The sequence below is a fragment of the Dendrobates tinctorius genome, unplaced genomic scaffold (genome assembly GCF_039654945.1).
Source record: "Dendrobates tinctorius isolate UK_male_01 unplaced genomic scaffold, ASM3965494v1 ptg000230l, whole genome shotgun sequence".
NCBI classification, from domain to species: Eukaryota; Metazoa; Chordata; class Amphibia; order Anura; family Dendrobatidae; genus Dendrobates; species Dendrobates tinctorius.
The window spans coordinates 14,311,593-14,417,500 of record NW_027361897.1 but is presented as its reverse complement, the minus strand read 5'-3'; the positions used below and the strand labels follow the sequence as shown (position 1 = coordinate 14,417,500).

The 105,908-nt window shown below is 45.8% G+C and overlaps 1 protein-coding gene across 1 annotated transcript; it reads left to right on the top strand.

Annotated features, from left to right (window-relative positions):
• Nucleotides 1-8,999: 8,999 nt before the first annotated feature.
• BTAF1 (B-TFIID TATA-box binding protein associated factor 1) lies at nucleotides 9,000-87,149 on the top strand. The gene is made up of 25 exons (XM_073555872.1): nucleotides 9,000-9,359; nucleotides 9,910-10,014; nucleotides 10,131-10,280; nucleotides 12,506-12,648; nucleotides 13,017-13,191; nucleotides 13,332-13,535; nucleotides 13,798-14,224; nucleotides 15,840-16,030; nucleotides 34,816-34,969; nucleotides 50,906-51,015; nucleotides 56,414-56,615; nucleotides 65,363-65,511; nucleotides 65,790-65,942; nucleotides 66,105-66,226; nucleotides 66,305-66,472; nucleotides 67,429-67,506; nucleotides 67,824-67,953; nucleotides 68,232-68,373; nucleotides 68,449-68,579; nucleotides 69,972-70,097; nucleotides 70,194-70,346; nucleotides 70,555-70,766; nucleotides 77,040-77,199; nucleotides 77,389-77,559; nucleotides 86,013-87,149. The coding sequence occupies exons 1-25, from the start codon at nucleotides 9,015-9,017 to the stop codon at nucleotides 86,157-86,159; spliced, it is 4,248 nt and encodes a 1,415-aa protein (XP_073411973.1). The 5' UTR covers nucleotides 9,000-9,014; the 3' UTR covers nucleotides 86,160-87,149.
• The last annotated feature ends 18,759 nt before the right edge of the window (nucleotides 87,150-105,908 follow it).

The window sequence follows — 105,908 nt, the reverse complement described above, 5'->3', positions numbered from 1 at the left end:
TTACATGGTGGCTAAGGGATGATAACTTAGCGGGAGGAGTACCTTGGGTTATAACACCCTCCCGTATAATTATCAAGGACGCTAGCCCCACAGGATGGGGAGCCCATATGGGAAGTAGTTTTGCCCAAGGCCTATGGGATATAGGCGAAGATCAGGATTCGTCAAATTTAAAGGAACTAAAAGCAGTCTATCATGCATTGTCATTTTCTTCCGCAGTTACAAGGGGAAAACGTGAGAATCCTTTCGGACAACACCACAGTAGTCGCATATCTGAACAGACAAGGCGGAACTTGATCAGTCACCTTTAATGTCTTCCGCAAGAAGGATTTTATCCCTAGCAGAAAAACAATTTTTGTCTCTCTCAGCCCTCCACATAAGGGGAAGAGACAATTGGGAGGCAGATTTTCTAAGTCGGCATACACTGCGACAAGGAGAGTGGTGTCTAAGCCGGGAGATATTCACACGCATCGTGGCACTATGGGGTCGTCCCCAAATAGATCTCTTCGCCACCAGAGAGAACAGACAGGTGCGAAGATTCGCCTCTCTAAATATGACAGACAATCCGGAAATTCTGGATGCCCTCCAGGCCCCGTGGCAATTCAAACTGGCATATGCATTTCCCCCAATCATACTTCTACCGCAGGTGATCAGGAAAATCAGAGCAGAGGAAGCACGAATAATCTTAGCACCATTCTGGCCCAGGAGGCCTTGGTTTTCTTGCCTGCAAGCAATGTCAGTGACAGACCCGTTGGTGCTTCCTTCAACCCCCAGGCTCCTCTCACAGGGGCCATTCTTCCATCCTCAAGTGGACAATCTCCACTTGACGGCTTGGAACTTGAAAGGGAAATGTTGAGATCAAGAGGATTCTCGGAGGGATTAGTCAATACACTCCTACAAAGTCGAAAAGTGACGACAAAAATTTACACCAGAGTATGGAGGAAATTCCTAGAGTCCCACGCAGAGCCGGATTTCGGAGAAATTCCGATTACAGCGATCCTAGAGTTTCTACAGAAAGGGAAGGAATTAGGGTTAGCTGTTAACACACTAAAAGTACAGGTGTCGGCTCTAGGGGCCCTCTATAGTTATAACGTGGCAGGCAATAGATGGGTAGGCAGATTCATCTCGGCCTGTGAGCGGAGTGAGCCGGTGCACATACCTAGAGTTCCTCCTTGGGACTTAAACCTGGCTCTGGAGGCTCTAACACATCCTCCCTTTGAACCTTTAGATTCAATATCCCTTAAACACCTATCCTTCAAAACAGTACTGCTAGTTGCACTAACCTCAGCCAGAAGAGTTAGCGACATACAAGCCCTTTCAATAGAACCCCCTTTTCTGTTGACATTTCAGGATCAGTTAATATTAAAACCAGACCCCCTCATACTTACCAAAGGTAGCAGGGAAGTTTCCTAGATCACAAGAGATCCACCTCCCTTCATTTTTTAGTAACCCTTCTACTCCAGAGGAAGAAAAGTTCCATACACTAGACATTAGAAGAGCTGTATTACAATACATCGAGAGGTCTAGCAGCTGGAGGAAGAGTAGGGCTCTGTTTCCTTCCAGGGCCAAAAGAAGGGATATGAAGTCACAAGGGGTACTTTGTCTCGGTTGGTCAGAGACGCAATTGGGCTGCCATACTCCGAGAGCAATGAAAATCCTCCGGAGGGTATCAGAGCACATTCCGCCAGAGCTATGGCTTCCTCCTGGGCAGAGAGGGGAGACGTCGCAATCGAGTCTATATGTAAGGCGGCAACCTGGTCTACACCCTCTACCTTTTATAATCACTATAGGCTTGATTTATCATGCTCATCCGACCTAGCCTTTGGTAGAGCGGTCCTCAGCATGGTGGTCCCTCCCAGGTGAAAGTCTCTCCAAGTGGGTGCTGTCGTGGCGAAGAGTAAAAAGCCGGATTACTTACCGGTAATGCTCTTTTAATGAGTCCACGACAGCACCCGTTCACTAGCCCTCCCTAGAAGTTAACATAATGTATATATACCTTCTTAGTTGTAAAGTTTAATAAATTTAGAATACTGGATAATGGCCTAATAATTGGCGGTCCTCCTGGTACTCTGAAATCCAACTGAGGGGGAGAGGCGCACCGCCCTCTTTTATCTCTGTATGTTTCCTGTTGCTATGGGCGGATCCCTCTCTCCAAGTGGGTGCTGTCGTGGACTCATTAAAAGAGCATTACCGGTAAGTAATCTGGCTTTTTTTTTTTTACATATTCTCACTTTCTGACGGCCCCCAATCTCCACTTCACGCGCCCGGCATCTTCCGGTCCCAGTAATGCTTTGCGCGAAACACCACTGATGACGTCGCGCTCTCGTGAGAGTGCGACGTCATCAGCGGTGTTTCGCACAAAGCATTACTGGGACCGGAAGGTGCTGGGTGCGTGGTGAGAGGAGGGAAAGAGTCCGGGGGCCGTCAGAAGGTGAGTATATGACTCTTTTTTTTAATTTTAATTCTATTTTTTTCAGGTTTATGGTACCCAGGGCCTGGAGGAGAGTCTCCTCTCCTCTGGACCCTGGGTACTATCTGCACAATGAGCGCTGTGCCTGTCGCTGATTGGTTGCGGCCGCGACCATTCAGCGACGCGGGATTTCGGTGACAGACAGAATGAGACGATTATATAATATTTATTCCAAATTCGGGAAGCCAGATAATTTAGTAGCAACCTCAACTGAAGATTTATTGCATTGCTTTTTTAACTTCTATAACACATTATATACTTCTAAACTGTGTTCCAAATTATTATGCAAAAAGAGTTTAGGAGTGATAAGGTTAGAATTTTTTTGTTTGTCATTTAAACTCATTGATGGTGATGTGTGTCAGGGCTCTTTATATCTCTGAAAGCAATTGCAGATACCTGTGCAAATTAGTTTGGCAGGTGTGTCCAAATAAAGGCAAGACTACTTAAGAAGGCTGTTCCACATTATTAAGCAGACTACATTTTTTGCCAAAATGGGAAAGAAAAAGGATGTGTCGGCTGCTGAGAAGCAACAAATTGTGGAGTATTTAGGTCAAGGCAGGACTACAATCAACATCGCCTAGACACTTCATTGTGATCATCGCACAATCAAGAAGTATGTAGCTGATTCCCAGCACACACGTGTGCGTGCTGATAAGGAAAAATTGAGGACTCATTCCAACAGGCAATTGCGTCGGGTTAAAAGAGCAGCTGCAAAAATGCCTTGTCATAGCTGCAGACAAGTTTTTGAAGCTGCTGGTGCCTCCAACGTCCCCCGAACAATAAGATGCAGGGTCCTTCAGAGGTTTGCAGCTGTGCGTAAGCCATCCTGTCGACCACCTCTATCCACTGCACACAAGCAGAAGCGGCTCCAGTGGGCCAAACGATACATGAAGACTGACTTCCAAACTGTTTTGTTCACCGATGAGTGCCGTGCAACACTCTATGGTCCAAATGGATGGAGTGGAGGATGGCTGGTTGATGGACACCCCATGAAAACACGGCTAAGGCGCCAACAAGGAGGAGGTGGAGTAATGTTTTGGGCTGGAATCATGGGGAGAGAGATTGTCAGCCCCTTTAGGATCCCTGAAGGGGTAAAGATGAACTCCATAATCTATGAGGAGTTTTTAAAACGGCACTTCCTGCCATGGTTCAAGAGTAAGAACCATGCTTTCCGCAGCAAGATCATTTTCATGCATGATAATGCACCGTCTCATGCTGCAAATAACACATCTGCATCTCTGGCTGCTATGGCCATAAGAGGACAAACTTATGGTGTGGCCACCATCTTCCCCTGACCTCAACCCCATTGAGAACCTCTGGAGCATCATCAAAAGGAGTGTCTATGATGGCGGGAGGCAGTTCACATCTAAGCAACAGCTCTGGGAGGGTATTCTGGCCACATGCAAAACAACTGAAGCACAAACCATCCAAAAACTGACAAATTCAATGGACGAGAGAGTTCAGAAGCTTCTTTCGAACAAGGGGTCCTATGTGCAAATGTAACCTCACCTAGAATAAAGTTTTGACTTGAAAACTGTTTGATTTCATTTTGTAATAAGCTAATAATGCTTATAGTTTCACAATTTACTATTTTTTTTGTTCAAAATAAAAAGGTTGAAAACTCTGCTGTGCATAATAATTTGGAACATGCATTTTGAGTGTTTCTTATTTTTAAAAATACTGTTTTCATAGGCAGTTTGTTCAAAAACATTGCAATTCTACTAGAATAGTAGATGACAGGAAAATAACAATGGCTGCAATTCATATAGGTAATTTAGAGAAAATATGAGGAGATATTTTTTGCATAATTTGGAACACCGTGTAAGAGTGGTTTTGATGTTCTGGAATGTCTGGAATATTTGTCAGACATAAAATTTCCCACATTGGACTCTACTCAGCGAGCCCTTTTGGACACTGATTTTACCATAGAAGAAATTGAAGGTACCATGATGGATATGGCCTCTGGGAAGGCTCCTGGACCGGATGGATTCCCAGTTGAACTATATAGAAAGTATAAGGATGTGTTAGCGCCACTTAGAGGTGTTTCAGGGGATCTGGGGGGGTTATGCCGGGTTCTTTCTACGAAGCAAATATTATTGTACTTAGAAGGGAAGGACCCCCTTGACTGTGGATCATATCGCCCCATATCACTGGTAAATGTTGATTTATAAAATTTTCACTAAGGTTCTGGCCACCAGACTTAACTGTTATATTGGATCTCATACACCCTGACCAAACCGGTTTTATGCCTGGCAAGAGCACCTCCATTTATATTAGGTGAGTCCAGTATAGTTCTTTGGTGCCGGACGATGCTTTGGCGTCGTTAGATGCTGCTAAGGCCTTTGACTCCCTTAAGTGGCCTTTCCTATTTGCGTGTTTACTGAAATATGGTTTCGGAGATTTCAAAAATGGATTGGCGCAATATATGCAAGTCCTAAGGCCCGTATAATTAATTATAAACAACTCCATATCGGAACCACTTTCCCTGTCTAGAAGGACACGACAGGGGTGCCACCTCTCCCCTGCCCTCTGTCCTTGCGATTAAGGCATTGGCAATGTGTAAGGGCCACTCCCAATATTAAAGGCATAAACCTAGCAGATAGTATCTAGACGATCGGCCTCTACGCCAATGATATGGTGATATTTATGGAGGGCTTGGAGGAGACATTACCATATGTGATCGATACCATTGATAAATTCAGTAAATATTCGGGCTTGTATATTAACTGGGAGAAGTCTGCCTTGCTGCCCCTTTCTCATTCGGGAGCCCACCTTGATACTTTATCTTTGTCTATAGTGTCACATCTTAAATATCTAGGAATTACTATCCCAAAAAATAGTGAACTTGACTTGCAACTTTATATCCTTCCACGATTGGATCTAGTTAAACTTAAATTTGCATCTTGGAGTAAACTCCCGCTATCTGTCGCTGGTCATATAAACCTAATTAAGATGATTCTACTCCCCAAGCTTAGCTATTCCCTCCAACACAGTGTGGTGCTGATCCCTAAACCCTTTTTTTGCAGGTTTAAATTCTTTAACTATATCTTTTATATGGGGGAAAACCAGACCTAAGCTTAAATTATCTACTTTACAAAGACCTAAACAGATGGGCGGGGCGGCTCTGCCGGATTTCTTTTTATATGATCTTGCTGGACAGGTTAAATCCCTGAGTAAATGGATGCCTGATAGTCTACTGCCTAATTCCGAGAGTCACCTGGCCCACACTGCGAGAGTTGACTGCCCGCTGGGTTTTTGGAAATGCATAAACCTGGCATCCCCCCGATTATTGCCTTTACTCCGATTGGCGATGTCAGTTTGGAGACAGATTAAAAAGGTAGTCCACTTTGGAGATATTGTAACAGAGATGCCATTATGGACTAATGCTTATTTCCCAGTGCTTCTGAACCACCCATCCACTGACTTCTGGATTGCGCAAAGTGTTTCCTCGATTTAGAGATTTATATTTAAATGGTGTCCTAGTGTCCTTTGAACAAATTCAATCTAAAAACAATATCCCGAGGTCCAAATTTTTTCGTTACCTTCAGCTTAGATCAGCTATTCAGTCACATTTATGATCTGTGGGCGCAATCCAGACTCTCGTGTTTTCCTTTTAATAGGAATCCTTAAGTCGCAGGGGCCCCTGGGTCTCATTTCTGCTCTATACACTTATATGCTCTCTCTGGGTAGCGGCTCTGCCCTGGTAGCAGTCGGGGAGGGGGGGGGGTCTTATGCCTGATGCTCAGGATGAGGATTGGGAGGAGGTTCCTCAGTCTTCGATTGGGGTGTCTCCATCAATCGATAAGATGATTCAATTATATATGAAACACCAGTCATATTTAACCCCATCACGCCTCTTCAAAGTGGGTCGACTCCAGTCTTCAGATTGTTTGAGATGTCACTCGGCAGAGGCAGACTTTATTCATATGGTGTGGAATTGTCCTATTATCCTCTCCTACTGGAGTGAGGTGACATTGTTACTGATTTCACTAGGGGTGTTGGACGGGGAGATGTGGGGACACTATGTTAGAATTTTCTTGAGGGAGACACACTTTCTGGCGTTACGGTGGATGGGTGGTGTGTGTACTTCTCCTGAGTATGGATTGAATTGGTAAATTCAGTTATGCCGTTTGAACGAACGTTATATCAGAACCGGGTCTGTCAAGGGAAGTTTGGTAAAATTTGGGATAGGTGGAACTCCTCTCCTCTCTCACCATTGTAGTGTCGTGCTTCAGTAAATACTATGGTTAAAATATTTTAGTTTACCTTATGGCATCGAATGGCTATTAATACTGCATAAATGTTTGGCAGTGTGTTAGTAGTAGTTGTAGGATAATTATATATGTAGTTGTCATTTTGAGATGTATATTGCCAAATGGATATAAACAAAATGTTTTGCTTATTTGTTTCGGTTTATTAACACTGCAACAATACTTGGACTTAGGAGTTCAATAGTTGTACTAAGGATCTAACATGTAAGGTTGCTGTTCCTTTATAGTTGTTTGGACAAATGCATATGTATCACTTTGACTATATTTGTGTGTTTGTTTTATGGTTAATAAAGGAATTTAAAAAAAGATACAATCCATCTATGCATTTTCTTCTCTGAAAGATCTTTTCTCGCTGTTCCCATTCCTTAGTTGAGATTTTGGTGAGCGTTTAGGGAGGGGGAGAGATGGGATCCTGGAGGACAGAGAGGATGATGAGCTAGTGCGGGGTACGCTTTTTAGAACCCCTGGAACGCCTGCGTCCTGTAACCTTTTGGGATTGAGGGGCTGCGGTGTCCGGTGCCGGATATGGGGCTGTGCAGTCATTCTAAGACAGAAACCAAGATCTGGAATATATATGGAGTCAGCTACTGCCTGGGAGAGAGATGCAGCCCGCTCAGGGGGAGACGCACTTTCGTTTCGGGCAGTGAGGAGCTGCTGAGGTGGCATATTAGATGGGTTGCAATTTGGGCAGAGGGGCGAGGTCTGACCAGAGGGAATTTTTATTTTATTAAAGATAGAGCAAGCCAAATGCATGACAATAGGAGGAGGATGGGAGTGAGGCTCCCTGGGTTTAGGCATGGAGAATGTCAATGTGAAATCTGCTGGGAATAAAGCTGCTTCCTCACCACCCAGTGGCAGGACTTTCTCAAACCCTGATTCCTTTGGTCCTGAGTCGGCAATGTGTGGAGGGACTGTATGCTGTGCTGCAAAGAGCGGCTGCTGCAGGATCACAAGCCAGCAACTGGAGATGGCTCTGGATAGGAGCGGTGGAGCCAGCAAAAGCGCTCGCAGGATTCCTGCTCTCTGGATGAGAGGAGGAGGCGGAGCTGAGAGAGCATGCAGAGTTCTCACACTTGAAGACAGGTGCATCATGATTTTGCCATGCCCACCGCTCCTGACCAGAGCCAGCACATGTGATTGGCCAGACTGACAGGCGTGGTCCAGCATCTGGAGAAGGCCTGGAACTGCGCCGGGGACTAAATTTAAGAATGACAGCTTTGGGAAAGGAGAGTGCGTTAGACTCGAGCGAGTGATTTTTTTTTTTTTTTACCCCCCCATCCCCTGGGAATATGTTATATGGAAAGCAACATTGCATTACTTCCTCCATGGCTGGGAATTGATGTTAAAGTGTTTTAAAAGGTACCCCCTCACTGCCTGGCCAGAGAACACTTGTCCTGAAGATCTGGAGTCCTTGTTCACAGAACTGAGACAGTGGACATAAAGGACCTAGGTGCAAACCCTTGGGCAGCTGGACACAGATCTTCGGGTTGACATCAGAAGGGGCCTGTAGCTGGTCTTCCCACCGTCTGCTGCTGGGGTGATGGCGAGGGCCCTCCCCCTGTCCCGCTGTGCTCAGGGGCATTCGCAGGTTTGATGTGTTAGGGGGATGGGTCCTGCCAAGTGGGCTGGAGAGACAACAGTAGTGACGCAGTCCCACAATGTGCTCTTGGTCTTTTGAGGGGAGAACAGTGACACAATTTCACTCTGTCGCCTGTAATCACAAGTAGAACCTGCAAAATGGAAATCATTAATATAAAAAAGGGGGGAAAAAATGAACCCAAGGTAGAAATGGGGCTGAGTGCATCTGTTTTACTCCTACTGACACTAAGCTAAAACTAATTTGGTTCGTGCCAGTCGAGGGGTAAATACCACTGAGGATGAGCTAACTTTTGTTGCATAGTGGCAGCATCATACACCCCCTTAAAGAAGCAATAGAGAGAGTGCCAACTATCAGCTCTTGTTTTTTTGTAATAGGACATTGTCCTCACTGAGTCCAGATTTTGTCCATGAAGTGATAGTGAAAGATCAGTCTAGGAGGAGAAAGCAGCATATATCACTGATAAAATGGGCTACTTTGCATTATATTTTATGTGCTCTATTGATATAAAAATTAAAACAGTTACTCTTTAATTAAAAAGTAAAGCAAAAACGCTACCACCTTTGTCTCTACAGCTCCTATGTGAACAGTGTCTCCATAGTAACAGAAAACAAATTCTGTGTCTCTGCAGTCTCCTGGGATATTCAGTTTGTCCGTTTAGTAGTTTTTCCAGAAGCGGATGGGTAGAAAATCACTGCAGGAGTTGCGTGTACAGAGTTTGGTAGCTGTCTTGCCATGGAGATGCATAGCTCTGCATAGAAGCTGTGAAGGAAATGTTGTAGAAAATCTCCATCTATTGCAAGGTTGGTTCATTTTCTATACATTGAGAATAAAAGTTTGCATATTATTAGCATGGCCTTTTAAAGCTATTCATAACAAACAATATAAAATTTGCCTTCAAAGTATTCAGCAATCGCTCACGACATTGGTGCCGCGGGTGTGGCCTTTCCTGCGTCATACCATTTCATCTGTTCGAAAGGCAGCTCTGGAAACCTTATGCACTTTGTTATCCACACAGGATCAGGTTGGTAATCACTACTTTATCTATTTTATTTTTTTAATTTCGGCATGGAAGGTTCCGCTTTGTAACTCTTTGGGTGGATGGTAACTAGGAAAGAAGTTTTGTACCTACTGTTGGAAAGCATGAGACCACTAATGGGTGGGATTTTTGTAGATTTGGTGATACTCAAAGTCAAATGAATATTCTGTCCAGAGCACAAATGTCAAACTCTGGCCCGCATGCCAAATCTGGCTTGCAGGGTGAGTATATTATTTGACCCAAGATGTTGGGTGACCCTGCCTGACATCACACTCTCCAACTGTAATCAGCATCCTGGATGCTGATATAATTGAAAACAATGATGGAGGAAGGAGCGTCAGCTCTCTGGAAATGGAGTTATCTTCCAGGCATCCTCTGCACTGGAGATGCAATTATCACCTGTGCAATACTAAGGAAATCCTGAAAACATGACCTGTTGTGGGGCCGTGAGGATTGGAGTAACTACTTGGGCACCACTATTCTATGCGGAGTAATAAAAAAACTAAATGCAAAATAAAGCTTTCCTCTTTTCCAGAACTGTTCAGGTTGGCTGACCCCTATCCTGCAGGACATGCTGCGGCATATATTCCAGATCTGTATTTTGGAGAGCACCCAGGAAATTCTTGACCTTATCCACAAGGTGGGATCTGCTTTAATGTTACTGCGGAGGTTTTTTTTTTTTTTTTTTTTTTTTTTTTTTTTTCTGTCCTTCATTTAGATCTGCTTTGTACTGAATTTTGCTTTTCTGTTCCCCAGGTGTGGCATGATCTAATACACAAGGCCTCGGTGCAGTATGTTGTGGCCGCGGCTTGCCCCTGGATGGGAGCATGGCTCTGTCTAATGATGCAGCCTGCTCATCTGCCTATTGATTTAAACATGCTGATAGAGGTGAAGCCTAAATCGAAGGTGAGCAATGACGTATTGACTTACTTTTTCCACGTGGAAGTAAGGTATTATTTATGCAAGTAAATATTATTTGCTTTTTAATCTTCGGCTTACTCAGTATCTAGGAGTTAGTAAATCTGTTATGCACTAAATCACTGTTCCATCTGCTACAACTTACCGTAGGCCAGAAGAAGGTGTGGTACTATCAGTAGTGGTGATTTGTGCTGCGTCTTCCTGGGTTAGGCTGCTTTCACACTTGCGTTTTTTTGCGCTGCGCCTTGTGAGCAGTCCAAACGCATGCAAAAAAAAGCTATAAGCGTTTTGCATGCGTTTGCTGTTTTTTTTGTGCATGCGATTTAACCAGTTTGTTGCCATGTTAACTCTAAAAACCGCATGCGTGCGCATGTCCTAGCGCACGCGTGCGATCCCATAGTCTAATGTTTGTTTTGCGCATTCTGTGCGCTAATGTGTGCATGCTTTTTTTGGCAGCAGTTGGGCACACAGAAAAAAGCAACATGTTGCATCTGGCGCGCCTGGGCGCACACCTGAAAAACGCAGAGCACGAAAACGCACATGAACGCGTACAAGCGCTATACCATGCGCCCGCCATGTTAAAGATAGAGCAATGAGCACGAGGCGCAGCGCTAAAAAACGCAAGTGTGAAACCAGCCTGAGTTGTATTTTTTTTTTTTTTTCTTTTAACTTTACTGTGAGTACCAAAAAGCCCATATCATGTAGCCCTCATTGTGGGGGGGGACACATGAAATCATGTGTGTACATTGCTGCCACCAGAAGAGTGACTTTAAGGCTATGTGCTCACGTATGCAAAAAATTTCTGCTCCAAAACCGGACTCCTTTCCAGAAAACGCGCGTTTTTGCACGTTTTTTCCGTGCATTTTCTGACTCCTAGAAAATAGCAAAAACGCAGACTTTTCCGCAAAATTAATGAGCATGCTGTTTTTTTTACCGCTAAGCGTTTTTGCGTGGGAAAAAACGCATCAATGAGCACAAAGTGCGGAATTCATTTAAAATTAATGGGATGCTGCTCTTATGCGTTTTTTGAAGCGTTTTGACCGGAACAAACGCTTCAAAAACTCTTATGTGGGCACACAGCCTTAGAAGCACCTTTTTAAAGAAAAAAGTCTGCTCCTCCTCAGAAGGCTACCTGCCTTCTGACATAAAGCTACTTGAAGCAAAAGTCTGGGCAAAATGGATGTCCAGTGGATACTGGGTGGATTGTTGTGCATGGTCCTCCTTTGGAGCAGACATGACTGGAGTCTGAGAGGGAATGAGACGAGAGAGAAAACAATGCCATGAACAGGGGAATGCTGCAGTGGTACGGACGTATCTGTCTTCTGAGGCAGTCTGCCTGCCATGTCCAGGAGGTGGCGGGTCTGAGTGGTCTGGCCATTCGAAAATCAATAGCACACAGGAGCTGCATATTCCAAGCTGCAGCGGGCACAGCAAAGGTGATGAGTCCAGGGACAGAGGAAGGGGTGGTGTTCTGCCGCCTTCCACGTATGACGCTGTGTGGATTCCAGCATACGGCTTAATCTTTCATCCACTCCCAGAAACAAGACTGTATGGGTGCTTAAGTATATTATTTATTGGGATGATATGGACAACAATGGGAGATAACAGATGGTATAGTAGAACAGTCGATGAATCAGAGGTTGTTGAACACCGTTATGGATGATTCAGCAGATTGTTGTACAAAATGTGGATGATTCAGGTAAAAATGGAATCCGCTTGTAATAGCAATGGTTTTGTAAAGAGCTGAGCAGGTGTGAGCTACTCAGGAGACAGCTGGAGAATGGTTGCATGTTGACCAGGGCAGAAAGAAGAGGTGGTTCTGAACAATTAACCATTTGGGGAACAGAAAATTCCTAACACATGAATAAAAGAGAAGGGCAACTTATGACACCTAATGGCCATAGCTGTAACATCACTTAAAAATATCTAGCTGAACAGGTGGGCACCTGCTGAAGTGCAGAAAGAGTTTGCGTGAGTGGTGGCCCGGTGGCAGCAGCGTACACCCATTGTTTACAGTGTCCCCCAATGAAGCCACCGAGAAAGAAGATTGCCACTTAGATGTATATGTGGACTGGCAATGTCTAGATATCGCTGCCTTTTTCTCCATACACTCCATTATGTGCATGGTATTTGTTTTTTAGATTTTTTTTTTTTTTTCCTTTTTATTCCTTGAGGAAAGCTGGTTACTAACTTTAATTTTGATTTTAATCTAGGAAAAAGCTGCTGGAAAACTCCGTCAAGGCCAATGCCAAACAAAAGAGGTTGCACAGGAATATATTGCCGGCTCAGACAGCATGACTGAAGATTCTGCCACCAGAGATTACTTGGTGACCCGAGCACGTATGGCTGCTGCCAAGTCAGTATAGCAATTTGTGTTCTCAATGTGGGGGAAACATTGGTCCTACTACATTGGAGTGGAGGGCTGATTTTTAATTCCATTGCATCTTTGTGGCATTTTTGATAATTATGAAACAACTTTTTGGATTAAAAAAAAAATGAAATAATCCATCCAGCTCTTATTAGTCTGTGTGCACTTAATGATGTGGCGAAGTACATGGTCTAACCTGTCACTTTAAAACTATGCTGTATGATTTACCTGGCATAGTATTATAAATGTTCTCATCCAAAATGATTAACAAAGCATTGACTCGCCATGGTATGAATACTGTATTTCGGCTATCGTCCATATCAATAAGCTGCTTTTTCAATCCTCCCCCCTTTTAGGTTGCTGGGATCATTATGCTGCTGTATTTGTGATCTCTGTGTCAATATGGCCACTCAGGAAATAAAGCCTGCTGAATCATTAGCTCAGTTGCTCCTCTTTCATCTAAACTCCAAGTCTGCCTTACAAAGGATTAGCGTGGCCCTTGTTATCTGCGAGTGGGCTGCCTTGCAGAAGGTAATGAGCTGGTTTATTTGGTAAATTTGAGTGCCTATCAAAGGGACTGTTGCAAAATCTACATGACAGACTGTGAATGTGTGCGTTTTTTTTAAGGTAACAAATTCCTCCCATTTTATTGATATTTATTTTTTAAATAGGAATGTAAAACGGTGTCCCTTGCAGTGCAGCCACGTCTGCTTGCCGTCTTATCCGAACACTTATATTATGATGAAATAGCGATCCCTTTCACACGGATGCAGAATGAGTGCAAGCAGCTGATTTCCTCCCTTGCAGAAGCAAATGTAGACATTCGGAGCAAAGTAAACCGCAGTGTATTTACTATAGACCAAGCTAATGACCTGGTGAGTTTTGTTTTGAATTTTTTTTTTTTTTTTTTTTTTTTTTTTTTTTTGGTGGGGGGGATGACAAAATGGGATGAAGTCTTTAATCTATTCAAGCCATTATGCTTATTTAGTAAATCTGTTCCCCCACCTATAATAACTCCTGCCGTACTCGGTTATCGCTCTGCCCCAATCTCCAATACTTCAGAGCAATTTCTAATTTATAGCTTGCACATTGTGTACAGACCTGGCCTATAAACCCATGTGTTTGGTGAATTCCTAGGTGACGGCAGTGTTCAATGAAGCAACCGATCCTCTTCGGGCCAATGCTAAAGTTTACCAGCAACTAGATGGAAAAAGGCAACAAGTACAGATGACTGTAATGGAAACCAACCAGGAATGGCAAGTCCTGCAGCTGAGGGTGCACACATGTGCTGCCTGTGCAATAGTCAACCTCATGCAGCTACCAGAGAAACTTAATCCCATAATCAAGCCATTAATGGAGTCCATTAAAAAGGAAGAGAACACGGTGGTGCAGAACTACGCAGCTTCTTGTATTGCTAAACTTCTTCAGCAATGTACCTCAAGGACTCCCAGTCCAAACTCCAAAATTGTTAAAAATCTTTGTAGTTCAGTGTGTGTGGATTCCAGTATCACCCCCTCCGTGACCTGTCCTGCCCCAGCCTTCAACAACGTGGACCATCTCAGAGGTACAGTGACAGGTCTGTTGTATGCTGGTATAACCCTAGGAGTGACAGACTATAACAGCAGGGTTAATAAGTGGACGGATGCTTTGGTACAGATGTATATAATGGGCGTAATAAATATGGGAGTCTGCCAATTGCAGAATTACACCATTATCAAAGGGGAATTATCTACTTCTGTGTCCAACCTAATAGTGAGACATCCACACCCTCTTTTAATAGACGCCACCAATTTTTTTTTTCTTTTATTTAATCACTAACTTCCAGTGCTGTCAGTCCCGTTCTCTTCCCAATGCCTATCAAACCACAGTTGGAGGGTCACTCTCGCAGCAGACAGTATGCAAAGGTCTGCCTCTCCCTTCTCTGCACTTAGATGTCAGCTTCTCCAGCGATACGCCATCCATTTTGTTTCATATTCACTCAGACTACCTACCTAGTCTTAAGAAATGGAACCTCTAAGACTTTTGGAGGAGAGGATTCAGATCCAGAATTATACATAGATGATGAGCTGTGCACCAAAAGGCTATCACAGTAGATGTGAAGCCTCTGGGAATCCCTTACATATAGTTTGGGCTATAGGTCCGTTTACAATGATTGACCCGGTGCAACCATGAGACCATTGATAATTCTTTGGTCAGTCTGTGGAAAGAGGACATTAAAACACCACTGATCTGCAGAGTAAATCAAACCGTAACAGATTGCTTCAGAAAATAGGCTCTCGTAGAACAATCTTTAGCATTGCATAAAACATTTTCACCTGATGAACGAGCTTGTTCTTTTACTGATCAGCAGCGAACGCTCGTTTCACAATTAAAGCTGCATTTTTACTGAAAAGTAGTCCCTTTTGCTACTGGGTTTCATTAGAAATGTGGTGGTTGCCTTCCACAGCTGCTGTAGTGTACTACATATTGCTGGCTGTAGTAAGTGTCATCTGAGAATCTGTTAGAGAACTCTTCTGACAGTTTATAGCGCTTATCGTCCTTTCTCTCCGCTCCTCACCTGATTTATGACCAACCACAAAGTCCATTTTCTCTTTCATGTGATCATAAATCAGATGAGGACTCAAAGAAAGATGAGGGCTCTAAATTCTCCCATCAGAGTAAGCTCAAAGATTCTCACATCTCCTTCTGCAGCCTACCATACATTGCAATAGAGAAACACCGTTGCAAAAAACCAAAGCATTCACTTATCACTCATACCTGGAACACTGATAAAGGCCCTGTTTTCTATGAAAACTTTGATCGTTTGTATAAAGGCGTTAGTCTTTTTTCTGCACTCCATGAAACCTTTCGAAGATCTCTGCTTGTTATTCCACCCCCCCCCCCTCAAAAAAAAAACAAAAAAAAAAAAACCTGTCCTGATTTACGTCCAATTGACGGGTGCCATATACTTTATCAGGGTTTCAGGGTTTTCTACTATGTCAGACTTGGCCGATAAGGGGTTTCCATCACTCGGGTGTAATTGAGACTTTCTAGCGACTGATTGGAAGCAATGATCTTGAAATGATTAAGGCTTGAAAATGAGCGTAATCAAGATGAGTAAATTTGGTTAAGGAAATTACTATATGAAAATTGATGTAAATAACTTGCTCCAAGTTATGACACTTTACTTTCTAATAAAGGATCAAATTCCGAAAAAGATGGTGCCTGCATCACAGTCACGAAACACCGAGGAATAGTTACCCTCTACCGACATCAACAAGCTGCTTTTGCAGTCACCAGCAGACGAGGCCCAATTCCTAAAGCAGCGAGGTCCCAGGTGGCAGACTTGCCCACAGGAAGCGGAGTCCACCCTCCCGCCGAGTGTGAAGAGGTATTTGTAATCCTTCATATTGTCTTGCAATCTCTAAGGCTAAGTGCACACGTTGCAGAAAATTTCTAAAAACCGCTAAAAATAAGGTGCACAGTCATTTCTATGCATTTTGCACTTTTTGTGCACATTGATGCGGTTTTTACCGCAGCGGTTTCTAAAAGCATGGGAGAAGCCTAAACCGCGGAAAAAAAGCAAAATTAATGTGCATGCTGCGGTTTTTACCGCGATGCGGTTTTTTCGCGGTAAAAAACGCATCAATGTGCACAAAAAGTGCAAAATGCATAGAAATGACTGTGCACCTTATTTTTAGCTGTTTTATAGCGGTTTTATAGTGAAAACCGCGGTAAAAACAGCTAAAAAAACGCTGTGTGTGAACACAGCCTAACTCAAGGGAGGGTAAAGAACCCTTCTATTAAATCCAGGAACAGAAGGTGTGCTAAGGAATAGTCAATGATCATTAGTGAAGAACGACATTTAAAGGGAACCTGATTCATGCTACCCAAACTGCAGGCAACATGATCTGGAGCCTGGCTGCATGATTTTAGCCAGGTATATTTTGCTCTAAAATTCTTGGGCAGAGCAGGCTCTAGTCTGGCAACGACTCTGGATGGCTTCTCCCTGCACATCTGTGATTGAAAGGTGTCTCTTTACCTATGGGAGAGACTTGTCAGTCACCTGCAGCAATGCTTGGGAAAGTGGCGGTAGGTGGAGTCAAACTAGTGTTCTCTGGTCAATCATGCCTGAGCATTTCAGAGAGAAAAAAAGACCCAGGCCTTAATCGTGCAATTTGGCTCCGATTTTCATTCTGTGTCTGTTGTAGGCAACATGAATCAGGCTTCCTCTAACCCCTTCAAAACATGAGGCTTAACCACCTTGGGCAGGCTGAATTTCTTTTTGCTCTCATTTGCCATAAGCTGCTGTTGGTTTTCCAGAAATAGTATTTTCCCTTCACCCATGACAGCACCACATGAGAGAGAGGCATCCGCCGCGCCAGGACAGGAACCTACTGAAATATAAGGGGCGGCACCTCTCCCCCGCTTCAGTTGGGTTCCTGTCCTGGAGCGGGATCCCAGGCTGACAGCGGCGGTGCCTGCCATGGATGAAGACATGGACCCAGGGCCGTCCCGGCGCGGGAAGAGCAGGTCAGCTTACCTGCAGCGCTGGCCGTCGGCGCCTGAAAGCGCAGTCCCCGGGGTTCCTCCAGCAGGCCCCGGGTTCGTGCGGGTGCGGTAAGGCGGCCTCCATTCGGGGCGCTCCCCCGTGCCTCCCTCCCCCTGCGCGCGCGCCCGCTCGCTCCTCCCTGGGACAGGGGAAGCCGGGCGCGACTTCCGGCGCCTGACGTCAGTGGCGCGGTGCAGCTTGGGTATGCGCCGGCTGACGTCACGGACGCGACGGACATGGCGCCTAGTGCGGCGCCGGCCACAAAAGAAGAAGAAAACAAAAGAAGAATGGCCGGCGGTCGCAGGGGGGTGGGTCAAAGGGATCGCTAACCGGGGCCTATTTAAAGGAGGCAAGGAGCAGAACGGCCGGGCTGTTACAATGGGGTCACAGCAGGAACGCTCACCGTCCCCACTGTCTCTACCCCCGTCGCAGACCTCGGCACGGAAGCACGGTAGCCGTTCGAGCGGTAAGAGCAGCAGCCGTCCGAGCCACAGATCAAATGATTCCTCGAGATCGAGAGAACACAGACCACATGCTCCAGCGCAGCCTTCCAGCCCGGTACCCGTTTTTGTGGGTGGTGAGTGGATCTTCGTGAATGTTAGACCATTATTAATAGGGTCCTTTTTGTGTGTTATTTGCTTCCTTAGGTGAAAGGCAAAAAAGCAGGGAGCAAAAGAAATAATAGGGAGTGTGCAATATGCCAGAACCCCCTAGCGAAAGATTGGCAAAACCTTTGCGCTAGCTGTATACAGCAAACAGTGGAGGAGGAAGTGCCGAGCCTAGCAACTCACCTCAGATCTGTCATAAAATCAGAGGTGGAAGGTTCACTTAAATTATTATTAAAGAAAAAGAAAAAAAGTAGAAGAAACTCCCCAAGTTCTTCATCAGACTCCTCCTCGTCCGAATATCAGGTTGAGCGCATGTCCTCTTCCTCCTCGGATAGTGACACTGGGGGTAGACCGTGTTTTCCGGTTGAGGATACTGATAGTCTCCTTAAAGCCATTAGGTCAACTATGGGCCTTCAGGAGGAAAAAGCGACCAAATCCCTAGAAGATGTAATGTTTGGTGGGTTACAGGAAAAGAAGAAACGCACCTTTCCAGTTAATGAAAAAGTCCAGGCGCTCATCGAAAGGGAGTGGAAGAAGCCTGAAGAATCAGGTAGCCTTCCTTCCTCCTCAAAAAGGAGATATCCCTTTGACCCTAAGGATACGGAAATATGGGACAAGGTCCCAAAAATCGATGCGGCGGTATCCAGGTCATCCAAGAGGTCGGCCCTGCCCCTAGAAGACTCAGGAGTACTAAGAGATCCACTAGATAAGAAAGCAGACTCCTACCTAAGGCATGCTTGGGAAGCAACAGCGGGGGGACTAAAACCTGCGATAGCCGGTACCTGCACAGCCCGGTCTTTAATGATCTGGCTACATCAGCTAGAAGAAAAAATTGCTTCCAAGATGTCTAGGGAGAAAATTTTAGGAGACCTGTATCTGCTACACGGAGCAGCCGCCTTTTTAGCCGACACCTCGGCCGATTCCATGAGGTTGACGGCGAGAGCAGCGGGACTATCAAATGCTGCAAGGCGTGCATTATGGCTTAAAGGGTGTCCGGGAGATCTACAATCAAAAGCCAAATTATGCTCCCTTCCATGTGATGGACAATTTCTCTTTGGAAAAAATCTGGACGAAATCCTAGAAAAAGCGGGTGATAAGAAGGGCTTCCCCAGGTTTCAGGGAGATCAAAGACGACCGCCCTTTCGGAGGGGGAAATTCAATAGAGGCCGGCCTCCGGGAGATCGGAAAAGATGGGAAGACAAGAGGAAGAAAGAGTCTGGATTCATGTTCGGGGGAGCCGCTTCATCCGCAAAAAAGTCCCCTCAATGACGCCGGCATCCCCGTAGGGGGGAGACTGATGCTGTTTGGTCAGGCCTGGGAAAATATATCTTCCAATACTTGGATTTTAAACATCATAAAGGAAGGTTTAAAATTCCCCTTTTTTCAACAGCCAAGAGCATCGTTTGTGGTGACCCCCGTCAGGAGAGGGGTAGAAGAACAGTTGGCCTTAGAGGCAGAGATCCTAAGCCTGCTGGACAAACATGTCCTGATCGAGGTCCCAAGAGGACAGGAAAGAAGGGGTTTCTACTCGCCCCTCTTTCTAATAAAAAAACCGGATCATTCGTTCAGGACGATTATAAACCTGAGAGGCCTCAACCGTTGGATACAGAACCAAACCTTCAAAATGGAGTCAGTGACTTCAGCTATAAGGCTGTTACACCACAACTGTTTCATGGCGGTAGTCGATCTAAAGGATGCTTACTACCACATCCCGATCCATTCAGAATACCAAAAATACTTAAGGGTAGCGCTCTACATTCGGGGCAACCTCAAACATTTTCAGTTCAGAGCCCTTCCATTCGGCATATCCATAGCACCGAGGGTGTTTACAAAAGTAGTTGCAGAGATGACAGCATTCCTCCGCATCCACAACACAATTATAATACCCTACCTAGACGATTTTCTAATTGTGGGCAACTCAGAACGTCACTGCACAGAGCAAGTAGAAAGGGTGATAGATACCCTACGGAATCTTGGCTGGATGGTGAATGTCAAGAAGTCAAGGCTACAACCCTTACAAAGGCAAATGTTCTTAGGTTTCATCTTGGACTCAAATCAACAAATTTGTCTCTTACCAGACGCCAAGGTGGAAAAGGTAAGGGATATGATCTTGGCAACAATAGATCAACCTCACACGACCCTGAGAGGGGCAATGTCCTTGTTAGGCACTCTGACAGCCTGTATCCCAGCGGGCAGATGGGCACAATTTCATACCCGTCAACTACAAGCAGAGGTTCTATCAGCACAGAAGTCGCTAAAAGGCTGTTTAGAAGGAATATTTAGAAAATTAGGAAGGGGAAAGGGAAATTTTGTGCTCACCAAAATAGTCCTGTAAGCCGGTCGTGCCTAGGGATCAAATGGCTGACCACCATGTGTTGCAAACATGAAGAGAGAAGGAAGATCCGGCACTGGAGACTTAAAATCCACGATAAGTTTTATTCACATAATTTCATGATAAAACCATAAAGGGGAAAACAGACCCCCCACGCCTGACGCGTTTCGAACCTTACACTAGGTTCTTCCTCAGAGACATGAAACAAAACAGTTCACAAAATGATTATAAACATTCCTAATCAGCAGAGGGACTCCACACATGTGTATAATCAAAGAGGCAGACAACTAAGCCCTCAAATCACTGGTGGAGTCACTCCCTTGCAAGAAAGAAAAAAAAAAAGGAAAAGACCAATACAACAATGGACAAGACATAGAATAAATAAAAACATGTGCAATACACACGTATAAATGCATAAATACATAGCAACTATCAAATGACAAACAGAAAAAAAAAAAAAAACCCCAAAAAAAAATAAATAAAAAACAGCAAAAATCTCAGCACTCAATAGAAATACATAAGATCATTTCTATAATTTAGACCTTGCGGATATCGTGCATCAAGCGCAAGTATCCAGAAGGCTTCCCGACAGTGTAGTAATTGTTCCCAGTCACCCCCTCTGGGGGGTTTCAATACCCGTTCTATTCCCTTAACTTTAAGACTGCATAAATTACCCTTGTGTATTTCAAGGAAATGTTTGGACAAGCCAGACACATTCCTACGACTGGACATAGACTCTGGATTAGAAGCGGTGATGTGCTCACTTAGTCTCCTCTTCAGGCTGCGTGTGGTACAGCCAATGTAATATAAACTGCACAATGTGCACTCTGCCATATACACTAAGTGTGTGGTGTTACAATTCATGTAGGTTTTAATTTTGTAGGTTTGTTGTGTACTAAAATTAACAAATCTATCTGTAATATCCATATAGCGGCACAAACCACACAATTTTTCACCACACTTATAATTACCCAAGTAATTTAACCACGTAGGTTTAGTGCAATCAGACAAATACAATGAGGGGGACAAAAAATGACTCAAATTTTTAGCTCTCTTTGGAACACACCTATGTCCACCAGCCAATATCTGCGATAAGACTGGATCTTGATGCAGTAAGGGAAGATGTTTGTTTATGATTTTAATAACACCCTTGTAATCTGAACTGAAAGCGGTAGAAAAAGTGGGAATATTTTTATTTTGATTAGTGTGTACAATGTCATTCTGCAATAAACTACTCCTAGTTTTGTTATCCACTTTCTTAATAGCCCTGTTTAACATCCAGTTCTTATAACCCCTTTTTGATAGCCTGGTGCAAATTTTACGACGCTCGGATTCATAAAGAGCGTCATTAGAGCATGATCTTTTGGCACGGATTAATTCACCCAACGGTAAATTTCGTATCACATGTGGCGGGTGACAACTATCCGCATGCAATATGGCATTACCACTGGTATCTTTTCTATATAGGGAAGTATTTATATTCCCCGTTTTGACATCTCCCATAATTTTAACATCCAGATATGTGGCACAAATGCCATGTATTTCGTGGGTGAATTTAATATTCAAAGAATTAGTCCCAATATACTCAAAAAACTTAAGCATGCCAGGAGAGGGAGATGCATCACAACGATCAAACCACAATAGGATCACGTCATCAATGTATCTCCCCCACCACAATACATTGTCTAAATAGGGATTATCCATAGTATATATATATATTTGTTCTCCCAAAAGGACATATATAAGTTGGCCAGAGTAGGAGAGAATTTTGACCCCATCGGGCAGCCACACACCTGAAGATAGTACTTAGTGTCAAATTTGAAAAAATTGGTGTTCAAAAGATGTTGTAACGCCATAATGATAAATTTTTTAAGATCAGAACTGAAATTACTTTCTTCAGTCAAAATGGTGGAAACAGCAGATAATGCCAAATCATGAGGTATACATGAATATAGAGCAACAACATCACATGTTATCCATGTGTGGTGAGGCCCCCATGCAACCTCCTGAAGTGCCTGCAGAAGCTGTTTGGTGTCTCTAATGTGACCTGGTGTTTTCAAAACCAAAGGTTGTAATTTTCTGTCTATCCACTCGGAGAGTTTTTCATTAACCCCTCCAATACCGGCCACTATGGGCCTGAAAGGTGGAGGAAACACGCCTTTATGAATTTTGGGTAAGGCGTGAAATACAGGACACACTGGTTTATCCACATATAAAAAATCAGCCATGCGCTTGTCCAATACTCCCAAAGCAAGACCCTCCTGCAAAATCACAGATAAACCCTGCTGAATACAGCTTGTAGGATCATTGTTGAGAGGATGATATGTATTAATATCAGATAACATGGATAAAATTTCATTGCGATATAGTAGTGAGTCTAGAATCACCACTGACCCCCCTTTGTCTGATTGGCGGACTACTATATGTTGGTTCTTACTTAGTAAATGAAGCGCATGCTGCTCAATTACAGATAAATTCATACAAGACTGCACATCTGAATCCAACAGAGATTTAACATCACGTTCTATTGCCCTCTGGAAAGTATCCATAATGGGCACTCTAGATATCAGGGGATAAAAAGTGGGGTTAGATATCTGTACATTTGTGTCACATTGTACTGCTGTATGTTGATTTGTATTCTCCAAACTAGACAACATGTCAAACATAATTTGATCTCTAACAGGAGCAGCAAGTGGCAACAAATCAACATTGTTTGAACTCAAGGATGATATATCAGAAAATTGATTACCAATACCAGAATCAGGAGTAAAGAAATGTCTCTTAACTGTTAATAATCGCACGAATCGATTGACATCACATAATGTTTGAAACAAATCCCCTCTACATGTAGGAACAAAGGAAAGTCCTCTCTTCAAAACGCTCAGCTGAGCTTCACTCAGTATGGTAGCTGAAATGTTTATAACTGTAAACTCATCAGACGCAGCAATGTTACCGTTTATTTCCTCCAATGATTCACATTCCGCAGACCATATTGATGCTTTCTTCTTACGTCGACGTCCACCTCGCCTTGTTTTCTTTGATCGTTTTTTGAGTGTGATGTTAAAGGTAACACCCAGTTAGAGTCCATTGAACCCTCAGAAGTAGTAGGTGAATTAAAAGACTGTTCACATGAGGAAAAACTGACGTTACTACGGAATGATTGATTCCTCTTGAGAATAGATCTAGGCTTATACGGAGTGAATTGTTTCCAAGCATAAACCATATTAGAGTCATAGTCCCTGCGATCACGCAGGAACTTATTTTTCTTGGACTTGGTAATGCCGCTTTCCAAATTATCAATATTAGCATGTAATCGTTCATAGCTCTTAGAAAATGTCATATGATCAGAAAATACATCCAACTTAGACTCCAAATCTTTGATGGAAGCTTCAATGTTGGTCAATTTGACAGATTCTTCCTCCACAATAAGAGACATTAGTTTCAAAGAGCATTCACTCAAAATATCATTCCACTTCTGTAGAAAGGTATCATTATAAATCACAGTCGGTACCTTCTTTAATCTCAAACCTCGCGGTATCATCTTATGACTAACGTATTTCTCAAGAGTCACTGAATCCCACCAGGTTTTAAGGTGAGAAGTCATCTTTCTCTCCAACTCAGAGAAAAGTGAATGCATGTCCATACTAATCTTATCCTCATTATCAGAGGAAATGCCAAATAATTCATCAGCTTTTTTTCTTAACAAGCAAGTTGCTGTAATATTTTTAGTCCCGGCTTGCATGTTAACAAATGTGCGGCTTGATGGGAGCACAGTTAGTCAGTATATTTAGAAAATTAGGAAGGGGAAAGGGAAATTTTGTGCTCACCAAAATAGTCCTGTAAGCCGGTCGTGCCTAGGGATCAAATGGCTGACCACCATGTGTTGCAAACATGAAGAGAGAAGGAAGATCCGGCACTGGAGACTTAAAATCCACGATAAGTTTTATTCACATAATTTCATGATAAAACCCTAAAGGGGAAAACAGACCCCCCACGCCTGACGCGTTTCGAACCTTACACCAGGTTCTTCCTCAGAGACATGAAACAAAACAGTTCACAAAATGATTATAAACATTCCTAATCAGCAGAGGGACTCCACACATGTGTATAATCAAAGAGGCAGACAACTAAGCCCTCAAATCACTGGTGGAGTCACTCCCTTGCAAGAAGAAAGAAAAAAAAAAAAAAGGAAAAGACCAATACAACAATGGACAAGACATAGAATAAATAAAAACATGTGCAATACACACGTATAAATGCATAAATACATAGCAACTTTTTATCCCCTGATATCTAGAGTGCCCATTATGGATACTTTCCAGAGGGCAATAGAACGTGATGTTAAATCTCTGTTGGATTCAGATGTGCAGTCTTGTATGAATTTATCTGTAATTGAGCAGCATGCGCTTCATTTACTAAGTAAGAACCAACATATAGTAGTCCGCCAATCAGACAAAGGGGGGTCAGTGGTGATTCTAGACTCACTACTATATCGCAATGAAATTTTATCCATGTTATCTGATATTAATACATATCATCCTCTCAACAATGATCCTACAAGCTGTATTCAGCAGGGTTTATCTGTGATTTTGCAGGAGGGTCTTGCTTTGGGAGTATTGGACAAGCGCATGGCTGATTTTTTTATATGTGGATAAACCAGTGTGTCCTGTATTTCACGCCTTACCCAAAATTCATAAAGGCGTGTTTCCTCCACCTTTCAGGCCCATAGTGGCCGGTATTGGAGGGGTTAATGAAAAACTCTCCGAGTGGATAGACAGAAAATTACAACCTTTGGTTTTGAAAACACCAGGTCACATTAGAGACACCAAACAGCTTCTGCAGGCACTTCAGGAGGTTGCATGGGGGCCTCACCACACATGGATAACATGTGATGTTGTTGCTCTATATTCATGTATACCTCATGATTTGGCATTATCTGCTGTTTCCACCATTTTGACTGAAGAAAGTAATTTCAGTTCTGATCTTAAAAAATTTATCATTATGGCGTTACAACATCTTTTGAACACCAATTTTTTCAAATTTGACACTAAGTACTATCTTCAGGTGTGTGGCTGCCCGATGGGGTCAAAATTCTCTCCTACTCTGGCCAACTTATATATGTCCTTTTGGGAGAACAAATATATATATACTATGGATAATCCCTATTTAGACAATGTATTGTGGTGGGGGAGATACATTGATGACGTGATCCTATTGTGGTTTGATCGTTGTGATGTATCTCCCTCTCCTGGCATGCTTGAGTTTTTTGAGTATATTGGGAGTAATTCTTTGAATATTAAATTCACCCACAAAATACATGGCATTTGTGCCACATATCTGGATGTTAAAATTATGGGAGATGTCAAAACGGGGAATATAAATACTTCCCTATATAGAAAAGATACCAGTGGTAATGCCATATTGCATGCGGATAGTTGTCACCCGCCACATGTGATACGAAATTTACCGTTGGGTGAATTAATCCGTGCCAAAAGATCATGCTCTAATGATGCTCTTTATGAATCCGAGCGTCGTAAAATTTGCACCAGGCTATCAAAAAGGGGTTATAAGAACTGGATGTTAAACAGGGCTATTAAGAAAGTGGATAACAAAACTAGGAGTAGTTTATTGCAGAATGACATTGTACACACTAATCAAAATAAAAATATTCCCACTTTTTCTACCGCTTTCAGTTCAGATTACAAGGGTGTTATTAAAATCATAAATAAACATCTTCCCTTACTGCATCAAGATCCAGTCTTATCGCAGATATTGGCTGGTGGACATAGGTGTGTTCCAAAGAGAGCTAAAAATTTGAGTCATTTTTTTGTCCCCCTCATTGTATTTGTCTGATTGCACTAAACCTACGTGGTTAAATTACTTGGGCAATTATAAGTGTGGTGAAAAATTGTGTGGTTTGTGCCGCTATATGGATATTACAGATAGATTTGTTAATTTTAGTACACAACAAACCTACAAAATTAAAACCTACATGAATTGTAACACCACACACTTGGTGTATATGGCAGAGTGCACATTGTGCAGTTTATATTACATTGGCTGTACCACACGCAGCCTGAAGAGGAGACTAAGTGAGCACATCACCGCTTCTAATCCAGAGTCTATGTCCAGTCGTAGGAATGTGTCTGGCTTGTCCAAACATTTCCTTGAAATACACAAGGGTAATTTATGCAGTCTTAAAGTTAAGGGAATAGAACGGGTATTGAAACCCCCCAGAGGGGGTGACTGGGAACATTTACTACACTGTCGGGAAGCCTTCTGGATACTTGCGCTTGATGCACGATATCCGCAAGGTCTAAATTATAGAAATGATCTTATGTATTTCTATTGAGTGCTGAGATTTTTGCTGTTTTTTTATTTATTTATTTTTTTTTGTTTTATATTTTTTTTTTTTTTTTTTTTTGGGGGGGGGTTTTCTGTTTGTCATTTGATAGTTGCTATGTATTTATGCATTTATACGTGTGTATTGCACATGTTTTTATTTATTCTATGTCTTGTCCATTGTTGTATTGGTCTTTTCCTTTTTTTTTTTTTCTTTCTTCTTGCAAGGGAGTGACTCCACCAGTGATTTGAGGGCTTAGTTGTCTGCCTCTTTGATTATACACATGTGTGGAGTCCCTCTGCTGATTAGGAATGTTTATAATCATTTTGTGAACTGTTTTGTTTCATGTCTCTGAGGAAGAACCTAGTGTAAGGTTCGAAACGCGTCAGGCGTGGGGGGTCTGTTTTCCCCTTTATGGTTTTAACATGAAATTATGTGAATAAAACTTATCGTGGATTTTATTAAGACTCCAGTGCCGGATCTTCCTTCTCTCTTCATGTTTAGAAGGAAGGCTGGAACTTTCCGTAAAAACCAAAGGAGATCTCAGATGGTGGCTAGACAGAGCAAACCTACTAACAGGGACATCGTGGCAGAAGCCAGTGTCCGACGTGATAATGACAGACGCAAGCTCCTCGGGGTGGGGAGCGCACCTAAGGGGACAGGTAGCCCAGGGACCCTGGGGACACCTAGAGCAAAACGCATCCTCCAACCTAAGAGAGCTACGGGCAGTAAACAGCCCTAAGGATATTCATGCCCACTCTAGAAGGCCGCAATGTCCGGATTATGTCGGACAACAGTAGCCTACATCAACCACCAGGGAGGGACAAGGTCACGCTCCCTAATGCACGAAACCAACGAGATCTTTCACAGGGCAGAGAGACACCTACACTCCCTATCAGCCCTACACATCAGAGGGGTAGAAAACACACAAGCCGATTTCCTAAGCCGCAACACACTAAAACGGGGAATGGACCCTGAATCGGGTAGTGTTCCAAAAGATAGTACATCTTTGGGGAGAGCCAATAATAGACCTCTTTGCCAACAGAAGCAACAGGCAGGTAAAAAGATTCTGTTCACTGAACCCAAAGAAAGAGCCATGGGCAGTGGACGCTTTGCAAATTCCGTGGGATTTCAAGCTAAGTTATGCCTTTCCTCTGGTAGCTCTAATCCCAGTAGTAGTGAAAAAGATAAGGGAAGATCAGGCCAGAGTGATCTTAATAGCCCCGTTCTGGCCAAAAAGGCCATGGTTCTCACTACTACAGATAATGTCCCTCTCAGATCCGTGGGTACTGCCAGAGATTGCAGACCTGCTAGCTCAGGGTCCGGTATTCCACTCGCAAGTCAAGGGGTTCCATCTAACGGCGTGGAATTTGAAAGGTCACTTTTAAGTAGTAGAGGATTCTCCCCTGGGTTGGTGGCTACACTGATGAAAAGTAGGAAGCCAGTAACAACTAATATATACGGTAGAATATGGAATAAGTTTCTGCAGTTTCTGGGGAAACCATTAGACCAAGAACCCCCGATCAAGACTATCTTAGAGTTCTTACAGGCAGGTCTACAGCTAGGCCTAGCGGTAAATACACTCAAAGTACAAGTTTCAGCGCTAGGCGCTCTATATAATTGTAACATAGCGGCAAACAGATGGATAGCTAGGTTTATTAAATCCTGCCACAGGTCTAGACCAGTCCCATCGCAAAAAATGGCTCCCTGGGATTTAAACCTTGTGTTAGAAGCTCTCACAAAGGAACCATTTGAACCAGTACAACAACTATCAGTGAAATATCTTACCCTACGTGCCGATGTAAGGGCCACTAGAATAATGGTTTTTAGGGTAAGTGACCTGCAGGCCCTATCAGTTAGTCCACCGTATACCCAGGTATACCAGGACAGAATTGTCCTAAAAACAGACCCTGCTTATTTACCGAAAGTAGTGTCGGATTTTCACCGTAGCCAGGAAATCGTCCTCCCCTCCTTCTGTGAAAATCCGAAAAACCCAGGAGAGGAGAAATTCCATAATCTAGATGTGAAAAGAGCCCTCTTAGAGTATATATCAGTAACCAGCCAGTGGAGGAGGTCCCAGTCCCTATTTGTAGCCTTCCAGGGTGCCATGAAGGGTTATGGAGTATCGAAAGGGACTATTGCCAGATGGATTAGGGAGGCCATTAGTGTAGCCTACTCAGCTAGTGGTGTTCCGATTCCTGATGGCATCAAGGCTCATTCCACCAGAGCCGTGGCGACCTCCTGGGCTGAAAAGGCAGAGGTATCAATTGAGCAAATTTGTAAGGCCGCTACCTGGGCCTCACCCTCAACCTTTTTTAAGCACTATAGATTAAATCTATCCTCCTCGGCTGACTTGACCTTTGGTAGAAGGGTGCTGCAAGCGGTGGTCCCTCCCTAAGGTGTTTCGAAGTCTCCAAAAATCTCTCATGTGGTGCTGTCATGGGTGAAGGGAAAACCACCATGGTTACTTACCGGTAGCCGGTTTTTCCGGAACCCATGACAGCACCCGTATATTTCCCCCCCCTTTTTTCACCGTATGGGTGTGCACAATAGTCGGGTGTATTTGTGTGATGTGGTGTTGGATAAACATGTAACTAACCGGGAAGTCCTCTCAATGCTCTGTAATCCAACTGAAGCGGGGGAGAGGTGCCGCCCCTTATATTTCAGTAGGTTCCTGTCCTGGCGGGGCGGATCCCTCTCTCTCATGTGGTGCTGTCATGGGTTCCGGAAAAACCGGCTACCTGTAAGTAACCATGGTGGTATCTCCCCCACCCCCCACGGAGGACAATTGGGCATTTGGCCACTTGTGTATGGGGGAGGGGGTTTACAGGAATAGCTATCTAAGATATGTGGTTGGCTTTATAGAACGTTCAGTCTGTCCCAAGATGAAACCTGTTAAATTGAGTAGTGCTATACCCCGCTACAATTACAATGTAAATCAACCCATGACAAAGAGCTGCATATGGAGGCTTATCTGTACCATTTATAATCTTGCTATCCTGCTTTCTAGCCTTCGAGCAGTACAATGGAGATGACCGTCAATGAGATCACTCTGCTTGTACTGCCTCAGTATATACAGCAAAGGTGGCAAGTGAAAGACACAAGACGGAATGTGTCCCCCTATTGTGATATTTTGACTGCTTTAGTAGCCAGTGTGAAAGGTTTTTATGTTGAATGGACCGTGTGTATATATATATATGTGTGTGTGTGTGTGTGTATGTGTGTATATATATATATATATATATATATATATATATATATATATATATATATATATATATATATTTATTTTCATGACTATGAAAATTGTAGATTCACCCTGAAGGCATCAAAACTATGACTTAACACATGTGGAATTATATAATTAACAAAAGAGTGAAACAACTGAAAATGTCTTATATTCTAGGTTCTTCAAAGTAGCCACTGTTTGCATTGATTACTGCTTTGCACACTCTTGGCATTCTCTTGATGAGCTTCAAGAGGTAGTTACCTGAAATTGTCATCCAACAGTCTTGAAGGAGTTCCCAGAGATGCTTAGCACTTGTTGGCCCTTTTGCCTACACTCTGCGGTCCAGCTAACCCCAAACCATCTCGATTGCGTTCAGGTCTGGTGACTGTGGAGGCCTGGTCATCTGGCGTAGCACCCCATCACTCTCCTTCTTGGTCAAATAGCCCTTACACAGCCTGGAGGTGTGTTTGGGGTCATTGTCCTTTTGAAAAATAAATGATGGTCCAACTAAATGCAAACCGGATGGAATAGCATGCCACTGCAAGATGCTGTGGTAGCCATGCTGGTTCAGTATGCCTTCAATTTTGAATAAATCCCCAACAGTGTCACCAGCAAAGCACCCACACCATCACACCACCTCCTCCATGCTTCACGGTGGGAACCACGCATGTAGAGTCCATCCATTCACCTTTTCTGCGTCGCACAAACACACGGTGGTTGGACCCAAAGATCTCAAATTTGGACTCATCAGACCAAAGCACAGATTTCCACTGGTCTAATGTCCAATCCTTGTGTTCTTTAGCCCAAACAAGTCTCTTCTGCTTGTTGCCTGTCCTTAGCATTGGTTTCCTGGCAGCTATTTTACCGTGAAGGCCGGCTGCACAAAGTCTCCTCTTTAACAGTTGTTGTAGAGGTGTGTCTGCTGCTAGAAGTCTGTGTGGCATTGACCTGGTCTCTAATCTGAGCTGCTGTTAACCTGCGATTTCTGAGGCTGGTGACTCGGATGCACTTATCCTCAGCAGCAGAGGTGACTCTTGGTCATCCTTTCCTGGGGTGGTCCTCATGTGAGCCAGTTTCTTTGTAGCGCTTGATGGTTTTTGCCACTGCACTTGGGGACACTTTCAAACTTTTCCCAATTTTTTGGACTGACTGACCTTCATTTCTTAAAGTAATGATGGCCACTCGTTTTTCTTAGCTGCTTTTTTCTTGCCATAATGCAAATTCTAACAGTCTATTCAGTAGGACTATCAGCTGTGTATCCACCAGACTTCTGCACAACACAACTGATGGTCCTAACCCCATTTATAAGGCAAGAAATCCCACTTATTAAACCTGACAGGACACACCTGTGAAGTGAAAACCATTTCCGGTGACTACCTCTTGAAGCTCATCAAGAGAATGCCAAGAGTGTGTAAAGCAGTAATCAAAGCAAAAGGTGGCTACTTTGAAGAACCTAGAATATAAGGCACAGTATTTTCAGTTTCACACTTTTTTGTTATATAATTCCACATGTGTTAATTCATAGTTTTGATGCCTTCAGAGTGAATCTACAATTTTTCATAGTCATGAAAATAAAAAAAACTCTCTGAATGAGGTGTGTCCAAACTTTTGGTCTGTACTGTGTGTATGTATGTATATATAGATATATAGCTAGAGATATAGAGGTTGGACAAAATAATGTAAACACCTGGAAACCTCAACAAAAGTTAGTTTAATATGGTGTAGGTCCACCTTTTGCGGCGATTACAGCCTCATTTCTCTGAGGTATGGATTCATACAAGGTGTGAATTGTTTCCAAAGGAATTTTAGGCCATTCTTCAGTTAAAACACCCTCCAGTTCTTTGAGCGACAGTGGCGGCGGAAAGCGATGTCTAACTTGAAAATCTAAAATCGGCCATAAATGCTCAATGTTGAGGTCTGGGGATTGTGGGGGCCAGATGAGATGCTCAACTTCATTACAATGTTCCTCGTGCCATGCTTTAACGATTCTAGCTGTATGAATTGGTGCATTATCCTGAAAGATGGCGTTCCCCTCCTGGATCAGTGCTTGAACCATAGGATGCACTTGGTCACCCAAAATGCCTAAATAATCTCGGCTGTTAATTCTTCCATGAAGGGATATCATTGGCCCGGCGGATCTCCACGAAATAGCACCCCAGATCATCACAGAACCTCCGCCATGTTTTACGGTTGGGAGAAGGCAGTCTGGATGGAATGCTTCTTTCGGCTGTCTCCAAACGTACTCTCGGTCAGAGGTCAGAAATAGGGTAAACGATGATTCGTCTGAGAATATCACATTTCCACTGCTCAAGGGACCAATTCTGGGGGTTTCTACACCACTCTAAACGCTTGGAAACATTTGTCATTGAGAGCAGCGGTTTTTCGAATTGCGGCTCTTCCGTGAAATCCAGATTTCTGCAGCTCCCGACAAACCTTTTCGTGGAAACTGTGTTCTGTAGGTGTTCATGGAGCTCAGCAGTGATTTTCAGCGCCGTGGTCTTGCGATCCTCTCACAATTCGCTTTAGAGTCCGACGGTCTCTCTGTCAACTTCGACTTTCGGCCGGACCTGTGCTGTGGACGTTTTTCCTTCTCTTTCAAACGCAGTCTGTTATGAGCTCATTTTCTGCTCCACCAGTTGACAGTTCTCCTTCCATTCTCCCTCTGGTGGTGACAGGAGGTAGTGAGGTTGGTTTAATTGGTAGTGATCTGCCACCTGGTGAGGAGGATAATGATTGGATCTCTGGAGTATCAGACAGGGCTGTGGAGTCGGAGTCGTGGAGTCGGAGTCGGTGCTCATTTTGGTGGAGTCGGTATAAAATGGATCGACTCCGACTCCTAAAATATATAATAAATTGGGTACAGTAATTCAATGCAGGATGTGCTGAATATTTTTTCATAGGAGTTTGGGAAAGTTATGAAATGTCCTATAAATGGCTGTTCTATTCCTGATCTAAGGCTACATTCACACACAGCGTTTTTCCTGTGTTTTTTGAGGATACGTTTTTCAGCTGCAAAAGCTGATCATCTTTTTAAAAAACTGCATCACCTGAAAGGTTTTTGAGCTCATAGATAATGTTTTCAATAGCAAAAGCAGATTAGAAATCTGCTCTATCTATCCATTTATCCATATCTGTCTATCCATATCGTATCTGTACCAAAAAGAATGAAAACCGGGTAGTACACCAATATATATTCTGTTCTATCTAAATATCTTGATTATTGGATCATAAAAATGATTAAATGTCTGAGGTTCACATTGTACTACAATAAATTTTTCATTTAAATATAAGCAATATGTGTGGGAGTCGGAGTCGTGGAGTCGGAGTTGGAGTCTGAGTCGGTGTAAGGGAAATTGAGGAGTCGGAGTCGCAGGTTTGGCTTACCGACTCCACAGCCCTGGTATCAGACTGGATATAAGACAGCTGACGCCCTATGCTGGTGATTCAGTCTGCTTCTCAGGTCTTGGACTCAGCTCTGTTCCAGTCTTCTCAAGTTAAATTTCTTTGCTAGTGTTCACACTCGTTCTTGTTGGGCAAGTTCAGTTTTTTGTGTGGTCAGCCAGCCCGGCTGGGCTGTGCTGTGCTGAATTTCCACTCTCATTAATCTGTATTTGCCAATTTACTTTTTTTTTTTTTTTTTTTTTTTTTCCCCCTTATTAGATTGGCCTCTTTTTGCTCTGTCTCAGAATATTTCAGAGTGCTGATATAGTGGGAGAAGTCTAGTGACTTCAGGGTTAATTTTGCTATCAGATGTGTTGGACATTTTTGGTAGGGTGTTTGGCAGATTGCAGACAGTGTCTTTCCTTTCCTGTTTTTTCTAGTTAGTTTGGCCCCATCGTTTGCTCAGCCTATTTTCCTGCCTTTGTATGTGTTTTCCTCTTGTTTCACCGTCAATACATGTGGGGGGCTGTCTTTCCTTTGGGGTCTGCTCTGTGGCAGTTAGCTTTCCTCTCTTCCTGCTTTAGGCTTATTTAGCTCTCCAATTGTGACGAGGCGTCTAGGACCAACGTCATAGGGCGAAGTGCACTTGGATGAAGATGATCCATAGGATCCCCCTCATCCAGGAGGATAGCGAGGCTTCAGTAAGGCCGGAGTCACACTACAGTGAAATATGGCTGAGTCTCGCAGGTTAAAACCAAGCTCTGGCACCGGCACTCCGGAGCGGAGCGTGCAACTCCATGTATTGCCGTGCGGCTGCACTCTCTGCTCCAGAGTGCCGGCGCCAGAGCTTGGTTTTAACCTGCGATACTCGTCCGTATCTTGCTGTGTGTGATCCCGGGCCTAACTGTTGCGGACAGAATGGTTTATGCAGAGGCTACAAGAATCAGACATGCAGAGGGATGGTGCTAGCATGGGAAGAGAGCCCACCCCAGCGAGCCTTATCGGCTGTGAGAGCACATTAGAGCAGTCTAAGCCGAAGCTGAAATTATAGTCCATGCTCCAGTATGAACGCTGAAGGGTCAAAGGCGGATGGGAGCCTGTAAGCCTGCAATAGTAGCCAGATCCTAAATTGGAGGCTCTGCACCAACATAGGATTGCAGGAGGCGCGAAGTCTGTTTTTCACTAAGTGTAATTCTTGGCGTAAGCCTCCTGGTGATAGCAACATCCACCCCGTGGTTTTCTGCAATAAAGTGAGCAAATTATTTTTATAATTGGAGGAGCTTCTAAATGAGCAGGATTTTCTGCTTTTCTGATACAAAAAGTTTTTAAAGGGGTTATCGGAGATGATGCAAAAGCTGCAGTCAAACTGTAATCCCAGTGCAACATCCCCCGATTGCTCTTCAGTTTAGCTTGGTTACAGATATTGCAGATCGTTTACGTCACTTGGGTAAATTGGAAGACTAGTGAGGAGCGCTGAGGTTGCAGCGCCAGCATGGCTGCCTATGCGGTGCTTTGTTGGACAACTTTTTTTTTTTTTTTTTTTTTTTTTATAAAACTGGAAGAACATGTCTCTTTCCTCCCTGGACCTTCCATTTACAGATGTGAGATGGGTTTTGTGCTTAGAGCATCTAAATTCCTGTTGTAGACCCTTGCTGTCAAGGTCTGTGTCTCTATTCTGGTGCACTAGGGAAATGTATAGTAAAACTTTTTTTTTTTTTTTTCTTCCTCTAGAATCCTAAGCAGCACGTAGTCCAGAGAAGAGGTGCAGAATATACTCTTGCTACTATAGCAAAATACTTTGCATGTAATTTAACCACAGGCTTACCACATCTTTGGGAGGCAACTGTTGGACCTTTAAGAAACCACATCAATGTTGATAATTTTGGTAAGCTTTCATTTTCCATATATGATCCTATAACTAAGGTTGGTTATACAAGAAAAAAACAGTTTGAAAAGTGATGTGAACATGGTCCTACTGCATCAATGACATAGCACAGAGCTTTCACTGGGCGTGTGAACATGCTCCTCTGATGCTGACTAGTGATGAGTGAGCGTGTTCTGGTAAGGGGTTATCCCCAAGCTTAGAACTGGCTCACAGAGACATGTAATGACAGTCTGCTCTTTTCATTGCAGTGATGTGTGATTAACTGACAGCTTTCCTCTCCAGCAGTTGGTGTGGGGGGAGGGGTAGTACACCAGAGTTGGCATCACTACACTTTTATCAATTATAAAGTGTATTTGGTCCTGCCAAAGTGTGTGCGTGTGTGCACACACTGCCAGAGATGCTGTGCTGCGCGTGCACACACACACACACACACACACACACACACACTGCCAGAGATGGTGTGGTGTGCTGTGCTTCACACACACACACACACACACACACACACACTGCCAGAGATGGTGTGGTGTGCTGTGCTTCACACACACACACACTGCCAGAGATGGTGTGCTGTGCTTCACACACACACACACTGCCAGAGATGGTGTGCTGTGCTTCACACACACACACACACACACTGCCAGAGATGGTGTGCTGTGCTTCACACACACACACACACACACTGCCAGAGATGGTGTGCTGTGCTTCACACACACACACACACACACTGCCAGAGATGGTGTGGTGTGCTGTGCTACACACACACACACTGCCAGAGATGGTGTGGTGTGCTGTGCTACACACACACACACACTGCCAGAGATGGTGTGGTGTGCTGTGCTACACACACACACTGCCAGAGATGGTGTGGTGTGCTGCGCTTCACACACACACGCACACTGCCAGAGATGGTGTGGTGTGCTGCGCTTCACACACACGCACACTGCCAGAGATGGTGTGGTGTGCTGCGCTTCACACACACGCACACTGCCAGAGATGGTGTGGTGTGCTGCGCTTCACACACACGCACACTGCCAGAGATGGTGTGGTGTGCTGCGCTTCACACACACGCACACTGCCAGAGATGGTGTGGTGTGCTGCGCTTCACACACACACACGCACACTGCCAGAGATGGTGTGGTGTGCTGCGCTTCACACACACACACACGCACACTGCCAGAGATGGTGTGGTGTGCTGCGCTTCACACACACACACACGCACACTGCCAGAGATGGTGTGGTGTGCTGCGCTTCACACACACACGCACGCACACTGCCAGAGATGGTGTGGTGTGCTGCGCTTCACACACACACACGCACGCACACTGCCAGAGATGGTGTGGTGTGCTGCGCTTCACACACACACACACACACACGCACACTGCCAGAGATGGTGTGGTGTGCTTCTCACACGCGCGCGCGCGCGCACACACACACACACTGCCAGAGATGGTGTGGTGTGCTGTGCTACACACACACACTGCCAGAGATGGTGTGGTGTGCTTCACACTGCATTGAGGAGAGCAGACTTTCTCAAAATTACTGATAGGGGTTTGTTATAAGTCTTCAAAAATAATGGAAGCAACAGAGAATATCCTCAACAAGCAAATAGATGAAGCTGCGACTCAAGGAGAAGTCATTATTATGAGGGACTTTAACTACCCTGAAATACATTGGGGAACCGAAACCTGCAGTTCCAGCAAAGGTAATGGGTTTTTGACTACTATGAGAGACAATTACCTTTCACAACTGGTTCATGACCCAACAAGAGGGGGAGCACTGCTAGACCTAATATTAACCAACAGGCCAGACCGCATATCAAATATAAGGGTCGGGGGTCACTTGGGTAATAGTGATCACAAATTAATAAATTTTCATGAATCCTTTAATAAGATGTGTAGTAGAGGGGTTACAAGGACACTAAACTTCAGGAAGACAAATTTCCAACGGATGAGAGATGATCTTGGTGCAATTAACTGGGACGATATCCTGAATCCTAAAAATACACAAAGAAAATGGGAGACGTTTATTAGCATCCTGAATAGGACCTGTGCACAATATATATTCCATATGGGAATGAAATGTGAGAAATAGGAGGAAACCACTATGGCTAAGTAGAGCTGTAAGGGGTGCAATAAGAGATAAAAATAAAGCATTTAGAGAATTAAAGCAAGTAGGTAGTGATGAGCCATTAAATAAATACAGAAGATTAAATAAATTCTGTAAAAAGCAAATCAAGGCAGCAAAGATTGAGAGACGCATTGCCAGAGAAAGTAAAAATAATCCCAAAATATTCTTTAAAGGGAAGGTGCCATCCAAAAAATTTTTTCAGCAATTGAAAGAATGTGAAGAATTAATGTTTTACATTTTCTTAAACATTATTTGTTTTTAATTTTGTAAAATATGAAAAATAATTTTAAAGTTTGGCATTTCCACTTGTTAACACTAGGGGGAGCAGCTACGGAAATTTGGCACAAAAGCCTAGTGTACAACTAGCTCACATTACTGCCCTGCAGTAATTATGGGCGGAATCTGCAGACATGGGTGTGGTGTCACTCCTCTCTTCCCCTTCTGGGTGTTTGCTAAGGGAAAAGAGGACATTTAGGAACAGTGAGCAGCCATTTTGATGGGGCCTGCAAAGTTACTGACTGTCTTTGCATGCAAAGTCTGGATCAGAACAGGCCGTCAATCAGCAGAAATGTTTCCTGGATTTCTGTGGAGCAAACAAGCAGACGGTCCATCCATGTGTATAAAACACAGCGCTCTATGTACAATCCCTGGCACCGAATAGGGTGCCCCCCATAGACCAGCACACTGCTCTCCTGAAATACTCTGTGCTGCTGTCAATCTGCTCCTTCCACCATATATCAGGCCCCTGTCTCCTTGCTTTCACACATCGCCAGGACAGGATCTGAGGAGAGGAATTGGATCTTCGGTCACCGAGGATGGCAGGCAGCAAGGATTCTGGGAGCAGGGTGACAGCAGCACAGAGTATTTCAGGAGAGCAGTGTACTGGTCTATGGGGGGCGCAGAGGGAGATATATGGTGGAGGAGCAGGGTGAAAGCAGCAGAGTATTTCAGGAGAGCAGTATCCCACGGGATAGGATTAGATACATGGCTTAGCAGTCAGTATCACACAGGATAGGATTAGATACACTGCTCAGTAGTCTGTATCACACAGGATAGGATTAAATACACGGCTCAGCACAGTATCACACAGGATAGGATTAGATGTCCAGCAGATAGCCAAGTGTTTTGAAACAGCAGGGAGCAGCTCCTCCTATGTTTTGCAAGAGCTGGGGCTGCAGCTGGTCAGGTGTTTTGGAAAGAGCAGCTTGGTCTCCAGCAGGGCTGTGGAGTCGGTAGAAATGTACCGACTCCAGCTTTAAAAAAAAAAGTATTAATATTTCATAATTGAACTTTAATATGAATTTTATAAATGTTACTCAAATATATATGTTCTATCAAACTATGAACAACAGTGATAAGCAGTTCTGCTGGAGATAGACATTTCTTACTTCTTGTGTGTCACTGTTCTCCACTGCCCTTATCTAATCTTATACTTGGTTAACCTCATGCTGCCCCAACCCCCCAACTTACAATGTATGAAACTGAAAGTGAAAATGTGTTGCAAATTCTTAGTAGTAAAGCTCCTCCTCTAGATTAGATCATACTAGGTGCGCGTCTTCCAAGCATCTCACAGCTGCCTGCTACTCAGAAGAGGAAGACTGTAAGAAGTATTATCCTTTCAACAAACTTTGCATCAGTTAACTGTGAGTACATGAGGAATAATAACAGTATTACTGACCACTATATCAGTTGTACGACCTGGCAATAATTTTGTACAATTGTTTTTAGGAAAAACAATTGTCATTTGGATTGTGAATGCAGAATTAAAAACCTGAGAATGTCAAAGAAGCATCACATTAAATCAGCTGTATTTGAACATTTCACCATCACTCAAGATAGAAAACATTGTCTGTCAGTGTATGACAAATGATCCAGACGAAAACAAATGCTGTGAAGCCAAGATGAGTGCATATGAAGTACTGAAAGCAGTGGATGAGAAAGACTGCATCCAAACCAATGAACCAGTGCCCAGCTCTTCCAGCCAAACAAAGGAGCAGAGAACTTTGCAGCCATCAGTTGCAAGATATTTTGTCAGTGACAAAGTTACTGTGACAATGACAGTAGATATATTTAAAAAACAGATCATAGAGCTTGTTGTAAAGGATAGTGTGCCTATTTCATTATTTTCACGACCAGCTTTTATGTGTCTGAATGGGGAAATGGCCCGCAAGCTTGGTGTTTCTCTGGAGAGAGAGAGTATTAGAAAATTAGTAATCGAAGAAGCTTTTAAACAAAAGGAAGAACTTAAAAAAACTCTCAAGGGACGCTTTCTGTTTCTTAAAATGGATGCCTGCACACGTCAGAGTGAACTATTTTGCCATCAATGTCCGATTTGTTTGTGACAAAAATGAAATAGTTACCAAGACATTGGCAGTAAAAGACACCAAAGCTCATCACACCAGTGAGTTTCTCCAGGTCTTGGTGGAAAAGGTTCTGCAAGACTATGAACTTAAAAAAGAGTAAGTTCTTTCTGTCGTAACTGACAATGCTTCAAATATGATAAGTACTATTAAGCTAATGAATGAGAGTAATGATGGTGACCAGCAGCTAGAAGAACATTCTGGGTCCACAGACACACAAATGTTTGAAATAGAGGAACACAGTATTGTAACTGAGGAGCAAACTGAAGTTGCTTCAGATGAACAGCAACATGATACTTTAGATCTTGTTGAAACTGTGTCAATATGTTCTTTCATTCATCACATGTGCTGTGTTGTGCATACGCTACAGCTCGCTATAAGAGACAGTCTGCAAGAAGGACATGCTGCTGCACTGATTGGCAAGGTGAGAAAATTGGCTACTGTTGCCAGAACCCCTAAAGTTTACTCAATTTTGAAGAGACGTGCTGGAAAAGGGGCAATTATTGATCAAGCCACACGATGGGGCAGTACTTAATGATTCAGCGCTTGGTTGAACTGAAAACCTTTCTTGTAGACATGGCTAACCCTCAACTGACGCTAAATGAAAGTCAGTGGAATCAGGTGAATGAGCTGGAAAAATTGCTAGAGCACCCATTTACAGTGACAAAAAAATTACAAGCAGAGGACTTAACTCCAGGTATTTTCTTAAAGGAGTGGAAGAGCCTGATGTTTCGCCTGTCCCAAAGAGGAGGGTTAATTGCAAGTGGCATTGCTACATCAATGAAACGGAGAGAGGAGCTACTATTACAAAATAACATTCTTTTGGCAGCTGTTTATGTAGACCCAATGCATTGGATTCTTCTAGATGATCAACAGCTAAGTAAAGGAAAAGAAGCTCTGTTTGAAATAGCAGTAAGGATGAAAGGGTTGCAGAACAGTCAGGAGTAACAAGAAGAATTTGGTTGTCCTGCCACATCTTCACCCTCATCATCAACTGATGAAGAATTTAATTTCGAAAAATATTTGGATCACAAGGACCGTGCAAAGCGTTCCCGCATAGAAGAGTCATCCCCATCAAGGAACACAGCCAGTACATTTCAGCAGAATTTTTCATGTGCACTAAAAGAAATTGAGAAATTTGACCGTTCATCAAAAATAACAGTGCAACAAGCGATTCCTCTGTATCCTGACACTGTCAGATGTTGCCCGAGTGGTTACTGCTTTGCCACCAACACAAGTTAGTGTAGAGAGGTTCTCTGCTCTCAAAATAATTAGATCAGATTTGAAGGCATCCATGAAGGAGGATCTGACAGAGGCAATACTTTTTCTGAGGACAAATTTATAGATTTCTTCTTAACTGCATAAAAGTGTTTATTGCATATTTACTTACAGTTTAGAAAAGTTTATAAGTTATTTGCTATATTCTAATTGTATTCTAATGTAGTTTTTGCTCTAAGTGGTCTGATTACTTATATGATGGTGAGAAACTGAATAAGCACGATGTTTAATATTTTACAACAGTAAATTTGTTATGAATTGACCATTTATGAAGGAGTCGGAGCCTGATTAAAATCCAGGAGTCGGAGTCGCAACTGTGGCTTACCGACTCCACAGCCCTGGTCTCCTGGAGCTCGTCCTGTATCCTCTCCTGCAGCTGGTATGTGCAGAGTGATCATCCAAGCCCTGTTATGGTGGAACAGTAAAGCATCCAGGGCTTGCAATAGAGTGTAAATGGAGCTAAAAGAAAAGCACTTGGCTCTAATAGGATGGCGCCTGGCCACACCTACAGCTGTGAATTGAGCTGCCCACAGAGACGTGCCCACTTCACTCCTGATGCTGATGCAATGAAAGAGAGAGGGTCGGGAGCCGACTGTTATGTCTTATGCCCAGGGACTGCCGTAAATGAGCATGGAAAGTGTCGTTCAGCAGCCAGAAAGGTAAGATGGCAGCCCCCAGTGGCTGCATTAATACAGTAAAAAAAAAAAAAAGCATACACACCACTGAGAAGCTTAGGGGACAATATCTTTTTATACCATTTTCTTTTTTACATTAAATTATGAAAAAACACGGCACCTTCCCTTTAACTACATAAACGGTAAGAAACTAAAAAATGATAGTGTTGTGCCCCCCTAAATAGTCTGGGCGAAATGGTGGATGAGGAAAAAGCCAATATGCTAAAAGACTTTTTTTCAACAGTGTTTACACAAGAAAATCCCATGATGGATAACATGATCAGGGATAAAAATTCTCCATTAAATGTCACCTGCTTAACCCAGCAGGAAGTACGGCGGCGTCTAAAAATCACTAAAATTGACAAATCCCTGGGCCCAGATGGGATACACCCCCCGAGTACTGCTGGAATTAAGCACAGTCATAGACTATTATTTTTAATCTTTAAAGATTCCGTAATAACAGGGTCTGTACCACAGGACTGGCGTATAGCAAATGTGGTGCCAATATTCAAAAAGGGGACAAAAACTGAACTCGGAAATTATAGGCCAGTAAGTTTAACCTCAACTGTGGGTAAAATCCTGGAGGGTTTTCGAAGAGATACTATACTGGAGTATCTGGAGAAGAGTAACCTCATGACCCAATATCAACATGGGTTTGCAAGGGACCGTTCCTGTCAGACAAATCTGATAAGCTTTTATGAAGAGGTAAGTTCCGGACTGGACCAAGGGAATGCAGTGGACGTGGTGTACATGGACTTTTCAAAAGCTTTTGATACGGTGCCACACAAAAGGTTGATGCATAAAATGAGAACAATGGGGATAGAGGAAAATATGTGTAAGTGGGTTAAGAGCTGGCTCATGGATGGGAAACAAAGGGTGGTTATTAATGGAGCACACTCGGACTGGGTCACGATTAGCAGTGGGGTACCACAGGGGTCAGTTTTGGGCCCGCTTCTTTTTAACATATTTATGACATTGTAAGGGGCATAGAGAGTAGAATTTCAATATTTGCAGATGACACTAAACTCTGCAGGGTAATCAATACAAAGGAGGACAATTTTATATTACAGGAGGATTTATGCAAACTAGAAGCTTGGGCTTATAAATGGCAAATGAGCTTTAATGGGGATAAATGTAAGGTCATGCACTTGGGTAGAATGAACAAGATGTATAATTATGTGCTTAATTGTAAAACACTGGGCAAAACTGTCACTGAAAAAGACCTGGGTGTATGGGTGGATGACAAACTCACATTTAGTGGCCAATGTCAGGCAGCTGCTGCAAAGGCAAATAAAATAATGGGAGGCATAGATGCTCATGAGGAGAACATAATTTTACCTCAATATAAGTCACTAGTGCGACCACACTTAGAATACTGCGTACAGTTCTGGTCTCCGGTGTATAAGAAAGACATAGCTGAACTGGAGCAGGTGCAGAGAAGAGTGACCAAGGTTATTAGGGAACTAGGGGGTCTGCAATACCAAGACAGGTTATTACACTTGGGGTTATTTAGTTTGGAGAATTGAAAGCTTAGGGGTGATCTTATTACAATGTATAAATATATGCGGGGACAATACAAAGACCCTTCTAATCTTTTTACTTTTAGGGCCCCGTCACATATAGCGATCTCGGTAACGAGATCGCTGCGGAGTCACAATTTTTGTGACACAACAGCGATCTCACCAGCTAGATCACTGTGTGTGTGACAGCGATCGGCCCCCCTGCCGGTATTGCTGATCGCTGCAGGAAAGGCCAGGACTTTTTTTTTTTTTTTTTTTTTTTTTTTTTCTCGTCGCTGGTCTCCCGCTGGCCAGCACGCATCGCTGCGTGACAGGCGGGAGACCTGCGATCTGCTAGTAACTAATGTACACAACGGGCATCCAAGGGACGTGCGTCCCTTAGATACCCGATGTGTACGTTAGTTACCAGCTTCCTGCATCAGCGCGCTGGTTACGAACTAACGTGCACAGCGACGCCGGGCGCTCGGCGTCGCTGTGCTGATCGCTGGTGAAGTTGTCTTGACAGCTCACCAGCGATCACATAGCAATTCACCAGCGATCCTGACACATTGATATCGTTGTCAGGATCGCTGGTGAGTCGCTATGTGTGACTCCAGCCTTAGACCTGTGACGGGGACAAGGGGGCATCCTCTACGTTTGGAGGAAAGAAGGTTTAAGCATAATTACAGACGTGGATTCTTTACTGTAAGAGCAGTGAGACTATGGAACTCTGTGCCATATGATGTTGTAATGAGTGATTCCCTACTAAAATTTAACAAGGGACTGGATGCCTTTCTTGAAAAGTATATTACAGGGTATATACACTAGTTTCCTTGATATTGCGTTGATCCAGGGAGCTAGTCTGATTACCGTATGTGGAGTGGGGAAGGAATTTTTTTTCCCCAATGTGAAGCTTACTGTTTCTCTATCGCTTCATTGGGGGACACAGACCATGGGTGTATGCTGCTGCCACTAGGAGGCTGACACTATGTACAAAAAGATAGCTGCTTCTCTGCAGTATACACCCCACCAACCGGCACTAATTTCCTCAGTTTAGCTTAGTGTCAGTAGGAGGTGGACACGGGTCTTTCTTAGACCCCATATCTACCTCAGTGTGCGTCGTTTTTTTCTTTCAGGTTTTCTGGGGGGATACAGAGTGAATAGTCACATCTGTAGTCCCACAAAGAGACTGAGTACGGCGTGTACTGCCACCCCGTATCCTCGTAGCTCTCTACAGCAGGGCCAGGAGCTCCGAACACGGATGCGTGTCAGCGATCCAGATGGTCCTTGTCTCCCACCCACTAGCCTAACAGAGCCTGTCGGTTTGGATGAGGCGCGGACACTCTTCTACTGGAATCAGACACGCTGGATGATGAAGGTACCTTTATTCCCACAGGTTTACATCAGAATACGGATCAGGCAGGGTAAGTATGAGGCCCCCCGAGTGGCATCCTCCATCAGCAGATTCAGGCACGGATCCTTCGGGAGCGGTCGCTGCGGCAGTGCTGCGAGGCCTGCCGGCAGCCGCCGCATTTAATCCAGGGCCCGGCTGCTTATTGGGCCTATTCTGCAGCGGCTTCGTCCCCCTCTTTCATTCTTATGCGGGCTTCTCTCCCGCCCAGCCACAGCGATCCTCGGCAGTGCTGCGGGGCCTCCGCGCCGTCCCGTGCGGACAGGCAACCGCCACGTTTAATCCAGGCCCCGGCTTCATTTTGGGCATGTCCTGTGTCGCTGCCACCCCCGCCTTCTCTCCCGCCTGCTCTAAGTCTGCCTACCGCCTTCTCCCCTCATGTTAGGCATCCCTGAGGTGGCGCTGTCTCCACCCACCCCCAGCCTGGCTATTTTCAGCGGGCGGCGCCATCTTTGTCATCGGCGGTTAGCCCCACCCATCTTCCTCGGTCTCTGCAGGAAAGTGCACGCTTCCTGCTCTCAGGCTGCTGCCATTTTCGCAGCCTGTCAGCCGGACGCTGTCCCTTCGGCCGTGCCCCTGCAAGCCCAGACGAGCCGTGTATTTTCAATTGCTGGAAGCCGCGACAGGACACTGGACCGTGAGTAGCTCTGCAACTGCAGACTCACACCCTCCTCTGCCTCCTGTCCCCCAACCTTCCGGCACTGCTTCATTGACTTTCCGTCATTGTCTAACTCTTAAGTCTGACTGTTCCCGTCCTCCTGCTTCCTCTTGCACCTTAGTCAAGTACTTTGCGTGCTCTTCTTGCAATCGCAAACTTCCCTCAGGTCAGTCCACTCCCCTCTGCCTAGACTGCAGCAATCCCATTGAGCCCGCCACTCAGGAGCCCTAAATGTTCCACGTGAAAGTGAACCCCCCCCATTTCCAGATGGACTTCTTCTCTATAACAATCAGTGGCAGATCTCACCAGGGTCTCTCAGTCCCTTGTGGCCGTACTTGATAAGTTGCCCCTGGACACTTCTGCAGGATCCAGCAGGTCACAAGAGGCTCCATCTGAGACAGCTAGCATCAACCGCAAAAGGCCCAGGCAGGATCTCTGGCCGGAATCCTCTCCTCTCCCTATCTCACCACATAGTCCTTCCCAGCAGTCTCCTTCCCATCCTTCCTCACCCGAGTCAGGCGAAGCGTTCTCGGATGCGCCATCCGAAGAGATTTGAGCTGGATTCAGACCATGCTGCGGACATGAAGGTTACGGTTCAGAACCTCATTGCAGCGATTAACCACACTTTTGAGATCAGACTCCCCTGCGAAACCCTCAGATCAGGAGGTTTCGTTCAGAAGGGCAGAAGCACCTTCCAGAGTTTTCGCTTCTCACTCTGAGTTTGGAAAGCTCCTCACCAGGGAAAGAGAAAATCTGACCAGGCGCTTTCAAAGAGGGAAGCGTTTCGGCGTGCTGTATCCTTTTTCTCAAGAGCTCACCGACAACTGGTCGGCTTCCCCCTCTGTAGACGCTCCCGTGTCTATACTAACAATGCGGTCCTTCCAATTTCAGGTGTGGCGTCTCTGAAGGATTCTAACGACAGGATCATAGAATCCTTAGCAAAGTCAGCATTCGAGGCGGCTGCGACGGTGCTAAGCCCAGCCTTTGCTTCCACTTGGGTACCAAAGGCCATAGCTACTTGGGCGGAGGATCTCCGCCAAGGCATTCTTGATGGAGCCCAACCAGAGCGACTGGCTGAGCTAGCCAACCTGATCTCCCATGCAGGGGAATATTTGGTCTCCGCCTCCTTAGATGCCGCCTCTTGCGCAGCTCAGCGTCCAGCAACTTAGTTGCAATCCGGCGTACAATTTGGCTCAAAGCCTGGCAGGCGGATTTGTCTTCAAAAAAAGTCCCTTACCAATCTGCCCTTTCAGGGTGCGCGTCTCTTCGGATCCCAGCTGGACCAGATTATCAGACGCCACTGGGGGCACTAGCTCTCTTCCTCAGTCCAAGCCTCGTAGACCCCCTCCAAGGCGTCAGTTTCGGCCCTTTCGGTCTTTCCGCCGCGTCGCGACGGCAGAAACTTTTTCCAACCAACAAAGGCTGCAAGCACGCCAGTATAGGAAGAAGGTCTTTTAGGCCCACTCCATCCTGGCGATCTCACTCCTCCCAGGGCAGATCCTCCAGGTCCAGAACTGGAAGGTCCACATCGGCATGACTATCTGCAAAGTCCCGAGGCGCCTTTCCAACTGGGCGGCCGACTCCTTTTCTTCCGAGACGTCTGGCTTGCCTCGGTGGAAGACGCTTGGGTCAGGGAAGTTGTATCCTCAGGATACAAAATAGAGTTCGTTTCTCGGCCCCGGGATCGCTTCTTCGGGTCCCGACCTCCAAAAGACCCCGGGGTTTCTTTGCATCCATCAACTCTCATCTCAGTTCCGGAGTAATTGTGCCCGTTCCCGAAACGGAACGATTCACAGGGTTTTAGTCAAACCTGTTTGTAGTGCCGAAAAAAGGCGGCGCGGTTCGGCCCATTCTGGACCTCAAACTGCTGAACAAGAGGGTCCGCCTGTGACATTTCAGGATGGAGTCCCTTCGTTCAGTAATCGCTTCCATGGAGGCGCAGGAATTCATGTGCTCAATAGACATTCAAGATGCCTCTCTGCATGTCCCCATCTTTCACGGGCATCAAATTCCTGCGTTTTGCGATTTCATCAGGACCACTACCAGTTTGTCGCCCTGCCGTTCAGTCTCGCCACCGCGCCCAGAGTGTTTTACAAAGATCATGGCGGCGTTGATGGCCCTGTTGAGGATCAGAGGTCTCGTACTCTTCCCATACCTCGACGACATTCTGATCAAAGATCCGTCTTTTCACCAGACTCTCCAAAGCCTTACCATTGCTCTCGACACCCTGTCCAGTGTCGGGTGGCTCATAAACAAGAGAAAGTCCTGCCTTGTTCCGACTCAACGTCTTGTGTTTCTAGGCTTATTGTTCGACACCCGTCGATCGAGGGTCTTTCTCCCGGAAGAGAAGTTGATCTCTCTGCGGCGAGATGTACGATTGCTGCAGAGCCCGAAGCTTCCATCCTTCTGGTCAGCCATCCAGAGATGATATTCCATATTTTTTTATTTCATAGGTTAAAAAAGAGAGACAACGTGTTTCGGATACAGTATATCCTTCATCAGGTATCATAAAAACACAGTACAAATCCTAATAGTATAAAATTCAGTTACACTTATATATAGTAGCAACCTTTTATCCCAGTCTCAGAAACTTGATTTAGGGTGTGGACCAAGTTCAGGAACACACCAACTGATTGATCCAACCTTGACAACATAGATGCTACTATATATGTGTAACTGAATTTTATACTATTAGGATTTGTACTGTGTTATGATACCTGATGAAGGATATACACTATCCAAAACGCGTTGTATCTCTTTTTTAACCTATGAAATATAAAAAAATATGGAGTATCATCTTTGGATGTGAGTCCTGGGAAGCGCTGCCGTTTATGGGCTTGATGTGCCTTTCTTGATTTACTCATCCTGTGTGAGCCTGAACCTGGCTCTTTCACTTGGATCCACCCGAGGCAAGCTGCAAGTCCTGTCTTCTCGGAAGTATCTCAAAAGGAAGGATTTTTGAGGATACATAATCTAAAGCTATATTAGTCTTCTATCAGGTAAGTGCATAAAATTGTGCACCCTTAAAGACTACAATATTGTGTTTACGCACTTAGGGCGCCGCGAATTGTCTGTTCTTCTCTCCCAAACAGGAGTTTTTTTGCATTCTGGTCAGCCATGAAAGTCTTGGGAAAGATGGTGGTGACGACCGAAGTGATCCCCTTTGCTCAATTTCACATGAGACCGCTTCAACAGGCCATCCTGTCTCGCTGGAACAGGTCCGTTCTCTCCCTGGATTGTCCAATTTGCCTCTCGTCCCGGGTCAAACAGTCCCTCAATTGGTGGCTGATGTCACCTCTCATTTCCCTGGGCCGTTCATTCCTTCCGATTCACTGGCAAATTGTGACAACAGACGCCAGCCTTCTCGACTGGGGTGCGGTGTTTCGCAATCAGACTGTTCAGGGTCGGTGGTCGACTCGGGAGACAACTCTGCTGATCAACGTCCTCGAGATACGGGCGATTTTATCTATCTCTCATTCACTGGGAAAGACTTCTCAGGGGTCTGCCGGTCCGGATTCAGACAGTCAATGCCACAGCGGTGGCATTTGTCAACCACCAAGGGGGACACGGAGCTCCTCGGCTCTAGCGGAAGTGTCCAAGATTCTCCACTGGGCAGAGGTATCTGTCCCAGCGATATCCGCAGTGCACATTCCCAGCGTGGACAACTGGGCCGCCGATTTTCTCAGCCGCGAGGGTCTCGTGGCGGGAGAGTGGTCCTTTAACATCCGGACGTCTCATCAGCTTTGCCGTCGTTGGGGGGACTCCGGACGTGGACCTCCTGGCGTCTTGCCTGAACAGGAAAGTCCCACAGTTCGTATCCAGGGCCCGAAATCCCCTCGCAGTGTGCGCCGATGCTCTGACCATTCCCTGGTCTCAGTTCAAGCTCCCCTATCTGTTCCCTCCTCTTCCTCTTCTTCCCAAGCTGTTGAAGAAAATCAATGCGGAAGGGGTGCCAGTCATCCTCATCGCTCCGGATTGGCCCAGAAGGGATTGGTTTGCGAACATCGTCAACCTTCTCGCGGACACCCCCTGGAAGCTTCCAGACAGAGCAGATCTGCTGTCTCAAGGTCCAATCTGCCACCCCAATTCTCTGCCGCTCAATTTAACGGCGTGGCTGTTGAGACCGCGGTTCTGAAACGGTCAGGTTTTTCTGATCGGGTTATTCACACCATGATCCGGACTAGAAAACCATCGTCTTCCAGAATTTATCGTACATGGAAGGCCTATTTCGCTTTGTGCGAGGCCAATGACGTTCCGTCCATGTCCTTTTCTCTCCCTTCTATCCTGGCGTTCCTCCAGGCAGGCCTAGATGCGGGCCTTGCCCTCGGCTCTCTGAAGGGTCAAGTCTCGGCGCTTTCCATTCTTTTTCAGAAGACGTTGGCCTCCCGTCCGCTGGTCAAAACCTTTCTTCAGGGAGTGGCTCATACGGCACCTCCGTACCGCGCTCCCGTGGATCCATGGGATCTCAATCTGGTTCTGGAGGCTCTTCAACGGTCACCCTTTGAACCTCTCATGGAAGTCTCCCTATCTCTTCTCTCCTGGAAAGTAGCCTTCTTGGTGGCAATCACCTCCATCCGGCGTGTCGAAATTGGCGGCCCTTTCTTGTCACCCCCCCCTTTCTTCGTGCTCCATCAGGACAAGGTGGTCCTGCGGTCCCCGCCTTCCTTCCTAAGGTGGTGTCCACTTTCCACCTAAATGAGGACATTGTTCTCCCGTCCTTTTGTCCGGGTCCAATCCACCCTCTGGAGCGCTCCTTGAACAAGCTAGACCTGGTCAGGGCGATGAAGGTTTACCTGGCTAGGACGTCTCCCTTGAGGAAGACACTCTTTTCATCATTCCAGATGGTGCGTGGAAAGGTCAGCCGGCTTCCAAGGCTACCATTGCTTGCTGGATCAGATCAGCAATTTTGGAGGCCTACCGCGTCACGCATCGAGTGCCCCCTCCTGGAATTTTACAAGGTCCACACCTACGCTTCGGCGGACGCCAGCCAGCCTAGGCAGAAGGATCCTGCAGGCGGCGGCGGTGAGTCCTCAGACTTAATGGAAGTTTGCTTCTCCTTCCCCAGGGACTGCTTTGGGACGTCCCATGGTCTGTGTCCCCCAATGAAGCGATAGAGAAAACCAGGATTTTGGGGTTGCTTACTGTAAAATCTTTCTCGGAGCCTTCATTGGGGGACACAGCACCCTCCCATGTTCTGCAACTCCTGTTCTTTTGTTTGTTGGTTACAGTTGCGTTGTCCTGTTTTCATTCTGTTTTGTTTCTTCTCCTACTGCTTTCTCACTAACTGAGGAAATTAGTGCCGGTTGGTGGGGTGTATACTGCGGAGGAGCTAACTTTTTTTTTTTTTTTTTTTGTACATAGTGTCAGCCTCCTAGTGGCAGCAGCATACACCCATGGTCTCTATGTCCCCAATGAAGGCTCCGAGAAACAGATTTTATGGTAAGCAACCCAAAAATCCTGTTTTGCCACATGGGGTTTTTTGCCTTTCTCTGGATCAACATGTTAGGGAAGGTTAGAATAGGATGTGGGTTGAACTAGATGGACTTAAAGACTTCCTTCAACCATAATAACTGTTACTATGTTACATGTCCCACACTGAGCCTGTTCTGAACTATTGTGGGAGCCATATTCTTTTTTCCATATGGCTTTTACATTTTAACTGCTTAAGGGCCAAATACTTTGATCACTATCATCTCCACAACAAAGGTGAGATTAAAAGAAATTTTTTTTTTTTTTTTAGTCCAAACTGCAGCCACTATTGCATCATGTGTCTAGTTCCACATCAAAAAACTTGTTGAAAGGATCTGAAGTGTAGCTTTTAAAAAAAAAAAAAAAAAAAAAAGTTTTTTGCCTTACTGCCAGTAATAGAAATTCGCGCCATTTCCTTTATCAAATTACTTACCGTGGTATAAAAAATGTATTGATGTAGATGGCAAGCTTCTCTTGGAAAAAGGAGATGAACACGCCCAGGAATTAGTTAACAGCCTCCAAGTGTTTGAGATCACGGCCTCTTCGATGGATTCCAGTCTTCACCCTGTGGTAAGTAGTCAAGAGTAAAACATGAAGGCATAGGTCGTTGTTCATAGGGCGTGAAGGGGTTAATTCTCATGATGTATAGGTACGTCAGGTCCGGTCCTGGCATGTGATGGCCCATGATCCACCTACGGCTGTCAACATAAATTCCACTGTCAATCGCTGACAGCAGCGTTTAACTATTGCAAACCAGATGCGCGTCTAGCTCCACTTATCGGCTCCCCATCACACGATCACAGCGTGCAGACGGTTTGGCATGTCAATCCAAGGTCTGCAGAAGTACCGTGTGGCTGTCATTGCTGATCTATGAGCGCCACCGCTTGGCCGACTTTCATAGCAGATCAATTCTGCTACACATGGCAGGTCTGAAGCGCTGCTATGTGTAGTACAAGTGATCAGAAGATCGAAGCTTCAAGTCTCCTAAGGGGACTATTAAAGCAAGTGAAAGTAAAAAAAAAAAAAAGTTCAAATAACCCCCCTTTTGCCCTATTCAAAATAAAATAAATACACATTTTGCTACTGCAGCTTTCAGGAACACTCGATCTATCAAAATATAAAAAAAATTAAACTGCGTTAACAAGAAAAAAAAAAATCAAAGCGCCAGAATAACGTGTGTTTTTTTTTTTTTTTGTTTTGTTTTTTTTTGTTGCCAAAACATTGGAACAGGTGATTAAAACATTGGATTTACTCCAAAATGGTATCAGTAAAAATCTCAGCTTGGTGTGCAAAAAAGCCTTTAACCAGCCCCGGAGCCCGATAAATAGATACGGGTGGTTGCGTAAATGGTTGCGGGTGTTGGAAAATCGCTTTATTTCTTATCAAAAGCTTTGGATTTTTTTTTTCACCACTTAAATAAAGAACCTAATATTGTATTAAAAAGTGGAATTGCACTTTTTGCATTTTGACCGCACTTGGAATCCCCTGCCCCTGTTTTTCGATACACTATATGATCATAGCAATGGTGTTCAAAAGTACAACTCATCCCCTAAAAAAAAAAAAAAAGCTCTCACATGGCACTGAGTGGAAAAAACTAAAATTGGGTTGTGAAGGGGTTGGTAGAATAAACTGAAAGGACCAGGAGTTTCCCTGGAGAGGGATCAGAATCTGCAGTGGGATAATGGAGCAATATCCGTCATTAGATGCGATGAGCAGATTTCTTTTCTTCTCTCTAATGGTAAAAATTCCCTCTGCTTGCTGTCTTCTGCAACATATTCAAATGGTACAACTTCCCACCTCTGATTGCTGTCTCATCTGCTGCAATAGACTCTAATGGTAAAAATTCCCTCTGCTTGCTGTCTTCTGCAACATATTCAAATGGTACAACTTCCCACCTCTGATTGCTGTCTCATCTGCTGCAATAGACTCTAATGGTAAAAATTCCCTCTGCTTGCTGTCTGCTGTGTCATCTGCTGCTTTACCATCTAGAAACATAGTTTAATGTGTCTGCTAATTCTTTGTTATAAATAATTTGGTGCATTGTACTTAAAACTCACTGTTGCATTTCCATGACTGGGATCAGTGTAGATCTTATCTGGTGGAGGTGTTAAAATAGATGTTGCCAGGCTGAATGTCTTTGATCATCCCAAAAAAAAACAAAAAACCCTGGTGTGCTGACCCCAGCTGCCAAATTATCCTCAACCAGTTCCCACAATCCATCTCTTCAGACCCTGCAGTCTGGACTATAAATTTAGAACCATCCATAGGGGTGCACGCATCACAGAAGCAAAGCGTCACGAAGATAAGCGTCGGGATACAGCAGTTATTACATGGCAGTTAGTCAGGACAGGAGTCAGGTAACCCTCACTCTGCTGTCCCTTTTAACCATGTGCTTTATTCCTATCCTCCTATGTTCTCTTGCAATCCACTTTCACCGACCAATCCCCCCTCCATCACGACTCATATACATCAGCTCCTCTCTCTTTGCTTCTCCCATGTACAGCTCCCATGCACTTCTCACCTTCTTAAAAAGCCTCAGCCCATCTTGCCCAAACACACTGCACATAAAATCTTCATACAATTCCAAAAACTACTTGCTCTTTATCTTCCTGCTCCTACTGATTTCAGGGGACATCTCCCCCAACCCCGGTCCACCATCCCCCAAGCTCAACCCCTACCCTACCTCACATCGAAACCTTAATAATCTTACTAATATCACTTGCACTCCTTCATCTCCTTCTTTCAATTGTGCCCTTTGGAATCCACGGTCTGTATGCAACAAGCTTCCTTTCCTACACAATTACTTTCTGAAAAACTCTCTGAATTTGTTGGCCCTCACGGAAACCTGGATTCAGGATTCTGACACTGTCTCTCCTGCTGCCATTTCCCATGGTGGCTTACAATTCTCCCATTCCCCGAGACCGACAAATAGACCTGGTGGTGGAGTCGGCATACTCCTGTCCCCACAATGCACTTTCCAGGTCATCCCCTCAGTTCCATCACTCTCATTCCCTTCTTTTGAAGTCCACACCATCAGGCTCTTTCGTCCCCTCTCCCTCAGAGTAGCGGTCATATACCGGCCCCCAGGCTCACCCACCCACTTCCTGGACCATTTCTCTGCCTGGCTGCCGCACTTCATGTCCTCAGAACTACCAACCCTTATCCTGGGAGACTTCAACATCCCCATTAACAGCCCCACTTCCACATCTGCATCCCAGCTTCTATCACTAACCACTTCTCTAGGCTTCTCTCAGCTCTCAACCTCTGAAACACACAAAGACGGTAACACCCTGGACCTGGTTTTCGCCCGGCTCTGCTCAATCTCCTACCTAGATAACTCACCGCTTCCCCTCTCTGACCACAACATTCTCTCCTTTACACTCACAAATCCTCGCTCACCCCAGCACCCTCCTACCTACCATTCAGTCAGAAATCTACAAGCCATTAACCCTCATACACTTTCAGACTCCCTACACTCATCATTGTCCCCAATCTCTTCTTTGTCCTGTCCTGATCTGGCTGTACATCACTTCAATGACACTCTTAGAAGCACCCTTGACCAAGTAGCTCCCCTCACCCTCAGAACCTCCAAACACAGAGTGAAACAGCCCTGGCTCACATCGCAAACCCGATTTTCTCCAGCGATGCTCTAGGTGTGCTGAACGCTTATGGAGGAAAACACACACACCAGAAGACTTCATACACTTCAAATTTATGTTAAGGACATATAACTCTGCCCTTCACCTCGCCAAACAGACCTACTTCACCACCCTGATCTCCTCACTATCCAACAACCCCAAGAAACTTTTTGACACCTTTCACTCCCTCCTCAGGCCAAAAGCACAAGCCCCTATCACAGACATTTGCGCTGATGACCTGGCCTCCCACTTTATAGAGAAAATAGACAATATCCGTCAGGAAATCCGCTCCCAATCACCAAGTTCAGTGACTCCCATCCCTCCCTGCATTTCCCCTGGCTCACTCTCCACATTTGCTCCCATCACAGAAGAAGTCTCCAGGCTCCTCTCCTCTTCTCGTCCAACTACATGCACAACCGACCCCATTCCCTCACATCTCCTCCAGTCTCTCTCCCCAGTCGTCACAACTCACCTAACTACAATCTTTAATCTCTCCCTCTCCTCTGGCATTTTCCCCTCCTCCTTCAAACACTCTATCATTACTCCATTACTAAAGAAACCCACCCTTGACCCATCCTGCACAAACAACTACAGACCAGTCTCCAATCTCCCCTTCATCTCTAAACTCTTGGAGCGCCTGATATACTCACGCCTTACCCGTTACCTCTCCACTCACTCCCTCCTAGACCCTTCACAGTCCGGTTTCCGCCCCTACATTCGACAGAAACTGCACTCATCAAAGTGACCAATGACCTTCTGACAGCAAAACGTAATGGTGACCATTCTCTGCTCATTCTTCTCGACCTTTCTGCAGCTTTCGACACTGTTGACCATCCTCTCCTACTCTCTAGGCTCCAGTCACTAGGCATTAAGGACACTGCTCTTTCCTGGTTCTCCTCCTATCTTTCCGACCGCTCCTTCAGTGTTCTGTTTTCTGGCTCCACTTCATCTCCTCTTCCTCTCACTGTTGGGGTACCTCAGGGCTCAGTCCTTGGGCCCCCTTCTCTTCTCTCTCTATACAGCCCCAATTGGACAGACCATCAGAAGATTTGGCTTTCAGTACCATCTTTATGCTGATGACACACAACTGTACACATCATCCCCTGACCTTACCTCCGCTGTACTACAGAACGCCACTGACTGTCTGTCTGCAGTCTCCAACATCATGTCTGCTCTCTATCTGAAACTCAACCTCTCCAAAACTGAACTTCTTCTGCTCCCACCATCTACTAACCTCCCTAAATCTGACATTTCCCTCTCTGTGGGTGGCACCATAATAACACCCCGACAGCAGGTGCGCTGTCTGGGTGTTATGTTCGACTCCGATCTCTCCTTCACCTCCCATATACAATCTCTTGCCCGCTCATGCCGCTTACACCTAAAGAACATCTCTAGAATCCGCCCTTTTCTCACCATGGAAACAACAAAAACTCTCACTGTCGCCCTGATCCACTCCCGCCTAGACTACTGTAATGCTCTATTAATTGGCCTCCCTCTCACTCGACTCTCCCCTCTCCAGTCTATCCTTAATGCAGCAGCCAGGGTTGTCCATCTGGCTAATCGTTTCTCAGACGCGTCCGCTCTTCGCCAGTCGTTACACTGGCTGCCAATTCATTACAGGGTACAATTCAAAGTACTTGTTCTCACCCACAAAGCTCTCCACAGTGCGGCACCCCCTTACATCTCCTCCCTCATTTCTGTCTATCGGCCTAACCGACCGCTGCGCTCTGCAAATGACTTTCGACTAACCTCTGCCCTAATCCGTACCTCCCACTCCCGACTCCAAGACTTCTCCCGTGCTGCGCCAATCCTCTGGAATGCTCTACCCCAAAATATTAGGACCATCCACAATTTGCATAGTTTTAGGCGCTCGCTCAAAACACATTTGTTCAGAGCGGCCTATCACATTCAGTAATCAAAGTCATGTTTGTGTGTGTGTAGCCCATTCTCTATCTCCATCTAACCCCCACCCCCTGAAGATGGCTGGACCGTCATTGTAAATACATCATTGTAAATACAAACCTGTGCTTTGTATCCCCCCCACCTCATTGTAGATTGTAAGCTCCACGAGCAGGGTCGTCTTATTTCGCTTTAATTATTGTATTGTTAACGTTGTTACTTATGACTGTTGTGTTTGAAACTGTAAAGCGCTGCGGAATATGTTGGCGCTATATAAATAAAGATTATTATTATTATTTTGAGAAACTAAATGTTTCTTCTTCTTATAGTATCTGATGCCTGTGTTATATGGACCATAATAAGGTGGTGTCATACATGTGTAAAACTCGCTCTTTCATTGTAAGTGACTTGGTGTTTGTTATTTTCCCCAGCTGCTTCAGCATCTTCCTCATCTTTTCACGAGTCTGCAGCATCCTTACACATCAGTGAGGCATATGGCTTCTCGTTGTGTAGGAGTTATGAGCCGCATCGCTACCATGGAAACCATGAATGGGTTTTTGGAGAAAGTTTTGCCGTGGCTTAGTGCTATTGATGATAACACAAAACAGGAGGGAGCCATTGAAGCGCTGGCTTGTATCCTTCATCTTCTAATTGTGTCGTGTGTAAAGGTTGTGCAGAAATGCGTTAATAAAGAAAAATCTATTTTAGCTTTCTGGCTTGCATAATCCAACCACCCACTCGTTATATTGTACAAGTCTGTCTAATTCCCATCTATTTAGCACAGTGTAATTTCTTTATCGCCTTATTGGGGGACACAGATTACCATGGGTGTATGCTGCTGCTGCTAGGAGGCTGACACTATGCAAAACAAGAAAAATTAGCTCCTCCCCGGCAGTATACACCCACCGACAGGCACCAAGCACCTCAGTTTGTGCTTAGTGTCTGTAGGAGGCGAACCGGAATCTCCCCAGATCTGCAATTAACCTTTCTTTCCCTTAGGTGTTCTAGTAGAACGTTTTAATTCTTTTGTTTTCCAGATTCAAGTCGGAAAGCAGGGTGTAAGTTTCACCCTGCTTTCCCATATCAGGCGGCTGAGCGAGCAGTGTGGCTGATACCACATCGCAACTCTCAGTACGCTGGCAGGACTTTTTCCATATTACCTTCTGGTGCTATGGGATGTGGACAGGTGGCTGGTCCTTGCCAAATCCCCCTCGTCACCCCTCTCTCGGGACAGGGCTGAGAGGAAGACGGCGATCGCAAGATTCTCCTCACCAACAAGAGGTTAATGCCGTCTTCTGCAGGATGCGGGTACAGAGGACTGTCCCCAGCGGCTTTCCCCACCATTGGGAGGCCCCTGTGATCATACTCTTCAGGGACGTCAGGTAAGTGCCTGTACGATCCCTCCAGCTCCGCAGTATTACCAGAGGAGTCATCGACAATATCATCACAGGCTTCTCTGTTTGAATCTCCCGCCCTTCTTACCGGCCTGCCTGGCGCCGCTCTCATCAGCCGCGCGCCTCTCCACCTATATTTAAGTGGGCTCAGTACAGGGTTTTTCTCCCCCCTTTCACAGCCTGGGCAGGGGTTTCAAAGTTTTTCGGCGGGCACAGTGCCTTCTTACCGGTTTTTTTTGTGTTTTTTTCTCTCCTCTGCTCTGAGCGATTTCAGTCACGGGGCTGCGGTGCCGTCTTTCACTTTCATTTCAGGTCCCGCTCTCAGAGCGCCGCCTCCTTCTGAGCTCGCTTTCCTTCGTGCCCTTCTTAGCCCATCAAAGGGCTTCTTTGGCCCCCTTTGATGCAGATTTGCTTTCAAAATGGGCCAAAGCAACAGCAGCTGAAAGGCTGAAGCAATACGCCAGATTGGACCACGCTGAGGGCTCAAGACCCAATAAAAATAATCCCTCACAAGCTCAGCGTAAGGACCGGCCATCTGAGGGTGGGGAGGAGAATGAGCAGGAGGAAGTAACCCTTAAGCAGGCGTCTGAACAGCTCATGCAGGCCATCTCCTTAACCAGGACGTCTCTCTGGGAAGAAAGAGGACGTATACACGGAGGTGGGACGCCTCCGACAAGACGTGCAGGCCATGAAGGGTCGCATTACGGAGGTGGAGACGCGGGTATCCCAGGTAGAAGACACCATCACACCCATGGAAGCTAAACTAACGAAAGTGGCAGGCTCCATGAATGCGTGGAAGCAAAAAGCAGATGACCTGGAGAATAGAATGCGTCGGAACAACATCCGAATTATCGGCCTGCCGTAGCGATCGGAAGGACAACACCCGGAGCAGTTCCTAGAAGACTGGCTTAAAACTACTTTAGGCGATGAGTTCTCCTCAATCTTTGCGGTGGAGAGGGCTCACAGGGTCCCCACCAGGCCTCTTCCTCCAGGAGCCCCACCTAGACCATTTCTAGCACGCATCCTCAACTGCAGGGATAGAGACGTGGCTCTACGACTGGCGCGGCAAGAGTCCTATCAAGTTCAATAATGCCACGATCTCGATTTTTCCCGGATTTCTCTGCAGAACTCAAGGAGCAACAGGCACAGTTTACGGAGGTCAGAAGACATCTACGGGAGAGGAATATTGTATACTCGATTTGCCTGGCTCCGGGTGGACCACGGAGGCTCTTTGTTTTTTACAGACCCGACGGAGTGGCTACGATCCCATGAAGGGTCTGCTGAAAAAGAATCCTAATGTATCTCTTGTTAGTATTTTCTCTTAATCGGCTGATTGGAGCTCTACTCGAGGACGTCCAGGTCACCAACAATACCGGACACTGAGATCAGTGATGGCATCCCCATGTTTGTTTTGTGATGTGAGTACAGGACTCTGCTCCTATGTTTGTTGGTTTTTCACTGTTTTCTTTCCGTAGTGGTTTTTGGTATTTTTTGGGCTATAGTCGCAGTTGGCAGCAATTTCAGTCTCTAGGTGATGTCTCTAAACTTTGCCCGGGTAATCCTATGTACCATGTCAAGCGGAGTGAAATATGGGCTCGGAGTTAATATGTATGACATGGAATGTAACAGGAATAAAAACTCCTCGGAAAAAGATCAAGGTCTTTTCACAGGTCAGACATGATCGCCCTCATGTTGTGGCCTTGGTGGAGACGCACCTGACTAGGGATATGGCGCGGTGCGTGCAGAAACCCTGGGTACAATGGTCTGCCCATACATTTCATACCAGCTACTCGAGGGGGGTCTCGCTTTTGGTACATAAAGACGTCCGATGGGAAGCGAGGGAGACTCGGAGGGATCCTGAGGGTCATTTTATTTTTGTCCACGCATTGATAAACACCAGGAAGTATGTGGTCTTATGTATTTATAATCCCCCTCCGGCTCGAATATCCCTCCTGCAGAAGGCAATGAGTTTTGCCCTTAACTACCCAGACGCAGATGTTATTTGTATGGGCGACTTTAATATGGTCATGAACAATCGCCTGGATTAATTGTGGCTGGATGATGAAGCGACAGGGGGGGTCCTCCCCAACGACTACAACCCAGTTGTCATTATTTATGGGGAGTGGTGGGTGGTTGGATTTGTGGAGGGTGCGTCACCCTGAGTTACGGGAATACACTTGTCATTCATCCACTAAGTGCTCTCTATCGCGCATAGATTATATATTTGGGTCTGGCATTGTGGGTGGCTGATATAGAGCATGGAAGTAGGGGAATCTCAGTCCATAGTCCGGTCATCCTTAAACTCAAATATGGGCAAGTAAACAGTGGAATAGCTTGGAAGTTAAATCCTTTCTGGTTAAAACTGATAGGGTCTCCCGACAGAACAATTGATCAGTTGAATTGCTTCATCGCGTCCCACCCGGAACACCAAGATATTAATCTATTCTGGGAACGTGCGATGGCTGCTCTGTGCGCAGTACCTGGGATGAGGTAACAGGAGGGGAGGAGTCAGTGGTCACATGATCAGGGGCCTCTGTGTATACAGGGCGCTGCTGTCTGTACTGGTTGCCATGGTGCTGGATGCGGGTAAGTTTGTGTGGAGTCAGGAAGGGGCGTTACAGGGTGGATGTAGCAGAGCCGCGTGTGTACGAGGTGGATGGAGCGGAGCCGCGTGTGTACGAGGTGGATGGAGCGGAGCCGCGTGTGTGCGGAGTGGAGATGTGTGTGTATTTTGGCATGGGGGGGCCCCATTTGAAAGTGTGCCCTAGGGCCCATAACTTTTGTAGTTACGCCACTGCTCACGCTAGAACAGAGGAGGAGTGCGCCGCTCCGTGGTGGCTGCGACTTTGCATGATGATGTAACGCCAGCGCGCAGAGAGCTGAGGCGTGACTTTCACACCATTGCTGGGTTTTGCAGGTGACTCTGCTGTGCGTGTACAACGAGATGATAGCGCCATCTCACATGCAGAGCCGACACTATCATCCACTGAGGTAAGCTGTGCCTTGCAGCTGACAACCTATTTGAACGGCCACGATCGGTATTGGCACCGATCGCGGCTGTTTAACCCCTTAGATACCACTATCAATTATAACTGTATTAAGTTTGAAAGGAATGTGGCCCGCCAGCTTAAATTTTTTTTTTTTTTTTTTATGTGCAGCCCATTTACTCTGCCGAGTGAGACCCCTGGTTTAGATCCAGATCCCATAGATTCTCTGCGTAATGACTCGTTGCAGTATCCGGTGGGCACCAACAAGGTAGGCGGCCATCTGCTTTTGTTTCGTCAAGCCTTTCTCTTGGTCGTTCACGACTAGTGGGTCAGGGACCTGGTGTCCTCCGGATACAAGATAGCTTTCTTCTCGTCCCCAGACATGGTTTTTCCTGTCTTGCCCTCCCAAAACAGAGGTGCAGGCAGCATCCTTTTACCGTGCCATAGATGCTCCCTGCAACGACTGAATCATCCTGGTTCTACAAAATGAAAAGTTCAAGGGGCAATCAGGTTGGCCCTTCTGCGGTTTCATCATCTTCTGGCAGGTCACTCCATCCAGATTCAATCAGGCAACGCCGTGGCGGCGTACATCAACTGTCAAGGGGGCACCTGCAGCAGAATGGCTATGCTCGAAGTAGGTCACATTCTCCAATGGGCAGAGAGGAACCAATCGGTCATCTCAGCGGTTCACATCCCTGGCGTAGAGAATTGGGCGGGAGATTTTCTCAGCAGTCAGTCTCACCTCGGGAGAGTGGTCCCTTCATCCGGAGGTCTTTCAACAGACTTGCCATCGCTGAAGGACGCCAGATGTCGATCTGATGGCTTCAAAGCTAAATGCCAAAGTTCCAGAGTTCATAGCTCGCTCTCACGACCCAGGAGCCATCGGGCGGATGCACTGGTTCTCCTCTGGCATCAGTTTCATCTCCCTTACATGTTTCCCCCTCTCTATAGCGCTATAGTATAGATATACTTGTGAAGGTCATCAGGAAGATCAGAGCGTAAGTGATTCCAGTGATCCTTGTTCCTCCGGATTGGCCATGCGTTGTACGCTCAACTAGAACTAGTACAACTCGTCGCCGACGTTCTCTGGCAGTTGCCGGATCGCCAAGACCTGCTCTCCGAGGACCCTATTTGACACCAGAGCTCAGGGGCCTGGCCGTTAAATCCTGGGTTTTAACCCAAGCCGGGTTCTCTCAACAGGTGGTTTCCACCATGATTAGTGCTCGAAAGCCCGCGCCGATGCGCATTAATCATTGCACCTGGAAGACCTTTTTTTTTTTTTTTTTTTTTTTTTTTTTTTTTTGTCCTCATGGTCCAGACTGGTCTGGAGTCCGGCCTAGCGCTTAGTTTGCTCAAGTGACAGATTTCAGCTTTATCTGTCCTGTTCCAACGCAGGATAGCTACCAGATTACAGGTGAAGACCTTCATTCAGGGGGTTTCCCACATGGTGCCCCCTATAAAATTCCGTTGGAGTCATGGCACCTTAATTTGGTCCTGGGTGCTCTACAGGAGGTTCCATTCGAACCGCTGCAGGACGTATCGCTGAAATTCTCTCTTGGAAAGTAGCCTTTCTGGTTGCAGTGACGTCGATCAGACGGGTCTTGGCAGCCCTGTTCTGCCGAGCTCCTTTCCTGATTTTCCATCAGGACAAGGTAGTTTTGAAGACGTCTCCGTCTTTTCTGCCTAAGGTTGTCTTCTTCCATCTGAACGAGGACTTTTTTTTCAGGAACACTGCACTGCACTTGCTCACTGAGCCAGTGCGCGTGTCCTGAGTTGAACAAACTATGCTCAGATACCTGTGGAGTGGGGCGGCAGTGGTGGAGATGCGTGCATCAGGTAAACAGGACCTGAAGCACGTGACTCCTGGGGAGAGTCCTGGGGCCGGAGACTAGCTCCGGAGAGCGGCACTTGGGCTAGAGATGCCCAGAGAGTAGTAGGGCAAGCGCGGGTCTAAGCTAGGAGATGGCAAGGTACTGGAGGGGCAATACAGGGACGTGGTCAGTCACAAAGCAGAGTCTGGAAACCTGAGATAGCAGCGTGGTAGAGGCAGGAGCAATGGAACGGAAGGTCAGGGACAGGCAAAGTTCATAAGAGAGGCAAAACAAGTACAGAGGCAGGCAGCAATATCAGAAACTGGAACGGACCAGGTCATACACGAGCAAACACACAGACAGTATCCACAGATAGACAGGGGTCAGGAACTAAGCTGAGGTCAAAAGTATCACTGACAATTGACAGAGCCCAAATGAGGCAATTTAAAGGGAATCTGTCACCCTTTTTTTGGCTTTGCAGCTGCTGGCATAGACATCATGGGCTTATCTACAGCATTCTATAATGCTGTAGATAAGCCTCCAATGTAACCTGAAAGAGAAGAAAAACACGTTATATTATACTTGCCGAGGTGGGCGGTCTAGTCCGATGGGTGTCGCCGTCCTGTCCGGCGCCTCCCTTCATGCGATGACGTCCTCTTCTCCCATCCTGTAATGGCTCCGGCGCACTGCTCTGCCCTGTTGAGGGCAGAGCAGAGTCCTGCAGTGCGCAGGCGTCTGGAGAGGTCTGGCGCCTGCGCACTGCAGAATTCTGCTCTGCCCTCAACAGGGCAGAGCAATGCGCCGGAGCCATTTCAGGACTGGAGAAGATGACGTCATCGCATGAAGAAGGGAGGCGCCGGACCGGACCGCCCACCTCGGTGAGTATAATATAACGTGTTTTTCTTCTCTTTCAGGTTACATCGGGGGCTTATCTTCAGCATTACAGAATGCTGTAGATAAGCCCCCGATGTCTATGCTGGCAGCTAATAGGGTATAAAAAGGGTGACAGATCCCCTTTAAAGCCCTCCCAGAACCATAGAGCCCAAAAGCATTAAACCCTGCACCAGTAAACCAGAATTTACATACAGATCATGACAGTTTTACCCTCGTTTTGCCCAGCACCAGTCCATCGTATTGATAGGGCTCTCCACACACTGGATGTGGTGAGAGCTCTTAGAAGGTATGTCTTGCGGACAGTGTCTTTCAGCAAGTCGGATGGCCCTATTTGTGCTTCCGGAGGGGCACAGAAAGGGTCTAGCCGCTTCTAAGTCTACAATAACCAGGTGGATTCGCTCGACTATTTAGGAGTCCTACAGTGTCAGAGGCAAGCCTATGCCAGCGGGGATTAAGGCACACTCCACTTGGTCAGTGGGCGCTTCTTGGGCCATTCAGCACCAGGCATTGGCAGAACAGGTTTGCAAAGCTGCAACTTCGTCCTGCTTGCACACTTTTGCAAAGCACTACAATATTCATTCCCAGGCTTCTGCAGATTGGTCCCTTGGCAGACGGATTCTGCAATCGGCGGTAACACATCTGTAGCCTACTGGTACATGAGGTTTCAGCTGTTGTGGTGTTTCCCACCCAGGGGCTGCTTTAGGACGTCCCATGGTCTTGTGTTCCCTCAATGAAGTGAGAACCCCTGCACCACTGGGTTCTCCTGCCTGCACCACTGAGGTAATATGCATTCATTGCACTGTTTACTTATGGCACTTTAGCCTCTTACCTTCTTTGTCTACTGTGATGTCTCAGCATGCATCCCGGGGGTAATTATCCCTATACATTGCACTAGCAAGCATTATTGACTTTATTTCCTTACTATTTACATATCCTTGCACTTGGCACCTTTTTTACGCCTTGATATTTTAAAGCTCACACAATGAATACTGTCATGGTATCTTTATTTAAATCACAGGATTTTTTGATATACATGTGGAAATAAACCTCTGCTTTTTGCACAGTATTTCTTGGGCATATTTTATCTCTATATGTAAATATCAATTGGGATGTTTATTTTCTTCAGTCATTTATTTTATGCTATTTACCGTCATGGTGCAGCGGTACTTTTTTTCTTGTTGCAGTGTCCTCATGTTTTATGTACTAATTGATTTTCATATTTAATGAGAATTTTTTTAAATACCATAATAAAAATTTGAGATTTTTTTAAGACTTGGCTTCCATTTGCCCTTTTTCGGATGATTTATTTTTGAAGCTGTCTCCTAGGCATTTTCTCATTAGGAATTTGCATTAAAAAGTGTTTTTATATTCATCTATTTGAGTTGCCTCTCATATTATGAGCCTCTTCCTATACACCATGCTATACTTAAGGCCCCGTCACACACAGCGAGATCACTGATTTTGAGAAGCCACTGTGATCTCGCCAGCGATCTCGCTGTGTGTGACACGCATCAGCGACAGGCCCCCCTGCCAGGTATCGCTGATCGCGCTCGAACGTCCTGGGCCGTTTTTTGATCGTTGGTCTCCCGCTGGCCAACGTGCATCGCTGCATGTGGCAGCGGGAGAGCAGCGATCAGCGACGCAGGGTGCTGGTTTCCAATGTAAACAGCGGGTATCTAAGAGCTGCGTTGCTTGCTTGCTCGCTGGTCATGATCACTGGTGGGTCTGTCTGTCCCAGCGATTCCCATCCACGTGGGATCACTCGGACATTGATACGTGTAACGGGGCCTTTATTCTGCGTCTTTGGATTGGGTGTATGGCGTGGTGCCGGTCTATTCAATGTTTTTCAATTCTATTATCCGACGTGGTTCTATTCTGTAGCACTGGACAGACAGATTGTAGGCACAGTGGGGACATTGATAAAGTCCCCTATCAGTATGTCTTGTCTGGAGCATGGGGGGGGCACAAACTCTAGCCCTCCTCGCAGGAGTTTTCCTTGGTGGGATTTGAACCCAGGACTCCAGTGGTGCAGAGCAGTGCTAAAAAACTGAAGCTTGCGTACAGTGCTTTATGTGCAGCCTCCTGGGCACTGCCTCATGTCGTTATCATGAAGGAAACCTACATGTAACTGGTGGTTTTAATTTGTAACCAAGGACAATTCTGAATCATCTTGGCATTTCTGTAGACTACCTGGAATCTAGTCTCTTTTCATTAAGAGTTGACTATTTTTACATGTATATTTTACATGTAGTCAGACCCTTCACCAGTTACCCCTTAACATTAAAACTCTGAAGGTGTGATGGAGCAGCTGGATGTTGGAATCGTCCCGTACATAGTCCTCCTGGTGGTGCCAGTGCTGGGAAGAATGAGTGACCAGACGGACAGCGTGCGCTTCATGGCCACACAGTGCTTTGCAACACTCATCAGGCTTATGCCTTTGGAGGTAAGTTGAATTGCCTTACAAAACATATGTACAATGTAGCCTTATTCTAGTGATTTGTGGGGGTCTCTGCCCACAGTCCTGCTCTTATTCCAGTCAATGCCAATTTGACAAGATTTGTTTTTCCTGTGTGGACCGTGGAAGGTAAAATCTGAAACAAGTGCGGGATATTATTGTCATATTTATTGTAATGTGTCAAGATATTTCTGTAAGTGCTTAAGCTTCATACACTTCTTGTAAATGATGATTACTCTTTGGATCACCTTGGTTTTTGTTTCTAGGCCGGGATCCCAGATCCTCCCAATATGTCCGAAGAATTAATTAAACTAAAAGCCAGGGAGCGCAACTTCTTGGAACAACTGCTGGACGGAAAGAAATTGGAAAATTATAAAATTCCTGTTCCAATAAAAGCAGAGCTGAGGAAATATCAGCAGGTAATGCATCAAATTTATTTATTTTTTTTTGGCTCAGGGCTGCCACCTCAAAAGTACAGTAATAGCACAGTGTGTTTTATGTGCACTTTGGGGTGAGTTTAATATCTGTTTTATATCTTTAGGATGTTACCTGATTTGATGCATTTCTTGTGTTTCCTTTAGGACGGAGTGAACTGGCTGGCCTTCCTGAATAAATACAAGCTCCATGGGATCCTATGTGATGATATGGGTCTGGGGAAGACCCTGCAGTCTATATGTATTCTTGCAGGGGACCATTGCCTTAGGTAGAAATATATATTTTGTATCTTAAGTATTTATATTTTAAAATGAGCATATTTAAATGATTGCTCTGTACACTACAGATCTCAAGAGTATAACAGGAGTAAGTCCGCAGACTGCTTACCTCTCCCCTCACTGGTCGTATGTCCTCCAACTTTAACTGGGCACTGGGTGGATGAAGTTGGAAAGTTCTGCTCGAAAGAATTTCTCAACCCATTGCATTACACAGGTCCTCCAACCGAGCGAGCCAGGCAAGTCATTGTCATTACAGTACGCTTATAATTCCTGCCTTAGACAAGCTCTCATTACAATCATCGTTCTGTTCGTCGGTCTAAAATTCAAAGATGAATTCCATTTGTCGAGTTGGAGCTCTGTCTGTATCTAAACAGCTCTAAATTTCCTGTGTGTTGAGCAAAAAGACTTGGAGGACCCTGGTCCAGTGGTAATAATGTCAGTGCCTGCCATACCGGAGCTGTGAACCTTTTACCTGTTTGCAGTACCGGATGCCTCTTCTGGTTAGTGGCACAACTTCGTACCGGGCCTATTAATCAGAAGAGGCATCAGCAATTCCGGGCTGGGCTCTGGTACTTCTGACGTCTCTGAAGGACCCGGTTACTACAAATCTTTTTTGTAAATGCCTAGGTCTATGATTATGTAGTAAAGTGTTCTTACAGAATCAGCCAATAGGGGGAGCTCACTGAAGACCAACTTGGATTTAAATCACACTTTTGTTTAATTTCCCAATCACCCTTGTAATGTTTTCGTTGGACTGGGGTGCTTGGCGGCTTCTTTTGCTCGGCGGCAGCTCCGTTCTTCTCTATACTGTGCTGCCTGTAGATCAGACAGACTTCTTTGTAGGGAGGGAGTGGTGGTAATTCCTGATGCAGGGCTGTGTAGTTGGTCAGCCAATCCTCGACTCCTCATTTTCCCTGACCCCACAGCGCTGCCTCACTACTGAGCATGTACACATGTCCTGCACAGATTCATCTCCACTAAAATCTGAGATCCTTAGATCAGGAACAGACATTTATAGGATATTTCAAAACTTTCCCAATTATGAAAGTTTACAGCACATCCTGCATTGAACTACTGTAGCCAAAGTATTATATATTTTAGGATTCAACCCATCTTATACAGACTCCACAATGCTGGTTCTTGGCGTCCACTGCATGAAATGCATTTCAGTAATACTTTTCCCATTTTCCAGGTTGCAGCACCAAGTGAAAAGACACAATCTGATTGTAGCTTCATATGACGTTGTTCGGAATGATATTGACTTCTTCAGGTATGTCTTCTGAATTGACACCTCCCCCGTACTGGTTCAGATCATACGTTACCAGCTGTTACATTGCTATATTTCTGATTATACTTGTTCTCCAGAAGCTGAGGATGAGTCTGGACTCTTGTGAATTGACACTTGTCTATCTACCTTACAACCATATAATGTACTTGGATATTCTCTCCCTATACACATAGCTGGCTCATACTTTTTCTATACAATGATAATCATCTCGTATCGTCTCCATATCTGTGCTTAATTTCTGTAAAAGTTGCAGTAACACCACAACACTTCTTCCTTTAATCTGATCATTTATTTTCCAGGAACATGAAGTTTAATTACTGTATTCTAGATGAGGGTCACGTCATTAAGAACGGGAAGACCAAATTGTCAAAAGCTGTTAAGCAAATAACAGCAAATTATAGAATTATCCTGTCGGGAACGCCAATTCAGGTAAGTGCGGGTGCACATGTAGTGTTCACTAGGTGTACGGCATGTACATCAGGCGCTTTCCCACCACATAACCTGCATATATCCATAGAACTCCCCCGTATCCAGCGTATGCAGTGTGCTTTCGTCATTCGCGGCAGATGTTGGCCCGTTTTATGCTCGTACTAGGTCATATATTACAGCCTTGTATTTGAGGGGAGATACTGCCGGCATCCAACCATACTCTCCTGCTGCCGTTGACTGCTGATAGCCAATGTTAACCCGTGTCTTTTTTCCTCTAGAACAATGTGTTGGAGCTCTGGTCGTTGTTTGACTTCCTCATGCCTGGCTTTTTAGGCACAGAGCGCCAGTTTGCGGCAAGATATGGAAAACCTATTTTAGCAAGTAGAGACGCCAGAAGCTCGTCTCGTGAGCAGGAAGCAGGTAATGAATGTACACGCTTAGTTCTGTACAAACGTCAGCTATTTCTGTCCACTTATCACGGCTTTGTATTTACAGGTGTTCTTGCAATGGAAGCGTTACATCGGCAAGTTCTGCCATTCCTGCTCCGCCGAATGAAGGAGGATGTATTGCAGGATCTTCCTCCTAAGATTATTCAGGATTACTATTGCTCCTTGAGTCCTTTGCAGGTAATAAACTTTCACAAACCCTTGTGTCTTTGGAGGAAAAAAAAAACAATGCCTAAGTCTTTATCTATTATTTAATGGAGACTATTTAAAGGTAATTCTTTTTCTCCCTTAACAAAAAGACGAAAGAAACACTACAGCTGTTTTGGGTTTTTTTTCTCTCCAAGTTCTCTGCTAGTGATCATTTATTGGGAACCTTCATTGTTTTATCTTTTAAGCAGATACAAATATGGGTAAGAAGTTGCATGGTGTATTACCATACAGATATCGGTAACAAGCCATGCAACAATAACCTGACAATTTTTTTTTTTTAATGTGCTTGAAGTAAACTATGAAGGTTCCTGTCAAATCACAGCAAACCTTGAGAAGTTGAGACCATGAATTAAACATTTTTTAAAGGGAACCTGTCACCCCCCCCCCCAGGGCGTTTTTAAGTTAGAGCCACCTTCAGCAGCACTAAGGCTGCATTCTGTGAAGGTGGCTCTTCTGTTTCTGACCCCTAGTATCGCTGAAATATCAACTTTTATAAATAGCTCCTCATACCTGTAATGTGTCCCATAGGTATGGTGTGTCCCCCTGTATCAGCCGCCTCCCCACCTTCAATCATGCCTCTGTCCTGTGTCTGGGTGCCGCCTACCATCCGTCAATCATGCCCCTGTGCGCCGCCGCCTCCTCTTGTTTTGTATTCCGGCGCCTGCGCTGTGACAAGAGTTCGACATCAGACTGTTGCGCCTGCGTGTTGCGAGGGCCCCAGCATACATGATAACACACTGCAGGACTGGATCTGGGGCCTCAGCAACACGCAGGCGCAATAGCCTGATGTCAGTTCTCAGGCAGCACGCACTGCGCATGCCTGAGAACTCTTGTCACAGCGGAGGCCCCGGTATTAAAAACAGGAGGAGGCAGCGATGCACAGGGACATCATGATGGACAGATAGTAGGCGGCGCCCAGACACAAGACAAGGGGCATGATGGACGGATGGTAGGCGGCACCCAGACACAAGACAAAGGGGGCATGATGGACGGCTGGTAGGCGGCTGATACAGGGGGACACACCATACCTATTACACAGGAAGTGATGCCACCATTTCACCAGCAGCTGATCCTGCTGCAGCCTGTGATTGACTGCAGCAGTCCGGTGACTTGAAAAGCCAATCACAGGCTGCAGCATCCTGCTGCTGGTCGAATGATGACGTCTCCTCTTCCTCTGTTGTATTTGCTGGATCCAGGTGGGAGGGCCGATGGCTAGTTTTTTCAGCTAAAAGACCCTGTTGATCCTTTTTCTTTTAATCCCATTTACCTATACCAACAGTTGTTTATTTCCTGATATGGGAGACGTCTCTATACATCCCTTGTGTTCCCTGTACCTCTGTTTACTGGTTTATTCATTCTCAGGTTCAGTTGTATGAAGATTTTGCAAAGTCTCGTGCAAAGACTGATGTCGACGAAACAGTCTCTGCATCTTCATTAACAGATGAGGGTGAGAAGCCAAAGCTCAAAGCCACAGGACACGTGTTTCAGGTGATTACATGCGTGTATTGAAGACGGTGGAGGATGGTTTGTAGACTGCCTTCCTATGTACTCCAGTATTGCAATCGTATGATCTTGTCTCTTTAGGCGCTGCAGTACTTGCGAAAACTATGCAACCATCCTGCGTTGGTTTTAACTCCTCAACATCCCGAGCACAAGAAGGTCACTGATCAACTAGCGACTCAAAACTCGACTCTACGGGATATTCAGCATGCCCCCAAACTATCGGCATTAAAACAAGTACGTGTGAGAAAAGGGGGGGGACACGTTTTCCACAAGTATAAAATGAGAAAATTGATCTATATATGGTTATACAGTAGCCTATGTTGTCTGTGGACACGAATTTAGTTTTGCACAGCACTGTATATACGCAGTCAGGAGTGGGGGAAAAAAAACTGACTTATTGTTTAACATGAATATTAATGTGGTAATTTTCACTTTCTTACAGTTGCTGTTAGACTGTGGTTTGGGTAATGCCAGCACACCTGAGTGTGGCACTGAAGCCGTGGTAGCCCAGCACAGAGTATTGATCTTCTGTCAGCTAAAGAGCATGTTGGATATAGTGGAACACGACCTCCTGAAGCCTCATTTGCCCTCCGTTACATATTTACGGCTGGACGGTAGTATACCTGCCGGGCAGAGACATTCCATTGTGTCCAGGTGAGTTATAGGCCCAACTTGTGCATACTCGGTTGTTAGTCTTTTGGGTAACTTAAACCTTCATATCTTCCTGAATTCTTAATCATTAAGTACTTTGCTTACTCTGTCGCCTAATTGGGGGACACAGAACCGTGGGTGTTATGCTGCTGTCCACTAGGAGGCGACACTATGCATAATCTGAAAAAGATTAACTTTGGCTCCTCCTCTGCAGTATACACCCCTGGACGGCGTCAGCCTTCTCCAGTTTTTGCTTAGTGTCGCAAGGAGGCACACCTTTTTTTTTTCTTCCGTTTTTTTCCTTTTTTCGTCCGGAAATAGATGAAGAAAAGTGGGTCTCCAGCGAGACTCCCGGCATGGCTCCCTCCTCGGTCCCCTATCAGGGGTACCCGGTTGAGGTCGAGGTGGCTATTCCCCATGTCGCTCCCTCCCCAGTCCCTCGGGTCCTGGTTCGAGGTCGAGACCCCCCTCCTTCCCCAACCCCTTTAAGGGGTCTGGGTTGAGGTTGAGGCGAGGATGAAGACCCCCTGACGGTGACAGACGCACCCTCCCTAATCCCCCGCAGGGGGCATTAGGTTGAGACGCCTCAGGTAGGGTCGGAGATCAGGCAGCATTCCGCAGCTTCCAGGGACCCCAGGCCGGCTGAGGGATCCTGTTGGGGCCGGGGGAGGGTGCGGACTGGATGGCACAGCAGAGACAGGGCTTTTCTGCATCCCTGTCTCTGCAACAGCAGCGGCTCCATAGCGCTTCAGGGGCCCCCCATATAGAAACCGCTACCCCCACCGCTATCCAGTCGACCATTCTGTGGGGGTCCGGTACAAATCCGCCCCCCCCCCCCCCCCGGACTACCGTGCCGCTTTGGAGCCCTCCTGGGCATCAGGCCTCTAATTTAGACCGCGGCTTCGGCCTAGCCGAAGCCGCCGCCTTTTCCCCGCCCCCCGGGAGACCAAAATGACACGCTGGAGTGTCATAGAAGGGGCGGATTGAGGCAGAAAGGGCGCGTTTTTACACAGCCCAGCGCGCCCTTTTGAGCTCTCCGCCCCCTCCTCCCTCTCCTCAGAGTCCCGGTGGCCATTTTTTCTGGATGAGATCCAGGAGAGGAGCATCACAGCGGTCTCTGGGGGGCACAGAACTGGGATCTGTCGGCGCTGGACCTAGGGGCACACACCGGTGGGGTAAGCTCACAGCTGGGTTCTCATATTCAGCTGTGAATCTATACTTCCTATAAGGCTCTCTGTGGGTTCCCTCTGCGTAGCCACCCCTGTACGATCCCTTATAGCCAGCCTCTGTGCACTATGTCGGGCTCAAGGAGGAGAACCAGGCAGGAATGTTTCTATGCATTCTGCACAGCCTGCAAAGCCACGCTCCCTAGTGGCAGCACGTATCCGCACTGCCGGGACTGCATCCAGAACTCTGGGTCAGAACCCCAGGGAGTCCCTACTGACACTTCAGTGTCACAGGCCACGCCGGAATGGGCAACTCAGATGTCTCAGTCTATGTCACAGTCCATAGACAACCTAACTGCCACATTGCTGCAAGCTCTGCAGAGTCGATCCCCGGCTATGGACGGTACACAGCAAACGGACAGCTTGTCTCAGGAACATGCTGCTTCCGACTCTCACAGACGTAAGCGGACCCACAGGTCTCGATCATCTGAGTCGCACTATAGCACAAGGTCGTCCCCCTCCAGGGAGAGACAGCGTCATTCCAGGTCTCCTGGGCAGTCCCCTGCCACAGTCAGACAGTGCAATTTACCACAGGGATCCCCCACCACAGAAGACCCCCGCCCCAGGTCGCCCTCCAGGGATCTCCTTAGCGAGGCACAGGATTCAGAGGGCATCTGTGACTCCGACTCAGATAACGAAATGGTCAGGTCCGTGGTACCTTCTCCCCCTAGCAATACAGCGCTAGTTGAGGACATAATTTCTGCCATTCATCGGGTGCTAAAAATTCCAGAGTCTGCCCCGGAAGTCCCAGAACATAGGATTTGCTTCGAAAGTGTTCAGAAACCACCTAAGGTCTTCCCTAATCACGATGAGTTTGAGAAAATACTTACCAAACAGTTTGCGCAGCCTGAGAAAAAATTCGCTAATCGCAAATATTTGGAAGCGAAGTACCCCTTCCCACAGAGACACCAAACAATGGACAGATCCACCTGAAGTGGACCCTCCGGTTTCTAGGCTAGCAGCGCAGACTTTACTCTCTCTGCCGGATAGCTCAACCCTCAGGGACGCAGCAGACCGGCAAGTAGAACGCATGGCTCGTTCTATTTTCGAAGCGGCAGGCGCCTCTCTGGGCCCTGCGTTTGCTTCAGTTTGGGCAGCCAAGGCCATCCTGGCTTGGGCCAAAAACTACAGGAGGGTCTTCAGGCTTCAAATCCTGAGCTCTCGGACCAAGCGGTCCAGATAGCAGTGGTAGCAGACTACATGATTCATACAGCCCTGGATTCCGCCAGAGGTGTAGCGGGAATAGCATCAAACGCCATCACGATCCAACGCATCCTCTGGCTGCGAGAATGGAAAGCGGATGCGGCCTCAAAGAAGTCCCTCACGCGACTTCCGTATTTTACTGGGAGACTTTTCGGCGAAAAGTTGGACACCATGATTGCCAATGCCACTGGGGGTAAGAGTACCTCTCTCCCTCAACTAAAACCGAAACGCACGTTTAAACGAAGAAACCAGACGCGATTCCGATCCTTTCGGAATTCCTCGGGCTGGTCCGTTTCGCGCCCAGTGCAAAACCGTAACCGTTCTCCACGCAGGGACAACCCACGGACGCAACAGCGACCGGACAGGGCTTGGCAGTCGAAAGCAGGCCAAGCGAAACCCAAGGGAGGAAAACCTCAGAACTTCGCTTCATCATGACTCGCGACCTCCGGAAGACACCCCACCAGTAGGCGGCCGACTTTTACTCTTTCAGCAAGTCTGGCTACCTATTACAGAAGACAGGTGGGTCAGGGAAATAGTGTCTTCCGGATACAAGATAGAGTTCACTTCCGTTCCACCGAACCGGTTCTTCCTTTCTATTCCTCCAACACCACCAGAAAAAGCTCGTGCTTTCCACCAAGCGGTTTCCTCTCTCCTTCAATCAGGAGTTGTGGTGCCGGTTCCCGCGAACGAGAGATTCCGAGTATTCTACTCAAATTTGTTCGTAGTCCCCAAGAAAGGAGGCGGCGTCCGACCCATTCTGGACCTAAAACAGCTCAACAATTACGTACGGGTCCGTCATTTCCGCATGGAGTCCCTCCGGTCCATCATTGCATCCATGGACCAGGGAAAATACCTCGCCTCCATAGACATACAGGATGCGTACCTCCACATACCAATTGCTCCCGCCCACCAAAGGTTTCTCAGGTTCGCGGTCAACCAAAATCACTACCAGTTTGTCGCCCTTCCGTTCGGACTTGCCATGGCTCCAAGAACGTTCACCAAAGTCATGGCGGCCACCATGGACGTCCTGCACTCAAGAGGCATTCTAGTCGTCCCGTACCTGGACGACCTCCTCATCAAGTCTCCCACTTTCAAGGACTGCGAGGTCAGTGTCTCAATCACACTAGACACTGAGTCGCCTGGGATGGCTAGTCAACCTACAGAAATCGTCGACTGTCCCAACTCGGACTCTAACATTCCTGGGAATGGTATTCGACACCGCCAGGGGCCTGGTACTCCTTCCCAAGGACAAGACACTGGCCATCCGTCTGGGAGTTCGCACACTCCTTCGCAGTCCTCCTCAATCTCTCCGGTTTGCCATGAGAGTCCTAGGCCGGATGGCAGCAGCAATAGAGGCAGTGCCATTTGCCCAGTTTCACCTCAGGGTCCTTCAACTAGCCATACTCCGGTCTTGGGACAGGAACCCCTTCTCCCACGACAGGGAGTTCAGGTTGACGTCATCAACCAGGAGGTCCCTGCATTGGTGGCTAAAACCAACCTCGCTTACACGAGGGAAGCCATTCCTCTCAGGACAATGGAAGATCCTGACTACCGATGCAAGCCTGACAGGCTGGGGGGCGGTGCACCTACATCACAGGGCAAGTGGTCACCGAGGGAAGTGACATTGCCCATCAATGTTCTGGAAATCAGGGCCATCCTCTTGGCACTGAGAGCCTTTCATCACTTGCTTGCAGCCTCGCACATACGGATACAGTCGGACAATGCCACGGCTGTGGCATACGTGAACCAGCAAGGCGGGACCCGCAGCGCCAAGGCGATGAGAGAAGTGGCTCATATCCTCCGCTGGGCGGAAGACACGAGGTCGGTACTTTCTGCGGTACACATTCCGGGTGTAGAAAACTGGGAAGCCGACTTCCTCAGCAGGCAAGGAATGGATTCGGGGGAGTGGTCTCTCCATCCCGAGATTTTTTACCAGATCTGTCAACACTGGGGAACCCCGGAGGTGGACCTAATGGCATCCCATCTCAATACCAAGGTACCCAATTTCATGGCCAGGACACACGACCCGCGGTCGCTCGGAGCGGATGCCTTGGTCCAGGACTGGTCCCAGTTCCGACTCCTGTACATTTTTCCACCCCTCCCCCCTAATCGCCAGGGTCGTGAGGAAGATCAAGCAAGAGGGAGTTCCGACCATCCTCATCGCGCCAGACTGGCCCAGACGTACATGGTACGCCGACATCGTCCAACTTACAGCAGACGCCCCCTGGCGTCTACCCGACCGTCATGACCTTCTGTCTCAAGGTCCGTTCTTCCACCAGAATTCAGGGGCTCTCAATTTGACGGCATGGCCCTTGAAACCTGGATTCTAACCCAGGCAGGTTTTTCACCGGCAGTCATTGCAACTATGATCAGGGCAAGGAAGCCTGCCTCTGCCAAGCTCTATTATCGCACCTGGAGAGCTTTCTTTTCTTGGTGCGAATCTCATGGACAAGTCCCACTCCCTTATTCCCTCCCAAAGGTACTAGGTTTTCTTCAATCGGGCCTAGATGCCAAGCTATCCTTAAGTTCGCTTAAGAGTCAGGTGTCGGCGCTTTCAGTCCTTTTTCAAAAGCGCATTGCTATTAAACCGCAAGTAAGGACTTTCATCCAGGGAGTTTCCCGATTGGTTCCTCCCTACAAACGTCCGCTGGATACGTGGGACCTCAATCTGGTCCTGACAGCATTGCAAGCTTCACCCTTCGAACCTCTTAGGAGTTCCACTCTCCATTCTGTCTCAGAAAGTGGTTTTTCTAGTGGCGATCACCTCGTTACGCAGAGTGTCGGAATTGTCAGCACTTTCCTGCAGACGGCCTTTCCTAGCCTTTCACCAGGACAAGGTGGTTCTCCGCACGGTACCATCCTTCCTTCCGAAGGTTGTGTCCAACTTTCACCTCAATGAGGAGATTTCACTGCCTTCCCTTTGCCCGGTTCCGGTTCATAGAGTGGAGAAGGCTCTGCATACGCTTGACCTCGTCAGAGCATTGCGGATTTACGTGTCCAGGACTGCACCTTTCCGGAAATCTGATTCCCTCTTCATTCTTCCGGAAGGTAGTCGGCTTCCAAGGCTACCCTTGCCAGGTGGATCAAGTCCACCATACATGAGGCCTACCGACTTAACAGTTCCCCTCTTCCGGCCGTTATCACGGCACACTCTACACGGGCAGTAGGGGCCTCCTGGGCCATTCGGCATCAGGCTTCGGCACAACAAGTGTGTAAGGCGGCCACTTGGACTAGCCTACACACGTTTACGAAACACTACAGTGTTCATACCCAGTCCTCAGCGGATGCGAGCCTAGGTAGACTGGTTCTGCAGGCGGCAGTACCCCAAGTCTAGGGAACTGTCAACACAATATTCGTCCACTGCTTCCCACCCAGGGACTGCTTTGGGACGTCCCACGGTTCTGTGTCCCCCAATTAGGCGACAGAGTAAAGGAGATTTTTGTGTACTCACCGTAAAATCTCTTTCTCTTAGCCATTAATTGGGGGACACAGCTCCCACCCTGTTGCCCTTACGGGCTGTTGTTTACTGTTGAGTTCTCATATTGTTCTTTGAGCTCGCACATAGTAGCCGCTTTACAGGCATGGTTATGTTATTTGGTTACGTTCCTCCTTATGCTTTGGCACAAAACTGGAGAAGGCTGACGCCGTCCAGGGGTGTATACTACAGAGGAGGAGCCAAAGTTAATCTTTTTCAGATTATGCATAGTGTCGCCTCCTAGTGGACAGCAGCATAACACCCACGGTTCTGTGTCCCCCAATTAAAGGCTAAGAGAAAGATTTTACGGTGAGTACACAAAAATCTCCTTTTTCCTTTTTTTTTTTTTTTTTTTTTTTTGTTCTTCCTCAGGTTTAATAATGACCCATCTATAGATGTCTTGCTGCTGACCACCCATGTGGGTGGCCTGGGTCTCAACCTGACTGGTGCGGATACTGTAGTGTTTGTTGAACATGACTGGAATCCAATGAGGGACCTTCAGGCAATGGACAGGGCGCACCGTATAGGTCAGGTAAGATCATGACGCCATCATGGCTATGTGCAGCTCGCTGTATCCCATGCACCAGGCAATTAACAGTTTTCCTGTGCAAACAGATTTTCTGCTGACTTTAGGAGATTGTGATTATAGTTTATTCCTGGTACTATTGATGCGGAAATATTAGTTCCAGTACAGTAACTTCTTCTTACACTTTTTTTGCAGAAACGTGTAGTAAATGTGTATCGGCTTATTACTAGAGGAACTCTGGAGGAGAAGATTATGGGTCTGCAGAAATTCAAAATGAGTATTGCAAATACTGTAATTAGCCAGGAAAATGCCAGCTTACAGAGTATGGGCACTGACCAGCTGCTGGACCTGTTCACACTTGACAAGGTGAGTCGCATTCATTACAATATTTTACAGTACAGGACTGTAACAATCACTAAATGCAGCGCTGCATATGTACATGTTGATGTTTTCGGAGGTATCTTGAACTAACTCAAGCCAGTTTCACCTGGATTGGGCAGAACTGCATCATGCATGATTATGGTTTCTAGGTGGGATTTGTTTTTATTATTCAGACCTTTTTTAAATCCTGAGATGTTAATTTCTAGATTTAAAGGGATTTACTGTCGCCTCATTGGGGGACACAGAACCTTGGGTGTTATGCTGCTGTCCACTAGGAGGCGACACTATGCATAATCTGAAAAAGATTAACTATGGCTCCTCCTCTGCAGTATACACCCCTGGACGGAGTCAGCCTTCACCAGTTTTTGCTTAGTGTTGCAAGGAGGCACACCTAAAAAATTTTTTTTTTCCTTTTTCATCCGGATTACAGATTAAGAAAAGAGGGTCTCCTGTGAGACTCCCTGCATGGCTCCTTCCTCAGTCCCCTATCATGGGGTGCCCGGTTGAATTTGAGACGGCTGTTCCCCATGTCGCTCCTTCCCCAGTCCTGCGGGTGCTGGTTTGAAGTCGAGACCACCTCCTTCCCCCAATTCCTTTTGGTCTTGGGTTGACGTCAAGGTGAGGATGAAGCCCCCTGATGGTGACAGCAGCACCCTGATGGTGACAGCAGCACCCTCCCTAATCCCCCTCTGGGGGTATTAGGTTGAGACGCCTCAGGTAGGGTTTGTACCACAGCACTCTGCAGCTCAGAGTAACTAGGGACCCCAGCCCAGCTGCAGGCTCCTGTCGGGGCCAGGGGCGAGTACAGGCAGGCATGGCACAATGGAGACAGGGGATCCCTGCGCCCCTGTCTCTGCGGCAGCACCAGATCTATGGTGCCTCAGAGGGGCTTCTCACAGCCCCCCCTCCCGATTATAGCCCCACCGCTATCCTGCTTTTTCAATCCGGGGGGGGTCCGGTTCAGTTTCGACCCCCTCCCGGACTACCGCGCCGGCCTGGAGCCCTTTCTGGGCATCGGCATCTAATTTAGGCCGTGGCTTCGGCCTAGCTGAAGTCGCCGCCTCTTCTCTGCCCCCCGGCCCGCCCCCCCCCCGGATGACAAATAGGACACTCTACAGTGTCATAGAAGGGGTGGATCGAGACAGATAGGATACGTTGTTACACAGCTCTGTGTGCCCTTTTCAGCTCTCCGCCCCCTTCTCGTTTTTTTTTCGGCGGCCATTTCTGCTGCAGGCACTGCATTCGGCAGCATCACGCCAGCCAGTCTCCGGGGGGGCACAGGACTGTGGATCTTCGGCGCTGGACCTAGGTGCATACTGATGTGGGGTAAGATCACAGCTGGGTTTTTTTTACTCGGCTGTGATTCCATATTCCCTGTAATCCCTCTGCATAGCCAGCCCTTCTGCACTCTGTGCACTATGCCGGGCTCAAGGAAGAGAACCAGGCAGGACTGTTTTTTATGCATTCTGCACAGCCTGCAAAACCACTCTCCCCAGTGGCAGTACGTACCCACACTGCTGGGATTGTATCCAAAATACTGTCTGAACCCCAAGAGGTTCCTACTGTTTCATCGTCTGCTACCACGCCGGAATGTGCTACCCAGATGTTGCAGTGTATGACGCAGTCCATAGATAACCTAACCTCCACATTGTTCCAGGCTCTGCAGTGTCATGTCTCGGCTATGAGCATTACCCAGCAAAGGGACAGCTCCACTCAGGGACATGCCGTTTCCGGCACACCCAGACGTAAGCGGACCCACAGGTCGTGTTCATCTGCGTCATCCCATAGCACACGGTCATCCGCCTCTAGTGAGAGACACCGTAGTTCCAGGTCACCTAGACCGTCCCCCAACAGACAGGCAACGCAGATATCCACAGCGATCCCTGACCACAGAAGACCTCCGCCCCAGTTCGCCCACCAGGGAACACCTTAGCGATACGCAGGATTCGAAAGGCATCTGTGACTCCGACAACGGAACGAAGAGGTCTCCGGTCCCTGGTCCTCCTAGCAATACAGCGCTAGTTGAGGACGTAATCTCATCCATCCATCCATCGGGTGCTGGACATTTCTGATCAACCCCTGGAAGCCTCAGAACACAAGATTTGCTTTGAAAGTGTTCTGAAACCGCCTACGGTCTTCTCAAATCACCCAGAATTTCAGGTGATCCTTACTAAGCAGTTTTCGCAGCCTGAGAAGAAATTTGCCAACCGCAAATATTTGGAGGCAAGGTACCCCTTCCCACAGAAGGACACCAAGGAGTGGACAGATCCACCCGAAGTGGACCCCCCCAGTCTTAGACTAGAAGCACAGACCCTCCTTTCACTGCCAGATAGCTCAACCCTCAGGGATGCAGCAGACCGGCAGGTAGAACGCATGGCTCGTTCAATTTTCGAAGCGGCAGGGGCCTCTCTGGCTCCTGCGTTCGCTTCATTCTGGGCGGCCAAGGCCATTCTGGCTTGGGCCAGAAAATTGCAGACTGGCCTCCAAGCTTCAAATCCTGAGCTGTCGGGCCAAGCGGTCCAAATAGCAGTGGTAGCAGATTACATTCTTCATGCAGCTATGGATTCCGCAAGAGGTGTAGCGGGGATAGCATCAAACGCCATCACAATCTGGCGTATCCTCTGGCTGCGGGAATGGAAAGCGGACGCGGCCTCAAAGTCCCTCACGCATCTCCCGTACCTCAGTGGGCGGCTTTTCGGTGAAAAGTTGGACACAATGATTTCCAACGCCACTGGGGGTAAGAGTACTTCTCTCCCTCAACTAAAGCCTAAACGCACGTTCAGAAGGCGTAACCAAACACGATTCCGATCCTTTCGGAATGCTTCAGGCTGGTCCGTCTCGCGTCCAGCACAAAATCGTAACCACTCTCCACGTAGTGACAACCCACGGGCAGCGCAGAGGCCGGACAGGACCTGGCAGTCAAAAGCAGGCCAGGCAAAGCCCAAAGGAGGAAAACCTCAAACTTTCTCCTCATCATGACTCACGAACTCTGGAAGATACCCCACCCGTAGGCAGACGACTTCTACTCTTTAAGCAAGTCTGGCTGCCTGTTACAGAAGACAGATGGGTCAAGGAAATAGTGTCTTCTGCATACAAGATAGAGTTCACTTCCAGCCCACCGAACCGGTTCTTCCGCTCTGTCCCCCAAAACCACCAGACAAGGCTCGTGCCTTCCACCAGGTGGTTTCCTCCCTCCTTCAAGCAGGAGTCATAGTACCGGTTCCCACAGCCGAGCGCTTTCGAGGGTTCTACTCCAATCTGTTCGTAGTCCCCAAAAAAGGAGGCAGCGTTCGGCCCATACTGGACCTAAAACAGCTCAACAAGTATGTGCGGGTTCGTCATTTTCACATGGAGTCCCTTTGGTCCATCATTGCGTCCATGGAGCAGGGAGAATATCTCGCCTCCATAGACATAAAAGACGCATACCTGCATGTACCGATTGCTCTCGCCCATCAGAGATTTCTCAGGTTTGCAATCAACCAGGACCACTATCGGTTCGTGGCTCTCCCGTTCGGACTCGCCACGGCTCCCAGAATGTTTACCAAGATCATGGCTGCCACCATGGACATTCTGCACTCCAGAGGCATAGTAGTCGTTACATACCTGGACGACCTTCTCATCAAGGCTTCAACCTTCAAGGACTGCAAGGTCAGCGTCTCAATCATAATCGACACGGAGTCACCTGGGCTGGTTAGTCAACCTACAAAAGTCATCGACTACCCCGAGTCAGTCTCTGACCTTCCTGGGGATGCTATTCTGTTGAGGTAGCTATTTTTGGAGGGCTAAATTAACCCTTCACAGTTGAGCCAGTGATTTCCAAATTATTCCAGTGTTGCTAGCAACTCAAATGACCACACGGAGACGGGGGGGTCTCTGTACGGGAGGATCGAGACAGATCACTAAGCCCCTTTATTTTAGTCACATCTTTTATAATCTTTTGCTTTAATTATACAAGGTTCTCAAGTACCAATAGCATCATTTCACTTTATAAAGCCAATAATATTGCAAGAAAACCGGAAACTACATATATGTCAGTCATAGAAAGTAGTATAGTGGCATATTCTTCAGAGTTTTACACCCCCGCCTCCCTTATCTTTGCACCTGATGAGAACAGTCTGGTTTCATGACATCCCTTGCCAATTACAAAAATGTATCTTACAGTAACAAAAATGAAGAAATGAAACCTTCAGAGAATGGATAAAACGAAACTTCAGCTTTGACTTTAGTATTAACCCTTCACAATTCAACACCTCCAGGGGTCTGGTGCTCCTTCCCAGGGACAAGGCACTGGCTCTCCGTCTAGGAGTTCGCATACTCCTCCGCAATTCCCCCCGATCTCTCCGGTTTGCCATGAGAGTCCTCGGCAGGATGGCAGCGGCAATGGAGGCGGTACCATTTGCCCAGTTTCACCTCAGGCCTCTTCAACTATCCATCCTCAAGTCCTGGGACAGGAATCCTTTCTCCCTCAACAGGGAGTTCCAGCTAACATCGGCAACCAGGAGGTTCCTGCACTGGTGGCTTAAGCCAACCTCACTGGCAACGGGAAAATCCTTTCTCTCAGGTCAATGGAAGGTTCTGACAACCGACGCGAGCCTGATAGGTTGGGGTGCGGTGCACCTACATCACAGGGCAAGTGGTCACCAGTGGAAGCGAACATGCCCATCAACATCCTGGAAATTCGGGCAATCTTCCTGGCATTGAGCGCCTTTTGACATTTACTGGCAGCCTCTCATATCAGAGTACAGTTGGACAATGCCACGACGGTGGCATATGTGAACCACCAAGGCGGGACCCGCAGTACCCAGGCGATGAGAGAAGTGGCACATATCCTCCACTTGGCGGAAGACACGAGGTCGGTACTCTCTGCGGTCCACATTCCGGGTGTGGACAACTGGGAAGCCGACTACCTCAGCAGACAAGGAATGGACTCAGGGGAGTGGTCTCTCCATCCCAAAATTTTCCGCCAGATCTGCCATCGCTGGGGGACCCCGGACGTGGACCTAATGGCATCCCATCTCAATGCCAAGGTCTCCCAATTTCATGGCCAGGACACGCGACCCGCGGTCGCTCGGAGCAGTTGCACTAGTTCAGGACTGGACTCAGTTCCAGCTTCTGTACATTTTTCCACCTCTCCCCTTAATATCCAGTGTCGTGAGAAAGATCAAACAAGAGGGAGTTCCAACCATCCTAATCGCGCCAGACTGGCCCAGACGTACATGGTACGCCGACATTGTACAACTTACAGCAGACGTCCCCTGGCGTCTCCCCGACCGTCCCGATCTTCTGTCACAAGGACCGTTCTACCACCAGAATTCGGGCTCTCAATTTGACGGCGTGGCCCTTGAGACCTGGGTTCTAACCCAGGCAGGGCTCTCACCGGACGTCATTAGAAGCATGATCAGGGCACGGAAGCCAGACTCCGCCAAGATTTATCGTACCTGGAAAGCTTTCTTTACCTGGTGAGAATATCGCGGCCAGCTCCCGCTCCCTTATTCCCTCCCAAAAGTACTTGGTTTTCTCCAATCGGGTCTGGACACTAGGCTATCCCTGGGCTCGCTTAAGAGCCAGGTGTCAGCGCTCTCAGTACTTTTTCAGACGTATTGCTAATAAGCCGCAAGTAAGGACTTTTCTCCAGGGGATTTCCCGATTGGTTCCTCCCTACAGACGTCCACTGGAAAAGTGGGACCTCAACCTGCTCCTGACAGCATTGCAGGCACCACCTTTCGAACCTCTTAAGGAAGTCCCACTCCGCCTTCTATCACAGAAGGTGGTCTTTCTGGTGGCAATCACCTCGCTAAGCAGGGTGTCTGAACTGTCAGCACTCTCCTGCAGACTGCCCTTCCTGGCTTTTCACCAGGACAAAGTGGTTCTCCGTACAGTTCCATCCTTCCTTCCGAAGGTTGTGTCCAACTTCCACCTCATTGAGGAAATTTCACTGCCATCCCTTTGCCCGGTTCATAGAGTGGAGAAGGCTCTGCATACGCTTGACCTCGTCAGGGCATTGCGTATATACGTGTCTAGGACTGCACCCTTCCGGAAGTCTGATTCCCTTTTCCCTCTTCCAGAAGGCGTTCAAGTGTCTGCCAGCTTCCAAAGCTACCCTTGCCAGGTGGATCAAGTCCACCATACAGGAGGCTTACCGCCTTAACAATTCTCTTCTGGCTGGTATCACGGCACACTCTACGCGGGCGGTAGGGGCCTCCTGGGCTATTCGGCACCAGGCTTTGGCACAACAAGTGTGTAAGGCGGCCACTTGGCCTAGCCTACACACGTTTACAAAACACTACAGAGTCCATACCCAGTCCACAGCGGACGTGAGTCTGGGCAGACGGGTAGTGCAGGCGGCAGTGCCCCAAGTTTAGGCACCTGTCGGCACAATATTCGTCCATTGCTTCCCACCCAGGGACTGCTTTGGGACGTCCCATGGTTCTGTGTCCCCCAATGAGGTGACAGAGTAAAGGAGATTTTTGTGTACTCACTGTAAAATCTTTCTCTTAGACACTAATTGGGGACACAGCCCACCCTGTTGCCCTTATGGGCCGTTGTTACGGTTGAGTTCTCATATTCTTTGAGCTCGTACATAGTGGCCTTCTTACAGGCATGATTATGTTTATTTCAATGTGTAGCAAAAAAAGAAATATGCAGCACTCACCAATGTAGCTGAAAAACTGAGTCTTTATTTCACATAATTTCCATCACCTGGACCCGTAGAAGCGAGTAATCACGAAACGGCCGTTGTCCGGCACCTCCCTCCCCTAGCATTCCTCCACGTCCTGCATGTCCACACATTTGATGGAAATTATGTGAAATAAAGACTCAGTTTTTCAGCTACATTGGTGAGTGCTGCATATTTCTTCTTTTTTTGCTTCACATTGAAATATTTGTTTTTTCATGCAAGCACCTCCATTTTTTGACTGAATCATATGCCGCAATACTTCAGATAAATAGCTCCGTCTGGTAATGTGGTGATTTGTGTGCCCTAGTATGCCGTTCATCTGTTTGCTCTTTGCTGGGATGGTTATGTTTATGTTCCTCCTAATGCTTTTGCACAAAACTGGTGAAGGCTGATGCTGTCCAGGGCTGTATACTGCAGAGGAGGAGCCATAGTTAATCTTTTTTAGATTATGCATAGTGTCGCCTCCTAGTGGACAGCAGCATAACACCCATGGTTCTGTGTCCCCCAATTGGAGGCTAAGAGATTTTACGGTGAGTACACAAAAATCTCCTTTTCCCATTTTATGAAGTGATGTTGTATCGCTAGAATGTTCCGCCACTTTGTAATAGGGGAGCTGAGCCTGCATCATACCGGGTAAATGCTAGCTAGATTACAGAGCCAGCATCTGCCGAACAGCAGCGAGGGGTGCTGAGCTCTCGTAGCTGCCAAGTCCTCGAAATGCTGCTATGAATCTGACTACAGCAATTCAAGGGCAAGCAATCTACCCTTTTGTAACACTATCGCAGGGTGTTGATGGTTTGCCATGGCAGCTGAAGGCCTGCTAAAAGGTCTTGGAAAATAGTGATTTTTTTTTTTTCTAAATGAACATCATAAAAATCACCCGAAAAACAATGGTGGAATTTCGTTGTTTCCCGATTTCACCTCACTTTTTTAGTTTTGATTTACACATAGTGTACTGTGAAATGGTAAAAATAAGTTGAATCATAGTTGTACAATGACGTCACAGAAACCTAATTTATAATTCTGGGACACAAGGAGGCAAAAAAATATGGAAGGAGGAAATCCCCAAACTGCCCATTTATGAAACGCGTTCAGTGCATGAGTAGTTCCCTGCGCAGTCAGGTTGCTTCAAGTGCTGCTGTGCTGAGGAAACGTAGATGGGGATGCAGTGCTAAACCAAGGTTGAGACCGCTTTGTTCCATGGGTGTCATAGTGGTTTGATCTAGCGCTATTTGCCATCTAAAAGTGTATTGCCTGTCTAAAGAGAAGGATGACATAAGAGGAGGCTAGCGTTAGGTCTTCAGGCTATTATATTTTTTAAAAGGGAATCTGTCAGCAGGTTTTGTATGTAATCTGAAAGCAGCATGATGTAAGGACAGAGACCCTGATCCCAGCGATGTGTCACTTACTGGGATTCTTGGTGCAGTTTTGCTAGAATTCCTCTGGTGTAGATGTAGTAGTTATCAGAATGCTGAGCTGTACAAACGTGCCCACGCCCATGATTGACAGCTTCCAGGGTACAAACAGCCCATAATAGGTGCGGGGTTACGTGCCTGGCACGTGAAACCTAGTCCTGCACTGATTTACAGCAGATGCATTGTGTTTTATTGAAACTACAGCAAGCTGGTGACCAAGTGACACATCTCTGGGAATCAGGCTTTCTGCCCCTATATTATGCTGCTCTCAATGTGGTGTTTTTTTGTTTTGTTTTTTTGTTTTTTTTTACTACAATATCTGCAATACATTACTTTTTGTTTCTTAGGATGGAAAGAGTGAGAAAATGAAGACATCCGAAATGGGTGACAAGAACTCTATGAAGTCCATCCTGGACAACCTAGGAGAATTGTGGAACCAGGAGCAGTACGAGTCCGAGTTCAGTCTTGACAATTTCATGCATTCTCTGAAGTAAGACACCCCCCACTACTACTGCGGCTGCCACGTCTCCCTTGTGTTGCTGATATTCAGCAAGGGCCTGAGATGGTGCAGTGGGCGCTGGCGTTGGAGGTTTTACAAAGCTGGTTCATTTCAAGAAAGAATTGGATAAGACTAGAAATGGGAGAAATTGTCACGTGAATTATGCAGTCTTAAAAGATGGCTCCCCCGAGGCTTGGTCCCGCGCCATACTTTTGCTTTATAGCTGTGGACTTCATGCGCTGCCAGCTGTTATTCCGACCATGTAATATTTTCCTATATGGAGAAGTTTTTATTTCACCGATTACTCTCTGGGTCAGTAGATTAATCGTCCTCCCTCTTCATAGAATGGCTATGGCGCACTCTTTAGATCTATGGCAGTGAACATGAGCCACATTTTAAACAAGGAGTTTTATGCCTTCAGCTGCTAACATGAATGTGGCTTTCTAAAAAAAATTTTTTTTTTTTTATTTTTTTTTTTTTTTTAAGGTTGTACATTTTAACAAATTTCTGATTTACTCTATTTTTTTGGGTCGGGATTAATAGTCCAAAAATTCAATAAGAACATTGGTTTTCGAGCGTTTTTCCTGCATTATGCACGTGTCCTGCTAATCTAATTCAGCAGCTGCAGATCTAGGATTATATCTGGACAACACATGCGCGCCTCCCGTTTTTAATAGATGATCTGTCCCTTGCACAGATACATTTCCTGTGTGTACCATCAGGCAGAAAGGATTCTTACCCTCTGTATATGTAGATTGTTGTATACATCAGACATTGCTCCTCTAATATTTGTCCTTCAGTGACTGGATTCGAGAGTTTGCTGAGAAAAGAATGACATGTCTCACCTGTGGGTGGGAAAGCAATGATCTCCCCTTATGTAATATATAGAAAACGCAAACCTAATGGAAACTTGTCACAACTTTTATCCCGTGGCGTGCCGTAATTATCATTCCATGTAAACTGAAAATAAATAACTTGTCCTTTATCTTCTTTAGTCTCCTTTTTTTTTTTTATTTATTTTTTTTTTTTAAACAGCCCCTTTAAGAAGTCTGCCTCATACATGGGTTTTATGCCTTGTGTAAATTTCCATCTCATTAGGCTATGTGCACAAGTTGCAGATTTGGCTGCGGATTTTTCCGTGGGGATTTTGCTAAATCCACAGGTAAAATGACCTGCGGTTTACCTGTGGATTTTCTGCAGATTGTGCGATTTTCCCCTGCGTTTTTACACCTGCGGATTTCGATGGAGCAGGTGTAAAACCGCTGCGGATTCTGCCCAAAGAATTGACATGCTGCGGATTCAAATCCACAGGAAATCTGCGCAGAAAAATCCTCAATGTGCATAGTGTTTTTGGGTTTACATAGAATAGTACCGTACACCGCAGCAGAATCTGCAACGTGTGCACATACCCTTAAGGTTCTTATTTTGGGACATCACAACAGAGCACATTATTACAAACACTCAAGGCATCGGAGAGCTTTCATGAAGAGGTAAGTTCCGGACTGGACCAAGGGAATGCAGTGGACGTGGTGTACATGGACTTTTCAAAAGCTTTTGATACAAACAAACACTCAAGGCATGGGGGAGACTCGCGCCGATGGTGAGCAACAATCCCTACTGTACCACTAGTTGCAAACATGATCTGAGCGAAGCTCACACGGGGGAAGTGTGAGCTTAACCAGGCAGCTAAAACATCACTTTCAGCATGTACTTGGCTACATTATTCACGTCGTAACTTCTGGATAATTATGGATGCCCCAGGCATATCTAAGTGCTGTTTAGCTGCTCTAGGAAGAATAACTCTTATGATCAGATGTTTTTTTTTTTTTTTGTTTTTTTTTCCCTTCCCTAAAAGTTTTTAAGTGTTCTAACTGCCTAGTTCATGCACCTTTTTAGAAGCAGTTTTGAGTAGGATTTCTTGGTAGAGCTGCAGTTCAAACAGCAATTTCAGCACAGTCTTTGGAAAGTTATGAGTCTTTGTAATACTGTTCATTACCTTACTTTGCCTCCTTTCCCAAAGACTGATTAATATTGTGTGTGTGTGTGTATGTGTGTGTGTATATATATATATATATATATATATATATATATATATATATATATATATATATATATATATATATATATATATATATTTTCTCAGCAGGATTGAGCTCTATAAACTAAATGCATGGCCATGGCACTGTGATGCTGATTACTTTGATAGCAGATGCCTGTATATCAGGTGTCTGCTCAGTGGCTGCTGAATACTGACCTTCGTGAAGTGTTCATAAAATAACATCTTGTGTGCTTCAGGGCAGGATGTGGGGGCAGGGTCTTTTTTTCGTTCTCCGCCCCCAGTGACCAGCATCCTTTTTAAAATTCCATTCTGTCATCACTGGGTGGGCAGCATGTGCGCAGTGTGTTTCAGCGTCCTGTGTGCAGGACTTGAATAAAATGGCGCCAGAGACACAACGCATGCACAGATCGAGATTTTGGCTTGGTAAATTTTTCACAGAGCTGAAATCTTGATCTGTGCATGGGTCACATCCGCCTCCATTTTGTTGAAGTCCTGCATATGTGCTGCCCACCCAGTGATGGCGGAATGGAATTTTAAAAAGGAGGCTGGTCACTGAAAAATCAGTGGCCTGTGCAAGAAGCAGAGGAGGCTCGTGGGGGCAGATAACGAGAAGAACACCATGCCCACACATCCTGCCCTGAAGCACACAAATGTTTTATGAACACTTCACAAGGCGAGTATTCAGCAGCCACTGAGCAGCGCCATTATGGCCATGCATTTAGTTTATAGAGCTAAATCCTGTTGACAGGTTCTCTTTAAATCTAAGGTATTCCAATAGGGGTACTTGGTTTACAACTGCTGTAATACTTCTGTAAGCATGCAGTAAAATATTAAAGCAAGATGCTGTCACCTAGTGGTAGATTGCAGTTTTACTTCCCATGTCTATAGTTTTAGATCGTCTTACCATTCTATATACTGATGGACATTGTCGATAAGCCGCAATGTGCACAGCATTTTTGGGTTTACATAGAATAGTACCGTACACCGCAGCAGAATCTGCAACGTGTGCACAGAAAGAGAATTGGAGGGATCCAATGGCTGGATATCCTAAAAGACAAAAATGTCCAGGAGGGATGGGAAATCTTGAAAAATGAAATTCTCAAAGCACAGTTGTTAACAATTCCGAAAAGAGGGAAGAATAGGAAGCATTTAAGGAAACCAGGATGGATGAACACAGAACTTAAGCACATGCTAAAAAGGAAGAAAAAAATGTTTATAAAATGCAAAGAGGGAGGCATATCTAAAGAAGAATATAATGCTGTCTGCAGGACCTGCAGGGCACAAATCAGATTATCTAAAGCTGAAAATGAATTGAGGCTTGCAAGAGATGTCAAAAGCAATAATAAAGGATTTTGGGGATATGTCAAAAGTAAAAGAAAAGTCAAAGATGCTATAGGATTTTTACAGGATGAAAATGATGAAATGGTAAGACAGGATGTTGAGAAGGCTGAACTTTTAAATTCCTATTTTGCATCTGTTTTCTCTCAGAAAGGAAATGTAACATCAACTGTTATTCACTGTCCTATTAAGGGAATAGAAGAATCCAGGATATCTATAAACGGAAAGATAGTGAGGAAACACTTAGCTAACCTAAATGAGTTCAAGTCTCCAGGTCCAGATGAATTACACCCCAGAGTACTGAAGGAGATAGCAGAAGAAATTTTTGAACCCCTCTCCATAATCTTTGAAAATTCTTGGAGAACAGGAGAAGTGCCAGAAGACTGGAGAAGAGCAAATGTTGTTCCTATCTTCAAAAAGGGGAAGAAGGTGGACCCAGGCAACTATAGGCCGGTGAGTCTGACTTCTATACCAGGAAAGATCTTTGAACAAATTATTAAACAACATGTATGTCAATACCTGGATAAGAATGAAGTGATTAAACAGAGTCAGCATGGGTTTGTAACTAATAAGTCATGTCAGACTAACTTAATTTCCTTCTATGACTGTATCACTGATTGGGTGGATCAAGGAAATGCTGTATAGTATATCTTGACTTCAGCAAAGCATTTGACAAAGTCTCTCATACAATCCTTATTGAAAAAATGACTAAGTATGGAATGGACAAGGCAACTGTTAGGTGGATTCATAACTGGCTTAGTGATCGGACCCAAAGAGTGGTCGTAAATGGCTGCACATCCAGTTGGAAGAATGTCTCAAGTGGGGTACCACAGGGCTCTGTCCCGGGCCCTGTATTGTTCAACATCTTTATCAACGATTTAGATGAAGGAATTGAGGGTAAACTGATTAAATTTGCTGATGACACAAAGCTAGGAGGGATAGCTAATACTAGAGAAGAGAGAGAGAGGATTCAAAAAGATTTAAATAAACTGGAGAAGTGGGCAGCAACTAACAGAATGGTTTTTAACAGGGAGAAATGCAAAGTACTACATCTGGGCAATAAAAATGAAAAAAGCATATATAGAATGGGAGGAATAGGGCTAAGTGACAGCACATGTGAAAAAGACTTGGGTATACTAATAGATCACAGACTGAGTCAACAGTGTGATGCAGCAGCAAAAAAGGCAAATGCAATTCTAGGATGTATTAACAGAAGCATACAGTCTAGATCACGTGAAGTCATTATTTCCCTCTACTCCTCTTTGGTCAGACCTCATCTGGAATATTGTGTCCAGTTTTGGGCACCACATTTTAAAAAAGACATCAACAAACTGGAGCAAGTTCAGAAAAGAGCGACCAGAATGGTGACCGGTGTGCAAACCCTGTCTTATGAGGAAAGGTTGCAGGATTTGGGAATGTTTAGTTTGCAAAAGAGAAGACTGAGAGGAGACTTAATAGCTGTCTACAAATATCTAAAGGGCTGTCACATTGTAGAAGGATCAACTTTATTCTCATTTGCACAAGGAAAGACTAGAAGCAATGGGATGAAACTGAATGGGAGGAGACACAGATTAGATATTAGAAAAAACTTTTTGACAGAGTGATCAATGAATGGAACAGGCTGCCACGAGAAGTGGTGAATTCTTCAATGGAAGTCTTCAAACAGAGGCTGGATAGACATCTGACTGGGATGATTTAGTGAATCCTGCTTTGAGCAGGGGGTTGGACCAGATGGCCCAGGAGGTCCCTTCCAACTCTACGATTCTATGATTCATACCCTTAAGGTTCTTATTTTGGGACATGACAACAGAGCACATTATTACAAACACTCAAGGCATCGGAGAGCTTTCATGAAGAGGTAAGTTCCGGACTGGACCAAGGGAATGCAGTGGACGTGGTGTACATGGACTTTTCAAAAGCTTTTGATACGGTGCCACACAAAAGGTTGATACATAAAATGAGAACAATGGGGATAGGAGAAAATGTGTAGGTGGGTTAAGAGCTGGCTCAGGGATAGGAAACAAAAGGTGGTTATTAATGGAGCACACTCGGACTGGGTCACGGTTAGCAGTGGGGTACCACAGGGGTCAGTTTTGGGCCCGCTTCTTTTTAACATATTTATTAATGACCTTGTAGGGGCATAGAGAGTAGAACTTCAATATTTGCAGATGACCCTAAACTCTGCAGGGTAATCAATACAGAGGAGGACAATTTTATATTACAGGAGGATTTATGTAAACTAGAAGCTTGGGCTGATAAATGGCAAATGAGCTTTAATGGGGATAAATGTAAGGTCATGCACTTGGGTAGAACGAACAAGATGTATAATTATGTGCTTAATTGTAAAACACTGGGCAAAACAGTCACTGAAAAAGACCTGGGTGTATGGGTGGACGACAAACTCACATTTAGTGGCCAGTGTCAGGCAGCTGCTGCAAAGGCAAATAAAATAATGGGATGCATTAAAAGAGGCATAGATGCTCATGAGGAGAACATAATTTTACCTCTATATGTCACTAGTGCGACCACACTTATACACTGGAGTCTAGAACTGTACACAGTATTCTAAGAAAGACATAGCTGAACTGGAGCGGGTGCAGACAAGAGCGACCAAGGTTATTAGGGAACTAGGGGGTCTGCAATACCAAGACAGGTTATTATACTTGGGGTTATTTAGTTTGGAGAATCGAAGGCTTAGGGGTGATCACAATGTATAAATATATGCGGGGACAATACCAAGACCTTTCTAATCTTTATACTCTTAGACCTATGACGGGGACAAGGGGGCATCCTCTACGTCTGGAGGATAGAAGGTTTAAGCATACTCACAGACGCGGATTCTTTACTGTAAGAGCAGTGAGACTATGGAACTCTCTGCCATATGATGTAATGAGTGATTCCCTACTAAAATTTAAGAAGGGACTGGATGCCTTTCTTGAAAAGTATAATATTACAGGGTATATACACTAGTTTCCTTAATATTGCGATGATCCAGGGAGCTAGTCTGATTTGCCGTATGTGGAGTCGGGAAGGAATTTTTTTCCCCAATGTGAAGCTTACTGTTGCCACATGGGGTTTTTTGCCTTCCTCTGGATCAACATGTTAGGGCAAGCTAGGATAGGATATGGGTTGAACTAGATGGACTTAAAGTCTCCCTTCAACCTTAATAACTATGTTACGATGTAAGATTAACTAAATGGCAAGAACCTGGAATATGATTCGTATCTGCACCGCGTTCCAAATTATTATGCAAACAGGATTTGTGTCAGATTTAATTTTTTGTTTTACAAAATGAATGGATATTGTGGCTCTTTGAAATTGATTTCTGTGATCCAAACACATGTGATGAGTAGTTTTTAGGGATGAACGATCACTAAAATGCTCAGGTGATCATTACTCGAACCGAGCAATTCCTAATATTCTGACTCCCTTTACACTAGTTACTTACTGTCATGAATTACCAGGGAGGATATATTTGTATATCCCACTACTGCCACCAATTTGTCACGTACCCGCTTCTCAGCACGAGGCTTGGGGTTGTTCCTGCAAGGGTTAATATATCTCCACTCACTCAGTCCAGCATCCAACCTCTGTCCTATACTGCAATGGGAGCATAAATCACACCGTGACAGAGACCCCACACCTCGTTTCATACATGCAGCCACCACTCACTGAATACACGGGCGATGAGTCCCAGAGATCGTACTAGTACTATGTGCCAATCACCAGGAACACACACCTTTTAGGCTTTGGATTCTTTAGAGCATACAAGGATCAACTTATTAAAGTTTTAAGCTTTAATAGAAATGGTACAGTGCTTACAATAAAAAGGATATAAAAATGGAAATTAAGTGACATACACATATGCAAAACAGTGATAAAAGGGAGAAAACGTACAGAAATATTGAACTTTGCAGTCTGGTACTCTGTCCCTGAGGGAGGGGGAATATGAAATGGAGCACATAAGCTGTCCATGCTGCCCTCACATGTGAACATCTTTCTTTGTGTGTAAGCCTAATTTATAGACTTGGCCCAGGGATCAGATTGCTAAACCAGCCTCTCATGTTAATAATCTAATTGCTGGCTTGTGACTGGACCATGACTATTTTACCAATGAATACATTATTTTTCTCAAACTCATTGTGTAACCTTTCTCATAAATGGTGTCATGCTGCAACTGGCGTCTCTCCATCAAAGACACTAGAAGGTGTGAAATGTTTCCACTTTGTGTGTTCTCAGGAAATACCCTAGGTTTGGGACCAGAATGACTGTCTCTTCTCAGGATAACATAGACTGCAGCTCTCCACACAGGTCATGACCTAAGGACAGATGTTAATTTACTGCTGGTTATACACTTACTAAAAATGAGAATCCTGAGAAATCCGAGCATTTTTCTGGCAGACGCTACAAGGAGGTATGGGGACAGTGAGAATGTTGAAATGGATGGTAAAAGTGCCGAATAGAAGAACAGCATGGGCAAGACCCTTGGAAGCATCTCTGACTCCCAGATTACTGCTAAGAACAAAGGTGTTGCACTTTTACTCCACTTTAAAGACTTACAATAAACCATTCAAAATCGACGAGAAATTCGAGTTCACAGGAAAATATTTTAAATTGAGTCCACGGTGGTTTATACCATCTTTTCAGTTAGCCATTGGGTCTTATCCACTGAGGACTCTCACTTCTAAATATTTTTTTTTAACTACTGGCTAATATCTTTCCTGCAGGAAAATAAACATTTTCCTGTATAATTTGTATATAAGGCAAAATTTAAAAAGGATACACAAAAATTAAAGTAGTTATATATTAATTTGTAATAAAAAAATATTATTTAAACTAAAAATTTCAGTGTAATTTATGAAAGAAGCAAGAACTGCCACTATTTTGCTGGAAGAGGAACTCCGATACACCCTGTATTAAACATAAAGGAGGGCCTCATAAACATTCTGTTCAAATTGTCATGTAGTGCCACTCCTAGACTCATAATGGCTATCCACGAAGTGCAAAGTCTGCCAAAATGACAAGCGGGGTCATCCATACACCCTCATAGGCACCAAGTGCAGTGTCTCATTAAAAAAAAAAAAAAAAAATAGTGTAGATGTGGTACTACTACACTTATAAAGGCTGAAACAGTGCTGCAGAGCTTCCGGTTGATGTGGACGATGTGCTCTGAGATACCAAATCAGTGATGGAGGATGCGGAGGTGCAGGAACTGATGTATGACGTGGAAGAAACCCTGATCGAAGTGGGGCCAGCAATCATCAGCGTCAGTAGCACATGTACCGAGCCAGGGTGGGACTCCGCTCCGGCCTCCACAATGTTCACTCAGTGTGCTGTCAGCAAAAATATAGCGTCCCTGGCCACGAGTGCTTGTCAACATGTTGGTTATGTGGACAATCCCACTAAGGGCATGGGTGACTTTCCTGTACACATGCTGTTACAAGGTGGATACGCCACACCGGGAGAAAAAGTTGCAGCTGGGGACAAAGTACCGAGGGACAGCTGCTGCTGCCATGAGTTGGCTGAAATCCTCATTGTCTACAAACCTAAATGGCATCGTTTCCACGGCAAGCAGCCTGGAAATGTGCCCGTTTAGCATTTGGGCCTGTGGGTTAGTGGCTGGGAACTTACATTTAATGTTCCAAGGCCTGGGGTAGGACTAGGGACAGCTGAACGCTGTGCTTGGACAGGTTGCCAGTGCCTGATGGTGCCTCAGAATGTGCCAGTGTCATGATCAGGGGATTGGGAAGCACCTAGTACAGGGGAAGAGGCACGAATCGTGGACCCAGGCGTTTGGCCCGAGTTGAGTGCTTAGATGACATGAGCCTGATCATGCTGGTGGTGGTTAGATTCTTAGTGGTCAGGCCCCTGCTGATCTTGGCATAGCGCAGGTTGCAAATGACTTTTTTTTTTAATTTTTCTCCGAACGAGCGTTAAAAAAAAAAAAAAAAGTTCCAGACTGGGGAACACCTAACTCTTTGGAGAAATTCACAAGTATCTGTGCTCTGCAGAGTAGTTGGCAACCTTCTGCCTATGGTCACCCCACTGCCTCTTGCTATCTTTTTTGGTGCTGCTGATCCCTACCCGTCAGCACTGCTGGCCTTGCTTTGCATGCCAGATTCCCAGATTGGGTCGGTGAGTTCATCATCCACCACCTCATCCTGGTCCTCCTGACTTGGTGACTTAACGGCAACTGTGTATCATCATCAACTACCTCCTTAGACAAAACTTGTATTTGTTGTTCCCCACCGTCATCATCTTGTGGCCGTGACGGCTCTAAGTTTTGTGTATCACTTAGCAGAATCTCCTCCTGCCCCTCTTGGAACATGCAATCTGACAGGCCACAATCAAGAAATGATGTTGTAAAAAGCTCCTCAGATTGCCCTAATTTGAGATGACTGGTCTCCTGGGACTCAAACCCCACACAGATCCTCCTTCCTTCCACGATATTAAGTGATCCAGACTTTTAACTGGTGAGACTGGACTGTGTAGAAGACTGGGTGTTGCTGGCAGTTATATTGTAAATATCTGCTATCCAACTGACCACCTGTTCACAATGCTGTGGCTTCAGAAGTGTTGTAATGTGCCTCTCTGCAAAGTGGGATAGGAAGCTACAGTATGTGTCGTGGATTGGCGTGTTTCTTGTGTTCCAACAACAGGCGTTGTTGTTATCTGCCCCATGTCCTCGGCATCTGCATAGACCTTCATCAACACTTCTACTACCCCATCCCTTACCACACACCTTACACACTTTCTAATTGCTAGGTCTCTGAAAACCAAGTTTATTTTTCATAATAAACAAATTAGTCATTTGCAGCAGGCGCAGCCTTTTTTTTGTAGTTTAATACCACCGTAATGTAACAGCACATCCATACAGTTTTACAACAAATTAAATCCAGAAAAAATTTAACGCTTTCTGAAGTGGTATATACCACCACCTAAGCCCTGCTAAAATGCTGTATTCTGCCACTCTCCCTGCTCCTGCAACTGTCCCTAGATAAATGCAGAATGTACAGTCATGGCCAAAAGTTTAGAGAATGACACAAATATTATATTTTCACATGATCTGCTGCCCTTTGGTTTTTATGTGTTTGTCAGATGTTTTTATCACATACAGAAATATAATTGCAATCATATTATGAGTAACAAATGGTTATATTGACAGTTAGAATGAGTTAATGCAGCAAGTCAATATTTGCAGTGTTGACCCTTCTTCTTCAGGACCTCAGCAATTCTCCCTGGCATGCTCTCAATCAACTTCTGGATCAAATCCTGACTGATAGCAGTCCATTCTTGCAAAATCAATGCTTTTATTTTGTCTGAATTTGAAGATTTTTGTTTGTCCACCCGTCTCTTGATGATTGACCACAAGTTCTCAATGGGATTAAGATCTGGGGAGTTTCCAGGCCATGGTCCCAAAATCTCCGTTTTGTTCCCTGAGCCATTTAGTTATCACCTTTTGCTTTATGGCAAGGTGCTCTATCATGTTGAAAAAGGCATTGTTGATCGCCAAACTGCTCTTGGACGGTTGGGAGAAGTTGCTCTTGGAGGACATTCTGGTACCATTCTTTATTCATGGCTGTGTTTTTAGGCAAGACTGAGAGCCCATTCCCTTGGCTGAGAAGCAACCCCACACATGAATGGTTTCAGGATGCTTGACAGTTGGCATGAGACAAAACTGGTGGTAGCGCTCACCTGGTCTTCTCCGAATAAGCCGTTTTCCAGATGTCCCAAACAATCGAAAAGGGTATTCATCAGAGAAAATGACTTTACCCCAGTCCTCAGCAGTCCACTCCCTGTACCTCTTGCAGAATATCAGTCTGTCCATGATGTTTTTGCTGGAGAGAAGTGGCTTCTTTGCTGCCCTCCTTGAGACCAGGCCTTGCTCCAAGAGTCTCCGCCTCACAGTGCGTGCAGATGCACTCACACCTGCCTGCTGCCATTCCTGAGCAAGCTCTGCACTGCTGGTAGCCCGATCCCGCAGCTGAAATACTTTTAAGAGATGGTCCTGGCGCTTGCTAGTCTTTCTTGGGTGCCCTGGAGCCTTTTTGGCAACAAGGGAACCTCTCTCCTTGAAGTTCTTGATGATGCGATAGATTGTTGACTGAGGTGCAATCTTTCTAGCTGCGATACTCTTCCCTGTTAGGCCATTTTTGTGCAGTGCAATGATGACCTGCACGTGTTTCTTTAGAGATAACCATGGTTAACAGAAGAGAAACAATGATGCCAAGCACCAGCCTCCTTTTAAAGTGTCCAGTGGTGTCATTCTTACTTAATCATGACAGATTGATCTCCAGCCCTGTCCTCATCAACACCCACACCTGTGTTAATGGAGCAATCATTGAAACGATGTTAGCTGGTCCTTTTAAGGCAGGGCTGCAATGATGTTGAAATGTGTTTTGGGGGATAAAGTTCATTTTCTAGGCAAATATTGACTTTGCAAGTAATTGCTGTTAAGCTGATCACTCTTTATAACATTCTGGAGTATATGCAAATTGCCATTAGAAAAAATGAAGCAGTAGACTTTGTAAAAATTAATATTTGTGTCATTCTCTAAACTTTTGGCCATGACTGTATCTGATACAAACAGCTAACCACAGGATTAATCCTTACAGGGACTGTTAATCGTTCAGCACCAGTATCACCACTAGAACTCTGATTAAACTGTGCATGCACAGGCCTGGATAGCTGCTCTCTCCCTCCAATCACAATGATCCCTGAGCTGTGCAATGCTGTCAGTGAGCTGTGATTTTATAACCTCTGATGAGGTAATGCGGCCAGCCAATCACAGTAATGTGGCTATGACACTACAGTGACTAGCAAGCAATGACCACATGCTTGTTGGCTGTGTAAGGGCCCCGTTACACATAGCGACGCACCAGCGATCCCAACAACGATATGACCTTGTCAGGATCGCTGGTGTGTCGCTACATGATCGCTGGTGAGCTGCCAAACAGGCAGCTTCACCAGTGATCAGCACCAGCGACACGCGGGTAACAAGCGACGCACGTCGCTTAGTTACCCACTGTGTACCTTAGTTACCAGCGCGCCGGTGCAGGGAGCTGGTAACCAAGGTACACATCGGGATTCTAAGCAACACTTAGAAACCCGATGTGTACCTTGGTTACAAGCTCCCTGCACCAGCGCACTGGTAACTAAGGTACACATTGGGTTTCTAAACGCTGCGCGCCGCTTAGAAATCCGATGTGTACCTTAGTTACCAGCGCCAGCTCGCTGGTCTCCCGCCTGCCACACGCAGCGATGCATGCTGGCCAGCGGGAGACCAGCGATCAAAAAAAACGTCCTGGCCATTCCAGAATGATCAGGGATACCCGGCAGGGGGGCCGGTCGCTGGTGTCACACACAGCGATCTTGCTGGTGGGATCGCTGTTGTGTCACAAAACTTGTGACTCCGCAGCGATCTCTGTAGCGTTAGGGGCAATCCGCTAGCGGGATCCATTAGATAGCAGTGCTAACGCTATCTAACGGATCCGTTAGCGCACCCATTGCCCGCAATGTTAATATCGCATACTAACGCATGCCGAAAATGGCATGCGTTAGCAAGTATGTGTTATTTCCTGACACAACCTTGAACGCTGCTTGCAGCATTTTTTGGGTGCGTTGTCGTTAACGCACAGCGAACGGACCCGTTCGCTGTGCATAGGAATGTATGGGCTAACGCATGGTAGTGCTAGGTACCGGAGCGCTACCATAAATAAATCTTTATTTTTATATAGCGCTAACATATTCCGCAGCGCTTTACATTCTTGCACACATTATCATCGCTGTCCCTGTTTGAGGCTCACAATCTAAATTCCCTATCAGTATGTCTTTGGAATGTGGGAGGAAACCGGAGTACCGGGAGGAAACCGGAGTACCCGGAGGAAACCCACGCAAACATGGGGAGAACATACAAACTCCTTGCAGATGTTGTCCTTGGTGGGATTCGAACCCAGGACCCCAGCGCTGCAGCGCTAACCACTGAGCCACCGTGCCGCCCGATGCGTTAAACGCATACCGTTGGCGCTAAAGATACCAAAAATGACATTAGCATTAGGGCATCCATTTAATGGATGCCCTAACTTAATGTGAATCTTGCTTAACAGGCGCCAAACATGCAGGGCAGTGATTCAAGCTTCAAATCCTAGCACCAGCCAATGCTCGTTGGGGGCTTAGCATTTTCGAGCATCAAGATACCTAAGTGACATTAGAATATATCAGACTATCACCAAGCACGTTTGCTCATCCCTAGTAGTTTTCCTTTCATTGGGCTAGCAAACTAAGGACATTCTACATTAATAAGTAGGCCACAGGTTTGAAGCAAATATGGGAAAGAAAAAGGATCTCCCTGCTGCTGAAACGCATCAAATAGAGTTATGCCTTGGACAAGGTGTAAAAACATTAGCTATTTCATGAAAAGTTAACCATGATCATTCTGTAAAGAGATTTGTGGCTGATACAGAGTACAGATGTGTTTGTACAGGTGAAGGCATAATGAGAGAGACTAATTCCTCATATTAAGAGCAGCTGCTAAAATACCATTATGAAGCAGCAAACCGGCATTTGAAGATGGCTGTGGCTCTAGAGTCCAACAAACCTCAAGGTGAAGGATTTTCAAGGGGCTTGCAGTTGTGCATAAATCTACTATTCGGCCACCCCAAAATGGCTCAAAAACTGTTGAGGTGGGCCGTATTTTTGTTTACTGGTGTGTGCTGTGCAACCCTGGATGGTCCAGATGGTGTAGTGGATGGCCACCATGTTCCCACAAGGCTGTGACATCAGCAATGAGATGGTGGTATCATGGCAAGAAGGCTGGTAGGTCACAGAAGGTGTGAAAATGACCTTGGCAGAGTATATATAGTTTCTGACTGACCCCTTTCTTCCATTGTAGAAAAATAATCTTTGTGGGAGAGAATGCAAGAAAACCGGAAACTACATATATGTCCGTATCCAAATAGAAAGTAGTATAATGGCATATTCATCAGAGTTTTACACCCCCGCCTCCCTTATCTTGTACGTGATGGGAACAGTCTGGTTTCATGACAGCCCATGCCAATTACAAAAATTTATCTTACAGCAACAAAAATGAAGAAACGAAACCTTCAGAGAATGGATAAAACGAAACTTCAACTCTGATTTTAGTATTAACCCTTCACATTCCCCCCTAGATAAATTTTGTTAACATATGCAGCATCAGAGGTGCTATCCCAAGCTAACAGCTTGAGGGGTACTGGTCTTCACATGACTGATGCCGTGTTATCAGTCATGGCTGTCGCGGCGCACCCATCCCCCTGTATACTGCAGTTCATGAATAACAATTTTTGATGACGGTGGTGGGGATCTTTTGTAGGTAGGCATATGCTTGGCTTCAACATCTTCATCAAGTAGCCTTTTGAGATCGGTGCAGAGAAGAGCAGGGGCAATGACACCTTTGGTATCATCATTAGCTGTCTACATACAGAAATACACCAAAGAACAAGTTTTAGTATCACATATACTAAAGTATAGTATATACTTTATGATATATACTTTTATATAGTAATATATACTTTTGATATAGTATATATACTATATCACATATACACATCACAAGGATACAGGCAGCAATGTGTAACAAGCTCTGTAAGATCCCAGCTATCCAGCCCCCAATTCCCTTAAATCAATTGGCTGGATTGAGAAAGGAGAAGGTGTCTGACCAACAACTGTCCTTATTACAATCATTATCTTTATCGTATTGATCTGAGTCATTGAATATCTTCTAACTTTAACTTCTACCAATAATAATATGGAAAATGCGAAAAACCAAAACATTATGCCCCTTTATTTGCTATTGGCTTGTTGGGTGATGAGGAGAACTTGATAGGGACAGTCATACAAGGGTTCTAGTCCGTGCTTCCTGACATGCCTTTTCACGACTACCAAATCACCAGGCTTCAGGTTATAACAGGTGTCTGTTTCTGCTGAATCTGGAAAAGAAGAAGAAACTAGAGCATGAGTGTTAGCAAGATTTTTACTAAGCTGAATAAACTGAATGAACTGACCGTGCTGGTCAGTTTCTTCTGATAACTGCTGGGGCTGGAAATTTACAACTGGGGGCCTGGTACCAAACAATATCTCATATGGGGACAGGCCATATTTTGTAATAGGGGTAGTACGAATGTGGTATAACACAATGGGTAAGAGCTCTGGCCATGGAGCCGTAGTCTCCTGCATCATTTTGGTCCATTGTCCCTTTAGTGTGCCGTTCAGCCTCTCAACTTTCCCACTGGATTGTGGGTGTTACAGAGTATGGAGGGCTACAGTGGATCCAAGCATTGTCAGAACTTCTTGGTACATATGAGAAGAAAAGGCCGGACCTTGATCACTTTCAACAACTTCTGGAACCCCATATCTGCTTATAACTTCCATCACCAGTTTCTTCGCTGTAGTTTTTGCAGTCATGTTGGTAACAGGGAATGCTTCCGGCCAACTGGAGAACCGGGGCCCAGTAGAATTTTTGCACCAGTGCGAGGGCTTAATTCTTTCCTCGATGTGTAGGCCCATGTGGCAATAGCAGGGTACATCTGCTTAGGGAGACACACGAGTTGGTCCTTTTTCTAGAGACCATTATCCATACGTGCCCCATCAGTATTCCATTGCTTCACCTCTTCCTTTGGAGACATTCTCTGCGTTGTCATTAAGGCAGGGTCTGACAGAAAACTTCAGTCTGTTGTAGATCATCAGGTTCTTGTAGGGTCAATGCTGCTTGTAACTGTTTACGCTGAGAGCGTGTGGTCACCATAGCTAGTATGGTTGGTTCAACGGGTAAGAGAGCGGTGGCTTTTGCTTGCATATCTGCAAATATGTTGCCAACAGTCTTATGGACTGGTCCTAGGACCGTGCGCCTTAACTTTGATAATAGCCACCTGAGTAGGTAATTTGATCGAGTCCATGAGGGTTTTAACAGCTTCATTATTTTTCACTGGGGTTCCGGCAGTAGTAATAAACCCTCGATTGGCCCATAGAGCCCCAAAATCGTGAGCAATACCAAATGCATACCGTGAGTCCGTGTATATATTAGCCCGTCTGTTCTTGGCCAAAGTACATGCAGTAGACAGAGCCTGGAGTTCTGCTTCTTGTGCTGACTGTGAGGGCGGGAGCGCAGCTGCGTGCACTACAGTGTCCTCTGTGGTAACAGCGTATCCCGTGTGGAATCTACCAAACTCGTCAGCATATCTTGAACCATCCATGTATAACACCAGATCAGGATTTGGGAGTGGATTCTCACTGACATTTGGTGGAGTAGCTGTTTCTTCAGTCAGAAGTTGGGAACAATCATGTTGGAGGTAATCCTCATCACTGCCATCTTTCCTTATAGTTCATCATGCGGTCTTTCAAGGCGTTGAAAAGGGGTTGCATTATGCGGGATGCATCCGGTATCCACTGACAACAATAAGTGCATAAGAAAACGCTGGCGTTCAGTTTCATCTTTTGGGAAAGGAAGGGAGCTGACAGCTATTTTTCTTTCTTCTGCAAGGTGTCTGGCACCCTGAAGGAGACAGTGACCCAAGAATATCACTTGACCAAGGCAGAACTGAAGTCCCGAGGCTGAAACCCGACAGTTCAGTGCTGCCAGATGCTTGCGGAGACTAGCAGTGGCAACAATGGCAAAAGACACCTGCTCATATTTTTTTTGCAAACTGGTTGGGACTGTTTTGGGCCCCTTGTGGCATAACTGTCCATGTTAACTGTCGTCCCTGATAAGTGAATGCAAATAGAAACTGGCAGTCTGGGTGTAACGGAATGCTAAAGAAGGCATTTGTAAGATCAATAACTGTAAACCAAGCAACATCCTGGGGTATTTGGGACAAAAGAGTATGTGGATTAGGCACCAGGTTTGAGAAACACTTTTACTGGTTCTGCAGGCATTTTCCCTATATCATTTGGCCCTTTTGACCAGAGTTTAGATGGTATCTCTAAGAGGTATGGGGTGAGTCATTGATCCTCAGACAATATTGGGGGTGGATCTGAGCCTATCAGGGCCATCATAACAGTAGGAAGGGCATGCAAAATACAGATTTCCTCACTGTCTTCATCTACATAGGGATTATATAACGTAAGAGCCATCCAACCATCATCTTGGAATTGTATTCCGGAGCGGAACTGTGATAATAAATCTGCCCCTATTAAATTTACAGGATGTGTGGGAGAGATTACAAACTGAATAGTAACCTTGGGGAAAGGTCCCACAGAAATAGGGTTTATAAAAGTATATTAATTGGGTCTACCATCTACTCCGATTAAAACAGCAGGGGAATGACAATCTCTCTGAAAGTGTCCGAATCGGGCACAGCGCATTGCAGACGAGAATTAGCAGGGAGGGGCTGGGGAGCAAGGCTCCTATTCATAGAAATAGAGATATTGGAGTAGGGAGCTGAAGTCTGAGGGGGGGGGCCAGAGTTTGCTGTGTGCTCCAATGATACTGATAAGAGACTGGCTGTGTGCTCGCAGCTGCGGTGGGGGCGAAGGGGGATATGGTGTGGGCTAAGATGAGAGGGGGTACTGAAGCAGCTGCAGCTGCTAGCTTGCTTTTTTTTTCTCTCTCTGCTGAACAGAGCAGGTTAAAGTCTTCTGAAAACTTTTTTTTTTTTCTTTTTTTTCCTCTGGAGCTGGTAAATGGAAGGGGTGGATACTCAACCACTAGCAATAACTGGGACTAAGGCTGGCGGCGGATGATAATAGGTACCGTCAGCATTCAACAACGGAAAGGTGGGGGCTGCAACACCTGGTCTTCTTGTGCCACAATTATAACAAATTATAACAGACCTCTCTCCACTGAGGATTAGTAACTCCACATACAGCACAGATACACCCGGCAGGATCATAGGGTGGGGGCATACTGAGTTTCGGTAGTCCAGGATACATCGGTGCCTTAGGGTTAAGGGGCACAGAGCTTGCAGTTGGGAGGAGAGGCTTGATTTCCTGGGGAGGGACCTTATCATCTAGCAGGGAAACTTCTTGTTTCAAATCATTCTTAACCATCTGTCTACCTGACACATTGTCTCATTAATCTCAGTTCCTTCTTTAATCAATCAATTTCTCACACCACAGTCACTTTCTTGAACCACAATACATCCCGTCCCTGTCATAATAATAGACAATTTTCCTTCTTCAACATAGCAGTAACAGAAACAATCAGAATTCACTTGCTGTTCAATGTCCACATAACCTTCATTATACAATTCATGTGCCAAGCCACTGAATTCCTCAGCGCCTTCAAGTAATCCATCATCAGTCAACTTCCTTTATTCTTTTTAACTCCTTCATCCCATAGCGTAGGCTGCAACCTCCCGCTCTTAGGAAATCCCAGAATCGAAAATATTTTTCCTGCATTCCTGACAAATTTCTTTCCTCGTCTTTGAATCATAAGACTTAACAGTATCTGATCCTTCACACAATTCCAAGCTTTTCTTTTTCTTCCACAGAAACATAATTCTCTCCTTTAGAGCCAAACATCCTGACTTAAATTGTGCACAGATCTGGCGGCCATTTCAGTCTGTTCCACCGGGTCAATAATCCCCCTCTGGGATTGCCCAAAATTCGCGGTACTCAGTGAAAGGAGGGCGTCTCAGACTCTAGCTCCGGACACCTCTGGTTATATATATCTATATATACCTGAGTTACGTATCCTACCCATCTTCGATCACATCACCACGCCCAATTACTAATAATGATCGAGAATTTCAGGATATTTTGACTATAAAGAGAGCCACAATCACTGGTCAATCCGGGGTGTCCGTCCCTTATGAGGTACTGTTCGAGCACTGGGCCCCCAATGGGACTGCACCTCTATATGATTCCACCCATGAATCACCCCACGAGGGGACAAACCTCAGATCCTCTTTGCAGCAACAAGCACAGGAAAACCACACCAACGGTCAGTCTGAACAGTATAACGGCCAACTTACCGTGGTTGTCGTGGGGGGGTGATCAGTCCCAATTTTCCAGCACCTGTGTCCGCTCCGAGGGTCCTTTGTGTTGTTGTCCTCTGGGGGCAGAGGTGTCCCTATTCGGGGGCCCTACGTTGCGCGCCAAGCTGTCGAGGTAGCTATTTAGGGAGGGCTAATTAACCCTTCACGGTTGAGCCAGTGATGTCAAAATTATTGCAGTGTTGCTAGCAACTCAAATGACCACACGGAGACAGGGGTCTCTGTACGGGAGGATCGAGGCAGATCACTAAGCCCGTTTATTTTAGTCACTTTTATAACATTTTGCTTAATTATGCAAGGTTCTCAAGTACCAATAGCATCATTTCACTTTGTAAGCCAATAATATTGCAAGAATACCGGAAACTACATATATGTCCGT

Bases quoted from the DNA above. Each gene is read 5' to 3' on its own strand.
- BTAF1 (XM_073555872.1), top strand. From the start codon at position 9,015: ATGGGTAGAAAATCACTGCAGGAGTTGCGTGTACAGAGTTTGGTAGCT. The intron at 10,015-10,130 runs GTGGGATCTGCT...TCTGTTCCCCAG, and splicing joins TTCTTGACCTTATCCACAAG to GTGTGGCATGATCTAATACA. The intron at 68,374-68,448 runs GTAATGAATGTA...TTGTATTTACAG, and splicing joins GTCTCGTGAGCAGGAAGCAG to GTGTTCTTGCAATGGAAGCG.